Source organism: Girardinichthys multiradiatus, chromosome X, assembly GCF_021462225.1.
Source record: "Girardinichthys multiradiatus isolate DD_20200921_A chromosome X, DD_fGirMul_XY1, whole genome shotgun sequence".
Lineage (NCBI taxonomy): Eukaryota > Metazoa > Chordata > Actinopteri > Cyprinodontiformes > Goodeidae > Girardinichthys > Girardinichthys multiradiatus.
In genome coordinates, this window is record NC_061817.1 from 9,987,363 (window position 1) to 10,131,155 (window position 143,793).

General features: G+C 39.1%; 8 protein-coding genes and 1 long non-coding RNA gene across 10 annotated transcripts in view; 3 read left to right on the forward strand and 6 right to left on the reverse strand.

The window, feature by feature from the left end:
• Positions 1–5,549: 5,549 nt before the first annotated feature.
• LOC124863044 (GTPase IMAP family member 7-like) lies at positions 5,550–11,505 on the reverse strand. The gene is made up of 2 exons (XM_047357294.1): positions 11,466–11,505; positions 5,550–6,564 (listed from the first exon to the last, which is right to left on the reverse strand). The coding sequence occupies exons 1-2, from the start codon at positions 11,503–11,505 to the stop codon at positions 5,807–5,809; spliced, it is 798 nt and encodes a 265-aa protein (XP_047213250.1). The 3' UTR covers positions 5,550–5,806.
• A 917-nt stretch (positions 11,506–12,422) lies between these two features.
• On the reverse strand, positions 12,423–19,241 carry LOC124862504. The gene is made up of 4 exons (XM_047356459.1): positions 18,729–19,241; positions 18,482–18,550; positions 15,600–15,892; positions 12,423–14,506 (listed from the first exon to the last, which is right to left on the reverse strand). The coding sequence occupies exons 1-4, from the start codon at positions 18,952–18,954 to the stop codon at positions 13,625–13,627; spliced, it is 1,470 nt and encodes a 489-aa protein (XP_047212415.1). The 5' UTR covers positions 18,955–19,241; the 3' UTR covers positions 12,423–13,624.
• Positions 19,242–24,768: 5,527 nt separating this feature from the next.
• On the reverse strand, positions 24,769–29,924 carry LOC124862438 (nuclear body protein SP140-like protein). The gene is made up of 8 exons (XM_047356339.1): positions 29,717–29,924; positions 29,458–29,597; positions 28,534–28,602; positions 28,275–28,408; positions 26,673–26,790; positions 26,501–26,575; positions 26,193–26,336; positions 24,769–25,259 (listed from the first exon to the last, which is right to left on the reverse strand). Exons 1-8 carry the CDS (start codon positions 29,775–29,777, stop codon positions 25,173–25,175), a joined length of 828 nt encoding a protein of 275 aa, XP_047212295.1. The 5' UTR covers positions 29,778–29,924; the 3' UTR covers positions 24,769–25,172.
• An 8-nt stretch (positions 29,925–29,932) lies between these two features.
• Positions 29,933–34,403, reverse strand: LOC124862437 (autoimmune regulator-like). Its single transcript, XM_047356338.1, has 7 exons — positions 33,915–34,403; positions 32,839–33,013; positions 31,675–31,902; positions 30,654–30,770; positions 30,357–30,490; positions 30,080–30,260; positions 29,933–29,998 (listed from the first exon to the last, which is right to left on the reverse strand). Exons 1-6 carry the CDS (start codon positions 34,056–34,058, stop codon positions 30,195–30,197), a joined length of 864 nt encoding a protein of 287 aa, XP_047212294.1. The 5' UTR covers positions 34,059–34,403; the 3' UTR covers positions 29,933–29,998; positions 30,080–30,194.
• Positions 34,404–36,421: 2,018 nt separating this feature from the next.
• Positions 36,422–45,146, reverse strand: LOC124863045 (extracellular serine/threonine protein kinase FAM20C-like). Its single transcript, XM_047357295.1, has 11 exons — positions 44,897–45,146; positions 44,617–44,860; positions 43,777–43,955; positions 41,215–41,293; positions 41,026–41,118; positions 39,727–39,842; positions 39,409–39,589; positions 37,932–38,041; positions 37,751–37,832; positions 37,607–37,666; positions 36,422–36,680 (listed from the first exon to the last, which is right to left on the reverse strand). Exons 1-11 carry the CDS (start codon positions 45,144–45,146, stop codon positions 36,422–36,424), a joined length of 1,653 nt encoding a protein of 550 aa, XP_047213251.1.
• A 43,028-nt stretch (positions 45,147–88,174) lies between these two features.
• Positions 88,175–102,163, reverse strand: LOC124863269 (neuronal pentraxin-2-like). The gene is made up of 5 exons (XM_047357583.1): positions 101,443–102,163; positions 95,381–95,651; positions 94,430–94,662; positions 91,938–92,117; positions 88,175–91,486 (listed from the first exon to the last, which is right to left on the reverse strand). The coding sequence occupies exons 1-5, from the start codon at positions 102,157–102,159 to the stop codon at positions 91,256–91,258; spliced, it is 1,632 nt and encodes a 543-aa protein (XP_047213539.1). The 5' UTR covers positions 102,160–102,163; the 3' UTR covers positions 88,175–91,255.
• Positions 102,164–102,451: 288 nt separating this feature from the next.
• LOC124863270 (brain-specific angiogenesis inhibitor 1-associated protein 2-like protein 2) lies at positions 102,452–128,986 on the forward strand. Its single transcript, XM_047357584.1, has 15 exons — positions 102,452–102,580; positions 109,564–109,794; positions 110,085–110,160; positions 112,442–112,528; positions 114,794–114,855; positions 114,941–115,012; positions 117,904–117,984; positions 118,095–118,226; positions 120,878–120,976; positions 121,757–121,826; positions 122,576–122,768; positions 123,051–123,116; positions 124,695–124,881; positions 128,339–128,379; positions 128,772–128,986. Exons 2-15 carry the CDS (start codon positions 109,741–109,743, stop codon positions 128,863–128,865), a joined length of 1,314 nt encoding a protein of 437 aa, XP_047213540.1. The 5' UTR covers positions 102,452–102,580; positions 109,564–109,740; the 3' UTR covers positions 128,866–128,986.
• A 3,141-nt stretch (positions 128,987–132,127) lies between these two features.
• Positions 132,128–143,793, forward strand: part of LOC124862319 — a 15,529-nt gene continuing 3,863 nt past the window's right edge. The window contains exon 1 of the long non-coding RNA XR_007036902.1: positions 132,128–135,171. This is a non-coding gene — a long non-coding RNA (uncharacterized LOC124862319). The remainder of the gene's footprint in view (positions 135,172–143,793) is intronic.
• Positions 137,305–142,057, forward strand: LOC124862318. Of its 2 annotated transcripts, XM_047356159.1 has the most exons (3): positions 137,305–138,456; positions 140,552–140,730; positions 141,085–142,057. In XM_047356159.1, the coding sequence occupies exons 1-3, from the start codon at positions 137,968–137,970 to the stop codon at positions 141,773–141,775; spliced, it is 1,359 nt and encodes a 452-aa protein (XP_047212115.1). In that variant the 5' UTR covers positions 137,305–137,967; the 3' UTR covers positions 141,776–142,057. The 2 variants fall into 2 exon arrangements, with proteins under 2 accessions (XP_047212115.1, XP_047212116.1); XM_047356160.1 differs by lacking the exon at positions 140,552–140,730 and having other exon boundaries at positions 141,085–141,606.

Below are 143,793 nucleotides of genomic sequence, written 5' to 3' on the forward strand. Positions count from 1 at the left end.
GGTGATCCAAGGTTTGTTATTGGGGAAGCATCTCACAGTTCTGGTGGGGATGATGTTATCCACACAGACGTTTATATAGTCGGTTACACACTCAGTCATGGCATTGATGTATCTTTCCATGTGGCTGGCACAGTGCGTCCCAGTCTGTAGCCTCAAAGCAACCTTGCAGAGCTTCTTCAGTTTCCTGTGACCATTTTCTCACAGTCCTCTTTATTACAGGTTGCCTCTGAACAAGGGGCTTATATTTCGAGCAGAGAAAAACAAGAACGTGATCTGATTTGCCTAGAGGAGGTCTTGCTGTAGAGATGTATGAGTCCTTGACATTTGCATAAAACAAATCCAATGTTTTGTTTTCTCTGGTAGAGCAGCTGACAAACTGTTGAAACGTTGGAAGTGTAGCAGAGCGTGAAGCATGGTTAAAATCACCAGAAATTGCCACAAAAGCTTTGGGGTTTTGTGTCTGTAGCTTAGCAACAACTGAGCTGATGGCATCACATGCAGTGTCAGCAAGAGCGGAATGACACATTTATGACACATCAAACTGACATTTACACATTGTATATGTGTGATTGTTTGTCTATGTGTATTTCACCCCCAGTATGGTCCTGTTTTTTCTCCTGAAGTTCTCAGGAATGACCCATGAGGTGGACCACAAAAGCCAAGGGGTCAGTTTTGAAGATGAAAGAAAGAACTGTTAAGAAGAACCTTGCTTACTATTACTTTTAGAGCTTTACACATGAGCTTTTACGCACACACCAGAATGATAAAGTATGAATGTAAATGTTTTCAGTTTTCTTAGGAAAGGATAATGATCCTCAGTGACCTACAGTTTGACATAACAGGAGCAATTAGATTGGTGCAGCCACATTTAGATTCAGGGTTGGACACCTGCTATTACACACTCTATCAGATAGACACCAAAATGGTTACATATAGTCTACTGATAAACACTGAGGGAGTGTACATCCCTAGCAGGGAATGCCAGAAATAAAAAACATGTGTGACCTTCTTTCGAGGCTGTTTCGTCACTTGAATCACCAAGCGGGTTAAGGATGGGAGCCTCAGCGCTGATGTCTGTAACCATTCCTCTGCCTTATTTAGAATAAAGGTGTTCAGAGTATAGAACAGTTTGAGAGTCATTCCTTTTAAGAGAAAGTGATTGCAAGCAGAGGTGATGCTTCTGGGGGTAAAGAATTCGAGGGAGATCCGAGGCGTCTGACCGACAGCAGGGTGCGGTAGCTCAGACAGAACCAACAAAATTCTCATTAAAATCCCTTTTAAAGAGGCCCTTGAAGAAAAGAGACAAAGGTCCTCTAAAAAGGTGAAAATTGGGCTATCAGGTAACACAAATAAGGTTCTGGGGAAAAAAAGAATAAAAAGGAGAGACTAGTCTGCAGTCAATGGCTTTCAATGTCACGGCCAGAACCTCAAATTGTATTTAAATGCTAAGCAGGCTCTTGAAATGATTTAAATACATTTTATTGATTTACTTTCAACCATCAGTGTGATGCTACAGGGAACAAGAAGTGGTAGCTTCCTAGTTGTACACATTTTTCTCCCATGGTGTGCCCAGCCTATTATTTAATAAGTAAAAAATAATTTAAACACTTTTAGCCACAGATCAAGGGGTTTTGATGTGTTAAAAATGCTAAATATTGCAGTGTAATACAGTCTACAGCATAAACATATAGTGTGTTAGCAAAAGACCCACAAGTTATCTTTGAACACAAACAACAAGCGTAACCATGGCAACCCATGTGGCACTGTCTACAGCAGTAATTAAAAACATTTAAGTTATTAAAGAAAAAAAAGGCAGTTTTAAAATAAAATTTTAAATTTAATTGATGGACAATACCCACACCCTGAGAGAGAGCCAAACCACAAAACTAGTGGTGTCTAGTTGGTTAAAAAATGTGTCACTCACCCATCCAAAAGAAAACATGGCTGTTGTGACTGGTAAGGTAGGATTTTATTTAACTTTCTGTTATGATTCTGGCACGTCTGCTCTACACTGTCTCCCTGGCTGCAATCAGCAGATTAGATGCACCTGGTGGCTGCTGCAGTGTAGTGCAATCTGTGGAATGCCAAGCACCTGTGTCTTCCCTGATATATACTGACTCTGACAAGCAGATGGTGCCAGACTTTTGAAAGCCATCGTGTGAATAGACCAAGTGGTCACAAAATTTGCCCTGGGTTGAATACGCCATGAACTCTATGCAATCAAGTGCCACTGGTTTGTCCCCTTTTCATGTTGTGTTTGGTTTCCAGCCGCCCATGTTTTCAGTTCAGGAGAGAGAAGCTAATGTTCCGTCCGCCCAAGCGGCTGCCCTAAAGTGCCAAAGAATATGAAGAAAGGCCAGGAGGTCGATGATCAGAATGTCACTGGTTCAGTCAAGAACGGCCAACCGGAGACGGATCCCTGCCCCTAAGTACCAGGTGGGGCATAAAGTTTGGCTCTCCGCCAAGGACCTCCGATTAAGGGTAGAATCCTGGAAATTGGCATCCCGATTTGTTGGACCTTTCCCAATCTCCAAGATCATCAACCCTGTCGCTGTACGACTGAGATTACCCAACTCCATGAGGATTCACCCCACGTTCCACGTTTCTCAGGTCAAGTCCTTCGTGGAGCCCCGTCTTGGAAGAATGGATGATTGGGTAATAACCAGAATGAGTGGGACTTAAAAACAACTGTGAGAATATGTGGTCGTTTGTTTCAGTCTTACTCATACTGTCAGTGGTGAATAACGTGGCGTCACAATAATGATACAATGAAACGTTAAAAAAGTGACATAGATGGTTTGTTTTGAATACCAAGTCTTTTCTTTTAGGTAAGTTTAAGACTGTCTGAAATTTTTATTATGAAATACGCAGAGGTTTCGCCTTAAAGTAGTTTAAGATTTGTAGGTCAGCTGTTTTCAATAAACATTAGAAGTTAGAATTAACTAAATCTATGAGATATTTAAACATGTTTTTAGTCTCTGCATATAATTTGTGGATCCATTATCTCTTGGGACTTTCGGGGCTCATGAAAACAGCAATAACCCATAAAGTTCTTGCAAAAGGCAGCTTGTTCCAGGAGTCCTGTTAGATTCCTTCCGTTGTGACTATGAATCTGAAAATATTATTTAATATTTAATATTAATATTTTATCAAATAATATTTCGGTCTGTTAAGGGTTATCCTGTGAATACCAGCCCAGTAAGGCGATGGAATCAGGACAAAATAGAAAGGTGTGAGACAAGCTCTGACATTATTGAACAGCATACACTCTGCACACACATGGAATGAATTCACAGAATTTCTTAAAATACAAGAATTTATTAACAAAAATAAGTCAACTCAAAGTCAAACATATTTCTATCAACAAACTCTTTACCATGCTAAAACAACCCAACTAAACTACCTAGCAGAATTAAAATATAACGAAGACTAATGGGCTATGTACAATATAAACAAGTTGATAGCTGAGTTTCACATAAACAAAACCAAACTTCATAAAATGGAAAATGTTCAGATCATAAATCTTTCTCTATTACTATGCCCAAACCCTAACCTCGTATGAACCATGCTGAGGAGTTGTCCGGGCAACGACGAAGTTTGAGGTTAGCTTCCAGCAGTGGCTGAGCGGCCCGTTCTGTCCGCTGACCAAACTACACGTTACCATGGTGATGCGGCTCCTGTTGTCGTCCTTTCAGACTGGGAAAAACCGCTCCACTCGGCTTCGTAGAGACAGCGTCTCTACTGGGGACTTCTCTGGAACACAGTTTGCTTCTGCAGGCCTCAGAGAGAGAAAGTCAAGCCAGGCTTGTACCTTAATTATTATTCCCTTTCATGAATGAATACTGGATACACAGACAGTAATTCATCTGTACTTAACTCAGTGCATATGATCGATGATCGTATGATACTCTCGGATCCAGTTGAACAGTTATGTCTTTTTGCCAGCAAAGAGACATTAGCGCGCTGTCTCCCCGGTCAGCCTCGCACGGAGTCCGGGTGGTAGAGAAAGGACCATTGGAAAGGTGGGGGTTTTTATACGGGCAGTGGCATCATGGGAAGTCCGCTGTTACCCGCCTTTCCCCTTCTGAAGTTGTGCTGGAAGTCGGTTAGATGCAATTTATTTAGAAAGTTCCAGAAAAGTTTGTACTGGAGTTTTAATGTTGAAATCCATGGCTGTGGGTCCCAACACTTCTGATTTAATCTTTTTTAAACTTTTCTTCCTGTTTTTTTCTGGTTGAATTTGTTTTTGTCAAGGTTTTCTGTGCTTTGCAACTGGGATGGACTTTTCTTTTACTTATTACTTTTGGACAGTTGTTATGATGCGTAACCATAACAACTAGGTTTTATTTATTTTTTTGTACCACCTAGAGCAGTTCATTGACATGTCAAGAGCTCAAATAATACCTAATGTGCAACCTCAAATCCTGGATAAGTTAATCAAATTCAGGAAAATCCAACCTTTAATTTGAGCATTTGTTCACTGGTGAAAAAAATCCTATAACAGAAATTACTGGTGGAACAGTTAATGCTACCTCTAACATTCCCTTAAAAAAAAATGCCCTCTGTTTTATGTCATATTCACACTCCGCAGAGACAGTAAATCCCAGATTACTAATTAGAGGGTCCTAAAGAAGGACCCATATTCAGTCAGATTGTTTTAATATCATCTTTTCATCAACATCTACTGGCACTTAGTTTGGCAGGAAACAAAGAATGAATATTTGGAAAAGCCCTTTGCACACCCTGCTGGGGACCTGCTGTATGGTACATGGGGAAGGATCTGTAATGCTATGGGCCAGTTTCTCTTTAAAGGTTTCAGGTTATTAGCATGCAAGCATCATGGCCTCCTTGAAACACCAGAAAACTCTAAATAAAAAATCTTGTACATTCTACCAGTAAACTCAAAATGGATCCCTATTGGTTTGTTCAGCAGGATAAACATAGAGCCAACCAACACAGAACTGGTTCACAAGATACAACTCAACCTTCTTCCATGCCCGTCTCATTCCCCAGACCTAAACCTATAGAAAACTTGAATAGAACATGTTTTGAGTTGAATAGAAAGTGGATTAAGACAGGATACAGAGGAATGATCACATATCTGTACCACAGTTTGCTCTAACTTTGTGAAATGTTAAATGACCACACTAAGTAGTGTCCTATTTGCAAATAGGTCAGTGGAAAGTACTGAGAAAAGGAGAACCAGAAACTGTGCTGGGGAGTTTGTAAAAACTAATTCTTTCCAAGGGATTTTTTTCAGTCACCGAAAAATGTATTTAAATGAAACGTTTTTTTTTAACATTTAGTGTGAAATTATACCCATTTTACCAGATGTGCCACTTGATTTTGGAAGTACTGAACTCCTAATACATTTTATGACAATTGCCTGAAAACCAGATTATTTAAGCATTAATAACTGCAGGCCACCTAATCTGAACAAAGAGGGTCTTACCTACAACGAACTTACAAGGGCAGGAAGATTTGAGGCCATAATCTGTTGCCTTCATGGTAAATTGTTAGTATGAATAAGCAGGAAGGACAACACTCAGTAAAATACACTGCTGCAGTTTATTTAACTGTTGAAAGATCTCACATTAACAAGAAGGTTAATTTCTTTCTAAACATCATCAACGTACTGTTGCATCAAAGGTTACTGAATTAATCTTCCTGATGACGACTAAACAATACTAACACAAACATACAAGTAATTTTTAATTACTACTAACACTATGACATTCTTTTCCATTTGTCAGAGATGTGGATAATTCACAAAAAGACATTATAGATGTAACTGTGATAGAAAAAACTAGTTTTTCTTTGCCGGCCATGGTAATTTGTTAGGAAAATTCAAGGGGATCTTGAAGAACATCCCGATCCAAATGACTGCTCCTGCAAACTGGTATCCTACTGGAATCTTCAGAACACACCCCAACAGCAGAGCCATCAGTGCCAATAACAGGAGGACCCTGAAAACCATGCTGATGCGAATCTCTTTCTCTGCATCCTTTCTTGCATTCTCATCCTCTTTTCTCCAAAGCTCCCTAATCTTCATCTTGAGCTCCTCTTCTTTGTAATTGTTCTTGAGGCCTTCCAACTTGCAGTTGATAGCTCTGCTTCTCTCTGCCAGGATGTTCTCCTGTCTTTCTCTGATTGTCTGTTCCTGTTTGGGATAAAGCTTTGTGTGGTAGTGACCACCTCCGTTAAGGGCCACCAGCGTCTGGATCTTCTCCAGGAAGTGCGTCACCTGCAGCTGGTCCTCAGGGTTTTTGTTGTTGAAGACGTGGAAGCCACCACTGCACTTGCGAATGAAGTTGCGAAGGTTGTCATCGCTCTCGGAAATGACTTGATTTATGGTTTTTCCCTCCAGACGATCCCCGTGGGTGAACAGCACGATGGTGTAGTCCCACACCCTGGGACCAAACTTGGCTTCAATCAGCCTGTGGGTGTCTTCGTCCTCCTGTGTCAACCGTCCTAGAGGGACCACAAACACAAAGACATGAGGGCCCGGCTCCTGGAGTTTGACACGCATGAGAATCTCTCGAACTATTTCTCGGAGTAGAGCCGCTGCTCCTCCACATCGAGAGGAGCCAGTTGAGGTGGCTCGGGCATCTACAGGTCCTTCTCAAAATATTAGCATATTGTAATACAGTTCATTATTTTCCATAATGTCATGATGAAAATTTAACATTTATATATTTTAGATTCATTGCACACTAACTGAAATATTTCAGGTCTTTTATTGTCTTAATACGGATGATTTTGGCATACAGCTCATGAAAACCCAAAATTCCTATCTCACAAAATTAGCATATCATTAAAAGGGTCTCTAAACGAGCTATGAACCTAATCATCTGAATCAACGAGTTAACTCTAAACACCTGCAAAAGATTCCTGAGGCCTTTAAAACTACCAGCCTGGTTCATCACTCAAAACCCCAATCATGGGTAAGACTGCAGACCTGACTGCTGTCCAGAAGGCCACTATTGACACCCTCAAGCAAGAGGGTAAGACACAGAAAGAAATTTCTGAACGAATAGGTTGTTCCCAGAGTGCTGTATCAAGGCACCTCAGTGGGAAGTCTGTGGGAAGGAAAAAGTGTGGCAGAAAACGCTGCACAACGAGAAGAGGTGACCGGACCCTGAGGAAGATTGTGGAGAAGGGCTGATTCCAGACCTTGGGGGACCTGCGGAAGCAGTGGACTGAGTCTGGAGTAGAAACATCCAGAGCCACCGTGCACAGGCGTGTGCCGGAAATGGGCTACAGGTGCCGCATTCCCCAGGTCAAGCCACTTTTGAACCAGAAACAGCGGCAGAAGCGCCTGACCTGGGCTACAGAGAAGCAGCACTGGACTGTTGCTCAGTGGTCCAAAGTACTTTTTTCGGATGAAAGCAAATTCTGCATGTCATTCGGAAATCAAGGTGCCAGAGTCTGGAGGAAGACTGGGGAGAAGGAAATGCCAGAAGTCCAGTGTCAAGTACCCACAGTCAGTGATAGTCTGGGGTGCCGTGTCAGCTGCTGGTGTTGGTCCACTGTGTTTTATCAAGGGCAGGGTCAATGCAGCTAGCTATCAGGAGATTTTGGAGCACTTCATGCTTCCATCTGCTGAAAAGCTTTATGGAGATGAAGATTTCATTTTTCAGCACGACCTGGCACCTGCTCACAGTGCCAAAACCACTGGTAAATGGTTTACTGACCATGGTATCACTGTGCTCAATTGGCCTGCCAACTCTCCTGACCTGAACCCCATAGGGAATCTGTGGGATATTGTGAAGAGAACGTTGAGAGACTCAAGACCCAACACTCTGGATGAGCTAAAGGCCGCTATCGAAGCATCCTGGGCCTCCATAAGACCTCAGCAGTGCCACAGGCTGATTACCTCCATGCCACGCCGCATTGAAGCAGTCATTTCTGCAAAAGGATTCCCGACCAAGTATTGAGTGCATAACTGTACATGATTATTTGAAGGTTGACGTTTTTTGTATTAAAAACACTTTTCTTTTGTTGGTCAGATGAAATATGCTAATTTTGTGAGATAGGAATTTTGGGTTTTCATGAGCTGTATGCCAAAATCATTTGTATTAAGACAATAAAAGACCTGAAATATTTCAGTTAGTGTGCAATGAATCTAAAATATATTAATGTTAAATTATCATCATGACATTATGGAAAATAATGAACTTTATCACAATATGCTAATATTTTGAGAAGGACCTGTATACCGGATGCCTCCTGGACGCCTTCCTCGGGAGGTGTTCCAGGCACCTCCCACCGGGAGGAGGCACAGGGGACGGCCCAGGACACGCTGGAGGGACTATGTCTCTCGGCTGGCCTGGGAACGCCTTGGGCTCCCCCTGGAGGAACTGGAGGACGTGTCTGAAGAGAGGGACGTCTGGGCGTCTCTGCTGAGTCTGCTACCCCCGCGACCCGGATAAGCGGAAGACGACGAGTACGAGTACGAGGAAGCATATATATAGTAAAGAGAATTGGCCCAAGTACTGAACCCTGTGGTACTCCACAATTTACCCTGGAGTTTAAAGATGATTTATCATTTACATGAACAAACTGGAATTTGTCAGACATATAAGATTTAAACCAGCCTAGCGCTGTTCCCCTGATCCCTACAGCATATTCCAGCCTTTCTAAGAGAATATTATGGTCGACTGTATCAAATGCAGCACTGAGATCTAACAGAACCAGAACAGACACAAGTCCATTATCTGAAGACATAAGAATATCATTAGTGACTTTCAGCAGAGCTGTTTCAGTGCTATGATGAGCTCTGAAGCCTGACTGAAACTCTTCAAACAGGTCATTGCTGTGTAAATGCTCACACATTTGATTAGCAACTATTTACTCAAGAATTTTAGATAATATATATATATTATATTATCTTGGATATAGGTCTGTAATTTTTCAAGTCATCTCGATCAAACGAAGGTTTCTTAAGTAAAGGTTTAATTACAGCTAACTTAAAAGCCTGTGGTACATGTGCATTTACTAAAGATAGATTAATCATATCTAAAATGGGGCTGGTAATCAGAGGGAACACTATCTTAAATAATTTGGTTGGGATTGGGTCTAACATACAAGTTGAAGGTTTAGATGAAGCTAATATTTCTGATAACTCAGGAAGCTTCACAGGATCAAAACAGTCCAAACACAAATCAGGTTCTGCAGTTATTTCCAATGTTGTCTCACTTGCTGAGGATGAAGTAATCATCTTCGGGAGTATGTCAAAGATCTTTTTAATAGAATCAATTTTATTTAAGAAGAATCCCATAAAGTCATAGCTGCTAAGGGAATGGATGGCTCAACAGAGCTATGACTCTGTGTAAGTTTAGCAACTGTACTAAAGAGAAACCTAGGATTATTCTTGTTCTCTTCTATTAATGATGAGAAATAAGCTGTTCTAGCTTGGCGAAGTGTCTTTTTATACATAACAGTAGGCAATTTTTCCAGTTTAAGTAGGAATCCTCTAGGTGTGTAGAGTGCCATTTTCTCTCCAATTTTCTAACATTGTGCTTTATAGTACGCAGCTCTGAATTAAACCAAGGAGCTAGCCTCCTATTAGTGATTACCTTCTTTTTCAAGGGGGCTGCATTGTCTAATGCATCACGCAATGATGAAGAAACACTATGAACAAAAGAATCAATTTGTGAAGGGGCAGAAACAGAATTATTGCCCTCCACTGTGATTTTCTGTGATAATGAGGAAATTAAAAGTGGAACAGATTCTTTAAAGGTTGTTACAGCATCGCCTGATAATGATCTACTATAATGAAATTTTCTTTTAGGTGTGGAGTACTCGGTTAAATTAAACTCAAAGGTTATTAAGAAATGGTCACACAGGATAGGGTTATGAGAGAATATTGTTATGTCTTTACACTCAGTGCCATATGTCAGCACAAGGTCCAGAGAATGAAGACAAAGGTGGGTAGGTTTGTTAATGTTTTGAGCAAAGCCAATTGAGTCTAAGATAGCATTAAAGGCTACATTTAAGCTATCACTTTCAGTGTCAACATGAATGTTAAAATCCCCCACTATAATAACTTTATCTGTATTTAACACTAAATCAGATAAAAGGTCTGAAAACTGATCTAAAAATTGAGAGTAAGGGCCTGGTGGACGGTACAAAACAAACAGAAGTGGTTTTAGTGCTTTGCAATTTGGATGAGGAAAACTAAGCATTAAATATTCAAAAGAGTTGTAGCTATTGATTGGTCTGGGACTAATCAATAAATCGGACTGAAAGATGGTTGCTACTCCTTCTCCTCGCCCAGTAATTCGAGAAATGTGAAAATTTAAATAATTAGTTGGAGTTGACTCATTTATAGTAACATAATCCTCTTGCTGCAGCCAGGTTTCTGTGAGGCAAAATAAATCAATCTGATTGTCACAAATCAGGTCACTAACTAGCAATGTCTTTGAAGAGAGAGATCTTATGTTCAGTAAGCCACGTTTAATTGTTTTATTTTTCTTTTCAGTCTGAGTTGTGTTTATTTTCATTAGATTTTCCTGATTTCCTCCTTTTAGATTATTTTTTAACCTATTCAATTTTGGCCATGGGCGAGACACTGTCTTAATAGGGTAATGGGTGGGTAGCAGTACAGAAGCTGCAGAGAGGAGTATTAAACTACGACCCTGCTTCCTGGTCTGAACCCTGGGTTGTCAGAGTTTTGGAGAACTAATAAATTCGGCCAGATTCCTAGAAAGAAGAGCTGCTCCATCCAAAGTGGGATGGATGCCGTCTCTCCGGATCAGACCAGGTTTTCCCCTTTACCAATGGCTTTTGGTGGCTAACCCTCCTTGTGGAGGGTGTCAATTATTGTCTTCTGGACATCTGTCAGGTTGTCAGTCTTCTCCATGATTGTGTAGGCCATAGTTTGGCCATTACATAACATTTATACATAAAACTGTTTTGTTTTCAAAATTAGTTATGTAATTTTTTTTTATTTTGAGTGGCAAGAAAAGAAGTTTACATCATTATCTACCACCAGTATGAATAATTTTGGACTTAACTCAAGATTATGGGTGAGTTGGGTCTGAGGTTATTCAGATCCCACTTTAAAGTTTCATTGTAGTCTGTTTTAAATGGGTCAAAGGTTAAAGGTTAGAAGTTTTTTCCACTGTACTTCCCCTTTATTACTAATATATTTTAAACCAAGATGTTGTAAATCTTTTTGGTTCTTTGGGCTGATTAGCTCTAAATTAAAGCAAAATGTACCTTGCAGATAAATAATTTCCTTCCATGTAAATATTTCCTCTGAGGACCGCTAGCGGTAGTTTTATCAGTTTGGATCTGAAACATTAGCCCTATCTCCATGCTCCCAAGATAGTTTCAGTTTGTTTTTTACAACAAAATCTGATTAAAGAAAACCAACTTCTGATTAGTTGAAGTGTGTTGTGGCCAAAGCGGCTCCATGTAAACTAAACGCAGAAGTATGAAACTTCATATTTCATATTTACCTGCAGTTTGTTTCGCATCAGGGTTGCTGTCAGCGTTCATGGCAGAAACAGTTCTGGATAGGAAAATAGTTGCAGACTTCTACGCCAAGTTTATAGAGGAGGAAGGAAAGTGAAACTTTAGCAAATAGATGAGGAGAGGCGTTGTTGGACATTACCCAACTGACGGCCGCTTAAAACTTACCCTGTGAAACGTGGGCTGAATAATCCAGTTCTGTAAATAGCAGCGATCTGGCGCCATCTAGTGGGGGTTTTATAGTACCTACATCTCTGCAACAGTTCTAACTCTCCCAACTATTAACCTCTATTTCGGTGCCATGGCCGCAAGTTTAATTACAACGACGTCAAATGTAGCATGATTAAGTGCTTGTGTAATTTACTTTATAAAAAAAAAGAGCAATTTTTGCTTTAACTTCAGATTACAGGGACAGATTTGTATTACCTGTTCACTTCTACAGGGTTCCTACACATTTTTCCTTTAGGTTTTCAAGACTCAACTTTCCAGATATCTCAGTCTTTTATATTTACTTTAAAATCAGCAGGCAGGGTCTGCGTATGGTAACAGTAGAAACCAAAAGGAAGGACAAAAAAAAGGGCGGACATAAGGAATGGAGCAAGGGCACAAAGAAGGAAGGACACAAGAGAGGAAACAAAAAAGGACAGAAGGAAAGAAGGCTGGAACAAGTGGAAGGAAGGATACAAGGACAAATAGGATGGAAGAAGGAAGGACACAGAGACAGGAGTGGAAAAAGAAAGCATAGACAGAAGCAAGGAGTAAGAGACACAAAGAGAGACGTACTGGCACAAGGAAAATTTGAAGGAAAAAGGAGGGAACGAAGAGAGGACATCATGATGGAAGACCTGAGGGAAAGAAGGATGGACTTGATCATTAACTATGGCTTTAAACATGGATATGAGCTGTTCTTTTTGGGTGGAATGATCACACAGCAAACATCAAAGATCTGTCAGAAGTTGGAATTTATTGCATTTTTTCTCTAATCCACATTGAGTAAAAACTATACATACAATCTTAAATATATACTGCATCTCTAATACATGTCCCTCAGCAAGATGCAGAGAAACTATCCACTTTCTGCAACTATCAATAATCTTCTGTTGGTTAAATTCAATGCCAGTCCATTAGCTTAACATTTGTTATTGATGTGTTGGGATCATTGTCCTGATGGAACACCCAACTGTGTCCAAGTTTTAACCATTTTCCACAACTGGAATCTAAACAGACCCTCGGCATGATGCTGCTACCACCATGCCTGACGGTACAGGATTCTTAGGTTTGAACGCTTCACCATGACTCCTCCTGACACTTTTGTCAAACAGCTTAACCATTGTCACCTCTGATCATCAAACAATTCTGTAGAAGTCATTTGGCTTTTCCCTTAGGGCAGGTGGATATTTCAATGGGGCTTGAAGGTGTCCATTTAACAGCAGGGACCTTTTCTGGGTCGGTCTCTCCCATCCCATGAAGATGTAAAACCTGATACAATGTGGACAGCCACAGTGGTCAACCAGCAGTTTCTAGTTCATGGCAAGCTTGTGCTTTGGGAACTCCAGGACTGTTCCTGAATAGCCAAACCAAATGCATTTTCTCTGTTTATTGACAGTTGGGATTAAATGGTTGTGACACACAAATCAAAACTGGTCCTGGAATAGATAAATCAGGTTTGTGAGATGGTTACTCACTTAGCCCTAACACTCATTGTAAATGAGTACGCTTAAAGGTCCATCCTAGGAAACAAAACAGTTTAAACAAACTCTACCAACTCTGCTAAGAAGAGTGGTCAAATACCCAACCAGAATTATACCAGAAGATTGCTGATGACTTCAAAAAGTGTATGATGAAGGTTTAACTTACTAAATGGACGTACTGTATTTATCCAAATATTATAATGGGGTTCAAATGCATCCTTAAAGGCTCAGAATGAATTCGTTGATGGTGAGTGTATGTAAACCTTTCACTGCAAGTGTAAGTGCAACAAACTGAAATTTTAAGCACATGACACTTCTATATAAAGTGAACAAAGATCTTTTTTTTTGCAAAGTGAAACCTGTTTAGGACAATTGGCTCGCTCAAAATATGGAAGGAGAACTCTTTATTAAGCATGATTTCAAACTAGGATCAAAATGTTCTGCCGTAATGCACATCATTTCCGATCGGCCAGTCTCTGCAGGAGCGCAATGACCGTGTCCTGCTTGGAGGAGAGCAGCTCTAAGGCTGTGGCTATCCTTCCGAGGGACTCTGACATCCGCACCTCCCTCCTCTCACGCCTCTTCTCTCTGGCCTCCACCCTGCTCCGAGCCACTCGATCCAGGTAGCCCTGCTCTTCCTGCCGTTTCAGGATCTCCTGGACCAACCCGATGCTGCTTTGCTCCTTGTTTCCTTTCTGGTTCTGCCCTTCCGATCCTGCCATCCCAGAGGCAGATAGCGAAGCAGCACTGGAAGCGGTGTGACAGGAAGTTGTTAGGGGGAATGAGGAGAGGCCAATGATGTTCTGAGTGTGGCTAAGTGGTGTAGTACTGAGGCAGAACGGTGTGACGCCAGATGTGAAGGATGGAGCTTTTCGGGGTTTGTATACCGATGTGCCCAAGTCTGTGCTGCTGGTTGAGCCAAACGAGGATGATGCGGAGGCTGTTTCAGTAAAACATGGAGAAGAGATAAAAGATGGAGACGGTACAATGGTCGCCGGCTGAATGCTAGTAGTAACAATGTCACCATTAAGGACAATAACAGGCTTGACCTCTGGAGCATTTACAAGGGTAACAGTTGCTGCGCTCTGTGAGGAACTGGCAGCAGTGCCACTCATGATTTGGCTGGTGGCACCTACTAGACCAGCGGTATCCAAACAACTGGTTGCAGCAAAGTCACCATTAGGGCGGATGATGGTGGTTGATAGTGGAAGCTGCGCTGGTTTTGCAGCGATTTTTGTTGGAGGAATGGCCAGTGAAGAAGCTGTACTGCTACCTTTGTTCCTTTTGTTACTAATGATCTGTGAGCCAATAGTATCACAGAGTGTGGCATCCATGAGCTACAGAGAGAAAAAGCAGACCACAAACAATAGTTACTTATGCCACCAAGATAAGAAGCTAGGCAGTTAAATATCTAAGTATTATCTTACCATGTAAAATTCACTAGTTTAACTCAACTTAGATCAATGTAAAAATGGAAGATATTGCCTTGAGTTTTGCTTTTGAAAATATTTAAAGGTATTTTACAGACATTAGGAGAGATACATAAACACTGAGGCTGCACATTTTTCAAAATGTCATACTTTTCCACACAATTCTCAGAGTTCTCGGTCCTTTTATATTTTAATATTGATGCAAAGGTTCACTGGGACTTTATGACATATATTTCTACAGTGACCTGGCATTAAAGAGGGAGCATGCAAAAAGTACCGGCTGATTGGAGGGAACAGCTGACAATGGCTGGATACAGATAGACGGACAATGAACCAACAGGTAAGTGGATGGATGGATGGATCATTTAGAACAATGGCATGGGTCTGGTAATACAAATAATTTTACAAACTTATTTAGACCTAAACAAATACTTAAAAGTGTCAAACATTTCTTTACTGCACACGAGCCCTGGAACCAGTCCTTGCAGAAATCCGGTTAAAGTCTAGCATTGAATTCCATGAGGACAATTTTCCTTGTGGATCTCTCACAAGTGTAAAGGTCATTTAAGTACAACATTTAGCACTGACTTTTATTTTTATTTTTTTAGAGGCTCAGCTTTGTGGTCACCTACATTTGTCCTAAAGGAAAACCTCTTCGACCAGATAATAGCAGTACATTCATGTGCAATAGCCACACATTTTTACAACACTGCCTCTAGTTGCAAAGTGAGAAAAGAAAGAAATCATCAAAAGAGGTCCACAGAACAGTGGATGCACAAGCACTTTTTTTAAATCTAAATTCATTAAAAATGTCAATAAACAGTTCCTATATTTGGTGCTTTTGGAAGGTTTGGGTCAGTCCAGTTTTACAACAGTAGATTTTTTTTTCCTAAAATGATGACTTTTACTTTTGATAAACTGATGATTTACTTTATATGTTTCATATATAACAATACATGACAGAGACATTTGTCTGCATGTTTCCTGTTTCTTGACTTACATCAAAGAATTCCCAGGACGTTTTGGCATGTCCTGTCTCCCGGCTGCGGTCCTTGACCCTCTTATATGTGACAATAAGGTTGTTCCACTTGCGGCGGATTTTTTCGACAGGAAGGACGTGGCCTTTTGAGGACATCTCTTCCTGGACGCTCTGGAAGAGCTGGGAGCGCTCCCGAGTCTCGTAGAGACCCCAGCGGCGGCCAACGGCCTCTATCAGACACAGGACAGCTTTGGAGGAGAAATCCGAGCCAGAGGACAGCGTCTTGTCTGAGGGAGCAGGTGGCAGCACTGCAGCTGGGGCAGGACAAAGGTGACTTTGATTAGGGTTTTTTTTTTTTTGTGGGGTCACTTATCTTAGTGCTTTTCTCATCATAGTTGTTTCTTCACATACATGGAGTTTTATAGGGCTAAATAAATCAAATTTGTTACTTCCATGACATCCCTAAAAATGTGTGTTTAAAATAATTACAGAAAGCTTTAAGAAATCTGAATTTAAATCTTGGAAATTACCACTTGAACAATTGTCTTGTGAAATATCTGTTACCCAGTGATGTTCTGACAATCTGTCCAGGGTGTACCCCACCTCTCGCCCATAGACCGCTGGAGATAGGCACCAGCTCCCCTGCAACCCTGCACGGACAAGCAGGTATAGACAATAGATGGATTTATGTGATATTCTAACACAAAGTTGTAAATAATTATGAAGTAGAAGGAAAACAATACATGCTTTTCAAAACCATTTACAATTAAAAATACTGGATGGAGAGTGTCTTAGGGGGACATGTAAATCTTGCCAGCAATTTTCAATTGCATTTAGGTATGGACTTTGACTAGACCATTTTTACACATGAATATGCTTTGACATTATTTGTAGCTCTGGCTGTATGTGTAGTGCTGCTGTCCTTTAGGAACACAAACCCAGTCTCAAGTCTTTTGCAGCCTATCTTCCAGGACTGACGGGTTTAAGCTATGTTCATCTTCCCATCAGTGTGACAAGCCTCCCTCTCCCTGCTGAAGAAACACACACCCACAGCATGATCCTGCCACCACCATGGTTCACTTAGGGAATAGTGTTTTCACTGTTAGTTTGCAGCCACATATAGTGTCTCACGCTTATGTCAGGATCCTTATTTTAGACACATCCCACCTTGGCCATCTTCTATTTTAACCTGCACCATCAGGGAAATTTTACAGAACAATAAAATCCCACACAAACTGACTGAGAAGCAGATTTTTCCTCCAAGCTGTGGCGTCCATCACCCTTTTACCAAACGTCTTGCAACCTCGCACTGCCAACTAATACCAATTATAACGTGTGCTAATAACAACTCACTGGACTAAATTCCTGCGTCTACCATGTGAGATACAGATCTCAGCAGCCTCTTCAAATAAGAGTTAATTTAGGGGTATCAAGAAAAGAAAAGTAAAAATTATAAACTGCTCAAAAAATAAAGGGAACATTCAAATAACACATCCTAGATCTGAATGAATGAAATATTCTCATTGAATACTTTGTTCTGTACAAAGTTGAAAATGCCGACAACAAAATCCCACAAAAAATATATCAATGGGAATCAAATTTATTAACCAATGGAGGCCTGGATTTGGAGTCACACACAAAATTAAAGTGGAAAAACACACGACAGGCTGATCCAACTTTGATGTAATGTCCTTAAAACAAGTCTAAATGAGGCTCAGTATTGTGTGTGACCTCCACGTGTCTGTATGACCTCCCTACAACGCCTGGGCATGCTCCTGATGAGACGGTGGATGGTCTCCTGAGGGATCTCCTCCTAGACCTGGACTAAAGCATCCACCAACTCCTGGACAGTCTGTGGTGCAACGTGAAGTTGGTGGATGGAGTGAGACATGATGTCCCAGATGTGCTCAATCTCATTCAGGTCTGGGGAACGGGCTGTGAGCCCAACCCCCATTTGTGGACGTTGGGCCCTCATACCATCCTCATGGAGTCGGTTTCTAACCGTTTGTGCAGACACATGTACATTTGTGGCCTGCTGGAGGTCATTTTGCAGGGCTCTGGCAGTGCTCCTCCTGTTCCTCCTTGCACAAAGGTGGAGGTAGCGGTCCTGCTGCTGGATTGTTGCCCTCCTACGGCCTCCTCCACGTCTCCTGGTGTACTGGCCTGTCTCCTGGTAGCGCCTCCAGGCTCTGGACACAACGCTGACAGACACAGCAAACCTTCTTGCCACAGCTCACATTGATGTGCCATCCTGGATGAGCTGCACTACCTGAGCCACTTGTGTGGGTTGTAGAGTCCGTCTCATGCTACCACGAGTGTGAAAGCACCACCAACATTCAAAAGAGACCAAAATATCAGCCAGAAAGCATCGGTACTGAGAAGTGGTCTGTGGTCCCCACCTGCAGAACCACTCCTTTATTGAGTGTGTCTTGCTAATCGCCAAAGATTTCCCCCTGTTGTCTATTTCATTTACACAACAGCAGTGAAATTGATTATCAATCAGTGTTGCTTCCTAAGTGGACAGTTTGATTTCACACAAGTTTGATTTACTTGGAGTTATATTGTGTTAAGTGTTCCCTTTATTTTTTGAGCTGTGTATCATTTTTTTCCATTCACAATTATGCAATACTTTGTATTGATCAATCACAGAAACTGGCAAGAAGATACTTTCAAATTTCTGGTTGTCACATGACAAAATGTGAAAAACTGGCATGGATGCTTTTGCGAGGTACTGTAGATGACATTAATTTCATAGTTTAATCAAAAAGATGTACATTTGCATATTCTGTGCATGTACAATGTAGTAATGTGCAGTATATAATTAGATTACAAACATGAATTTCTCTGCAAAAGTTCAAACAGTCAGCACTTCCAAACATTAGCCCAATGGTCCGTTTACTCACCTGGGGCAATCTTCAGGTAAGTTTTTCCATCAGCAGAAGATGTGAAGAACCGATCTGTGCTCACAGGATCTGAGCCCAAAGCAGATCAAATAAATTGCATTACACGTCTTGAAGCAGTGCATTTATGTGTTTTTAATATGGGAATTAAATAGGAAATGAAATCTAGAATACATTTTAAATGATATGTAAGCTTTAGTGAAAACAGACAGATCTATATGGCCATTAATGGACTCATCTGTGTGCTTACACAACAGAACGGAGGGAGCTGAGGTGTTGCCCTGCAGCTCCGTGTCAGTCAGTTCCTCCGCAGTTTGTTGCACTCCTCCTCCTCCCGCTCTGCATGCGGCTTCTCCGCAGGGCGCAGGCGACTCCTGACTGCCCAAACCTAGAGCAGATGAGCTTTCATCCCCGGCTTCGGTTTTCACATGCATCGCTGCGACGTCGGCGCCGCCTCCGTGCAAGTTCGCCTCCATGGCTGCTGCAGCAAAAAATAAAAATCTGCGCGCGTTTTGTCTGCGCAGGCGTTTGACGGGGGAGAAAGTTTGGAGATCGCGGTTGTTGATCAGTGATGCACGGTTAAGCCTGAAGTCACGCGGCCACGGCGTTGGGTTAATGCACGTCCCGCTTAGCTGCGTGAGCGGCTGGACAAGGCAACTCCGTGCATGTTTTGTTTTCCGAGGGGCAGAGAAATGGCTGCGCCATCCACCTCAGCTCAGCTGGCGAATGCGCAGGGCGGCTGCGCAGCTTGCAGCACAGATTTGCTGCTGGGAAGCGTGACAGTGACGTCAGCTGACAGCACAGCACGTGGTTGGTGAACGCTGCAGCTTCAAACTAGGGTTATATGCATCCATCCACGCTAACAGGATACAGAAACATATCCACATACTTCTGAATTAGAAAGTCGTCAAAAAGTTTATTTGCAATCATCAGTAAGCCAGTTCAACAAGTTAAACTAACTTTTTATAGATTCATATTGATATATTTCAAGTATTTATATATGCTTATGTTTATAGTTAGTAAAACATAAAATTCAAATCCCCCCAAAATTGCAATGGTACACCATACAAATACAAAGGATCTTTTCTTCATAAATGTTATGGTCTTGTGGTTCCACACACATTCATTATTGACAGCCCCAACACATAATGAGTGAAGAAGCTGGCTGTTCCCAGTGTTGTATCCAAGTATACTAAAGTTGAGTGGAAGGAAAACATGTGCCAGGAAATGGTAAGATAAAAGAACTGCAGGTTTCTATAAAAGCAGCCTGGGTTTCTTTAAACTGGAACTAAAGATGATATAAAAGCATAACCTGCCCCCAAACAAATTTTGCCGCACGGCCAAGTGTGGGGATGAGTGGAGGGGTTTAAGCGGGGGTGTGTGCAAAAAAAAAAAAAAAAAAAAGTTGATTTGGGATTTAGCTACTCTTTAATGTGATTTTGAAACATGGAGAGGGATGCCCTGAGGGAAGTCACTGGAGGTTGAGGAAGGCTTTGTGGAGCCCAGCGGGCCTGAGTCTGATCAGTTTGAGCCACTGGCTCAAGCCGCTGAATCAGCGATCCAACCTATTCTATAAATTTACAAAACACCAACAGTAAAGCTAATCTGATATAACTAAAAAATCTAAGTACCTAAATTCAAACGATATGCTAACTAATAGGTAATAAATTGATAACCTAAAAAACGAATTAATGCTCGCAATTGGTTTTATACCTGAACATGGAGCTGCGACGTAGACATGTACCAAGGTGTACTGTTTGTAACCAACAGTAAATTTAACTGCAGTAGCCAGCCTTCAACCCAAATACAGCAGCACTAAGACAGTTTTAGGCCAAATATGGCATAATTAAGTTTACACAAAACAAATCTAAATTTGCACAGTAACATAAAGATAGCACTCTTAAGGCCAACTTTATACAGTTTATGTGCAAAAAAAGTTGATTCGTGGTTTAGCTACACTTGAGAAACTGAATTTGGGGTTTCTTAGCTGTAAGGCATCTGAACTAAGAACTAAATGTATCACTGTTTGTAATTAAACTGTGTTAAATGATTAAGATACCTTATAAACTTTGTGACTGAGTAATTACTCAAAGTATGTCTGTTCTACTTGAAATCACAAGTCAAAACATTCAACAGTAAAACATGTGGGACTTTCATAGATTTGAGCATTATTAATCTTTTTGTAGCATGAAACACAGCTTCAGCTAGTTTATTATAGAAACATTCATGACATAAGAAATAACCTTACAGAAACATGTAGACTTTAAGGCAGTTTTAAAAGACATAGGCTACATTGTAAAAAAAAAAAAACTTCAGACTTAATAAAACACAAAAATCAACATCAAAAAGAAATGTCATCAATACAAAATGCACAGGTCCCGCTTCAGAAAGTTGAGGCTTGATTGTGTTAATCACTTGGTTAATTCTGTTTGCAGTTTTATCCACAAAAACATACAGAAGAGCGTGTTTTCTGCAAACGTTGAGCTACGTTGTGGTGAACTAGACAAGAGCATAGCTCTTCTTCATGTCCTACAAAGACGCTCTATTGGAAGTGAGTCAGAGATGTAAATGGAAGATAATTTTGGGTAAACTTTAAAGCTCCCTATATGCCCCTTTTCCACCGGCTTGATTTAACCCGACTAGGCTCCACTCAGCTCACGTTGCCAGCATTTCTATTACTGTTTTTTTCAGTACTGGTACCTACTTTTTTAGTGCCGGCTTCAGACGTAGTACTATCGAGGCTGAGTCAGGACCATATGTGTCGTGAACAGACTGCTGTTAACTGATTGGCCATGGGCGTGGCCAGCTGTAGGAGTCGACCAGCGTAAAAAAAAAAAAAACAGCCGCCATTTTCAAACGTGCATTCAACCGAGTGAGAGACCGAGTCCTCCCAGTCATCTGGAAAAGTCACCCATTGGAACAACGAGGTGCAATCATTTCTGGCGATCATAGGAGACTGTAATATTCAGCGGCAGCTGGATGGGGTTAAAAAAAAATGAAAAGGTGTTTATTGGTGGACTTCCGCTGCGGTTATGCAGCACAACACAGGACATAGGAGGAGCGGCAACTCCAGGAGGTGTTACTTTCGGCGGGGCGAAAGCGGATCTATGGAAACGCAACAAAAAAAAAAAAATGTAGAGCCGTGCAGAGCCGTTCCGGGCGGACCAAATCGAGCAAGTGGAAAATGAGCAATAGAGCTAAGGTGACTGCTTTCTGTGTGTATTTACACTGGAAGCAGTTTAGGCTTTACACACACTCAAAATTGATAATATTTTGCGGTAAATGCGACTTTAATGCATTCTTTGTTACATTGAAGACTGAGGGTTCATGTCCAAATCATTGAAAAGTTATGCTAGTTTTGTCAGCTGAGGTGCTTAAACAAAGATGAACATTAATCTCACGTCTGATTTAAAGAACTGTTGTGGACCGTTGAAACAGACAAGGCTTGGGGTTACTGCAACAGTTCATCCCCCAACAAATCACTGTTACCATTTCATTAACATGTATTCTCCATTCAACATCTCTTAACTTTGATAAATGATGAACAGAAATATTTATAAATAAATATAAAAACAATCTGACATCTCGCTGAATTTTAACACTCTCAAAACTTAAAAAAAAAAAGATTGTCTTGGATTTATGGTTATTTCTATTTGAAATCATCACTGTTTACTTTATCGTTTTGTTTCCCCATGGTGCAAGACATAACAGTTTCATGCTAACCAATGTTTCATTCCCATTGTGTACCTCCTTGCTTATGGTAGATAAAAGTTTTTGATAGTTTATAGAGATAAATATTTGTGAAATACTGAGGAGGTGGGGTGGCTGGGGGTGGTGCCTGTCTCAGTAGTCATTGGGAAGGAGGCAGGGTACACCCTGGACAGGTCGCCAGTCCATCACAGAGACACACAGGACAAACAACAATGAGCACACACACAAACACACTCATACCTAAGGGCAATTTAGAGAGACCAATTAACCCAGTCATTCTCAAATGGTGGGTGCGCCCCCTATGGGGAGATGGTGGGTTGAAAGGGGAGGCGAGAACTCCATTTGAACAACAACGAACGGTGAAAGTAGTTTAAAATTCTTGCCGGTACTTAGGGGCGGAGCTAGAGGGGAGGCTGGGGAGGCACTGGGGGTGTGTATATATATATTTATCAATTGTTAAAGAGCTGCCATGTATGAAACAATGATAAACCATTTTCTGATGCAAAACTTTTCATCTTCAGTTTCTGTCTTTTCTTTTGAACAAAGAAGTTATTGTTCTCTGCATTGTGGTCAAGTTTTGATTTCATTTAAATTAAAAATTTGACAGTTCGGTAGTTTTTGCGGTTTTTATTAAAAGTCTGTAGATGGTAAGTGATTTATTGTTCGTCCTGTCCTAATGCAAACGGCATTTTTTTATGTCTGTGCTCCACCTGTGTAAAATCTCCCAGTCCATTAAATCGAACGCAGCGATCTCCTTGGCAACCGCTCTGTTTTGGGGGTAAGCGCGCATGCGCTCTCTTGTATCCGATGTGAACTCTCTGGTCATAAGCGGTGTTTTCGAGCTGCACTGTGTTGTTGTAATTCAGCAAAATAACATGAAACACAACTAGTTACTCTCCCTTTGACTTTAACTGGGGTATTTAGCAGCGAGCAGACAGACATTAAACGTAGCGGTGCTCGTTTTAAAGGCTGGACGTTCACAAAAACCTCAAGCTCCGAGGAGAGAGAAGCAAAGCAAGAGCATTGAGGCTCCAGCATAGCACAACAGTTCAGAAACAATTTGGAATGAGGGGAAAATAGCTATATTTATAAACTGATTAAGTCGTATTTTAGACTGTTTATTGGTAGCAGATCTGATCTTATTTGTGTGCTCGTGAATTTTTGCAGCCATAACTGGTTCTGGATGACGGCTTCATAGCAGACAGCTGTTCTTCCCTCTTCCCGGTACTACGTACCGGCGCAGAATCTTTTAGTGGTACGCAGTACCGGACCGTACCGGCTCACTTTCACCCCTTGGTGAGACAAACAAAACAAGCAGCAGAGACGTGGACAGATCCAAAGAACCGCACTTGTTTTTTTTATACCTTATCGTTCTTGTATTGAAATGACGTGCAGAGGATAAGAAGCTCATTATAGTTAACAATACTGAGATAATATTAAGTTAGCACAAATTGACTGATTCATCTTTGTTTCTTAGCTCATTAACAACGTTATTATTACTGTTCTAAAATATGAATGCACATTTTGTGTTGTTTTAATGACTTTTGAAGAAGAATAGTAAATTTGTATTTTCTTCAATAAAAATAAAATCTTTCACCTATTTTGTTGAATTTTTTCTGGATGGGGGGCCACAAAATGTCTTACTCTTCAAAAGGAAGGCATAAAAGAAACAGGTTGAGGATCACTGAATTAGCTTAACAGTCATGTTTTTGGACTGTGGACTAAAGCCGGAATACCCGGAGAAAACCCATGCATGCACAGTGAAAACATGCCAAGTCCATGCAGAAAGACCCTTGCCCAGGATTCTGCTGCAAAGCAACAACTACTAACAACTGCGTCACCACGCGGCCCAAAAGCTAAAATGTGACATGATTTTGTACGTTTTTCAGAAAATAATTATAGAAACTAGGAATAGGAATCAGAACCACAATTTAAACCGACTGTGGTTCTGATTTCTGTTTGGACATGTTGAAAAGTGATTATAATTGAGTTTCAGAGTGTGAACGCTGTGAATTCATCACAAGTATATAGCTTTCCTCTTTTTTACTGCTTAAAGCAATAGAACACAGAAATTTGCACCAGCAAAATCCCTATAAAATTTGTGTCAGGGTCACCTCTCCTGTTCTTTTTAAATGACAATACAAGTTATAAAGTGTAAACGCTGTGACAGAATCATCAGTTGTATTTTTGATGCTAAAAATTATGGAAGAACAAGATGAAAATTCTGAGGAAATAAGTTCTGGGGGGAAATTATTCTGGATCTAATAGTTGAAATGTGGCATATGACATCTTATTGTTTTTTTCAATTTATATGGGGTTACCCAAGGAACTACTTTCGGGGCACTTTCCAGCAAACCCGCCAGTGTGTGTTTTTCTTGTAAGCCTGTGGGCCAACCAGTTGCACAGACTGTCTGTGAAAGGAATATTATACGCCCCCTAGCCTCGAAGATGGCTCACCCCTGCATAAGTTAGCTTATACAAGCCGTTACTACCTCAATTTGCACAACAAGGCTTTAGAGCAGCTAGTTGACTTTAAACCCCTTTCAGTCTTTTTATAAACAGAGGCTGTCATAGCATGCTTGAAGAAACCTATTTTGCAGTCCTTTTAATGACCACTAAAACATGGCATTAGTATGCCAATAGAGACCGAAGCTGCAAATGTACAATGTGGCAAAGCAACAAGTTAGCCAGCCCCTGCCTAAGTACGTAATCAAAGGAAACTTTTTATATTTTACTGTAGGATTCTCAGTTTATCATGTTAAATATTAGGCCTAATTCAGTTGATACTAAAGCAGATATTTAATCGCTTTCAGTGTTGTACCTTCTGAAGTATTTTTACATTTTCTTTCACTAATTAAACAGGATATAATAAAATATGTAAGTCTTAGTTAGATAAAGAACAATCAAATTGTTTTCATCATAACATTTAAAGGTTTGCTAATTTGTATCTGGTGTCCATGGGTGATGGGTTTTGGAGCTTGGTCTAGTCCTGGATGTTGAAGGCTTTCTTAAATTCTCTGTCAAATAACTGTTTCAGGTTTTCGCCCATGTCACGGTATTCTGGATTGTTCTGAAAAAGAGAACAGAGGTTCAACAATAAGGAAAATATTATTTTAAAAGGAGCAATAAATACATGACTGAAGAAGAAGCCGGCAAAAAATCGGGAGAAAAAAATTAGTTAAACGTCATAGGAGTTTGAGCATCTGTGGATTTTAAATCCAATTTACCTTGGAATGAGATCTACCTTTTCCACAGTGGCACCAAAGTTTTTCAAACTGAACATATGTTTCTCGCAAATTAATTCAGATTCACTGTTAAATCAGTTATTACCAAAAGGTTGTGCGCTATGTGCACAGGAGTTACATTTTTCATTATAAACATGTACTGAAAATGAAATAACAGTAAAACAGAGAACTCTACAAAACCTGAGCTTTTGTTTGAACATCAGTATGTTGAGTTTTATTCAGATGATAAAAAAGGTCTGCTTCTCCTCTGACTCCATTTTGAACAAATGTATTGCAAATAATACCTGAGGTCTGACCTTTCAGCCACATTAACTACTGTTCTCCAAATTCCCTTGAAGTGCCCTTGACAAACCGCTTAAATTAGTCATAACAACCACTATTTCCACAAAGATTGGATTTTGAAAACAGGAATGCTTTTATGACTATTATGAAGAAGTGTGTTTCTTATATGAATATTTGTCAATACAGAAAGGTTCCTTTTAGATGCTAGAGTTTTGAGCTGAAGGTACACCGCTCTTCTACAGCATGTAGGAATGCGAGACATTTGTTTGTAAAACATGTCTCTGTGAAGGTGCCAGGAGAACATGGACAGAATGCTGTTAGAGTGAGGAAGTGATGAAAGAGGAACATGTTTGCAACAAGAGAGAAAGGATTAGGAAGACTGAAGCATGGTCAGCAACATGTCATTAAGCAGAGGTCCTCTGACCTTTTGATATTTAGCTGTTTTGCACTATTTAACACCTCCAACATTTTCTTACCTTGTTGTATGTAGCAGAGTTGGTGAAAATGAGCTGAACATCAGACACAAACTCGCCAACAGTCTGGTATTCTTTCCATTGGAGTTTATCAGCAATGTTGTCCAGCCACATTGGAGTCTTAATAATACTGGAGTAGTTTTCCAACTGTGGGTGTCAAGCACAAATTGTGTTCTGGTCGTTTTAAGATGACAGAATTCATATAAGATGTGTTGATGTTATTTTAACAGGAGGAGGTATAACTTTTGTACTTTCTTTGAATCAAATAAGTTTAATTTTGCTTAAACACAAAGACAGGAAAAATGACTTACATACTGCCCGGGGTTGGTGGCAAATATCTGCTCCTCATCAGCACTGCACAGATAGAGGAGGAGATACGGGCATTCCTGTCCATGGAAGACAAGAAGGGTGGGTTGCAGCAGCGTATCAGAGTGACAAGCGCTTATATGAACAGACTTATGGATCAGAAAAGAAGATGCTCACCAGCATGTGTTGAGATATTTGGCGGGACAAGACGGCTTCAGTTTTCTGCTTGTCAGGGTAGCGGCACCCCTCAATGGCTTTAAAAACACAGAACGTGCACATCCACCGGCTGTCGTCCCTGCATATATACAAAAAACTAACTGAGGGGAAATAAACGTTTCTCCATTTCTGTCTCTATTGTGTTAACAGGATTACAAAATTAATACACTGCAGCATAAATGTTGGTATGTTACACAGGCTTGAGTTGTAATACAATAAACTTGCAAATACTACTGCAAATACTCCAGAGTATCAAAACAAATAAGAGTCTTTGTAAAGGTGGTTGCTGCCTCTAAATGACACTAATTACTACAACTAATTACTTGGGTGCCAGGTATATGGTTGTAGTATATGGTAGCAATGATTTTGCTCTTCTAGTTTTGTGAAAGCAAAGTTTATAGTAACGCACACTTTAGCTAACTCACTATAGCTAACAGTATGGGTGTTTATTTAAGTTGCTTTGACATATGTTGCCATATCTAAATTATGTTTTATGTGAGGAAGTAAAGCATATTTTGTGAAACATGAAGTTGCAGTTGAAGTCATGTAATTCAGCATGCAGAGGTGAGTGAATCTTCATCAGTGCAGACAGAGACTCTGCATGGTGCAGCATGAGATTAAGTGATATTTTTATTGTATCATCACTGCAAAATATTAGCAGCATTAATGTACATTTCTATTGCATACTCTAAGTGTGGTATACATGTTTTCCACTGGCTCGCTGAAGGCGGTGCAGCTCCGCTCCACTCGGTTTTGCTCTACTTGGTATGGTTCCTGTTGCATTTCCACTGCCTCCAGCTGTCAGTGTAGTGCGCTGTGCTGCTATTAACATTCTTTCTATTTTAGGTTTGACCTACAAGTCTTGCAAGATTCCTTCAGATTTTCCATACAGAAATTCCATACTTCCAAACTCAAGTTCCTTTCAGATTTTTCTTGACAATTATTATGGACAGTGCAGTACTGAAATGCACCTAGTTCAGCTATATTATTAATATTTCCATCGAATTTATGAAATAACACATTCCTAAAAGCTTTCAATTCAGCAGTGCATTAAAGGCTAATTCACATTTCATTGTTATCATTTGGTTCAGTTAAAGTCTATAACATACAGATAATAAGAGACTGGAATTTCCAAGATAAAATAGAGATAATCTTAGTTCACACTTGATTAAAGATACATTTCATAAAATTGCAAAAAAAACAGGATCTCAGCTGAAATCAGTTTTGAAACTCCAAACCCAAAGTGATTAATAACTGGGACAAACGTAAGTTGTGATGTGGCAAATCAAAGATTAGGGTCATCCTCTGCATATAAATCTCTATAAAGAGCAATTAATTAGAAATTTTACCTTTTATCTATGGGAATAAAAGAAAGCCTGGAAAGTCTATGCAAACTCTTTTCCTTACTTACCCACACGTGGAACATAATACATTCAAACATACTTCCAACACTGCATAGGGCCCCCAGAAATACTCCCATTAATCCCAACAGACCGAAAAAGAGAAGTTTTTTCAAATGTCAAGACTGTCAAACAGGTTTAGAAAATAGGTATCAGTTCTTACCTTAGAATTGTGCCGTCTATATGAGGCAAATGGCATTTCTGATGGAATGATCTAGGGCAGTTATCACACACAACCAACTCCTTTGTTCCTTCACTTTTACAGATGCAACACTCATCATCATTTTTCTGACTCTCCTGCAATGTCAACCAGTCCAAATAAATTCAAATGTAGTGCAATATTATCATTTTACAGTTTTTTGATGCAAACCAGGGAGAATTGCAGGATGAATGCATGGTAAACTAACTGAACAGAAAATTACCAGGTCTTCAGGTTTTGGTTTGCACTGTTTGCATTTGCATAGTAATGAATGGATTGCCAAGACGTTTGCCTGAAAGAGAAAAATTGACAACCTCTGAGTCTTTGTTTCACAATTTAGGGCTTCTGATTCAGAAACCACTGACTTTTCTCTTGTTATTTAGCCAAGTTACATTCAAACTTGGTTTTAGAGCTGAAAAACAGTTTCATGACACAGCATCACTCAAACTTTGGCAAACCTAACCTGAATCTGCCTACTTCTCATGACGTACCGCGGCTTGCATAAGTATTTACAGTCTACAAACTTTTTCACATTTTGTCACTATGCAACCACAGGCGTCAATATTTTGGGGATTTACAGGGGGATTTACAGACCAATACAATTGAATGCAAATTATGCATAAATAAAAACCTCTTTCAATTTTAATCCTGCATGATTTCATGATGCCAATCGTTATTTTTACACTAGTAATAGTTGCCAGTATTACTTCAGTGATGACTGGAATATTAATTATAGTAAATTAATATTGAATGCATTTCTTCATAGAAGATCTGAATTGGCTTCGGTTAGAGCATCTAAATTTTAAATGGTTTATATTTTCAGAGTTTTTCTTTGGCTTAAGTAATAATACAAATGGTTACAGGCAGCAACTTTTCATGCACATGTGTAGCTACATTTCTAATCTTCCTAAAGACTATGATTCTTTGGTGATCTATTTTTGCCTATAGTGAAAATTATCCCAACTCTGTTTGATAAATAACCCTCAGCTGTGCTATTCTGGGTACTGCTGGTTAAAAAAAGCACATTGATATAAAAAAAATACATAGAATTTACCAGAGTCTACATTTGGTAATATGTACTGATGGCCGGCCGCAATGAATCAGTAATTTATGACATCATGTAGGGTTTTGATATCATCCTGTTTACCTCAATAAGAACGCTGAGTGGTTTTCCTTCGTACAAGATGTCCTTCCTCCAGGAGGCGTCTCCCTGGTTTAATGCCACATTCACAAACTCTACTGGGGTCAGCCAGCTCATCTCAGTGCGAATACTTTTCCCACATTTCCCTAGTTGTGGAATGAATAGAACAGAGACATTTCATACTTCCATACATGGTCTCTGACAGCAAAAGCTGTTGTTTAGTTTAACACTTATTGTTCTTTGTTTTGCTGTGAGAAGTGGCTACCTGATCCAAATCGATAATTATGTAAAGTTCCAGTTAAAGCTCCACACGTCACTTTAAACATCGTCTTATCACAAACAGGGCTGACTTCTGCCCAATCACCTCGTTCTTCTTCTTCTTTGTGAGATGAAAGTGATGCACATGATTCTTAATCCATCAACATGACCACTGCTGTAATATCAGCTTCTTATTTTATTAATGCAGTGTAAGAACCAGCACCTGTGGCTTCTCCGGATGAGTCCTGTGCCTCCAGGGTAGCCTCTTCATCCGTACTGTCCTCTTCATCTGACAGTAAAAAAAAGAGGTTTTCAGTTAAAAACAAAAATGAGCAATTAAGGATCTCACACCAGGATCTGAAGAACATACCTGTGTTTAAATGTCTGGTAGAAAACTGGGATTTTTTGGCCTGCAGAAAAGGCAAGTATAGATATGGATGAGAAAAGAATAGGTGAATCAGAAATATTTAGGATTTCTTTATTTGTTATTTTTGTTTTGCTTTTACGGGTTTGCTTCTTTTCTTGTAGACCGCTGCGTTCAGGTGCCCTGCCTTTAAAAGAATTTCCAAAGAAAACCCAGCATATCAGTTAAGTGAAATAACCAGCCACAAATACAAGCTCAAGCAATTACTGCACAGTTCCCAAACCTTAATAAGTTTTCCCAAAGTGCTGTTTCCGCATCGGATGCTTTGCTTCCAGTTTCTGCTGCTTTCTTTCCCTGCGAACCTCTCAAATTCAGAGGGAGTGAACCACTCTTTACCCACCAGAATGCATTTCTCGCCTGAAACATTGAGACAACAAACTACTCAATTCGTTCACATTAATGATTCTTGAAAATAGAACAAAAAGGTTATGAACAGCATCTACCCAAAGAATAAAGAAAAGTAATGTCCCTGCATTAAGGCAGACACTTCAGATGTTGAGTTATAGTCATGCAGTCTAACCTTTAGTCAACTTGTCTCGTTTGAGCATCCCCTCCACCTCTCCACAGGTCACAGGCAACTGGGTCTTATAGAGAGGCCATGTCCAAATCTCACTCATCTCGTTTTTCTTAGGAGAAGCTGAAGAAAAAGATCATTGACTGTGAATTTATATCTTTATCTTTAAACTGTGACATTCTACATATTCAATCAGTGTAGCTGCTGCATCAAAAAATGCTTTGCAACCGTATGCAACAATGAACTGCAAAAGAGACAGCTCCTACACCGAGTAGGAAAGCACCCTGGTGGACACACAACGGTTATAATGGTGTGTTTGATTTGTACTCAAAAGTCAGAATTACTGCAAACAGTTCCAACTTGGAAGAATCTAACAGAACGCTCAGTGAAGTTCCAGCTTGGAAAGTCAGAGGTCCCTGAACCTCCCTGAGTTCACATTAAACATGGCTGCCACACAAATAAGACATACTGAATGACTCAGAAATAAACAGTTTATTTGCACTTCTGATACTTTGTGCCTTAAACTAGTGACACACACAGCACTATACTACCTTCAAGGTTACTATGCAGTCTGGAAAGGTATGGGATTTGTTTTAGGTATTTTCAAGGTCTGAATAAGTGTGGAAAAACAAAATAAGAGTATAGAAAATATTTATAATTCCAGATTTTGCTCCCTATCCTGTTGTCTAAAACATGTAATTAATTCTGTCCTACCTGCCTTAATTGTGTCCTTCCTTCGTTCTTTTCTGACTGACTGAATTCCTTAATTCCTTCCTTCCTGTAGCTGGTCCCTATTTCCTTCCAGAATTCTTACCAGATTTCATTCCTTCCCCCTGAATGAATTACTGAAATTAATAAGCTTATTTTTCTATTAAATTATGCCATGAACCAGTGAACAACTTGGTGCCCTCTACTGAAACTTTACTTGAAACACTACGACAACTGTAGATTTGCAGTAATTAAATGACAGATCCTGATGCAGATGCACACATACTATTAAAAGCTAAGCACAACAGAGGTGACTTACAGAAAAGTATTTTCTTGGGTTTTTTCTTCGGACTTAGAGTCTGTTTCTTTGACGGACCAGGTTGCACATCGTCACTGTCGCTGCAAATGCTCCCGCTTCTGACTTTCCTCTTCTTTTTGGTGGACCTAGCTTGCTTCTCCTCGCTGTCTAAAAGCTTGGAGCTCCCCCTTTCGTCGCTTTCTTCGCTTTCCACCCTCTTGGGTAGTTGTGAGTCAAAGTGGAAAGATCCTGTGGTTAAATCAAAATGGAGAATACACTACCTACCAATGGAAATCAACAATGGCTTACAGGAAATGATAAGATTTAAGGTTAACTTCTTTATTTAATACAGGAGCAAAATTAACAAATAGTTTAACGTTAACCCATTTCTTTAACCAAAGATTGGCAGTTAGCTATTACTGTAATGTAGTTTTTACTTATTTTTTTAGAAAACTCAGACAAAACTAGTTTTTGAAAAACATTTCAAGCCACATTGAGAGCAAGATCCAACATGTGTTTCCAATTTAAAATATTTTTGACACATGACACATTGATGAATACACTGCAAGGAATCGGAGTCTGTTTTTAAAATGAGAAATTTTCCCCTGAAACATTTTAAGCAAAGGTATGTGTGACAATGTGGGTGAGAACACCATTTGCCCAGAGAGTTTAGTTCATTATTTTCGCTTAACATTCTTGTTTGTTTTGATTTAGCCGTACCTCATCCTGTAGTCTGCAAACATTTACCATCACGGGGTTTGTTTGTTTTTGATCTTTACAGATACTATACTATATACTTTATATAGTACTATATACTTTAGTTTTTCACAAGTGGTCAGGTTTGCTTGTATAACATGTTCACTTGATAAATAAAATCATAATTTAATATGTAGATTTTCAATTTACTCAGATTGTCTGATATAATATTTGTTTTGATCTGAAACATTTAAAAGTGACAAAAAAGGAAAAACAAGAAATCTGTTAGGGGGCAAATTTGTTTTCCCAGCACAATAAGTAAATGAGTTGTTCTATGTGATGAACTGTATCTATCCAAAATATCTTCAGGTGATATTTGTATATTACTTTTTAACATTACTTTCTATTATTTTACTTCCTTTTAGTTTGTCAGGGTCCAGTGAAACCATAAAGAGGTAAGAATCAGTGATGGCTTCAGATATGTCTTACCATCCATGAGGCTTGTGTGCAGCAGCTTCAGAATGGGATACTGGTTCACAATAACCTCCTTGAAGACACATCTCCAGAACAACGGGATGTGGTCTGACTTCTCTCTCTCAAGCCAGTCTAAAACTTCATAAACAGCTTTCCTCATATTATTTTTACTCTTCATCCGGATCATCTTCTAAACACACAAAAAACAGAGAGAGAACTTAGCACTAGATGATAACAAAAATGTCAGAAAATAAGATCATTATTTGTTAGTTCAGCATCTACAGCGGTTTTTTTTTTTGTTGTTGTTTTGTTTTTATATAAATCTCAACATTTGTTCCCATTGGATTTATTTAGTTGTTAGTTTGTTTATGTTTTTCATCAGGTTGGAGCAATAAGTTATACTGTTAGGACAGTTGTGGATCTTTGTTTGATGAAATTCGATTTATTTACTAAAAAACTAAAAGATGAATAAACTAAATTGAAAAAGTTGATAGTTAATTCGATTATTGCATCTATGTCAAAATATATTTAGTTTTAGACTTTTAGTAATGTATTTAACATTTAAATATTTACATGTATTTTTTGTCTGTCTGTGGCAATACATTTAGTTTTTATTTTAATATAAACATATTTCTTAGAACAACTTAATTTGTATCAAATTTTTTTTAATAATATTTTTCATAAATTTAAATGTGTTTTGAGTTTTTTTATTTTTTATTTTTACATATTTGAAAATATGAATAATTACTTAAGTACCATGATTTTTCTTTTAGTTGTACGATAAAATCAAGCATTAAATTTAGTGTTAAATAAACAAATGTTTTACATCCAAAATGGCAAACAGAGGCAAGGCAAGTTTTCTGCGATCAGGTTGCAAGAAAACTTGCCTTACAAGAGACCCATGTTTAAATCGTCCAGTTTGCCAGTGTGTTCTCTTTCTCTGGCGCTGCTGTGACCCAGTGGATTTGAATAAAACGGCCCACGGAACTGAGTCCGTGTTTATTTCAAACAGGCGCCAAAATACGACCCGTCGCTGTGGGTGTGTGCGCAGGCAATAACAACCCCGGAATACATCCGCTTGAAAACTTTACCTGGTATCTGTCTTCCGGAATCAGGTTGTGATCCCTGAGCTGACACAGGAAGGTCTGCGGGTTTTCCATGCAGGACATTTCAGTTTTACGACAGTGGAAAAAGCTAAGCAGCTCAGCAGGCTCCAGGAAATCCAGCGGGTCCATCACTGGTCAGCGCAGGTCCTGCAAACCGAGCTTCTCTGGGGCTTTTTGCAAAGGTCTCCCAACCTCGTACGGCAGCAACACAACTGGTGTTAAGGAATGTCAAACATTGAATGTCCAGAGCAGGGATGGCCGGAAGTACTTCTAAAGTCTTCCTGGAGGAGCAGCCCACAAAAGCTGTCTCTGTTCCTCCTCCAGTGACGTTTCGAAAATGAAAGTAGTTCAGGTTGATTATGAAATCCTGCATTGCTGCAAACACATCACAGAAGAACCTACTGCACTGTTGATGTACTTCCATACAGACTGAGCATAAAAGGAAAGATGACTGATTTTGGAAGTCACACTATAATGAAAAGGAGCCTAAATTTGCTTCAAGAGCACATCACTGTTTATAAAAGGAGTGCATTGTTTTACAGTGAAAGTGTGAAATCAGATTTTAAAGAAAATAGCCATTGTGCTTATTTTATTTTTACTGTAACAAACGTACACTCACAATAAAAACACAGGGTATCATGTGATGAATAAATGTTACCTACTGGATTTCACAAAATAGGTTTTTAAAAACCACAATAAATGGTAAAACTCCTTCTTCTGCTTGGTATGTGTATGGGTTGATGACATCACTAGAGGGACAAATATTGACCTGACCTCTAATTTTGAGGAGCATGCCTTGAGTTTCACTTTTTAGATCAGAATAGATTGTTGTTTTATACAGTTCGTCACAGTTCCATAAACAGCATGCAGTTTTACAAACAAAATAAATAGATTAACGCTTACAAACTCTTTTTTGAGGAATTAACATTTAATCCAGTCCTGATTTGACAAGTGTAAGTGCTATAGATTTTGAAATGGGGCTGGGTTTTTTTTTTTTTTTTTTTTGCCTAATGAGTTGTTTTTTAGGCCTAAAAACAATAAAAGAACCCATTATCATGCTGCTTATTCAGAAACAACTTAACCCTTCCATTCTTCATATTAGGTTGAACAAACAGAAAGTTAGATCTGACATTTAGTAAAAATCTGCAAACTTTCTGGGAAAAACAGGAGCGAAACACATGACAAACTTAAACCTGATTAGTTCCCATAATGCCTCTAGTGATGTGACCAGAGCCATGCTTATATGAATGCTTGTTTTCTGTAATGATAGATTTAATCCTGATTACATAATGACTTACAATAAAATACCAAAACAAATACAAAAAACTGTCCATTTCATGTTAATCTATAGGAGATAAACTACATCTCAGTTGAATTTGATTTATTATGCAGAAACGTCTGGCCAGTTGCCACAAAGACAGTTTCTTCCCCCAGGCTGTTTCTCTGATGAACATTCAATAGAGTACAGAACAACAGCATACAGATGTTGCAGATGCACCTTTTCTATTAGATATGTGTATATTGTACATTGTAAATTGTAAATTTGTATATTCTGTAATACAAAAACAGAACAAAAGAGCAAAGTGTACCGGAGTCAAATTCCTTGTTTGTATGTACGAACTTGGCAATAAAGTTGATTCTGATTCGGATTAATACTTTCAGCACCTAAGTTACCACTAAGCATCGTTTAAATACCACAGCCTACCTGAGTGCTGTTGTTGTTGACCATGTCAATCCTTTTATGACGTCCCCATCTTCCGATGGCTTCTTCCAGCAGGATAAGAAATCACGTCACAATGCTCAAATAATCTAAAACCAGTTTCCTGAACATGGCCTCCACAGTCACCCGATCTCAACAGAGCACCTTTGGGACACGGTGGAACTAGAGTTTCAAAGGATGGATGTTCAACCAATAAATCTATAGCAACTGTGTGATGCTGTCATGTCAATATTGGCCGACATTTTGAGAAATGTTTCAGACACCTTGTTGATTCTTTGCCCACAAAGAATAAACACAGATGTGAGCGATAAAGGACGGCCAAACCGGTACTGTCAAGATTTAGCTAATAAAGTGGCTGCTGATTGTGTATTTTACAGCCAAAATACCTTTAAAGACTTTCAGGCACAACAGAAGCCAAACTATTAAGAAACAGGATTGTCAATTGATGACGACAGTAAACAAATTGGCTCAAATGAAGAATAATCGTGTTTCTTGTTCATTTGTTTTTAAAGTGATTAAATCAATGTTTTAGTTCAAGTCGCTGTTTAATTATTATCTCTTCGTTATTCATGAAAATGCTTAAAGTAGTAGAGCTAATTGGGCCCATAAGGACACTGTTGTGATAGAATCAAAGGAATGAAAGGAACCTTAGAGCATCTTCTCTCTTACTTCAGTCCTGAATATTTTGAACATGCACAAGATCTACTAGTTAAAAAAAAAAAAAAAAAGAAGAGACAAAATATACTAAAAGTACAAAATAAATAATTTACTGTCATGGATTGTCCTCAAGCTGTTGATAGTCATATTGATCCAAATCATTATAAACAACATCCTCATTCCTGTCCTGGCATGTCTGAACAACCCCCAAGATGGTTTCTAGGCGTCGGTCCAAAGCAGACAGGTGTGGTTCTGAGAGAAGGGGGGCCATGGCTGTCAGAGGATCCTGGGCCAACGATTCCCGCATGACATCACTCAAACGAAAGTCAGGGTGGGACAAGAGCCGCAGGCGGAGGAGAGTGGAGCGACGGATTCTATGGAAAAGAAGCAGAAGGTGAAGCAAAACCAGTTAAAATCTTGAAAAAATATTAAATCCCTTAAGAATTTCTCTTGTTTTTGCTGTTTTTATCACACTTTAATGTTTCAGATCATCAACAAATTTTAATGTGAAAGTTAATCAGAGTAAATACAAAAAGCTGTTTTCCAAAGAGTATTTTATTTATAAAGGGAAAAAAAACGTATCCAAACCAACCTGGCTCTCCATGAAAAATGAATTGTGCCATAAATCTTATAACTGGTTGGGTCAGTCTTGGTAGCAACATCTGTCATCAAGTGTTTGTGATAACTGATAATGAGTTCTTGACCACACTCTGGAGGAGCCTTGGCCCACTCAGAATTGTTTTAATTCAGCCACATCAGATGTCTTTTAAGCAGGAAAGGCCCGTTGAGGAACACGCCACAGCATTTCAATTAAATATAAAACTGGACTATGTCTAGACCACTGTAAAACCTTAATATTTCTTTTTTTAAGCCTCTTTCCTGAAGAGGCAATGCAGCACCAGACCAATACACTACCACCACTATGTTTGACTGTGGGTTTGATATTCTTTAATACTGTGTTTTATGCCAAATGTAAGAGGACGCGCACTTTCCAAGAAGTTCCACTTTTTTCTCATTCGTTTACTTTTAGTCTACTTCATGTTGTCAGACAGGTTCTATTTAAGCGGTATTTCAAATCTGGAGGTTAGGCAGTAAAGTGTGGCTGGTGAAAATGGAACTAAGCTTTCAAAAAATAGGTGATCACAGTTGATTCATGATGTAACACTTTGGGAGTTTTTCTGCTTAATTTAACTGTTGCAAAAAAGCAAAAACAGAAGAAATCTGTAATCCATAATCTCCAAATGCTTTTCACACCACTGTGTAATTACAAATGAATTTCCTTTTTTTTTATTGGATTTACCTGCAACACTGTGCCAAAGGTGCTAGAATAGAAGGCTCGTCCTGAGAGTGCCGCCCAAATCTGAAAAATAATTAGAAACTAAAAATAAAAAGAACTGTTAAAAAACCAGAGTGGAACGGAGATCATTTTAAAGATGATACTCACGCTCGTCCATTGTCCAGGTGAAGGAGAAACGTCTCATTGCCAAAATCCTCAAATGTCTCATAGTGATGTCGGTCCATGTTGCCTTCCAAAGAGAAACATCAGGAATATTTTTTTTTCCCTTCAGAGTTACATTAATAGGTTGGACGCATTTCACAGATTTAGTATTAAAAAATAAACAAACTCATGAGAAAGTCCAGCACAGCCATATCTATGAGATCCACCAGTCTGGTACCACAGTTGTAAGGAGGCGTCGTCTTCACTGTGTCACAGTAAGCGGGGTCCTTTTCCCACCTGGGGGCAACAGGTGGGATTATGTGATTATGTTATTATCTGTACAATTAAAACGTACAAATATAAAAACAGCAGGTGTATTTTTCAGCGTTCTTTGACAAAATCCTATGCTCTTAAAATGTCCCAACAGCCTTGACATACAACACTATGAACCTAACGCTGTGGTGTTGGTGTTCTTTAATGTCTCGATCAGTTTAATAATAGAATATTGTCATCATAAACGTTTTTATGTAACTGGTCCAACACACCATCAAATGATTGGCTAATTGCCAGGCCCCTGTAAAGCTGAATGACATCTTGATATCATTCACAGCCATTCGATTCAGGTGTGTTGGGATAAGGGATGTATCTAACACCTGCAGGATAACACCACATGAGGACTGGACTTGGGCATCCCTGCATTAGGAATACTCGTTTTAAAGAATGCACTCCAAACAGTCACTGAATGAGTTACCTGGTGGTTCCCTCTTTCACCACTGGGTGTCAGTGTAGACTCATGATTCTTTAAACAATCATGGTCCATGCAAGACAGGATAGCGCCAGTTATGTTTCTCTGCTGTTCTATTTTTTGATGTACAAATTACGTATATTCGTGCATTAACAAAAAAACAACAGCTTTAAAACAGCTTTGTAATATTTGAGAATTTGTAGTATAAATGTCAAGGCAACCCAAATAAGATATGCCTGTGGCAGGATATTTTACTGACACACAAATACAGTACCTTTCAAAAATATTCATATACCGTGAACTTTTGCACATTTTGTCATATTTCAACCAGAAGCCTTAATGTATTTTGTTAGGAGTTTAAGTGGTAGACCAACACCAAGGGAAAGAATGTGATGTAGTAGCACAATAAAATATGTTTTTATAAGAATAAGATTATGTTGTGGACTTATAGTCAACCCCAGCATACTCTGATACCATAAATAAAATCCACTGCAACCAGTTGTCTTTCTAAAAATAAATAAACAAGAATGCACCTGTGTGATATTTAATCTCAGTATAAATCAAGCTGTGAAGATGTCAGATGTTTGTTAGAAAACTCGTTCTGCAAAGTATAGAGTCTGGGGGGCTAAAAATAAATGCTCTCCTTACATTTAAAATTTTTGTTGGTAAATTTTTTGGAAAACCATAGAAACCCTTCCACAGTTAGGCACTGCTTTGTGTTGTTCTATTAGATAAGAATAAAATTGAAGAATTGAAGGGTCACAAATATCTTTGCAAGGCACTCTATCTACTAACTGTGGAGTTAACAAAAAGGATTTCTGCAAACCCTGATCAAGCATAAAAGTCTTATTCAGAAAAACATGACTAATCTAATTTGAACGCCATGTATTTCTGAACCTGACCTAAGAAGGCTACCCACTGTGCCAGCTTTGTGCGACTGTAGGACCGTCTCCACGGGGATCTCCAAGACCTACGAGGAGCGAGGCTGAGGTCAGGTAGCATGGTAGCCAGGGAAACCTCCAGAACATCAGGCCTACCACAAACCGGGTGCTCTGTTGAGCAGTAGTACTCGCACTGGCCGTAGAAACACACATTCCCAGCTGAAATGAACCACAGACATTGAGATTTCAGCAAAATCAGACAATAATATTTACTGTGACTCCGTGAAAGAGCAGCACACAGGGGAAATCTGTGGCTCAGTATATCCAGATTTTTATATGCGCATGCCCTTACATACCTGGGGAAGTGAAGAAGGTCCTGGATAGCCTCTCGTCAGTGGTAGTTTCTCTGATGTCTGTGGTGACGTTGATGAGTCGACCGACCACCGGGGGGATCCTGTTGAAGCCCATCACTCTGAGACATTGGAAGGTAAAATTAAAAGCTAACAAAGAAAAATACATAGAAACCAAAGAGCTTAAAAAATAAATAGTTTATGTTTTTTGTGTTTTTATTTACTGGAACATTAGAATCACGATGACATAGTTGTAAACACAGTTATACATAATATAACTGCTATAGTCTGTGGCAGGGATCTATCACCCGTGAGGAAACTTTGGCAGGTTTGTTGACGAGCTGCATAACCTACTTTCATGATGTCTTGATCTTGTCTCAGGTCTGCAGATTTCCTGATGCTTGTCTTTATGTGTAACATTAAATAGTTTTCAACTCTTACAATCCAAAAAACCTGGCATCATAAACATTATTCTTATTCAGCTGAGGTTCATTGATTGTCTTTTAGTAATGTTAACTAAAACCACCTAATTTTAGGCTCTTGCTGTTGCTGATAACATCCTCTCAGTCCATTTTCCAAAAGAAAGAATAACCAATTGGATGAAACCCTGACTGACAGTGAGCTATCTAAACTCTTGACGTGCAATGGTCCAAGTTCACTCATAGCTCCATTCCCATCAGCCTCCTTCATGCAATTTGCTTTAACATGCTCCAACATATGTAAAATGCTCCACTAGTCTGAGGTTCATTTTAGACTGTAAGGAAACCCCTTTGCTTCCACTGAATTTTGGCCTGTCACTTTCACTGGTTGTATTGTTCACAAAGCAAGCTTCAGCTGGGATTCCTTAAACAGAAAAACGAAGCAGAATTTCACTGTGCTTTATTACAACTAGAATGTATGAAATGTATGGAGCTCAATTCGAATCTTTTTCAATAAGATTGGGTTGAAAAGCGGACTTCTGTGATACGTCATAACTATATCCCCAGGGAAACAGGAAGTTGTCTATTACTTTCTGCAAGTTCTTAAAAATATGATCTACTTAAAAAGAAAATGCTTCAGTTACATTTTATTACATTTTTTGGGTGGTGGTAATTGGGGTGAGGGTTATACAATATATAAACAATTGTTTCTTTGCATGGATTTTGTAAAATATATAGAAAATTGCACTTTTCCATCCTAGGGATATATAGTGGATTCATTAGAAACTTTTTTACACTGCTTGGTTTTGAACTGTTTGCTACAGAGTTGTCTTTCTGCCCAGAGGGTCACCTACTTCCCGCTGACAGTATACATAATCATCTTTACCTGTCGAGATGGAAGGCAGCAATCTCTGCGTTGTGTCTCTCAAAGTCTGAGAAGTAAAACAGATTCACATCTGTCTCAGCATCCCTGGATTGTCTGGGTAACAAAAATGGGCACAAAAATATGGTTTTATAAAACATGAACCATCTTCGACTGAGTTTTACAGTTTTCAGACAGAACATTCTATCCTACCTCATGGGTTTTAGCAGAGCTTGGCCATAGTTTGGGAACGATACAAGCAGCTTCAGCTGGGTGCCCCCTTTCTTCTGAACTAACAGATAAACATCAAGCAGACACAGAAGTCCATAATTAATAAGATCCAGAGGGTCTTCTCTTTCATCTTTTTTTCATGCCACAATAAAGTACATGTTGCACGCATTAATATGACATAAATATATGATATTGAGGAGAGAACATGGATGATTTCTTAAGGGTGCATTGTATCTGTTTCTCCACATGGTGGAATATTGAATAACTGAACTGTTCTATTTTCTCACTGCAGAAAGACCTGGATAAAATACTTTTTGAAACTGATACTATGAGTTAATACCTAGTGTTTTAATCACGTGCTGCACATTATTGATGTCAAACCTTAATAATGACTGCACGGAAGCCCTTTGCTCTCTGCAGGGAATTAAAAAATGATTTTAATAATTTTAACGTGTTTGTTTTGCCTCCATGGAACTTTGCCTTTTAGGGGATTTTGCTTCTTTCTTTGTTGTTATATTTAGTTGTTTTGATCCCAACAAACCTGATCACTTTCAGTCTAACGTCATTCAATGTGATAATCATACTAAATACGATTCACATGTGTCGGCATTTTCAATTTTGAGAATAAAAGGAGTTTTATGACTGTGGTTTTAGCAAGTTGCGCAAAAACATCATTTGAAAATATTTAAATGTGTACTGGCGTGATTAAAGGGTTAACCATGGAAAATAGGATTGTCACAGTACAGAAGACAGTATCTTTCAAAGATTTGTGATTAACCTGCACTGTAAAATCAATAATAACAATACATTTCAATACATTATTTATTCAGCAGCATGCTGAAGACTGGAGGGGAGCAGACAGTAAATGAGGATTTATGGATATAATTCCATCAAATACGATTCTCAAATGTCATAATATTGGAAAAAGTGAATTTACTTCAATATTTGTGTTCAAAAACTGAAACTCATTATTTGGTTTAATGTAATATAGAGTGATATGTTTTAAGCAGCTATTTGTTTTGTCAATGTTTACAATTATGGCTTACAATTACAATTATGGCTAATGAAAACCTAAAATTCAGTTTCTCTGGAAATGTTGATATCTCATAAGACCAAAGAAGGATTTTTATTACAGAAATCTTATGTAACACAGCCATGTGTGGGCCATAACACAGCCATGAAATAACACAGCCATGAAATAACACAGCCATGAAATAACACAGCCATGAAATCTGAGCTTCAAGAGCCACCACACAGAGAGATATCATGGACAGGGGCTACATTAGTCACATTCCTTGTGTTAAGTCACTCGTAAACCAGATTCAACATCAGAAGCTTCTTACCAGGGCTAACCAAAAAGTACCTCACTGTTCCTAAGCGGCCCAAAGCCCTCTTTTCTGATAAAGAAGAATTTTGGCATTTTATTTGGAAATCAATGTCAAATAGCTTAGAGGAGGAGTGGAGAGGGACATAATCCGATAGGTCAAGTGTTGGAACCAAGTTACCTACTGCGCGTGGCCTGTTGTGTTTTATCAAATCCAAAGACAGCACAGCTGCCAACCAGGAAATCGTACAACTCTGTGGAGATGCTGATTTGATTTTCCAGCAGGACGTGGCACCTGCTGACCTATACCCCACAGAGAATGTATGGCGTATTGTCAAGAGGAAGATTAGCGACACCTGAATCAACAATGCAGATGGACCCTCAGCACTGCTGCATTAAAATTGTTGAACCGTTTGCATTAAAATTGTTGTTCTGAACTTGGGCTGTCTTAGCATGTCAGCAGATCCACGAACTGATCGCCTCCATGCCACGCCACACTGATGCAGTAATTCATGCAAAAGGAGACCCAAACAAGTAAGTGCAAATGCTGTACCGTATATGGACACATTGTTCATTAGGTTGACATTTCTGCATTTAAAGTTATTTTTTACTTGCCTGATGACATATCCACATTTTCTAAGAAAATAAATTTTGATTAATTTAAATTAATTTAGATTAGATTTAAATTGATTTAATTGGTTTAGTTTTTGTTAGCTATAAACCATAATAATCTTTATTAGCAGAAATAAACAACTTGAATGCATCACTCTGTGTGTAATGAATTTATATTACACACCACAGCCTTCACCGACCTCCAAGAACTTAATTACTGCCAAACTCGCCTCCTTATTGTTTGCTCTTTAACTCTGTGCTCATCTGTGATCCTCCAGGGTTTGTTCTGTTATATCTCTCTGTGCAGGTATGCTGTGTCATTTGATTTTCATCTACCATCTTATGTGTTTTCTCATGTAAATGTGTAGATGAGATACTTAAAAGAATTTTGTGTTCACTTCAGTGAATATTCTGGCCTACTTCCAGTAGCCTAACAAGCTTGGTTGTATGAATAGATTATAAGGAGAGCCAAATAACAACAACACATTTTCTCCTCATGCATGCTTCCTGGTAACTGCTTTGTTTTCTCACTCAGCCTCCTGGTCCTGTCCTTCCTTCTATTTGTCCTCTCAGCTGTTGTCTACAGCCTGCCTCTTACATTTACTCACCGGCTCCCAGGATACGCTGCGTTGCCAAATAATGAGTCAGCTGGGCCAGGTTGAGGTCTTTCCTGTCATATAGCTCCCAGCGAGAGATGCCCAGGTGGAACCGCAGCCAGGGAGGGTGGGTCTCCTTCTCTCTTGTCCAAGTGACTTTATCATAGCCTTCCTCCTCACTGGTACTTTGCCTACATGATGAGATTTATTCCAACAAATAAGGAAAGATTTTTATAAGGCAGTGAAGAACCCACAGGTACATTTAGAGGATGGATTTTATTAGCATGACTTTTTAAGGGGTGAATGATGGTGTAAATGGCTCTAACTCGCAGTGAGAAGGCTGATATTAGGAAAACTGACTGTGCGTTTGATTAAAATAATCCCACCCAGTTTTCTTTATTTACAGGCTTCAGTGCTTTTTTAGTTAAGAAAAACATACAAAAATACAACACTGAAAGGAATATCTTGAAACATAGATGATTAGATTATTACATTATGTTCCCACGAGGACATTTGTCTTCAGCTGTACAATGTTTGAATATAAAAGTAGAACTTCAATGAGTTTAATGTTGATGTAACATGTTGGAAGTAGGTCTTATTCCCTCAGAAACACTTACTTTCACATACAAATTTTTCTGTCCATAGTGCACGTTTTCCATATAGGACAACTCATGTTATCTCTAAATTAATCTAAAACATCCAATGTTAATATTGTTAATGTTAATAAAAGGCCAGTTTTTAGTCTGGATGAAGTCAAAAGCTGACATAGATTAACCTGGTTTGGATTTGTCAGAATGGAGTGAATTTGTGTACACTCGCCCTTTTTGTATTTTATTAATCTGTTTTACGTACCAGTCACTGCTGCTAGTGATGGGGTCCCCCTTTGCCTTTTCTTCACTTTCTGTCTCCTCTGCCTCTGCATCTGTTTTCAACTTCAGAAGCCAATCATATTGCTGCAGTTCTGAACGTGGCAGGTTGTACAATGAATGTTTAAAGAGCTCCTTCAGCTTGGAGCGACCCCTCTCATTTGCGATCATTTTTCCAGCTCCAATTAGTTTCTTTTCCTTTTCAGCGTCCTCATTTAATGAAATATTCCCTTTATGGTCAAATGTGCCAACATTGGGCTTCTGACGTTCACCGTTTTGGTGGTTAGTCTGTTGTTTATTTGACGAAGACGAAGCAGAAGATGAGGAGGAGGCATGTGAGACTGGATCTATCCTTGGAACGGAGGAAGACGTGGAAGAGGAGGAAGTAGAAAGTATGCAGGCAGACTGGAGGACCAAGAGGCAACAGAAGGCCATAAGAATATGGAGAGTTAGGGATATGCAGGCCAGCCCCATGTAGATTGAGCGAGTGGATTGTCCCAGGTTCCGACGCACCATGCTGACAGCAAGCAAACAAAAAAGACCAAGAAGTCCTCATGAGTGGTCAGTCAACATGTTAATCGAACATAAGAATTAAATTAATGATTATCATTCAAATTAAACAATGATATTGAGAAAGTGCTTTTAGTCTCTGCCAAAGTTTTAATTGCTGGATATAGTGTTTCCCTTTAAACAAACTTTTTCTGTTTTTACCTATTGCTTTGGCACATCAAACAAATTTTAATAACAGACAAAGATAACCTGAGTAGATGCAAAATGCACATTGATGTGTTTATTTAGTAAGAGTTAAAAAGCTATCCAAACCCCTCTGGTTCTACGTATAAAAGTAATTTTCCCACATTGGAAAAATTATGAAATTACTGTGATTAGCCACTTTTCTGGGGTTATATGTCACAAGGCTCACCCAGGACTGACTAAAATGAACTTGTCTGACATGCAGTAGGCTAAAAGATCTCAAAAAGTAACATGTCCTGCTGCGATCTAAAGGAATTCAACAACGTTCATTTTTCCAGAAGAAGAAAGACTGGGCAAAAATGGCACCCATTGGAGAGTTTAAAGGACAAAATCAGTGGTGACCACAAAGGAAATGAAGACCAGACTCACATTTCCCACAAACTATTTGAGTTGGCACTGCAATGTTTAAAAGGTAAATGGTATGAGAGCATGGGTCTCAATCACCACTGGTGATTTTTATTTACAAGGTAAATAAAAATGTGATGCAAAGCTAATTGGGTCCAGTGGCCAAAAAGATGAATTGTTTAAGTAAATTGTTCTTTGCCTCATCAGAGGTTTCTCAAAAGAAGAGTGCAGAGTTGAAGCTTTTTAACTCACAGAATTGAACAGAGAACCAGGAACAAGCCCTGGTAGCTAATTAAGCGTTGTTGTATTTACTTAAGGAATCAATACCAACTTAACTCTGTTTTGTTTCCACATTCAAAAAGCAGTGGAATTTGCTGTAATGTGTTCAGTCACCAGGCGGTCCACTGTTAGTAAAACAAGTTTCTCTGCATTTCGTATTTTCAAACACTGTAACAATTTATATGAAGGTGACCATGCTGGATTTTGAGGTCGTGGTTGGTGAGAAACCTTCGATTCTGGAAGTTGGAACTCTTACATTAAGGCCTCAGTCTGTTAATTTTCTTAAAAACTGAAGTCATTATTTAACTATACCCTGCCAATGAGTAAAAGACACACAAAAGCCAACATCATGATATGCTACCCTTTTAAACTGTTAGTTTTTGGTACTTGGTAGATTTGCTGTGGGGGTGTTTGTTGAACATGTTTGGGAGCCACTTGTAAGGGTCATGTTAGCTATCAAACAGCGCATATAAGATTTAGTGCAGGGTCTGGTTGAGCTGTTCTTAATGAGGCAATGAAGAGCTCAGAGTCTGATTTACAGTTGCAGTAATTACCCAACACAATAGAGTGAATTGTAATAATGTTTGTGTTCTTCTAGTTGATTCCCCATTTCTCACATGACCTGCAGCAAAGTTGCTTTTGAGGGCAGATAAAGAGACCGTAGACAGGTGCAGAGACCTTTTGCACATCCGTGGTTTCATCCATATTCATATAAGTTACAAAGAAATGGTAATTTACATCTACCAAAGGTAGAAAGGTTTACTGAAAAAATCAATACATTATTGAGCAATTTTCTGCTTCCAGATTCCCTGTGAGAAGCTGCAGACATGAATAAAAAGGAATTACTTACATTTCTTTCCCCTCGAGTCCTTTTTTTTTTTTCTACCTCGCTCCCTGTTCCTCTCCTCTTCTTTTCCCTATGAGACAGAACTATACTTTGATCCATGCCTTCCCAGGAAAGCTGTGTTCGAATGTTTGTCATTGTGTGGTCAGTGCCGTGCAAACAGCAAAGAGGATAATGACATGTTGCAGTGACCTGTGTCAGCTCGACCCACAGTTAGGTAGAAGGCAACCACAGTAGCCCGGCCATAACGATGATGTTACACTGATCTGATCAATGTAGGTTGCCTATAGAGTGGTGCTCGACAAGAGAGGGTTGACAATGTATCTTCTTCACATGGTATCAACCTGTAATAACTTTTAACCATCTGATTTTCTAAAATCTTGACACTTTCAGATTAAATACCTGTAGTAGTTCATACTTAGAGGTCTTATATAATAAATATTAATGTATTGTCAGGCTTTTATAGTAGATGTAAAATTGGTTAAAGGGCAAAACGCATCATATTGTGAGCTAGAAAACCTAAAAAAACTGAAATGTATAAGTATAAATAAATGAAAACCTACTTTACCTGTATTCCCTAAATACGTCACAAGTTTATGAAATGGAAGGCGTATCTGTGTTTTAAGCACCAGGATGATGAAAAAATAGTGATCTTGGTTTCAGCGGAGAGAATAACCTTAGGCTGTTGGACAGAGACAAAGTGAAGTCCACAGCGATGACAGACAACTCTAGAGAAGCGGTGTCCAGACATTTTGCCCTGAGGGGAAAAAATCATCAAGTTAAAAATATAATGCCACTAATTTTCAGGGGCTGTTGTGGTTCTCCATAGCTAAAAAATCTGGTTTTTTTTATTGTCTTTAAGTGTTATATAAGTGAGCTATTGCAGCATTATATTCCACCTAGAGACCTGAGGTCAACTCACCAGCTTCTGTTGGCTGTTTCTAAAGCCAGGCTAAAGTCCAGAGGTGATAGAGCCTTCTCTATAGCAGCAACCAGACTGTGGAAGAGTCTCCCTTTGTCTGTCAGGTCCTCTCAGTCCTTAAGTCAGTCTAAACCCGCACTGAAAACGTATTTCTTTTCTCTGGCCTGTAACACCAGCTGAAATAAAGTAAGAAAGATGTATTTTATTGATCCAAGAATTGGGAAATTATCGCTATTTAATTGAAATGGAGTATATCTTACTTTTATTGTCATTTTTTGGATAATTTTATAATTAATTAAATTGTATTCCCTATTTCTATCCATGATGCAGTAACTATTGTGCAGCACTTTGGTCAGCTGAGGTTGTATATCTGTGCTTTGTAAATGGATTCTGAATTTAATTGAATTGAACACCAGATAGATAGAACACCAAATGGTAAAAAGCTTAATTTTATCACATATATAGAAGCAGGGTCACAGTTTCAGCATTAACTGACAGAAAAAAAAACTAAGCAGGGACTCTCACTTTCTTCAAACTTAACATTATTAGTGCAATATCTTGGTTCTTTTGTCACCTAAAGGCTACAAAACTCAAGTAATAATAGGTCTGATCTTTTTACATTTAGTTTTTTATTATTGTTATTAATCTTTTTTTAACCCGGCAGATGTTCTTCTTAGCTCTTTGACACTGAAAATATGTTGAAAAACCATTATATGGGAAACTCCTTAATGGCTGACCCAAAACGAGGGATCGACTCTTTCAGGTGGAAAACACAACACTGAAGTTAGTATCTGATGTGAAGATTCCAACTAAATGAAATAGGATAGGATCAGGCTGCTGAGGTAGAGGATGCAAATTATATGACATCTTCACCTTGTAAGAAAAACATATCCCATCTGCTTCAGCAAAATGGCAACTTAAGGGAAATGCTAGCAAAGTTGGGGTGCACTTTACACTTTACACAATGTAACTGAGAAACACTGAACAGAAAACCAAAAGTAATCCAATGTCTAGACCGTCTTTCCCTTGCAGGGTCATGAGGGCTGGTGCTTATCTCCAGCGGTCATTGGGAGAGAGGTGTGGTACATTCTGGACAGGTTGGCAGTCCATCATACCCATGCATCCACACACTTCCTATTAAGAGCACTTTAGAAAGACTGATTAACAAAACATGCTGAGCTGTGGGAGGAAGCAGGAGTACCAAGAGAGAACCCACGCATGGGCTAAAAAACATGCAAACTCCATGCAGAAGGACACCTACCTAAAATTCAAACCTAAGACTTTCCTTAAGATGTGACCATTCTGTTATTTTCCTGTTACTCCCATCTCTTCTCTTCAACTTTTTATCTTACCATTTTATCTTAAATGCAAATGACTTCCTTATGCAAAAAGCTTCTCTTCAAACCTGAATCAAAATGAAGAAGTGGCTTGGATTCTCCTTCGAGACATTTTTTAGGTGCACACAAACAGAAACACACAGGCTATTGAATTAATATTCTGAAGCAGCTCAGATTACATCAAATATTCATACCCTGAACACAATCTCTTTCCATCATTTCTGGAAACTGACGTCTCCTTTGTAATAAACCTCAGTTGAGTTTCTAGCTGTTGCTTTAAAGCAATGTTTCCAACTTTTAGTGCTTGTTCTCTTCTAGGGATGAAAATATTGCTTAGTGATCTTGTTAATTACATTGTTTGTCTTTTGCATATCATGTTTTTGCTTTTTTTGTAAGTTGCAGCAGGTCCCAGTGGATTAAACTGATGTTTCTAAAGCTTGCTTGAACAGACAGTGGTAATATATGCAACTTGTGTGAGTGATTCATCACATGAAGGCATCTTTTAACATTGTAAATGACACAGACAAAGAGAACAATTATCTTTTGAAGATGTAGTAAATGAACATCATTAAGAATGTAAATGTATCTTACTACTATATTGATCAGGTTTTTGCACTGCTAAATGAAAAAGATTATATTATTGAAGCATAGTGGTTTTACATATTTCAAAAAAGGGTGAGATTTTGTGTAAGTCAATAAATCTTTGACTTAAAAAAATGTGACCTCCCAAAAAAACTTCTATTCCAAGCATGAAAGTATATATTTATTCCACAAAATCATAGTAAGCACTGCTAGTGCCCACTTTTACCTGCCAAAGGTTTTAGTGCTATGTGTAAGACTTTAAATAAACATAATCTACCTTATTTTACTGATCTGGGGTCCAGTTCTGATGCTCACCGCCCTAGATACCTTGACCAGTCTGCAGCCCTATACACAACAAACTGTAATGCACTATGTATGACCACTGCAGACCAGAAAACCCTCACAAGAGCTGTGATTTTGGTGATGATCTGTCATTCCTTATGCTCATGGATAGCCTTGACAATTTTTGCAGCTTCTTGCACGTCAACTTTGAGGACAAAACACTGCCTTGCTGCCTATGCATTTTACAATAACCCCAAATCTGAGGGTTCCTACCAACCACCACTTGCAAATTGTGCCAAATTAAAAGCTGTATGAAATGTAGTTTGAAGTATTTAAGCTAAATGTTTGCATATTAGCGCCATGGCTAAAAATGTGTGTTCTGTATCAGAGCTTTATAAGTTGATGTTTGTGGTAACTACCTGTGCTGTACATTACTGTTTCCATCAAATTACTTACACATTATGCTTGTTTATTTAGTTAAAGAGTTGTAGCTTGTGTTCAAAAATCGATGTGTATCTCTGACCTGACAAGAAGCTGTGGATCCACATGCAGGTGGAGTTTGGTAGTCCAGTGTCCATCACTGTGTCCACCAGGATGGGGGATGATGGTGTTGAATGCCACACATAGCTCCCTCTCTGTTCAAGATGGGACAGTGAAGCATGGAAGGCTGTGGCTACTGCAACCTCCATGGATCTATTAGAGCTCTATGCAAACTGGCGGGGTCAAAACCTTTGGTGGAGGAGTGATGTAATGTGAACCCTGACCTGATGTTCAAAGCGTTTTAGTGACCAACGATGTCAGTGCAACTGGACGGTTGTAATTAAGGCTGAAAATGTGGGTTTTTTTGAGCAGGTGGACAATGATGGGGGACTTCAGACAGGGTAGCACAGTGGACTGAGACAGGGAAAGGTTAGAAATCCAGGTGAGGACTCCTGGCAGCTGGTGAGTGCAGTCCCTCAGCAGCAGTTCTGGAACAATATTGGGTCCTGCAGCGTATTTCTAAACAAAGCAGGTTGACTAATTTCAGGGCAATAATTGTAATACGTGAAGACATAATTTCCCTGGGTATTTGGAGCATCGCAGATGTTGTCAATGCACATAATATAAATATAAACCTATGTGCATAGATCATGTACTGTCCCTCAGCAGCAGTTCTGGAACAATGTTGGGTCCTGCAGCGTGCTCTTTACCTCATGCTCCTCCACGGTGAGCGTGAAGCTGCCGTGGGCTGTGGGGTGTGGTGGAGCAGCCTGTGGTGGCATCACCTCAAAGCAGGCAAAGAAGAGGTTCAGCTGCTCTGCCTGCGAAGCGTCACTGTCAGCAGCACAGGGGTCAGTCTTGTATTTGGTGAACTGCTGGATCCCTTGCTACACCTGTCTGCTGTTGTTGCTGTCCAGGTGGTCCTTGATCTTCCTCCTATTGTCAGGATGTGACATTTTGGACTTTGTGGTTTTGTTTTGCTAGATGTTTCATGTTTTGAGGTTTTGTGTGCATGTTTATTGCTTTCTGTTTTCTGACAGTTCTGGTTTCCTTTTGCTTCCCAGTGTGTTCTCCTCTCGCCCTTAGTTCCCTTGGTGTTTCTTTCCTATTTATGTAATTAGAAATGTAATATTATTATTATTATTATTATTATTATTATAGTCCTCTGGTTCCTTAGCTGTGCTCTCGTTTTATGTTCATGTTTTGTATTGGTTCCTTTGCACTCTCCTATTTATTAGTTCCTTTTATGTTACTCTTCTTGTCATTAGTTTTCCTCTTTTAGTTATTAATTACTCAGTTTTAGCCCCCTTTATATTCATTGTCCCTCTTAGCTTTGTTTCCTCTAGTTTATCTTTATTCTCCAGTCCCTCCTTTATAGGTTAGCTTTAGTTATTGTTTACTTTTATTCTTGTCCTCGTTTCCTTTGCTTCATTCTCAGTTTATTCTATCAGTGTTGGTTTAGGTTTGTTTACTTTTGTAGTCACGGTTTCTTTTTGCTAAGTCCTTAGATCTTAGGTTGTTGTGTTATCTCCAGTTTCTCAGTTTCATTTAGTTCATGTTTATTCTTGACTCTATGTTGTATTTGTTCTTGGTTTATAGTTTATTTTAGGTCTGCTCACTGTCTTGTCATTTAGTTATTTCCTCATGCTTTAGTTTTATTAGGCTCACCTGCTCCATCTGCCTCCTTGTCACACCTGTCCTTAGTTCCTTGATTACCTGCCTTTGTTAACGCTCTGTATATCAGTTGGCTTTGTTTCATTGCCCTTTGCTGGTTTCTTCGTTCCCACTCGACTCACTACCTGCGTCTATGCCTTGAGTTCTGCATGTTCCTGCAGTGTCTTTAAGTAAGTTTTGGATCTCGACTCTGTTCAGTACCTGCAGTGTTTTTGTGTGAACTTTGAATAAAGCTCAAGATTATTTTGCAATGCTGCTGCCAAGCTCTTGTCTGCGCTTTGGTCCACCCCAAAACCTCATCGTGACACCTATAGTCCAACTTTGCCTTTTTGATGCCTCTCCTCAGGTTGGCTCGGGCTGTGCTGTAGAGGCCGCAATTTGGCCCACATGTTTACACAAAACAGTACCACTCAGTTCAGAATATTTAGGTAGATATGTATACATGATTATACTGTTATTTTTACCAGTGTTATCAATGCAGCCATGGCATACATAGTAACAGAAACGAGTAATGGATTATTGAATCTTAGCTATTAAATATTTGAACAATCATCATAAAAGTCAGAAGTGTTTTTATTTTTTCCAAAAACTAACCAGGAACTTTTTCTTTCTTCAAAGCTGCTTTGATCATCCAAAACTAGGATGCTACATTGCATTGGTTTATTCTATGAGAGCCCTGATCTGATTACAGGTTGTCAGTGAATTATGTAGCAAAATGGTGTTTTTTTCTTCTCATCACGTCCTCTCTCCCATTTTCATGGCCTTTTTCCTATTCTCCCCATGCATGAAACACACCCAAACGCTCCCATTCAAACAGCAAAAACATCCTTCAAAAGCTTTGAAGCCTGGTTTCCCTCTCAGCAGTTGTGGCTTAATGTGGGTTGCTTGGAAACAACCCAGAATTTGACACTTAATTGGGCAGCATATGCTCTCCATCCAACAGGCAGGGCCGCAGCTGGCGACTCTGTTGTACAAACTCAGCATAATTCAATTCAGTTCAAAAATACTTTATTAATCCCAAAGGGAAATTAAATATGTATACATAATTAGACAAAGTAAATATAAGACCACATCTGGCACTCTGGAAGGAAATTAGTGTTAACATTTACTAGAATGTAGGGCATGGTGGTGCAGTTGGTCGTACCGTTGCCTTGCAGCAAGAAGGTCCGGGGTTTGACTCCCGGCCGGGGGTCTATCTGCATGGAGTTTGCAAGTTCTCCCTGTGCACGTGTGGGTTCCCCCCCGGGTACTCTGGCTTCCTACCACAAAAACATGACTGTTAGGTCAATTGGTTCTGCTAAATTGCCCTTATGCATTAATAGGTGTGTGCATGGTTGTTTGTCCTGTGTGTCTCTGTGTTGCCCTGCGATGGACTGGCGATCTGTCCAGGGTGTACTCTACCTCTCACCCATATTATTTGTTTTAAAGGGGACATATGGAAAATCCACTTTTTTAACCTTTAAATACATTTTGTTGTGTACTCGTCTGTAGGAGTGCATAAAAGTTGAATTTAGTCTCTACAGGTGCTGCAGTGATATCTTTATATTATGTTTGAATCATATTTTTCAGTCCATTCAGTTTTCTCTATCATTTATTGTGTTTTTTGAACTGTATTTACTCGCTGATCATTTTCGTGTATCCACCATATTTATTTCTTGCTGCGACTTTGTAGTTCAAGCACAAGTATGCCTACACTAAAAGCGGATAAGTATGGTTCGATTATTGGGTGAATTAATCCATACAATTCTTTACCCCATCCCCCAGCATCAGAACCTCTTCAAAGTGTCTGGTTACATTTTATTTTTTATGGAAATGTTCCCACATCAATGGGGAAACTCCTTTTCATCCGCGTGAAGCACTGGGGGGAGGGGGGGCGGTGTGTGAAGTGCCTCACCAGCATTTAAAGAGACCGCACCAAAACGAGTTGCTCTCAGCACTTCAGAACAGGGGTAACATTACAGTTCCATTTTATGTAGACCACAACTGAATGATTTAAGGGTGAAGGGAAGGATCTAAATGCATGATATGCCCACTTTAATATTCATATACACCATATTGCCAAAAGTATTTGTCTGTCTACTTTTACATGTACGTGAACTGTGATGACATTCTATTCTTAATCTTTAATGTTGTGACTTGTTTAATGTACAGAAATGTATCATTTAATTTATCACATAATTTTTTGTTTTGGTTTATATGGTATTTTATAAGCAATTAACAAGTAACCTGTTGTAATTTCATATATATCAAAATATGAGGAGGTGAATATCAGTAAAACATTGTCTTCCTTCAGATGTTAGCAGCACCAACACCTGACGCCTAAGCAGGTCGAGTTGTTGAGACCTTGGTGAGACCTTGGTCAGTAATAATGGCTGTCCACCAATTTATGTTCAGTTTCCATGGTAACCAGCTGCTGTACTGCCCTCCACTACTTTCATTAATGCATCATTCCACACAGCGTTGAATACAGGTGATGCAGCAGACCAACCGCTTTGTCACCTAAATAGACGTTAGTTGCCAATGTGCTGGTACAGCCAGCTGAACATTGCCACAGTTTAAAAACTGATTGGTCAAACACAACCCAATTTAGGTTATAGGCCTATTTGGACTGAACCCGTTTTGGGTTCAGCTGACACAACATGGTTTGACCCATTATACTGGGGTTTCAAACCCAGAAATAGGCTACAGAAACTAATGTTTAGGCCATTAAAGAGTGGGTTGAACAGGATAACCCATCACTAGCAATAGTAATAAAAAGCAATTTGTGGGTTAACATGAACTTTAGTTTTTATTTTGTATGGAATTGTTGGTTAAAAATTATGAGTTTAAAACTATATTAAGGCTTTTTCTAACATTTGAATGTATATGACTAAAATCATCAGTATATAACATCATATTGCATACAGTAAGTCACCAATTCTGTTATTATTAAATATTCCTAACGACTCCCGAGCTCCTGTTGGCACTTTGGTCCTGCATGAAATCCCATTCCTTGACAAGGGTTGCAAGATAGTAAGTAAACATTCGATAATGTTGGTAAATGTTGCGATAATAATATGGCTTGTAATAAACAACAAAATACTTAAATATTTGTTATATATATGTCTTTCTGCTTTGGGTTTATTGCAGACATTGGACCCCAGATAACATATAGTCTAGCCAGCTACCTGGAAAAATTAAGTGATTAAGTGATGGACTGTTCTGGCATCAAAACCACACCTTACCAACACCTTTTAAACATTTTTATGCTGCATTAAACAAACTGTTGCCAAGTATATTACTAGTACAAAGAGCCTGAATGCATGGTACCTAAATGATTAGCTAATACTTACTAAACTCAAAGTTCTTTACAATCTAGATGTTGTGTACAGTGATATTGTGATAACAATAAAATGCCCATACAATAAATTGTAAAAGTAAAAATATAAAGATATGTGACATACTGTGCATCTCTAGTACAGATGATTATGACACTGAAAAAAAGCCTTAACACAGACTAGGTTCTTGTTTACTATGTAAACACAAAAACAACTTCCATGTTGATGCTGTAAAAATATCCATTAAATATACCATTAAATCTCAAGGTGCATTTTTTCATAATGGATGTTAGGAGCAGGACCTCTACTAAGTGTTATCTTCTCCATTGTTTATACAGGAAAGCACTTCTAAGGGTTTTTTGTAATTGTTTTCTCCTGCTCTTGTTTGTCTCCTCTATGACAGGGTGAATTATTTACAGCTGCAAGTATACATGCAGCGTGCAGCAAGTAAAAGACTACTGTTTTTTGGTTTTGACTGTCTACATACGGACAAAATTACCTGGCTTATTTCTTTAACCTAAATGGTTGGTTTATGTTGTTTGGACAAAAGATGGGTAGTTTTTGAAACACTGAGTGACAATTTGTTATTGAATTATAGAGGCCAGAGGGAGCTTCATCATACTTTGCAGACTGCCATTTTGAACCACAATGACCTGATCAGATTACAATGAACAAAATCTTAGAAGAAGTCGTACAGCAACTAAGCTCTTCTTCCTGCTGTCTCGATCTTTTACCCACAGCTTTCCTTAAGAAAGCTTTGCCTGTAATAACATCTGATTTAACTCAAATAATAAACACGTCCCTTTTGTCAGGTGTTTTCCCCTAGGCCCTGAAAACAGCAATTATCAAACCTCTATTGAAAAAGAGCAACTTGGACAAGCTGCTACTACAGAACTGCAGGCCTATATCAAACCTCCCCTTCATCAGTAAGATTATTGAAAAACTGTGTTTCAGCAGATAAACAACTTCCTAACAACGACCAACCGCTTCGATGTCTTCCAGTCAGGCTTCCTGCTCACCACAGTACAGAGACTGCTCTTGTCAAAGTGTTCAATGACATCCGTATAAATGCAGACTGTGAAGAACCACAGTGCTGGTATTATTGGACCTTAGTGCAGCATTCGACATTGTTGATCACTCCATTTTATTAGAGCGCCTGGAAAACTGGGTCAGCCTTTCTGGTACAGCACTCAATTGGTTTAAATCCTACTTGAAGGACAGGCACTTTTTTGTGTCAGTAGGTAACTTTACATCAGAGACCACAAAAATCACATGTGGCGTTCCCCAAGGGTCTATCTTAGGGCCCCTCCTATTCAATATCTACATGCTCCCTCTAACTCAGATTATAATAAACAACAAAGGTAAGTTATCATAACTATGCAGACGACACACAGCTATACATTACGATGTCACCAGGTGACCATGAACCCGTTCAAACGCTGGGTAAATGCTTAGAAGAAATCAATGCATGGATGGGTCAAACATTTCTTCAGCTGAATCAAAACAAAACTGAAGTAATAATCTTTGGACCAAAGGAAGAGCATTTAAAGTTATCACACAGCTTCAGTTAATACAGCTAGAAACCACCAGTCAGGCTCGAAACCTGGATGTAGTAATGGACTCAGACCTGAACCTTCAGAGGCACATAAAAGGTAGTAACTAGGTCGGCCTTCAATCACCTAAAGAACATCTCCAGGATTAAAGGACTAATGTCTCAGCAGGACCTTGAAAAACTAATTCATGCGTCCATCTTTAGCAGAATAGATTACTGCAACGGTGTCTTCACAGGTCTGCCTAAAAAGTCAATCAGACAGCTGCAGTTGATCCGGAACGCTGCTGCCCGCGTCCTCACTAGAACTAAGAAAGTGGAGCACATCACCCCGGTTCTAAAGTCCTTACACTGGCTCCCTGTAGCTCAGAGAATAGACTTTAAAATACTTCTGTTAGTCTATAAATCACTGAATGGCTTAGCACCAAAATACATTACAGACTTGTTGTCAGTATATCAACCACCCAGACCTCTCAGGTCTTCTGGCTCAAATCTACTCTGCATACACAGAACCAGAACCAAACATGGAGAAGCAGCTGTTAGTTCTTATCCTCCAGTAATCTGGAATAAACTCCCAGAAAACTGTAAAAGCGCCAAAACCCTAAGTTACTTTAAATCAAGATTAAAAACGTATTTGTTTAAAGTGGCCTTTGACTGTGCCATCTAAACTTTATTAGTTATGTTTTCTGTCCAATTTGCCTTTCATTTTCTTATCCATCATTCTATTCTCTTTATTTTATTTTTATTTTTTATTTTTTAAATTACCCTGTTGTTGATTTTCTGTATTATTGTAATGTTTTTCCGTAAGTACAGCGCCTTGAGTGCCTTGTTGCTGAAAAGCGCTATATAAATAAACTTGACTTGACTTGACTTGAACCTTTTCCAAAGGATGAAACAAGTACTGGTAAGGTGATAATATTATGCTGTCTTATAATTTTAATGTAAATGGATTGTGTTAATGACTTTAGTTCACTCTTGGGGAACCGTATGTTCACTTTAGATAACAATAGCATTTTACCGGCTGTGGTGTTAGTGCTACGTAGTGCTATGTTCAATGTTCACCTAAAGTCATATACACACGTGGACAAAATTGTTGGTACCCTTCAGTTAATGAAAGAAAAACTCACAATGGTCACAGAAATAACTGGAATCTGACAAAGGTAATAATGAATAAAACTTCTATGAAAATGAACAAATGAAAGTCAGACATTACTTTTCAAACATGCTTCAACAGAATTGTTTTAAAAAATAAACTCATGAAACAGGCCTGGACAAAAATGATAACCTTAACTTAATATTTTGTTGCAGAACCTTTTGAGGCAATCACTGCAATCAAACAATTCCTATAACTGTCAATGAGACTCCTGCACCTCTCAGCAGGTATTTTGGCCCACTCCTCATGAGCAAACTGCTCCAGTTGGCCCAGGTTTGAAGGATGCCTTTTCCAGACGGCATGTTTCAGCTCCTTCCAAAGATGCTCAATAGAATTTGGGTCAGGTGTCATAGAAGGGCACTTCAGAATAGTCTAATATTTTCCTCTTAGCCATTCTTGGGTATTTTTAGCTGTGTGTTTTTGGTCATTATCCTGTTGCAAGACCCATGACCTGCGACTGAGACCAAGCTTTCTGACTCTGGGCAGCACATTTCTCTCTAGAATCCCTTGATAGTCTTGATATTTCATTATACCCTGCACAGATTCAAGACACCCTGTGCCAGACGTAGCAAAGCATCTGTCATTTTTATGATTTGTTTCAACAATGGTGTTCTCTTTGGTCATCTACCATTAAGTCCACTTTGCCTCAAACAATGTCAGATGGTGTGATCTGACACTGATGTTCCTTGAGCTTGAAGTTCACCTTTAATCTCTTTAGAAGTTTTTCTGGCCTCTTTTGTTACCGTTCATTATCCGTCTCTTTGTTTTGTCATCAATTTTCCTCCTGCGGCCACGTCCAGGGAGGTTGGCCGCAGTCCCTTGGATCTTAAATTACTGAATAATAAATGCAACTGTAATCACAAGAACATCAAGTTGCTTGGACGTGGTTTTATAACCTTCACCTTTAACATGCTTGTCATGCTTGTCAACCCATTCTTTTAGTAGGCTAAACATTAGTTACTGTAACCTATTTCTGGGAACCAACAATTTTGTCCACATGTGTACATGTGAAAACATGACATGGAGCATAAGCAATGAGACAGGCCAGACTGGGCAGGCAAACAGTAGAATCCAGTAGTGAACAATGAAAACCAGAGTTTAAATACAGAGGAAGGATCGTGAAATGACCAATGAACCAGAAGAGCTAATCACATAAAATGTGGAGCAGCTGTGGCAGGAAGAATGCAGAGCAACTGAAGGAAGGAGGCTAATTAACACAGATGAGCAGGAACACGGAGACATGCAGAAAAGTAACAGGAATCTAAAAGCAAATATCCTCCACATCGATTTAGGACACTAAAAGACAAGATAATAAACTAATAGGGAAAACACCAAACAAAAACAACAAGCATAAGGGATATGCCTTTATCTAATGGGATGGGGGTGTGCTTCAACATTTCGCACCCAATGGAGATTTTCCTGCGTGAATTTGTATCCAACCGTTGGATGGAAGGGTTGATTGGTGGGGAAACTCATCTTGTTTGGGAAAATCAGACCAACTTAACATCGTAATGTGGCTGTCAGTGAGGGGCTAACTTTAGCTTAGGCCACCTAGGGATTTTTCATACTTCACTGTTGCTGACAAAAAAGTTCTACTGACCTTTTAAAATCCACCCTAAACATCAGTGTGTTGATCACTAAGATGCATCCAAACAACGCCTTTTTAACTAAAGGTGGTCGCAAGAAGCTGTTCTCTGGACATGCTTACATTGATAATGAAGTTTCAGACTCGATTTTAAGCCATGAATATTTGGGTGGGCTGCTGCAAGGGAGGGTAGGAGCAAATTGATATTTTTGTGTCTGCATTGATGCTTTGTGAAACTGTGTGCCAACTTGACTAGGCAAAAATTGTTTATTTTGTATCAGTTTTGGCACAAATGACTATCTTCAAAAACTTTAGATTTTTCCGTATCCATATCAAAATTTTACTAAAATATTGATTATTTTGAAAAATGCAACACCACATTCAGTTTTACTTAGACAGCAAGCCATCCCATCACCATTCAACCGTGCAGTCCTTTTATCATGTTCACCACCCTCCATGCATCATCAAAGGTCACATTTCTATGGTAGCGCATTAACTCAGTTTTAAACTTTGCAGTGTTTAGCAAACATACACTGTATTGCCAAACATATTGAGTCACACCACCAAATTAGTAAGTTCTGTTGCTACTATCACTTCCATGGCTTCAGTTGTATAAAGTTTGATGTGGAGAAACCTGACTGGCCTGCGCTGACCTCAACCTTGTTGAACACTTTTGTGATGAATTAGAGTGGAGGCTGCTATTCTGCTTTTCTCATCTAACCATGAACACACTCCTAAACCTTGTGAAAGATGTCTACAGAATAGTTAAACTTGCTCTTGATGGCGATGGTGGGTCCATCAACAAATTGGACATTGAAACCAATAACAAGTAAAATGGAATGGCACTTATCATGTAACTACAAGACAAAAACTCGGATAACCTTGGTTCCTGATGTTCATATGGATGTCGGTTTTACTTCTCCACAGATAAATTGTTTCAAACTAGATGGAATCATACATTCCTAAGTTATGTGCTTTAAACAAAATGGGTTTGCAAAAGTGTTTACTTAACATTTAAACACGATTGAAATATTTTTGTTTAGGCCAGAAAAAAATCAACATGGTTACTGTAGTAAAACTGAATGGTTAACTTTTTAGTATGCTGAAACTGGAGTCAAAGTTTAAACACAAACAACTGACTCAAATACATTTATGTTACAAAGCAAAACAAAAGGACACTCATCACCCAAAAGCATGAACATAGCATGAGCACAAACATTATCAATAAATAACTATTTCCAAACTAAGAAGGCTTGTGTCAAAACATGAACCTAAATGATTTTTTATTATCCTTTCTAGATTATTATAACACATTTTTTACATATATCAAGTCAAAAGCTTGATACAAGTGAAGTTGATTCCCTTCAGTTGGTGCACAACCCCTAACTAGAAATTACACAAGAGCTCACATCTTTCCTAATGTCTTTTAAAAGGCTTCCTGATGATTTTAAAATTTGTTTTAAAATCCTGACTTAGAGGTCATGTCCCTGCATGGTCACGCTCCTTTCTATATATATATGACTGAATTGTTAAAGCTAAACTGCTAAACGCTAATTATCTTTTTGAGTTTTAAACCATGTTTTAGTTTTTATGCTCTGCCTTTGTGAAGCACTTTGTGATTTTTATGTGTGAACAGCGCCGTATAGATTCACTTGCTAAAAGCAACAAAGAGTTCATAGAATTGCTGAGAGTATTATTGCTTCATTATGTTGTTTTAATTATGACTATATTTCAATATAATTTAATATAAAAGGATGACTTTGTTACTTCAAATCAAAGAATCTGTAGTGTGACCTTAAATTTCCTTCAGTATTATTATTTGTATTCAATTATCTTTTCCATTTATCTTGTTTATCTATCTTGTTAATCTATCTTGTTTAGGCATAATTCTTTTATCGTTTGTGAAACACTTTGACCTCTCTCTTTAAAGAGCTGCATTTACTTTAGTAGGTCTGTTTATAACAGACTGTCTTAATAATGTTAAGACATAAAGACACCCTCAGGTTATGTAATCAAAAAATGCAGTTTACATGTTTTAGGGATTTTTTATCTTTGAAACACAAGTTTCAACATTAGTCATATTGGTTCTTCCTATATTACAATGTTTCTTGCTGTTTTATACAGATCCAAGGAGTTTCTTTACAAGTGATAGTTTCCCTATCAGTGAAAGAGCCCCAGGTAATCTGTGATACAAAACATATGAAATACATTTGCAGTGAATTCCCCATGGCTCCATGGAACAATCAGTGTTAAGACAGTCACTGTCATGGTGCAAAAAACGTTCATTGGTGTGAAAAAGTGTTTGTCCCCTTTGCCGATTTTTTCTGGGTTTGTTTTTTTTGTCACTTCTAAATCCTTCAGATCATCAAAAAATATATAATGGAAAACGATAACCTGGGTTAATTCAAAAAGTTGTTTTCAAATGATGATTTAATTTATCAAGGGTAAAGAGCTAACCAAACTAACCTAGACCTATGTGAAAAGTAACTGCCCCCCTTTTTCAAATCATGAATTAACTTGGATTAAACTACATTTCAATCTGAAAAGACTCACAAAGAAAGGGATAGCAATTAGAAAAGTTTTAATGATGAGAAATTAAATGGTTATTTCTTTGGCGCTCGGACCTGGGAGGAAGACATGAATGCTGAGAATGACATGAGCTAAGATGATCATTTATAAGGCTTAGATTTAAATACGTCTTCCCCCTGATCCGACACTGGTGGTGGATTGGCGGCCAGGGAGCGAGGAAGCCAGGAGTAGATGTGAAGAAAGATGGTGGAGGTGGGATGGAGGAGGGATGAGCTCAGCTGACAAGCGAAGATGAACACGGTAGAAGCTCCTTTAAAAGCAAGGCATCGGAAGGTGATTGGATGGAGAATCAAACGGACAGGATGCTGATTGGAAGGCCGGGAGACGCACAGAAGAGTCATTGGAAGGTGGAGGCAGTGAAGGTGAGTCTTTCATTCTGAATTTTCGTCTAAACTCCATTTTTACCAAGTTGACCTTAATTTCACAAGTCAAACCCAGGCCTAATTATTACCTGACTTAGAGAGATTTTATTCTATATTATACAAATTTTAAATAGAACCTCTCTGATGGTTCAAAGATCTGAAAATGCAACACATCATCTAAACAGTAGAAAGACAAAGTCATTGACATCTATCAGTCGGGAAAGGGTTATGAAGCCATTTCCAGCTCTAATACTGCTCAGGAAGGTGGTAGGTTGTGTCCCAGTAAATAAGTTTTGGTGCAAAACGTTTACATTTACCTCAGAAAAACAATAAAAAAATCATGTGAAGATACTAGCTGAAACTAGTTAGACAGTGTCATGAATCCTGTACCAACATGTGCTAAAAAGCCAACCCATGGGGAAGAAGCTGAAGCTCCAAATCAGCATAAAAATACAGTTTGCAAATGCAATTGAGGGACAAAAGCATTAATTTTGTAGAAATGTAATTGTCAGGTCTATCTAAAATTTAAGTATTTGGCCATAATGACTTGTGTTGCATTTGGAGGAAAAAAGGAGAAACACCATCCCAACACCATCCCAACTGTGATGTACAGGGGTGGAAGCATCATGTTGTGGGGGAGTTTTGATGCAGGAGGGGCTTCTGCAGTTTACAGCATAAATAGTATCATGAGCAAAGAATATCATAAGGAAATTCTTGAAGCAACATCTCAACATAAGACAAGAAGTTTACGTCCGGACACATTTAGGCCTTCTAAGTGATCAACAACTCCAAGCATACCACCAAGTTAATCACAGGCTTTGGAGTGGCCCACACAATGTCCTGATCTCTGTTCAATATAAATCAGAATCAGAATCAGCTTTATTGCCAAGTTCGTACATACAAACAAGGAATTTGCCTCCGGTACACTTGGCTCTTTTGTTCTGTTTTTGCATTACAGAATATACAAATTTACAATTTACAATGTACAATATACACATATCTAATAAAAAAGGTGCATTTGCAACATCTGTATGCTGTTGTTCTGTACTCTATTGAATGTTCATCAGAGAAACAGCCTGGGGGAAGAAACTGTCTCTGTGGCGGCTGGTTTTAGTAAACAGTGCTCTGTAGCGGCGGCCTGAAGGTAAAGCTCTGAACAGTTTATGTGCAGGGTGTGTGGGGTCTGCAGAGATTTTAGCAGCTCTTTTCCTGACCCTAGACCTGTATAAGTCCTGGATGGAGGGAAGGTCAGCCCTGATTATTCTCTCTGCAGTCTTGATTATTCGTCCTGTTTTGTGGAAGAGCCAAACCACACTGAGATGGATGAAGACAGGACAGACTGAATGATGGCAGTGTAGAAGATGACCAGCAGCTCCTGTGGAAGGTTGAATTTGTTGAGTTGCCTCAGGAAGTACAGTCTCTGCTGGGCCTTCTTTCGAACAGTGTCTATGTGTGAAGACCATCTCAGGTCCTCAGAGATGGTGGTTCCTAAGAACCTGAAGTGGTCCACGGCCGATAGAGTGTTGTTGAGGATGGTGAGGGGGGTGTATGGGGGTGGTGTTTTCCGAAAGTCCACCACCATTTCCACAGTCTTGAGTGGGTTCAGTTTAAGGTAGTTCTGACCGCACCAGTGTACCAGCCAATCCACCTGCTCTCTGTATGCAGACTCATCACCGTCCTGGATCAGTCCAAAGACAGTGGTGTCGTCTACAAACTTAAGGAGTTTCACGGACGAGTCCGATGAGGTGCTGTCATTTGTGTACAGAGAGAAGAGGAGTGGGGATAGAACACACCCCTGGGGGGCACCAGTACTTATTGATCTGGATCGGGAGAAGATGCTCCCCAGTCTCACCTGCTGCTGTCGGTCCGTCAGGAAGCTGTTGATCCACTGACAGGTGGAGGCTGGGACGTTGAGCTGTGTGAGCTTCTGGTGGAGGATGTCTGGTATGATGGTGTTGAAGGCCGAGCTGAAGTCTACAAACAGGATCCTGGCGTACGTCCCTGGATGGTCGAGGTGTTGCAGGATGAAGTGTAGACCTACGTTAACAGTATCATCTGCCGACCTGTTTGCTCGGTAAGCAAATTGCAGGGGGTCCAGCAGGGGGCCTGTGATGTCTTTCAGGTGCTTCAACACCAGCCGCTCAAAGGACTTCATGACCACAGACGTCAGGGCTACAGGCCTGTAGTCATTTAATCCTACGATGGTGGGTTTCCTGGGAACCGGGATGATGGTGGATCGTTTGAGGCAGGAAGGGGACCTCACATTTCTCCAGTGACTTGTTGAAGATCCTTGTGAAGATCGGAGCGAGTTGATGTGCGCAGGCTTTCAGGCATGATGGGGAGACGTTATCAGGTCCTCCAGCTTTCTTTGTTTTCATGCGCTGAAAGAGCCTGTTTACCTCTTCCTCAGAGATCTTTAGTGCAGGCAGAGGATCTGATGGTGGGGGTTGGTTGCTTTATGGGAGGAATTTGTTCCTGAATGGGATGTAGAGGGGATGATTTGAGGTGTGAATGGCTTCTTGTCATGTCTGCAGTAGAAGCCATTCAGACGGTTGGCCAGGAGACGACTCTGTTCAGGATGGGTAGAGGGGCTCCTATAGGCAGTCAGGTTTCTCAGACCAGACCATACAGCTGAAGTGTCACCAGTAGAAAGGTTGTTCTTAAGCTTCTCACTGTAGCTTCTCTTAGCTGCTTTGATCTCTTTTGTAAGTATGTTCCTGGCCTGCCTGTACCACGCCCAATCTCCACTGCTGTGAGCTTCTTCCTTTTCCCTGCGCAGATTCCTGAGGTGTGGAGTAAACCATGGTTTATTGTTCCCAAAGGTGCAGAAGGTATTGGTCTGCACACACATGTCCTCACAGAAACTGATGTATGATGTCACCACATCAGTTAGTTGGTTTAGGTCAGTGGCTGAAGTTTCAAAAACAGTCCAGTCTGTGCATTCAAAGCAGGCCTGTAGCATCTGCTTTGATTCCTCAGTCTACTTCTTAACAGTGTGAACCTTGGGTTTGGAAGCTCTTAGTCTCTGTCTGTAGGTTGGGATGAGGTGGATTAGATAATGATCCGAAAAACCCAGAGCAGCCTTGGTAACAGCATGATATGAGTCCTTTAAAGCTGTGTAACAATGGTCCAGTGTGTTTTTGTCTCTGGTGGGACACTTAATATGCTGTCTGTATTTGGGGAGTTCATTTGAGAGGTTTGCGCTGTTAAAATCTCCCAGTATTATGATGAAAGAGTCCGTGTATTTGTTCTCCAGGTCTGTAATCAGCTCAGCAAGATGTTTTTCCGCGGCAGAAGTGCAGCCATGCGGTGGAAAATATGAGCCGATTATTATAAATGAGGAAAACTCTCTCGGTGAATAAAACAGCTTACAGATTATGGAAAATGACTCCAGATCCGGGCTACATGTTTTTCCCAGGACTTTTACGTCTCTGCACCAACCTTCATTTATATAAAAGCAGATTCCGCCTCCTCGCCTCTTCCCCGATAGCTCCGCGATCCGCTCTGAGCAGCTGGAAGTCCGGCAACAGCAGTGCGCGGTCCGGGATGTTTTCACTCAGCCATGTCTCGGTGAAGCAGAGAACCGCTGAAATGTAATAGTTTCGAGCTAGAAAGGTGTGTGAGAGCCAGTTCTGTCAGGAGGACTGGGCCAAAATTTCAGCAGACTTATGGAAGGATAGTCAAACTGTTTGACCAAAATAATACTTTGACTTAAAAGGTAATTCTACCAAATACTAAGAAAATCTTTGTAATATTCTGAATTTAAAGTACTAAAATTATGCTATATCATGTTTAAAGGTTTGTCTCTGAACAATTATGCTAGTCCTAACTGACCTTAAACAAACAAACTGACAGTGAAAGAACAAGAAATTGTTTTATTACACAGGGGCTTTATGAGCACATGCAGTTGGAGATGGCTGAATATAAAAAGGACTTTACAATCAAAAAGCAGAGCAGAGAGGAATGATGTGCTTGTTGTATTTTATCTGGCCTTGTTAACCATGACTCCGAGAGCTGCACTGCTGTCTGCTACTAATACATGATTGTGATTCCTAGTTGATGGGTTTCACTGAGAGTGAGAGCTCAGCCCCTTTTTGAAGGATCTATTACTTAGGTAATGAGACTGAAGATGTGGGTTGTGAATGTGTGTGCATAAATTCTCAAATGCAGACGAAAAAATAGTCCAGGAGAAGAAGAGGAAGAGGGAAGGGACTCATGTCTAATTTCCCTAGGTTGTCAAGCAAAACTGAAATGTGTCTGAATGCTGACCTATCATCATGTATGTGTTAAAACTGATTTTGAACAGATAATATGAAAAGCCTTCAGAGGCCACAAGCATGTGACCAGAACATTTTCAGAGAACAAAATGCAAAGCTGAGTTGGATACATTTCTAAACAGGTTTGCTGACTTGAATAAAGACTTGAACCTTTTCATAATCTATTAAAGACAAGGATGGAGGAAGTACTGAAATAATATTTTTAGTGATGTGACAGCAGAGTTTGGATTTGTATCATTCCAAAAAAGTGGACATTCTTCAGTGTCATTCTGCTGCCATTCAGTTGTCTCCCTTAACGTTCCAGCTGCCATTTCATATTATCACATGCCACTTGATTTCTCACTTCCCCGCTCATCATTTCACACTCATTTATCTTCACATGACAGTTTTCTTCTCTCATCATTGTCCAAATGTATTGAGAATTCAAAGCGCGGGGCACAAGTGAGAGAAGAAATATCTCGGAGGCATACTGATGTGTTGACGGCCTTGCAAAATATCTCAGATATTTTGATGAAGAGTGGATAAATCAACATTAGGAGCAATTTCTTTTAAAAATGCCACAGTAAATGTAATACAGCTCTTTAGACACGGATAACAAAATCGATGAAGCGTTTCAACCAGAGTACAGTTGAATTTAAGGAAGGACAGAAAATTTAATGTAAAAGTGAAGTGTTACACCAGACTAAGACTGCAATATCACATGAAAGATCAGCCAAAACATGGATGTTCTTTGCAGGGTCTTGGATAGGTCCTATGTGATAGGTTAAGAACAGTCCACTCCCTAATCTTAACGATGAATTCCCTAATTGTTCTGAACATTGTAGAAAACCTGTGGGGAAATCCTGGTAGTTCATTATTGTGGTGACAGTGTATCTGGATCTTCACTGCTGTAGAAGCCTGGTAGCAGCAGTGGTAGCTTATCCTGCACCATCAGCTGCCTTTGGTGTGATCAAGCTGAGGTCATAATCTAATCATGTACACCTTGGGCTGGAAGCATTAGTCATTTATTATAAGGCTCTTGAATATGTGGCTGCGAGGTGCAAAATGAACAAAATGTGCCATGATTATTTCTTGGCACATAGAAATTGGTAATGCACTGTGGTCACCATGTGAGCTTGATCCCAGCAAGAGAATCACACACACACACCTTTCAAACTGTAGGCCAGTTGCATGGAACAAACAAAAAAGTTTTATATTTTTTCAGGTGGCAGTATTAGTAGAAAAAGGAGGAGGTATAAACTGCATATGGAGCAGCTTATAAAGAATCAACTTCAGACTCAGGGGCCTCAGTGTGATCTGCTTAGAGTGAGTGTAAGAGTGAAGTTGAAAATACAGATTTTTGACTTTTATGTTACGTTTCCTACTGACTGCATTTGCAGAGGAAAGCTCACAGACTGCTGCACAAACCTCTGCACTAATCTTGCGTGCACCATCTCATACTGCAGATAAACTGATGAAAATACTGACTGTTTCCAGCTCTACAGCACTCAGGGCTGGACCTCCCATATATATACATATTTATAATGTTAAACCTGAAATAATTTATACCCCTGGGAGACAAAGATTTATAATGACACTCATTCTGCCAAGAAGCCTTTTTCTAATAGCAGATGAGACAGTAATGTGTCGAAATATAATAAAACAATGTAAAAGGAGTCTCAATTCAATTTATGCACTTCTCAGTAATCAATGGTAAAACATTTATTGTCACTAACCTTCTTATAAATGATGAAAAACATCTTACATGTTTCCACTGGTATTTTGACATATATTTATTTATTTATTACCTTTATATAACCAGGAAGATCTCATTGAGATTAACAATCTCTTTTCAAGAGAGACCTAGCCAAGAATGGCAGCAACACACAGACGTTACCAATCATAAAACCTCAGATATCAAAGCAGAAAAAAATACATCGTGGTAAATAAAAGAAGAGAAATAACAGAGAAAAAGACACCCATAAAAGTAAAGATAGGACTAAAATACAACATCATATTAGTCAAAACATTTACAAACAAATGCCTCATTCACAAACTGATTAAGAATTCCCTTGATAACATTAAAAGAGACCAACTCCATTAACTTCAAGTCTTTCTGCCAGAGACGTCAGAACAGGCTGGAGATTCAATACAAACGCTTCACAATTTTTAGAGTTAAGCTTCAGAAATACATCATCGGGATAAAAGTATAATTTAAACAACAAATTAAAAATTGAAATCCTGGAATACAAACTTTAGGTTATCTCTCAACTAAAAATGACACTCTCCCTCATGAACACACATGTGCCGCCATCACGTTAGAGTTTGCAAGACCTTCTGGGATAAATCTTCTGGGATATAAATACTTTGGACCTAACAGAATATATGAATTCCACTGATTATAAGTAAACATTCTAAAGCAGCTGTGATTCCATCTGGCAGTAGCTTTGTGGTGGGATGGTTGGGAAAACATGCACAGAGTACAGTCAGTCATGCTTGCCTTGCTTCATTGTTAAGATTTCGTTTTTATTAGTTGCAATCCAGTGACATTTGAAAGGTCTTGGAGATCCTGGCAGACATAGAACAGTCTTGATCTGGGTCGTGGAGGTCGATTTTCATTAAACTGATCATCATCAGGCTCAAGAGAGTCAGTTTAAAGCTCCATTTCACATTTAACTATTTAGTCTAATGCAGAGGTTTCAAACTCCAGTCCCATAAGACTGATGTCCAGCAGCTTTTAGATAGTTCTCTGCTTCAACACAAGTGAATCAAATAATTCATCAGCAGGACTCTATGTTACTTCACTGCATACTGAGGAGTTAATTCAGATATTTGATTTATGTGTGTTGGATCAAGGACATAACTGTAGGACACTGGCCCTCGAGAACTGGAGTTTGAGTCCTGGGCTCCAGTGTAAAGAGCAGATAGTTTGGTTCAGAAATAAACGCTGTGGTTCTATCTTAAAGTTGTTATTTTGCTCCTTAAAGAAATGCAGCAATAAAAAAGAATTTAATAAGATAAAGGAAGAAGATTAAACTGAGATCTAAGAGAAGCGTCATTTGGTACAAGCTCCTGACAAATTACATGAAACACATCTTCAGAGTTTTTGTTGTATGATAATGCCCCATTAAATATGTTGCTCGTTTTTCATCAAGATACAACACATTAAGATAATCTACCTCTCATTTAACCAAAATATAATAACTTCCTGCCACATCAAAGTTCCAAAAATATTGCTGCATTTTTAAAGCTGTAAATCAATGCAATAGATCACATACAAATAAACACATTTTACACATTTTAGCTTTGAGTAACTTATACTATTGATTAAAAAAATGCTAAGATGTTATATTTATTTTCATGATTACAGTTTTTTAAATCAGTAAAGTTTCTACTGAGGTGCAAAGATGGCAAATGAGGAAAAACTGAACAAGAAAATGCACCAATTTGTCAAACTGAGTTTAATCAAGGATACTAGCGAGAGCTCGCAGGAGGAGGGTAAACAAAAAACAAACACTGTAACAAATGAATTAATAAGGAACAGGGCCGCAGGCCAGAAAAACCACTGAAAGTCCAACCATAAATCCAAAGGAATAAGTAAAGGATGGTAGAAACAGCCCATGACACAGAGCTGCAGTGAACTGAACTGGGTTCTTTGTCAGATGTAAACAGGTGAAACTGAAACCAGGTGAGGAGCAGTTAAGTAAGCAAAAGACAAGTGTGAGCAACAAACAAAATTAAGGGAATACTGCTGCTTTTCTGCTGCATTTCCATACACATGCAAACCAAGAAGTTGTGGGTGAAAAGAGTTACGAAATTAAGACTTTTTAAACCAGAATTAGGTTTGTCATGTCTCTGTCTGAACTAGATATTCAAATTCATTAACAACCATGATATATTAGCTTTCCTCATGCATGCCTGCAATCACCTCCTGATCCAGAGAACATGGGGACGTTTTCACATCTGTCTCCATTCTCATTATACTTCCAGTAAATGTGGAATGTAAGTACAGAAAGTTAGATGACTAACAGAAAATAGTAAACAATGGTAAAGAAAAGCTTTAACTGTTCTATGAAAATATTTTGCCAGACATTGCTTTTAATTTGGTATTGTGATACAATCAGTGTTGAAATTATCACCTCTTATTGGCACAGCTCAAGTATTTGAAGATTTTGTACTGGAATCCCAGCGAGCATGTTGATACTTATCCTGTATCCTGAGAAATCTGATCTTGTCCTGAGAGCAGCAAATACAGATGTGAACACACTCAAAATGTATTTGGGGACAGTTTTCCTCTTACCATTTTCAGAGGTGTCTTTGGACACTTGTATCTGTACTGGTTTGGCAGGCTAAACACAATCTGACCTGGAAAACACAGAAGAACAACCCACTGAACAAATATCAGTATCTTCAAGCAGCAGCAGAGGGACCTGGATGTATTAGAAAGGATTACCAAAACCAACGGTACAGTCAGCTAATCTATGATGATTATTTGTAACAATCAAGGGTAGGATTTTGTCAGTTAAACGTTTCACCAAACCAAGATGAATATTTTAAATGAAAAGACATCGTCAAAAGCTGGAAATTTATTGATCATTGGATATTACGACACTGTATGGGTGAATGATTTTTCTTTATGACATCAAGTTCATTTGTTTGTGTTTGTGTACCTGCTGTAGTCGCCCCATTATGAAATCATCCATGCAAAGCACCTTTAATCTCTCTTTATGGGTAATGGTCAGCCAGTTTAATGTCTGATTACAGATGCAGTTCAAGTGACTGAATCCGTGTTGCCACAGATTCGTTGTTAGCATGGACGCATGCTAATACGATATTTAAAAAGGACCTAAGATTAAAACATTACAAAAACATAATACATATACAAAGAAACAGAACAAAAATACATAAGAGAATTGCATGACTCCAAGCAGCTGGATACTGGTTCATCTTTATTTCCTGGAGCTAGATGTTTCATAAATTATCCCTGGGAATAAACAAACCCAAAAATTTGGCAGCTTCTATTTTCTCTCTTTTTGATATCTTCCTGAACCACTATTTAGGATCTTTTTTTAATCCATAAATACAACTGCATATCAGAGGGTAATAACTTTGAAGTTACGTTCAAAAAACATACAATAGTTGTATAGTATTGTGATTAACAGCAATTAAACATTTTGCCAGTAATGAATAAGGAAAAGAATTCTTCAAAATATTAGGTTTTTTTTTTATTGTCCACTTCTGTTCAGCCTAACAGTTGACTTTAGCAGATTAAAAGGCTAACCTTAAATATGGTTAACAAATGAATGATTCAAGAAACAAGAAATGTTTAGCAAACCACCTCAAACAATGGTATGTATTTTTACAATGTTGCCTTGAAGGCAACAAATGCAGCAACCTGTGTTTTTTTGTCCTCACACAAAGCCTGCAGCTTGCATATGAAGAAGTGCTTCATAACAGAGCTGTAGAGACAAGTGGGCAATGGTGGGCGGATGAAAGATGCAAAGTGGGTGACAAGAACGGAGGAAGAGCTTGTTCCTTTCCAGATGGAGCCTCCATGGGATTTTGGACCATTTGCAAAAACGTGTGTGTGTGTGTGTGTTGGGTTGGGTATAATGATTCTGGCATTTTACCAACTGGAGGCTGAACGGTTGGATCACTCTATAGTACTTTTTTCATATTTCTTTGACATGCTGAAAAATTATTAAAACATTGTACAGGTTTTAAAGGCGTTTTTGAAGAAAATATCAGCTTTAGTATGAATTTATGTCATTATTACCAGTATTGACTGTTTATCCTTATAACATCTGCAATTAGTCCTGACATTCTAAATTTAAGCCTGACTGATGGTGACCTATTGTTGTCTTGCTATTGCAGGCAGTTGTTTAAATTGGGTTGTTTTCTGTTTATCCCTCTACTTTAAAAAACTGACCACAGGTTGTCAGCGGGGTTAAGATCTGGGAATTGTTCCTGGCAACAGATAGAAATTTTAAATATTGTGATCTTGATCCCACTTCATTATCAATTTTGCTCCAACACGACAGAACATTTTTCTGAAACTTTGGAAGAAGGAGGATGTCGTGATCCCACTCTACATTCGTGACAGTCTGTGTGAGCAGAAGTGTAAGTAAGCCCACTCCCTTGGAGAAGTAAAACCACACATGGACTGTATCTAAAAGTGGTTGGCACAACACTGAATTCATGGTTGATTGCATCTCTTCTTCTCCAGAAAGATGATCTTTCAGATGTCCTAAATTACAGGAAGTAATGTTGACCAAAAAAAATCCTGTATTCTGTACTTTAGCACATCCCTCAGTAGAATACCATTTTGGTGCTTGCATGACACTCTTAGATGTCCTGAAGTCCCCATTACCTCAACTACAAAGATCCAGAACACTTTTCTTTGAAGTGTAATAGTGTGGATGCTACAACTATATCGGCTAATGTTTCAAAAACAAGAAGTAAACACCAATGTTGACGTATTATCTGGATCCACAGTGTGTGATAAACCGCTTGTACATGAAACACAGACTGTTTTCTTGACAAAATATATTTTTAAGGTGAATATTTAAAGTGGATATGTTGCCGATTACTGGCAATACAGAACTATTGCGAGCGCTTTTGCTACAGTGATCATCTATGCAGGATTAAAGGAGTGGGGACATAATACAGTTATTGTCTAAGTTACAACAGATAGCTTGAGCATCGAGTAACAGCCAGACTGCCACAGCTGTTGTTTGTGAGCATAAAGTTTTTCAGGTAAGAAAATGGTTTATTTTACAGCGGTTTTTACTTTTTATGTGTCCTCTTTACATACTGAACATTTACTGATGTCTGCAGATTGCGGTAAATTAATAACTGCTAACATCAAATAATCCTCCAGCATGTTTAATATCCTTCAGTAGCTACGTTTACATGCACAAACTTTCATGATCGGATTAAAATGTACAAAAAATAATCAGACCGTTTGTATGGACATAAATAATCGAAATAAACCGGCTGATCGGACTAAAAATGTGTCATGTAAACTTGCCGATCGGAATATTCCGTTAGCATCTGGCCAGAGCGACTAGCCACTCAAGGCAGAAATACGTCACGTTGACACGGGGTGCACATGCGCATTCAGGTCAGGTTGCCTCATACAGAATAACATGATCCTGTCAAGCGTTTACGTGCATGCCGATCAATTGTCAATTGGCATGAACCACCCCTCTCAATCGAATTACAATTTCATTCCGATGCTGCCAAATCTGATCAGAATATTCCGACTGACATGTTTACATGACACATTTTTAGTCTTATCGGCCATTTATTCAAATTACTTATGTCCATGTAAACATGGCTAGTGATATTATAATCATCTCTCCATGTCTGAGGCAAATTAAGGAGACAGTGTTTGGCTACACCTGTACTAAGATGGTATATCAGTGTTTAACTTCCCTTCTATTCACCAAAAGTGTAGCTTTCAAGAGGCTTTTTCAGGTCATGCAACATTACTGTGGTGTAGTGAAAATGAAACAAGTAAAAAATAAATTATGTGGAGAAATGTAAGACTTGCAGAACCATGGCTGGCTATTATAAAGTTAGCTACTCTAGAGACACTGTTGTTGGAAGGTATGTACCGATAATTACCTATGCACATCAGAGTAAGAATGCTCATCAGAATAGCAGCAACATTTCAGCAGCTATTTAAATGCTGCCAGTAAGTTTACAATTTACAGTTTTTGTCATAAGCAATCACTCAGCACAGTGGTGAATTTAAGGCACTTTTAAATCCTTCCAAAAAGTTGCTGGTTTGCTAGGTCTCCAAGCTATTGCTTTTATTGGTTTCCTCCTCCCAACTGGAAAAGTCACCAGTTAGAATTTCATTTTATAATCTCAAACGTGAGCTGAAGAATCTGCCATCACTGTTTTTTTGTTTTTTTTTGTCCTGTGTGGACATCGTGTTGTGCACTAATGCCTGAGTCTGGCATTTGAAATATAACGTTATCACTTTCTCCTAATGAAATTAAGGCTGTGTTTTCTACTGCCTTGTTCATGCTCTTTTTGACATATTTGCTCATGGTTTGGTCACAAGTTTGGTCACTTTGGTTAAGCCGAAGAGCATGTTTAATACACATGCTCCACTTACTGATGTCTTTTTTAATGTTTCTTTTCAGTTAGAGAAAGGTTGTTCACAATTTGGGCCTTGGTTGCTGGATCACTGTGTCTAATTTAATTTTTAATGGTCTGTCATTATTCCCCATGGCTGCATATGAGCTGTTGTCTCCTTGATGTCTAATCCTAGCAGACGCAGTTATTTTTCATGATGAACAGTCAATTGATAAAAGTGGAGTCTGGTTGGTGGAGAAATAAAACAAAAGCTGCTTCAGTTGATATGTAGGGTTTAAAAACCGAAGGGGAGATGCTTGTATAGCCTCTCAATCTGCTGTAAGAGCTGGTTTGCCCTTTAAATTACTTTGAGGGAAGCTTAGGTACTCTTCATCAAAGATGAGCACTGACCACACAGTGACATTACAGGATGCACCAATAGACTGTTTGATGTTTGCATGACATGGGTTGCACAGTCTGGTGGTGTTAGTAAGCATAAAAACAAACGATTTGTTGGATTAGATTGGGCTGCAATCTCTCCATTCCAATGCAGCATTAGGGATTAGATGGCAGCTGGTAATCTGCAGGAAAAGTGGATAACATGTGTTGAACACTAAAATGGTCAGTCTGATGGTCAGGAAGGTTTAACAGGAGCTAGGAGGTCACAGGTTAAATCCTTGCTATAGATTGCAGTGCTGCAGTGTGCTGATAACTTTATGTAATAGAAAAGTCAAACGCTCCCAGGTGCCCTTGTTTGTTGAGTTAAAACATAAATAATAATCTGTACAAATGTTACAATTACTCATGTGAACCTTTGTGTCTTCCCACATTTTTCAGAAATTTGGCCAGACACAGATATAACCCGAGAGCAAGCTGAAAGCCATTTTCTTAAAAGATTAATAGAAAAAGGTAACATTGTGTCAGGGTATGACAAACAGGAGAAAAAAACAGATAAACTCACACAAGCTTTCCATTGTCTGTTGTCATGTCCAATCAAGAAGCAGGAATAGGCTGTGCTCTGTGTTAAGCACAGTATAAGCAATGCAAAATAATCTGGAGTCTGTGCAATGTGGCTAACAGTGATAACTTTGGTGACTACAACTATGATGAAAATAACTCTTCATCCACCTTTTTTACATTCAAAATAATGACTAAAACTGAATTAAAGTGAATTAGAACGATGGCAATTATAAAAACTGTTGACAATGACATATTCCTCAATGAATACAAACAATTTCAGAAAGATGAAAACCAAACAGACCCATGTAAAGTCGTGGGAAAAGACAGGACTGTTTTTTTATAATTAACTCCACTCTATTCTAGAAAAAACTATTTATTCGTATTTGTTTTGACTGAAGTTATAGAACATTTAGTGGAGTAAAATGTTGAAAGGTTTTAGTGACTAAAACCATAATGACTATAGATGCAAGTTAGTAAAATGCAACTAAAACTAGACAGCATTTTAATGAAAAGATGAAGACTAAAACTACAGTAAAATGGAAAGAAAACTAATGCTGCTGGTCATATTAGGTTTGCATCTGATTCAAGACTCCTATTGAGCACTAAACTGAGGAGCTGTTTCAATGTTCTTTAAGGAATTTGCACTGTGTAGACTGAAACTTAAAATATTTAGTGTGGTCGAAACTGAACTGGATTTCTTTATTTTTGCAAAAAACAAAGTTTGAGATTAGTCAGTCAGTCAGTTATTTTCTACTGCTTCTTCCATAGTGGGTCACGAGGAAGCTGGTGCCCATCTCCAGCAGTCTAAGGGCGCGAGGCAGGGTACACCCTGGACAGGTCGCCAGTCCATCGCAGGGTAACACAAACACACACAGGACAAACAACAATGCACACACTCATTCACATCTAAGGGCAATTTAGAGAAACCAATTAACCTAACAGTCATATTTTTGGACTGTGGGAGGAAGCCGGGGTACCCGGAGAGAACCCACGCATGCACGGGGAGAACATGCAAACTCCATGCAGAAAGACCCCCAGCCGGGAGTCAAACCCAGAACCCAGGACCTTCTTGCTACAAAGCACCTGTGCCACCGTGCATTTTGAGATTAATGAAACTTTTATCATTTTTGTGAAAGAAAACGAAACAATTTCCATGCAGTTTTGGCATCAAGACAACATTAAACTGAGAAAAGCATTAGGATGTCATTGAGACTGGTTAACCTTAGATTAAAATATTTTAAACAAGTTATAGGTTCTTAAAATTAGATTGTATTTGGGAAATCTATTTGTGACAACAAAATAAAACAGGAGATTCTTATATTGTTCTCAAAAGAAATGGTTAAAATAATGTCTTTAATTAGATGGTCAGTCAGTCATTTTCTACCGCTTATTCCATAGTGGGTCGCAGGGGAGCTGGTGCCTATCTCCAGCAGTCTATGGGCGAGAGGCAGAGTACACCCTGGACAGGTTGCCAGTCCATCGCAGGGCAACACACAAACAACCATGCACACACTCATTCATACACCTAAGGTCAATTTAGAGTGACCAATTAACCTAACAGGCATGTCTTTGGACTGTGGGAGGAAGCCAGAGTACCTGGTGAGAACCCACGCATGCACGGGGAGAACATGCAAACTCCATGCAGAAAGACCCCAGGCTGGGAATCAAACCCAGGACCTTCTTGCTGCAAGGCAACAGTGCTACCAACTGCGCCACCGTGCAGAAATTTAGATGGCTTCATCTTAATTTGACCTAACTGGCTAATAGGAAGCTCAGTGAAAGCGTTGGTCTTCCATGTGGAAGTTGCTACAGACTGAAGTGTCAAAGTAAGTTATTTTCAGTATCAGTGAGGTGTTTTTGTTCGACATCTTGAGACATGTCGGCAGTTTAGCCAGAATGTGAGAGACACCTTCCTGGAACTCGCTGTAGATCACTGCAGATAAGGCAGCGAACATTAAATGTGCTCTGTATTGTCTTTTTCAGCCTCTGTTAGCCAGGCGACAGGCTGGGTTTGAAAACGTTTGCTGCCTTCTGTAAATAAGTAGTTTATGTAATATTTGTCAAAATATCAGTGAAATCCAGCAGGAAACCTTTAAAGAATATCCAACACTATTCTTATATTGTATCTCACATGTTCTACACAAAAATGGGAATCGGTATAAACTGGGATCGCAGGTCAAAGATTTACAGAAACTGGAGATTGGAAACTGGACACAAAATTTTAAATCTAATTTGGAAACAAAGTCGTACCCATCTAACTCCAGCTGTAATCATAAACTATTTTCTTTTTGTTCTAAAAGAGAGGAATGGTTGAACACATGGAGATCCGTAACATCTCACCTACTAGAATATTTACCTACACTGACACCAAAAAGGCTTTACAAAACTGGATGTTTATCCACAACGGTGTGGCGCATCAAACTAAAAGGTGTGAGATTTGTCACCTTTCTTAGTCATTTGACAGTATTTGCTCACAGTTACTCAGTGCCTCAGAAAAAAAGTGACAGATTTGTGACGCAGCTTTGAAAAGTGAGAGCCTCGCACTCTTCGTGGTTCTTTTTGTGCCAGGAAACATGTTAAACGTGTCTTGGCAGAACAAACCGAAGAAACGAAAATAATAAAATGACTGCATAAATGAATACGGTAAATGACACAGAGACGAAGAGAAGATGAAGGAAGTCTGACAAATTTGAATAACTGTGGAAAATAGAATAAGCTGTCACACATACATAGATACAAGACCAAATGTTACAAAATTCAAAATATTTTCTAATAAATCAGAGATGCTGTTGTAATAATAATATTTTGGCCATAAGAACTCATATATTATGGTTATCAAGGTATTGTAATCAGCTTTGAGTATCAACAAAAGAAACACTTGCCTAAAATTGTACAGACCCCCATTGTGCTTCAGGTATTGAGGTGTCATACCGGGCTAAAGACCCAGACTTTGTACATCAGTTTAGCTTGTTCTGCACATCCTAAAGACGCTTTGTTAGACTTCAACTCTTTGTTGCTGAAACTATTCCCAATTACTATTATGTTGTCAAACATAATTTGAACCCCTTGCAATCATGTGTTTAGTTTTTTAATGCTTGCAGCTTCTTTCAGCACATTTGCTTTTTCATACACTGTGATCAATAGAATACTTTGAAACATGTCTCCCTCATTTATAGAAACAAGCAAAAAACGAGTTAGAAATTCCCACTGATTTAGCTAGTTATTTTCTGCAATAAAACAGATGGCAGTATTAAATAATACAGCCTCTGGCATATTTTCTCTGAATTTATAGGGTATCTGGGTACTTTTCTATAGCTTCTTTTTAATTTTACTTAAGCCTCAGTTTTGAGAAAGTACTATTGAATTTCTACAAAGTAACCTATAGCAAGTTCGCAACTTCTGTGTTCTGAAAAGTTCAAGTTTACAAGTCATTTTATAATATAGCCAAGTCCCACTGAGTACTATGCAAGTTTTGTTAGTTTCAGTCCTAACCTGTAAGCTCTGGAATGTAACCTGTAAATTAAAGGTCAGTACATCTAAGGAAAGCCACATGTACATAATGCTGAGTGACCTGTGAGTTACAGGACAGTAACCTGTAGGCTCTACTAACATAACCTGTATGTTTCAAGACAGGCAAATAAGGTAAAAACATTTGGAAATTAACATTAAAATTTTGTAAAACATTACTTTAGGTTACGGGGCTGCGGGGTGGCGCAGTTGGTAGCACTGTTGCCTTGCAGCAAGAAGGTCCTGGGTTTGATTCCCGGCCTAGGGTCTTTCTGCATGGAGTTTGCATGTTCTCCCCGTGCATGTGTGGGTTCTCTCTGGGAACTCCAGCTTCCTCCTACAGTCCAAAAACACGACTATTAGGTTAATTGGTTTCTCTAAATTGCCCTTGGGCGTGAATGAGTGTGTGCATGGTTGTTTGTCCTGTCTGTGTTGGACTGGCGATCTGTCCAGGCCGCCTACTGCCCGTGGACTGCTGCAGCTCATTTCCACTACAGGTGGCTCTTCTTCTACTATCTCCTTCCTTCTGAGTGCAAATGTAGCACTCATTCCACTGTCAATGAAAGCCAAGTTTTGATTTGCTGTCTTCATTTCTTGGGAAATAATCACTCGATCCTCTTCAAGGTTTTTAATATCTCTTCCCTGGGGAAGGTCTGGAAGAAAGTTTGTTTCAGACCTACTAGGTTGTTTCTTCTTCCTCGTATATCCCCTGGACCTCTCTTCTCAGAGTTTATCTTTAGTTCCTGACAGCCAGCATCTCTTAGTTTCTGCTTATAATTGCCCATCTTAAATTTTAGACTTATTTTCCATTCATACCATCCTGATGTGGAACCCGGTTCCTTGTGGCAAAGGTGTTTTTCAACAAGACCGATGGCTGCACTTTCAAAGTCTTCATTCGCAGGGTACACCTTGAAGGAAAACATTGTCTCTGCCATCTTATCCAGGATTTCAGACATCATATCTTTTGAAAGAACCAAAAGTTTTCCATGAGTTTCAAAAGCATCATTTCCCTGCCTAAGCCTAAGCTCTGCATCAAATGAAAAGGTGGGAACTGGAAAGACTGTCGGCCATGGCTGTGAACGTCCAGTAAAAGATGCTGATTGGCTGCTACTTGTAGACGTAGGAGAGGAGGCTGAAAATGTTAAACTTGAACTACAAGAGTCCACACATGGCTCAGAGGAATCAGGGCAGAAGATGATTTTCAGTGTAGCCTTGTCATTTGGAAGATCATCAACACATGTCAGGTTACAGAAGTCTTGAAAGTCCTCATCTTCGTAGTGAAGGTCAAAAGACTTGCTCAGCTGTAGTTTGTTTTTCAAAACCAGTTTAAGGTCCTCAACTGATTTAGGAGAAGAGTCCAGTCTTAGCTTTCTGATGTCCTGAGGTGAAACTATCAATCGCAGCAGCATCTTTGTTGGATTGACAATTTCTTTCTGTGAATTATAAAAAAGGGCCAAAATTAGGAAACAATTAATTAGCTTTTGTTTTCCAAAATGTAGGCAGGTTGTAATTATTTTTTGAGTATTTTGTGAAAGCAAAACATTTTTTAAATGAAGAAAAGGCCACAAATATAACAAAGCCAGAAGCACAACGACAAGAACCTGTAAATGAGAAGCTGACAACATAAGGAAGCAACACAGCCATGCAACACTGACCTGCACAAACTAAACAACCAAAGCAGTTCAATTCTACCTTAATGAAGTAGGAAGGCCTTTGGTGACATATAGTTATGTCAGAATTCATTTCTGTGGTTTTATGTAATGTGATCCTGGTTCCTAGAAGTTTTTTTTAACTTTTTGCTGGATTGCCGCATGGGTTGGACCCTTCGCCAGGAGAGGGGAATGTCAGAATAAAGAATAAAGTAACATGGGGTTCCAAAAGTTTTTGCACTCATGGGAAAAAGGATAGCTCAGACCTCCAGTGAGGACTTAGTGACAATGCGAGAGAGACGTTGTGCTTTGTTTATATAAATGGTGCATAGCTCCCTAAGACCACATTCTGAAAACCTGTCTGAAATTATGCTGTTGATTCTTTTGTGAAATTTTACATCTCCACAGATTAGACAATTTTTGACATTTTCTTTGGGTATTCTGAAACTATCAAATATTGACCTGTAATCAGACCTTCCTCAAACATCATGTCACATTTTTGATATTCAGAATATTTAACTGATGGTCACTGCTAGTATACCAGGTGAAGTCAGAAGATCAATTCTCTTTGATTTTTCTGGATATTTTGATGAAGTTCCATGTAATTAAGCACCTAGGGTAATAATGAACCACTGCATTTACATAGCAAAATCCAGAAGGAAGACAAAGGCTTCATTTTGTTGATGTTGTGGAAACAGAAAAATTTGTTTGTTTCTTGCGCTGTTGAATGCCATAGAATGGTTGTGATTCCTCTGTAGATCGGGGAGAAGTTTTTGGGCTACAAACACACTATGCATATCACCCACAGAGTGATGGAGACGTGGAGCGTGAGAACGGGACTAGCCAAGTGTTGTGAAGGCTCTGCCTATTGTTCTCACTTATGAGATTGAGACAAAGGACACAGGCAAATATCAGTCCTTTTGAAGTGCTGTGTGGCCAATCTCCTAATTTGGACATGGGGATATTGCCAAGATCACTTTCTTCCACATCTTTGTGTGAAGATAGGATGTTGTTTTACTGTCCACTGTGTTTTCTCAAGTTTCACAGACGTTGAAGGCTGCATTACCAGAAACAGCCACTTCCACCCTCCAGTCCTTTATTCCTGGCGACTGGATTCTGGTCAGAGAATCTAGGAGAAAACACTGGAAGTCCAGGCGCTGGAATGGCCCATATCAGATCCTACTAGTCACCCACACCGCTGTCAAGGATCATCCACAGCCTGAAAGGTGTGAGGACAGTGGACCACCACAAGACAAAGAACTGTAAGCTGATCACTGGCAAGTGATTAAAGAACACTGTTCTTACAAGGGCACAATAATTCCTTGGGCAGTGCAACGTTATTGCCTCACTTGCCACACCACGGTGAAAGACACATAGGAACATACAGGGAAGACCTCTACACACTTGCACATAACCTTTCTCTGGATGATGGACTGGCGACGTCTGCTACGACTGTCAAACATGCACCACGAAGCTTATTCTCCTTAATTGTTTTTTCATTCGATGAATACTAGGCGCTCCTTTGCCTGGACAGTGTTGTGATTATTAATATGAGAATATTATTTAATATTAATATTTTAATATTTTATCAAATAATATTTCGGTCCATTAAGGGTTGTCCTGTGAATAGCAGCCCAGTAAGGCGATGGTATTAGGACAAAATAGAAAGGTGTGAGACGAGCTCTGACATTATGGAACAGCATAAACTCTGCACATATAAGGAATGAATTCACACAATTTCTTAAAATACAAGAATTTATTAACAAAAATAAGTCAACTCAAAGTCAAACATATTTCAATCAACAAACTCTTTACTATGCTAAAACAATCCAACTAAACTACCAAGCAGAATTAAAGAATAACGAAGACTAATGGGCTATGTACAATATAAACAAGTTGATTAAAGATGATTGAAAATTATGACCAAAAGAGTGATGCAACATTACCATGCAATGTTTATGTTTGAGAACCAAGGATTATCTTGAAGAATCTGGAAGTGAAGTTAAGTTAGTTTTGGAACTAACTTAGGAAATAATCAACAAACGTTTAGACAACCCTTCACAATGCAAGATCAGATAAAATATTATTTTAATAAAATAATGTTTTAAATAATGATCTGCCGAATAAAACCAACCTCCTGGATGACTAATTCTCAACGGTGTCTAATTAACTGCCTTTATTTATTGAAATAATATTTGAAGAAATATTATTGAGTAATTTGGAAAAGAGCCAAATCTTTCTGGAGAAATGTGGCTTAATGGTGTTTACTTAGTTATCAAATCTAGTAAATGATGTTCAGGGACTATTATCCACTAGCTTGAAAACCAACAACCTTTCTGTTGACTAGCCTTAATGCTAGCACACAGGTGTTCTTACCGTTAGCAGTTAAGCTAGCAAGAAGCGGATAGTTTAGCACCAGAATCAACACATACCTTTAAAATACCAGGATTAATGAAAGGGTTAAAATGCATAAGCGCGGACGGCGCATTATGAGCAATGTTCTGGTCAAAACCACCCTTTAAATAAAGTTTATCTTAGCTTTAAAACATACAAAGAACACAGAACCGGCACATGCCGTAACTAGCCTACTAGCGCTAAAGATAGCCAGGTTCCACAAAACAAACTTCATAACATGAAAACGTTTAGATCATTTCATCCTAAACCTATCTGTTAATCTGCCCAAACCTAACCTCTGACCATGTTGAGGGAATGTTGTCCAAGGGCGAAGTTTGAAGAAGATATCCACCGTGAACAAAAGGGTTAGCTTCCCGCTAACTTCCTCAGTTTCTCCCAATCAGAAGGTGCGTTCGTTCTGTGAACAAAAGGGTTAGCTTCCCGCTAACCTCCAGCTGTGGATGAAGAACGAACGTTGTCCACTGCGGTCTCTGCCGTCTTCCTTCAGGCTTCTCTCGAACACCGTTTTGCTTGCGGGGCCTTGGAGAGACAGTCAGCAATGCTTGTACCTTAATTATTTGCGTTCATGAATGAAAATACCGGATACACAAACAGTATTTCATTCTACTTAACTTTGCATATGATCGATGATCGTATGGCTTTGGATCCAGTTGAATTTATGTCTTTTTGCCAGCAAAAGACATTCGCGCGCTGGGCCTCTCCTGAACCGTCCTCCTCGGAGGCGTGTGGAAAGAGAAAGACTTGTGGAAAGGTGGGGGCTTATATGCGGCAGTGTCATTGCAGGAAGTCCGCAGTTACCCCCTTTCCTGGCTGTGCTTTTATTTGGGAAATGGCGCCACAGGAAGTCCGCAGTTACCCCCTTTCCTGGCTGTGCTGGAAGAAGGTTAATGCACTTTATTTTGAAAAGTTCCAGGAAAGTATGTACCGGAGTTTTAGTGTTGAAATCCATGGCTGTATGGTCCCAACACTTTGGTCACTCATGCCACTGCCAAACGTCGGTTTCAATGGTGCAAGGAGCGCAAATCTTGGGCTGTGGACAATGTGAAACATGTTTTGTTCTCTGATGAGTCCACCTTTACTGTTTTCCCCACATCCGGGAGAGTTATGGTGTGGAGAAGCCCCAAAGAAGCGTACCACCCAGACTGTTGCATGCCCAGAGTGATGCTTCATAGCAGACAGCCGTTCTTCCCTCTTCCTGGTACTGGGTACTGGTGCAGTATCGGACCGTATTGGCTCACTTTCACCCCTGTGCAGCACAGGCCAAAGCGCAAGCACTGAACGTGAGCGCTAAGCGCATTCATGAGAAGCAGGGATCAGAACCGGGCACGCACCAGTCAGTGTGCGAGCGCGAAAGAGCCGAGCACATCACAGTGCATTCAGAGCAACAGTTTATCAGAGTTGAGCGTGTGTGAGATTTGAACGCACACACCACAATTTTTTGTTTGTTGACATAGATATATGCGCTCAAGTTGGTAGCGCAAATATAACACCACAAAGTATTTGAGGAAAACTGTGGGAAAAGTGATGGTGTTGAACCATCTCACAATGATTACAGGTGCAACGCCCATAATCTGAGCGTATATTTATTTTAGAATTTAAACCATCTTTATGTCATCAGTGGATCTAAAATACAGGGGTTGGACAATGAAACTGAAACACCTGTCATTTTAGTGTGGGAGGTTTCATGGCTAAATTGGAACAGCCTGGTAGCCAGTCTTCATTGATTGCACATTGCACCAGTAAGAGCAGAGTGTGAAGGTTCAATTAGCAGGGTAAGAGCACAGTTTTGCCCAAAATATTGAAATGCCCACAACATTATGGGTGACATACCAGAGTTTAAAAGAGGACAAATTGTTGGTGCACGTCTGGCTGGCGCATCTGTGACCAAGACAGCAAGTCTTTGTGATGTATCAAGAGCCACGGTATCCAGGATAATGTCAGCCTACCACCAAGAAGGACGAACCACATCCAACAGGATTAACTGTGGACGCAAGAGGAAGCTGTCTGAAAGGGATGTTCGGGTGCTAACCTGGATTGTATCCAAAAAACATAAAACCACGGCTGCCCAAATCCCGGCAGAATTAAATGTGCACCTCAACTCTCCTGTTTCCACCAGAACTGTCCGTCGGGAGCTCCACAGGGTCAATATACACGGCTGGGCTGCTATAGCCAAACCTTTGGTCACTCATGCCAATGCCAAACGTCGGTTTCAATGGTGCAAGGAGCGCAAATCTTGGGCTGTGGACAATGTGAAACATGTATTGTTCTCTGATGAGTCCACCTTTACTGTTTTCCCCACATCTGGGAGAGTTACAGTGTGAAGATGCCCCAAAGAAGCGTACCACCCAGACTGTTGCATGCCCAGAGTGATGCATGGGGGTGGATCAGTGATGGTTTGGGCTGCCATATCATGGCATTCCATTGGCCCAATACTTGTGCTAGATGGGCGCGTCACTGACAAGGACTACCGAACCATTCTTGAGGACCATGTGCATCCAATGGTTCAAACATTGTATCCTGAAGGCGGTGCCGTGTATCAGGATGACAATGCACCAAAACACACAGCAAGACTGGTGAAAGATTGGTTTGATGAACATGAAAGTGAAGTTGAACATCTCCCATGGCCGGCACAGTCACCAGATCTAAATATTATTGAGCCACTTTGGGGTGTTTTGGAGGAGCGAGTCAGGAAACGTTTTCCTCCACCAGTATCACGTAGTGACCTGGCCACTATCCTGCAAGAAGAATGGCTTAAAATCCCTCTGACCACTGTGCAGGACTTGTATATGTCATTCCCAAGACGAATTGGTGCTGTATTGGCCGCAAAAGGAGGCCCTATACCATACTAATAAATTATTGTGGTCTAAAACCAGGTGTTTCAGTTTCATTGTCCAACCCCTGTACATTTATATTGTAGTTTTATCGGCTTTCAATTATATTCTTACCTTTACCGTTGGTTTTCTCTATATCCCTCTTGTGTCCAAGTTTTTTTCTGTCTGTCAAAGGCAGGCAGTGCAGCTAGCTGACAACAGAGCAAGGGGAGAGCGGGAAACAGACAAAAAGCGAGCGGGATAAGAGGGGTTACCATGAAGTAAAGCTCAACGCCACGGAAAAATTACATTTTAATATTTTACTAATATTTTAAAACACTTATTAGATGTCCAGGTAGAAAATTACCTACGTTTCTTATTTTTGTTTTTGGAAAGGTGCCCAATAAGCTAGCTAGTTCCCTTAAAAATTAAACATAAATATAGTATGAAATACGGAATTAAAAACGTTAGATGACTGTTTAAAACAAAAACATAGTTAAATCAAACAGTGTTCTCAAATAAATCCTATAAAGTATCGAATTAAAGTCTTCTTACTCTGGAAGGATGAGAGATCCAGCGAAAAAGAAGATGGCGGCAAATCATTCTGAAACTTTTCTGACGAGTGTACCATGTGACAGTTGGCGTTACGTAGTGGCGCATGCGTGTTCAGTGGATTACAACTGGAACTATTTTTCATAAGTGTGCAGAATGGATTATTTGTAGTTTCTTCTCTCTTTTTAAGCTGACGTTCTTATTACAGATTTTAATCAGTTCAATGGCGTAATGTGTACAGACAACTTGATTAAATAAGCTCAGCTGACAAAAATCCATAATTGTTTATTACAGTGTGGATATAGGCACCAGGTTCCCAGCGACCCACTATGGAAGAAGCAGTAGAAAATGACTGACTTTAGGTTACCAAAACCCCAAAAGTAATCATCCAGTTTGAGGCAAGTAACCTGTATAATTATGGAAAGTAACTTAAAGGTTCCTGGAGAGAAAACTTGTATATTTTGGAAAAATACCAAGGTGCAGTCCCTTTGACCGGTCCACAGATCAGGAAGATCCAAGAAACTAACCTGCAGGTTCTGGGAAAAATAACCTGGAAGTTGTGGAAAAAGTAACCTGAAGGTTCTGGGAAAGTAGCTTCTATTATCACCAAAGTTACCTGACAGATTTAGAAAGGCAAAGGCTGTTTTATGTATTGCTTCCAAAGAAATAATTCAAATTTTTACTGTGCCTAACTTTAACATAACAATTTTAGAAACAGATGTATTTGAGTCTGTTTGTTGTTGTGTATGAGTAGATAACATTATTGTGTCTAAGCCTTGTACCATTTTCTTAAATTTTAAGCTATTTAGCTAAATGTGTACTACAAATATTTAGGAACACCTCAAAAATGTTTGTGTGTTTGACAGTAAAGTAAAAAGCATATATTCTGCATGTCCTGAATCCTACTGAAGTACTTAAACTTGAGTACTTCCATACAATATTTCACTATGCTTAGATGTTTATATGATCAGTATTCAGCACCCTAACTAAGCTCAACTCCTGATACCAGTTTTTGTTCTAGTCGCTGTAATTGTTACCCACTTCCAGATTGCACAGCCACTTTTTAAAAATTGTGTCTTTTTTTATGTGAACAGCTTGCAATACTGTATTAAAGACCATGTATGTAATGTTTTAGATTAAACAAATCTGTTTTGCATGATGCTGACTTTGAAAGAGAGACAATACTGGCAGCTGCAGCTTCCTGTCTGTGTCATGTGAGGTGTCAAGAGGGTAGTAGTCCTTCAATATGCAAAGCAAAGCAATACGTTTTTTATTGTTCACAAAGCAGGAGAGAACATTTCCGTCAATTTCGTATGCACTCACACATCTTGGATCCTTTCAGATCAGAACAGCTTCTTGCATTTATTTTGTTCCCTCTTTAACATCACAACATATTTTACTCGGTTTAAAAAAAATCACCAAAATGCTTATACAGCAAGTAATTTTTTTTTTTTTCTTGATGTAGATATTATTTTTTATTGAGCCTGGCAAGAACTGTGTTTGAGATATTGTTGCTGCTGCTCATCTGCTTATCTCAACAGTTTGCTGCTTGGAGTGCATCATTAAATAAAAGAGGAACTGTCACAATCTGAGGCTTTGCTCACTGTGTTTTTCTTTGAGCTGTTTGCTCTATGCTTCATACAGCATAGAATACCTTTCCAAATGATACCAAATGATCACATTTTTTTCTCCAAAAAATTGTTACTTTAATAAAGATTTAAAAGTTTGTACACAGCACATATTCAGAACAACATAACACCATACAAGACATGGACATGACAGTATTTGTGCAGTCAACAGTATAAACGTAGATCATAAAGCTTAACGGAAACAAAAGTATTTTCAATAGCTTACAGTTTCATATATCATAAACACAACAACATCACAATCAAAAAGCCCTAGGAAGTTCTGGCATGAGTGTAACAGACACCAAGCATGACATCCAAAATCAAAGACACAAGACAAACTGAGGCACAAAAAGATGGTTTTGACTTGCTCTAGTGTTACTTTCATGGCACCGTGCAGAGGCCTTAAATAACGTGCTGGAATACTTAAAAACTTTGATCAAACTGCTTTAATCTTAAAATGTCACCAGGGACCTCATAGATGCTTAATTAGCTCAAAACATCTTCAGGATATTAAAGACGATGATGGTACATGGGTGCAAACACCCTGACAGGCACTTTCCACCGTGAATAGTTTTTTGCAATTGAAAAAAAAATCAGCTTTTTTATAAACATTGAAATGAACAATTTGTTTATACCAGAAGATTTTCTGAAATAATTAAGAGTCAGGTTTAGAAAAAGAAAACTAGTTTAGCAACACATTAAAACCCAGTAGCGTTCATGCATGGTTTTTAATACTAAAAGGGTTACAGGTTTGTTATTTATCATATCAGACCCTCAGCCTTTAAAAAAAAGACAAACACAGCCACCTTGCGGGAATGTTAAATGCAATGACCTATTTTGAGACACATTGCAGAGGCAACACATTATAAGTACTACATTACATCATGCAGAAGAGAAAAACAATTCAACATCACTCATATCGTATCCATTTTTCCCTCCTCATCCTCCTGTTTTCCTTTCTCTTTCATCATCTACTTCTGGCTGCTATCCACTACTTATTATTCCCAACACTTTCTCCAACATTTCTCATCGCCTTACCTTGACTCCAACCTCTAAAGCTGTCACAGCCCTTAAATAATTCCTATCCAGGCCTGCTGCACAAATGGAGGGATTTCAGCTGCCCCAATTCAACTTCACACTTTTCACACAGAGCTCTCAGCTCTCTGGGAATGGCTCAGACTTAGAACTGACAGAATTTAGTACAATTGTTTTCAACAATGTAAGCACACAATGGCATTTAGTGCGCAGACAATTATGACAGGTATATGACACTATTTTCAGTAGTTTAAAGAAAAGGTTAAACATTTTGTAAAATAGGACATGAAAGCATGATATTAAGATATTAACCTTGGCACTGTGCTGCACAGTGTGTTCTGAAAATCAGTTGAAAAATGGTGCTTGGGTGTATTTCCAAGGCAGTGTTTATCCTCTTATGACTCAAATGAGCAAATCCACTGTTATCTCTTAGTCTAATCTGTGCCAACATGTGATTCTGTAATTGTGGTCACCTTTAAAAAATAGGTTCATACATTCAAAACTGTTAGAAAGTAATTCCTCAGTTGTTCAGGGAGTTCAGAGAGAATGAGCTAACATCTTATCAGTTCTGATTAGCCAACTGTGTCTGAAGTGCCCACTCTAAATCTTGATCATAATAGAGATCTAGAAAGAGGATAGGTGTAGCGGGCGGATTTGACATTTCAAACGTGGTTTGAACCATCATTTGATAATTCTCCTTTATGTGTTCCCAATAATATGAATCAAACATCACCAGGATATACCCAAGTAGGCCTATAAGCCTAAATCTGGGTGGATAGACATAATGATTTGGTTGTTTTTGTCTGAAAATGTGTTAAAATTAACATCATCTGCCTTAAAAACAGCTACAAAGTTTAATGACCCAAATCACATGTGACACTTTTTCGTTTTTCTTTGTACTTTTTTTTAGTTCTTTCTACCTTAGAGTAGCAAGAAATGGGTTTAAATAAAGTTTCATTTCATATTTTCCTCATTATCTCTATAATCCCACTTATGAGGAGACAAACAGAGGACTCAGAGTACTCAGACATTTTTTACCACTTAAATCACATTAGCAGGCCAATGTTAGCGTTAGCATTCTAACATTAGCCTCGCTTGGTTGGCTCGGACTGTAATGCATTATTATGTACTTCATAGTATTTTTTTAAAGGTTCACTACTTTTATTATTAAAATGTGTCAGAATTCTAGATAATTAATTATGTTGTTGTTGATTAAAATTACTGTGAACATTTCAAATTTCAACATAGCTAAATAGCCATTGCTAGCATATTTGCTGTTCACTCTTTAGCTAACAGGCAGGCAAATGATGCGCTTCTAGATAATATTTTCAGGAGGTTTGCTGAGAACAAAAATAATCTGAAAATTCTAAAACCATGTTGGCTTAATCTGAAATTATGATCCTCTTTTGACTTTAAACTAAACAATGCCAAACTTAAACATTTCCATTCTACAACGATGTTCCAGCTGTATGCAAATGCAATGCACCTTTTTACTTACACGGAAACACCGGAAAGGTTAAGATTATGAAGGTACTGCAAACTCTCTACCCACTTTATGTCAATATAACCTAGTATTATTTTCCTTGTTCCCTAATTTCTTGTTTTTGTAACATTCTGAATCAGTGTTGATACTGGCTAAACTAAATATTTTCTAAGATCTTTTCTCTATCAGTCACTGAGAGCTTTTGTTGTGTTTACTACAAGGCTCCCCTGGGTCTTTGGTGGTTCCACCGTAAACGTCAATCCTGTTTTCTTCCCAGGGGATCACAATGCCCTGGGTTACTCTGTTGCATCGAGCTAGGCTGGCGACCTGGGCAGACGACAGAACCCGATCCCATAGGCCCACCTGAGACAGCTCTCCAACCAAGGCCTGGGTTGAATCAAAACCTCCACCCAGGGAATCCTGGAGAGGAAAATAAATCGCTCTTAGATAGTTGGATCACTTAAAAAGAGAAACACTTTTACTTGCAAACAGACATGACTCAGTTTTTGCAGTTTTGTTGCCTTGGGCAAACCATTGGCTCTGTGGAAGTTTAAGCAGTATTTGAAAAGGGGAGGGATTGTCTTACTCTGAATGATGGATTTATAGACTGTGTAGCTTATGACCAAAATTCACAAATTAAACCTGTCATATTAGCCCTACTACCCAACTTAAATCTGTAATGCAAATCAACCAATGGTTTTTTTATAAATTTTCTTTTAGCTTTTACAATACGAAAAAATAAGCAAGACCCAGGACTTCACAGATTAAGGGTTATTTTACGAATAATTTCTGCCTGCTTTGGCTGCCTGAAATTAATAAAACTAAACCATATATTAATTTAGTCTTTTAAATTTATATATGTGTAACTCACCTGCTCTTGCCCCAGGACTAGCTCTCCCCCAGGTCTGATGTGATGTCCAGGAGCCAGTCCGTGGCCCTCACCCCTCAGCTTTCCTCCCTGGTAGGCCAGCCATGCTCCACCTTTCTGGGTCCAACTCACACAAACGTGCTGCCAGTTCCCTTGAGAGAGATTCAGAGGCAGCTTCACCACCTACATATGGGGATGTGTTGTTAGAACAATGCAGTGAGCTGTTTTTTTGTGCTGCTTATTGAAACCTTAGGCATGTTATTATGCAGCTACAGGTGACAACATTTCAGCAAGACACAAATAAAATACAATGGCATGCCCTTTCTAAGAGTTTTCTGGGTTTAAATTAATCATTCAAATCATCTCCACAATGCTAAAGGCATTCTGCTGTCTCCAAGAGTGAAATTTGTTCCCTGTAGGAACATACCAAGTCAATGACTTCACAGAGTTCTAGTAAAAATCACAGCACTGCTCTGCATCACCCACAAATGCTTTCAAAGAGTAAATTTAAACTTTCATTAAAACACAAGAACAATGTATCAGACGAACACTTCATCAGCAATGTTATTACTTTAATGCTAATGCAAAGTACATGGCCTTCTTTGATGTTCATTGGAACATTTTAAATGAGGTCATAACATTAACACATCTCTGATATGCGCTTCGAATAACAAAATAAAAATGACCTTTTTTACAAGTACTCTTGTAAGATGAGGAAGATAATATAATTAGAAAGTCTCTAAATCTCCTGCAGACACAGTTAGCTGTTCAAAGTTAGCTAAATAAAGAGGAGTCAAATATTTCTGATGACTGATGTTAATTTAACCAAGGAAGCTAAAATATCATCATTTCATTGTTATCCCTGCAAAGGTAAGATCACCTTTTGTGTGGCAGGTACCTTTGTGGTTTTGATTGTTTTTTACATGACTTTCTCAGGAGCCATCTGCCTCAGTCAATTTGTTCTTGTATTTGAGATCTTTTTATGCTCTAGTGGAGGGAAATTTGGTTGCACAACCCCAATAAATAATGTAGGAGGTCATTCAGAGTTCTTTTAGTTTCATCAGGAATCGTAAATTTGATCGGAGTCAAATGGCCAATATGGGTATCAGGACATTGAAAATGATGTAATAATAAATAAAATTGAAAAGAGCTTAAAATCATTTGATATTTTTCCCCATATTTCATCAGCTACTAAGAGAAATAAACATAGATGGGGTGGTTTAAGTGCATGAGTACAAGATGATTTTTCTACAAGTTCCAAAAGGAGGTAGGAAAGGGCCAAATTGGTACTAAATGGGAGGACAGATTGCTTTTATCTCTGTATCATATGTAGCAAAGATTTAAAGACAACTGAAGTCTCAGGAAAAAAAAAATGAAGTGCATCCCATAAACAAATAACACAGTATGTTATGATTTGGGGGTGTTTGGTTTTTGGTTTGGGCCTTTCTCTTTATTTTGTTCTCAAAATTGAGTTTTGGATCCTGCTTCTGTTCATTGTTTTCCAGGTGGTGATTTGGTTCTTTGCTTAGGTTTACTTTCTCATTATTCTTGTAGTTTATTTTATGTGTGTTTATGTTCTAGCTATGTTTCTTAGGTGTGATTATGTCTTTGTAATATTTAGTTCCAACCATGTTTTGTTTTCACTCCTCTCTCAGCTTGTTATCAGCTTCATTCGGTCCACCTGTACCATGCAATCAGTCTCTTCATTTCACCTGCACCATGCTCCATATATACTTCTATATTCTGTTTACGCCTCGCAGAAACATCACAGTTCTCTGATCAACCATTCATGCCAAGCCTGTTTTACCTGCCTGTCCATGCCTGCATCTGCCACCTTAAACCTGCTGGCAGGCAAATGATGTGCTTCTAGATAATATTTTCAGGAGGTTTGCTGAGGAAAAAAGATATTCTGAAAATTCTAAAACCATGTTGGCTTAATCTGAAATTATGATCCTCTTTTGACTTTAAACTAAGCAATGCCAAACTTAAACATTTCCATTCTATAACAATGTTCCAGCTGTATTTATGTATATATATATAAACCTGCTGTGAGTTTTCTATGTTAAATCTGCTCACCAAGCCACACTGCTTCCTGCCTGTCTACATTAGTCGTATAACGGAGCAATACAAAAACAGATAACACCAAAGTCCAACAAAAACTACCAAACATTCTGGCCACAATAGGTCATTACTAAATTGCGCTGAATTTTATTGTCTTTGTTTGAAAAAACAAATTCAATCCACAAAACAGAATTTCTAATAAAAATGCTTAAATACCCTTCTGAACCAGCAGGTGTCCTCTGACACCATCTACTATCTCTTTATTAACGCTTAAGAGAGTAACATTGGGGGCACACCAAGTAGACTGCTACAATCCTCATTCTCTATATATTCTTTGTGGTAATAACATCAAACCATGTTACTTTCACTCAAGGTTATCATCCTGGCCGATGCCTCCATCTAAGCAGTTAATGTTTAGTTTTTTTGCCCTGTACCTTGTCGTTGATGAGCAGCTCGATGGGAGTGTGCATGCCTTGAAGGAGCACCAACTCGTTGGGCTGCTCGGGTACAGCATAAGATAGGGGGGTCCCAATTCCCACCCCGGCCGGCCGCAGCCACAGGCAGGCAGTAAAGGCCCGCAGCTTCGGGATGGCGTGTCTCATGAGAGCGAACATGTAGTTTGTCCGAGCTGGGAAGGACAGCCTGAACCCCTCTGGGAAAGAATGCTCTGCAGCACATTTGGAAATTTGGAATGGAAAGAAAAAAATAAGAGAACAGGAAACAATATTCATTATTTAATAGTTGTATTTTAAGATAATTATGAGCTTTTTATTTTACATAAAGCATATTTTTCATAGTTTTGTTATCAGAAAGCAAAAGAAGGGAATCTGATGTCATTCTTTCAAATCTTAAATTAGATTATTACTTATGATTAGCAACTTATATCACAATGTAATCATTAAATCAGTCACTGCCAGTGTTGTGTATGTTACTTTAAAATATTTAATTAGTTATAGCTACTAGCTACTTCTCCCAAAAAGTAACTGTTAGTAACTGAGTTACTCCATTTTAAAGGTAACTAGTTAACAGGGAAAGTTACTATTACATTACTTTTTCTAAAGTTTAAATATGTCTACAAATTAAGATTTTTTTTCTAATTCTTCACAAGCCAGTTGCATTAAGTGGAATTACATAGACAAGTAGCCTACTTACATCGAACTTTTAATATTTACTTCACATGTACGTTCTTGCCTCAAGAACAATTATTAACAGAACAACATAACATTACAACATAATCTGAATTGTTAAGGACAATATAATTAATGTTATTCCCATCACTGGTCACTGCATTTCTACCATCTCTATGTTACTATCCCCCTCTACAGATTAAGTAGAGCAATGAAATATGAACACATTTCCTTCTTTCTTGCCCTTCTGCAGCTCACCTTCCTCCAGGCCTAAAATTTTCTGTTGTAGTTTGCTGATGCCATGGTCAACTTCCTGTCTATGCTTCTCTGCTTCCAGCCTCAGGGCTTTTCTCTCCTTCTCCAGAAGCTCCACCTTCCTCTCCAGCCCCTCTTCCAAGTCCTCCACCTCCCAGGGCTTGTCTGAACCGGTGCTGCGCCCCAGATAAGCTGACCTCTCCTGGCCGCCTTCCTCTGATGCTTCAGAGGACTTGCTGTCCGTGCGGTTGTGAGAAAATGGGCCGATGTCAGTCTGCAGAGGAGGGAGATAGAAAGCTGATCAGTATTTGAGCTTTACAGTCCGGGACCTTCTCTGCAACCACTATCAACATTATGTAATAACATGGCACTTGGTATAGTTTGATGCATTGTAAAGCAGAAGCAGTTAGTTTTTTGCCTCTACAATAAACCCAAGGATAATAAAGGGGTAGATTTATCACAGTTTTACTATAGTGTGGTAGATTTATCTAGAATAGGTTTTAGAAAATAAGATGATCATTGTATTCATGATAACAACACCCAGTCCCAAACACTGTTAAACAGAATAATCTTGCTGTGTTTTTGCACAGCTGGAGTAACTGGCATCTAGGTTAAATCAGGGAATAGGATCATCACTGTGTTTATCTGTACATTCTTAAACTATTAGTCCAAACTTTTGTGGTGTTTTAATCTTTAATGCTGCATCAAGGAGCTTACCGCTTAGCTCCTCTGTGAAATATTGCAGAGGTCTGGTTTTCCAATGTCAGAATTGATTTTATACAATGCAGTACAACTTGTGAAACCAAGAAAATACCAGTTCTCAGACTGATTTTAACTCACAGATGTATTAGTGCCATAGTAAAGTATTTATGTCCTTTCAACTCCTAATATTTTGCTAAATTACAGAGAGAAACTTCAATATATTTCGCTGAATTTTCTCTGATAGACTTACATGAATTAGTGTATTATTGTGAGATTGAAGGACATTGAAGTTTTTTGTTTTTTTTTATACAAATCTAAATCTTAAAAATGTGCCATGCATTCAGCATGACTATTTATAAATGAAAACCAATTATTGCTGCAATTACAGTCTTTTGAGTTTCGTATCTATCATCTTTGCTCATCTAGAGACATTGTTGTCCATTCTTCCCTGGACTCAAAAGAATTTCTTTAGGTGTTTGCACAGATTCTCAATTCAATTCACTTCAATTCAATTCAAGTCAGTTAATTTATATAGCGCCAATTCACAACAGTCAGGTAGATACATTCCAATTAATCCTAACCATTGAACAGTGCAGTCAGATTCAGTTATTTATTCAAATTGGATAAAAAGTTTTTCTGTCTAAAGAAACCCAGCAGATTGCATCGAGTCAGAGACTTGTAGCATTCACTCCTCCTGGATGAGCATGTAGAGATAATGGACAGTCACTGGCGTTAACTTTGCAGCAATCCCTCATACTGAGCATGCATGTAGCGACAGTGGAGAGGAAAAACTCCCTTTTACCAGGAAGAAACGGATTTAGGTTCAGTATAGGATTTAGGTCTGGGTCATTGTAATACATAAATATGCTTGGATCAAAACTATTCCATTGTAGCTTGGTCTGTTTAAGGTCATTATCCTGCAACATTGGAGTGATGTGTTCAGTGCACTGGTTTCCTCCCCACGTTTTGAATGTAGCCAATATTTGGCCTTATCTGACCAGAAAAGGTCTAATGGTTGCTGTGTTCCCTACATGACCTTTGGAAAACTGCAACTGGCTTTCTTTTAGCAGTGGTTTTCTACATGCCATGTCAAGGCTGGATTTCAGAAATGTGCCACTAATAGTAGAATCATAGAGATTATGAGGAAAATTTTCCCCCTGAGCTTTGGATCTCTGCAGCTGCTCCAGCGTTACCATGGCTCTCCTAGTTGCTTTGATTAATGCTCTCCTTGCCCAGTCTGTCAGCTTAGGTGGGCGAATATGTCCTAGTAGGTTTTCAGATGTGACAGACTCTTTCAGTTTAAGATAATGTATTGAACTGTGCTCTGTGAGATGTTAACCCCATCACTTAAAATATATATTAAGGCTTTTTACACATTTTTACCAGAGTTGACAAAACGTTCTCTGCATTTTTTGAAAATATAAATAAGTTACGATAACATTTTTACATTCTGTTTGTAAATAGGGTCAAATACAACACATCACCTTTTCTAAGAATGACCCCCCCCCCAACCCCCCTTTGCTTGAAGCTAGAAGACACTGAGAGTTGTTGGTGCATGATTAGCAAAATAATTGCAGACAACCCCAAAGACGAAAAAAAAAGCTGGGCAGGTTTAATCTGAGCCAGTAGACAACATCCATTCATGCTACTCAAGTAGGTCAGGTAGCTCTTGTGCACATACCTGATGTAGACGGTGTAAAAACAGTAAATGTGTTGATTAAAAAGGAAATGAGGCCAACTACCCAGCAAAACCTGTGAAAACCATAGAGGCAATCTTGGAAAAGGGCTGCAGAATAAAGGGATTCCTTATTTCCTGAAAAGTGTCAAACTTGGACATTACATGTCTGTGTGGGGTGGAATAAAGAAAATAGACCGAAGAAAGTAAATGGCCCACACAGGCAACTCCTACATATTACAGAAGGAGGCGTATTACACTACAGGGATGCACATCTACTCTGTTACTCCTAACAAATATAGGCATACCATGAATTATGGATTGTATTACCTTTGTCCAAAATGGGGTTTTACATCACTTTATTCTGGTCACGTCGGAGACTGGTTCATCTTGGCCTGCTGTATTCTTTACTCCTTGTTTCTTCTTCCTGCTCTCTCCTTCTAACTCCACACCAGTCTTTAGATGTGACTTTTTGTTCTCATTTACTGTCCTTATTAAAATGGCAACCTTTGCAGAATAATCAAATTAAAGTGTATATTATTGTTGAGTGGCATTCACAGTTACATGATTATAACTGATGCATGTTGACCGGGCTTTGGAAGTAGCTCATAAATCCCTTCTGCTGTGTAATGACCTGTTATGATTTGTGGGTGTTTTGGGGTTTTTGTTGGTCTTATTCACAGTTCAAATTTTGAATCATGTTTCTGTTTATTTTTCAGGTCATGTTTTAGTCTTGTTCATGTTTTGTCAATTTTGGTTTTTGGTTCTGGTCATGCATTAGTTTTTGTTTGTTTGTATTCAAGAGTCTCTGTTTTTGCTCCAGCCATGTTTTGTTCTGCCTGTTAATTAACGTTATCCGGTTCACCTGCACCTAGTTAATCTGACTTCTTGTTTCACCTGGTCACACTCCATATATACACACCTGTCCTGTTTATTCCTCGCGGAAACATTCTCAGATCATGCTCATTTCTTGTTTTGTGGATCATGCCAAGCCTGTCCTGCCTGTCTGTTTATTGTATTGTTCCTGCCTCTTCTGAGAGTGAGTTTGTTTTTGTTTTTTATTAAATCGTTTTGCACTTACCATCATGCTGCCTGCCAGTCTGCATTCAGGGGTCCTCTATCTTGCAAGCCCTGAGATAATCTGTTTTTATCGAGAACTGAAGACCTTTTAGTCCCACAACGTTTAAGGGGTAATGTTAAATAGTATAAAGTGATAGTTGAGTATTAGTATGTCTAACAAAACACAGAACAAAGTGACTCATCTCACGGTTCGTCGCACAGGTTCAGGATTACAGCTGTGTTATGATTCCAGCTATAAAAGTCTGTCTTTTTAAAGTTTTCATTTTTGTTTTGGTCATAAACTATTTTCCCGCAGCCTAGGTTTACAACTACACAAGATATCAAAGACAAGCCCCTAGAAATCCACCCTGAACAGTCTTTAAGAAGGAATGAAAAAACAATGTTGCATTTCATCTAAGCAAAATGCAAAATAAATAAAAAACTTAAAAGATGTCTACATGAAGAGATGTCTTTGTGTCTAAATGTGGGTGAAAACATGTTTGGGTTGATCAAATTGACAAACCAAGCCTGACTTTCAAAGAGTTTGTCTAAAGGGTAACTTTGGACAGAATGTCCAAGGGTCTAAAAAAGACTAATTTTAAAACATGTTTCTGGGTTAAATGTAGACAAGGACTGGCTGACCAAGACAATTAGACAATTAACCAGCTTGGTATGTTTTCAAGTGATTTGTATCATAATATTGAACTTCTTGACACAAGAAATGAATTCCAAGAGTTGCAGTCTGACAGCTGGTTAAGAATGTATTAAACAGCCTGAGAAAACACACAACCCAGCATCTCTCTGTAAAGTTTGCCACACTGGTTTTCAACTGGGCTCCTTTTTTCTTCCTTTTCTTTTGCCTTTCAACCTGGGTTTGGGACAAAACAAGAAATCCTAGACAAGCCCAGGGAGCCAAAAATTCCCTGTAAGTAAATTTTCTTATAAAAGACATAAGAAAATGTTGCTGCAATGAAACAAAATAAAAATGTATTTCTAAAGGTAAAGACAGAAAAGATTTCTACATAAAGAGATATCTTTATGTCTAAATCTGTTTGAAAAGTTTTTAGGGGTGATCAAATGAGCTAACCAAGCCTTTGATAGGTTGTATGGGTTGAAAACTTTATTTATTTATTTTTTTAAACAGTTACAATATCGTTTTCAAGAGTGAATTAAAGTATGGACTGGCCAAATTAAAATAGCCATAAAAACAGGATGTTCAATTTTTAGAAGAATTATTGGGGCACATCAGTAAATAAGACAAACCAGCTTGCTTGACTGTTAGAACAATGATTCAGTCATATTGACTTGAATTTATCCAATGATGACAAGTGAAAGTAATGGTATAAAAAAATAAACTTAAAAAAAAAGACTTGCACCAATAAATTGGCCAGTGATTGGAATAAGGTGATTGGGAATATTAACCTGTCCGGATTGATCATTTGACCAGCCAGAAACTAAGAATCTAACCAATAAGATGTTTTCCGATTGCTGAACATACCATACCTTGGTACCAACAGGTCATGCTGACAACACTCTTCTGAGTTGAAGTTGTTACTGAGAGAAAGAGACTTAGATATTAAGAGTTAGATATTTTCAGTTTCTGTCAGAGGAAGCAGAAAAGCAGTTTAAAGCTTTCAATGATGAAACTGCATTTTCTACAGACACATTATGGCTTTTGATTCAGGCTGCTGCAACAATGTCAGCGGAGACCATGGAGCTGAAGATATTACAGCAAAGTTGGTCTTTTTTTTCTAATCTAATTTAGAAAAAATGTATTTAATAAATTAGATTAGATTTTTTCTAATCTAATTTATTCTTTTTGCTAAGGGTGGCTTAGAATGTCAACTTGTCTTTATTGGATTAATTTGTGAAATCCTGTTTAACTCTCTCACACATTGTGTTACATTGCCTCTGTTTCCAATATTAACAAAATAAATGATTGATCATGATAAAACAACTCTATAAAAACTCTTTATACTTACAATGAGTGAATTAATATTTTAACAATGTATGGATAACAGTAATTTAGCTAAGTCAAAATGAGATGTGCTGTAGTTATGGGAACTTCCCATATGTAGTCCTTTAGTAATGGGCACCTCAGTCAAAAACCTCCATAATTTCACTGTATTTGAAGATTTCCCAGGATCCATAGAGAGACAACTCCAAAACTGTTTTAAAGAAAGTTTTCTATTACAATAACCTTTTTATTATTAAGACGGTTTAATTTTCAAATTGTTCAGAAAGACAAAGGATATCTTGTTATTTATAGTATTGAAAAGGAAATCGAATTCAGCAGGTAAAAGTTTTGTAAAACTGGTGATCAGAAATCTCTGATCGGTGCATCTCTAACAAAAAGAAACCATTTGTTATCAGCAAACTCTGAATCAAAGATATTTTAGTGTCTGAAATTTAAGAGTTAAGGTGGTCTGAATAGTGCTCCATATAGACTGTATTAGAGACACAGTACATTCGGCTGGGGTCCTTAGATAACTTTTTAGTGATCTAATTAACTTTTATTTTACTGTATTATTAGGATACACTTGCATTGTCTCTAATTACATCTGAATTTAACTCTGAACTGATTTCATACGTTAGTGAATTGATTAGTGTTTTTCTCCACTCTGCTTACCTCCAGTCTGTCTATGCGGTCTTTGAGCTGAGTGATAGCCTGTTCAAGCTCATCCACATTTCCAACCGTGAGCAGATGGACCCTGTCGGGCGCTGAATCCGCGCTGTCCCGCACCATCATCCGCTCCAAGTGCGCCTCCCCCTCAGCTCCTTTCCCTCCTGCCAGCGCGGCGGCGTTCCCGCGTCTGTCCGGGCTGCTGTTCCTGCCTCCAAGCCCCTTCTCGCACTCGGACAGCTTTCCTGTGAGCTCCTTGATGGTGCTCTGGTCGGTTAAGATCTGGTCCTTCTGCTGCAGAACGGTATTCCGGAGCTCCTCTTCGGTGGTCCGAAGGTACCCCCAGTCTTCCCCTGCATACAGCGACGGGTCGTCCGCTTGTTGCTGAAAGTTCCTGGTGTTACACCTTCCGGCGGGGACCGGGGTGCAGATGAGTCGACTGACCGCGGGATCGTGTCCCGTCAGTCCGCTGACCCCTTCCAGCCCTCCGAGGCCGACGTTGAAGGTGGGTGCTTCGGAATCGGGCGTTTCAGAACCGTGGAGAGCTCCCAGAGATCCTGGCCGAGGCACAGAGCCCCCTACGGCAGCGGGGGTCTGGGCGACTGCGTCCGGATACAGGGAATGGTTATCGGCCACGGGCTGCCGCTGAGCCGCAGCAGCCTTGGAGGATCCGGTGTGGACTGCCGCGATGATGCAGATAACCGCTCCGATGAAGGCCACCATCCCGGCGGCCAAGATGACAACGATAAACTTCAGGGTGGCGGCGGGGCAAGCAAATTTTAGAAAATTCAGTGTTAACGCTCTTTATCTATGGGAAAGCGAAAGCTCCAAATGCAGCAAGTGGTCAATAATTAATCAGTCTAAGCTGAGAAAGAAAACGACTCCTCGCGTTGTTCTAAAAAAAAAAAAAAGCGACCAGAAAATGAGTTTTGCCCATGATTAAGTGATGATGGAGTCAATACTAAACATCTTTTTAGCTGGGACACCGTGCAACACCTCTTTTCCTCCTGCAACGCGCATGTCCTCTGGTTCAGGCAGGATCCAGCCTATTAATACTGAGACTGAGTGAGGGGGCGAGAGATGGAGCCAGGCATGAGAAAAACACAGCAGGACTGCTCTGACAGAACACATCCTCCTATAAAAGGTGAAATCACTTTTCCAATCATGTTTCACAGGTAATATTTGCTATATTTTAAGAGCGTGTCACATATCGTTGAGGTAATCCAAGATCTAATTGTTTTACTTGTCTCTGTAAACACCGCTTTTAATCGGAGATTTTCTCCATGTCAGAGCCTTACAAAAACAGAATTTCTTTACATTTTGTCACATTACAATTACAAACTCTAATACATTTCATTGGGATTTTAATGGGATGTTTTTGGTTCTTAGGTGGTTGAGCTTTGAGTTTTTTTCATGTCTCTGTTTTCTTCATTTCCCTGTTGTTTATATTGTCTTAGTGTCGTCATTTTAGTTCATTCCATGTATACTTATTTCTTAGTTCATTGTTGTATTCTTTGTACAGTTAGATTTTCCGTATTAGATTTTCCCGGGGTTTTACAGGTCCTTCTCAAAATATTAGCATATTGTGATAAAGTTAATTATTTTCCATAATGTCATGATGAAAATTTAACATTTATATATTTTAGATTCATTGCACACTAACTGAAATATTTCAGGTCTTTTATTATCTTAATACGGATGATTTTGGCATACAGCTCATGAAAACCCAAAATTCCTATCTCACAAAATTAGCATATTATTAAAAGGGTCTCTAAACGAACTATGAACCCAATCATCTGAATCAACGAGTTAACTCTAAACACCTGCAAAAGATTCCTGAGGCCTTTAAAACTCCCAGCCTGGTTCATCACTCAAAACCCCAATCATGGGTAAGACTGCCGACCTGACTGCTGTCCAGAAGGCCACTATTGACACCCTCAAGCAAGAGGGTAAGACACAGAAAGACATTTCTGAACGAATAGGCTGTTCCCAGAGTGCTGTATCAAGGCACCTCAGTGGGAAGGAAAAAGTGTGGCAGAAAACGCTGCACAACGAGAAGTGGTGACCGGACCCTGAGGAAGATTGTGGAGAAGGGCCGATTCCAGACCTTGGGGGACCTGCGGAAGCAGTGGACTGAGTCTGGAGTAGAAACATCCAGAGCCACCGTGCACAGGCGTGTGCAGGAAATGGGCTACAGGTGCCGCATTCCCCAGGTCAAGCCACTTTTGAACCAGAAACAGCGGCAGAAGCGCCTGACCTGGGCTACAGAGAAGCAGCACTGGACTGTTGCTCAGTAGTCCAAAGTACTTTTTTCGGATGAAAGCAAATTCTGCATGTCATTCGGAAATCAAGGTGCCAGAGTCTGGAGGAAGACTGGGGAGAAGGAAATGCCAAAATGCCAGAAGTCCAGTGTCAAGTACCCACAGTCAGTGATGGTCTGGGGTGCCGTGTCAGCTGCTGGTGTTGGTCCACTGTGTTTTATCAAGGGCAGGGTCAATGCAGCTAGCTATCAGGAGATTTTGGAGCACTTCATGCTTCCATCTGCTGAAAAGCTTTATGGAGATGAAGATTTCATTTTTCAGCACGACCTGGCACCTGCTCACAGTGCCAAAACCACTGGTAAATGGTTTACTGACCATGGTATCACTGTGCTCAATTGGCCTGCCAACTCTCCTGACCTGAACCCCATAGAGAATCTGTGGGATATTGTGAAGAGAACGTTGAGAGACTCAAGACCCAACACTCTGGATGAGCTAAAGGCCGCTATCGAAACATCCTGGGCCTCCATAAGACCTCAGCAGTGCCACAGGCTGATTGCCTCCATGCCACGCCGAATTGAAGCAGTCATTTCTGCAAAAGGATTCCCGACCAAGTATTGAGTGCATAACTGTACATGATTATTTGAAGGTTGACGTTTTTTGTATTAAAAACACTTTTCTTTTATTGGTCGGATGAAATATGCTAATTTTGTGAGATAGGAATTTTGGGTTTTCATGAGCTGTATGCCAAAATCATCCGTATTAAGACAATAAAAGACCTGAAATATTTCAGTTAGTGTGCAATGAATCTAAAATATATGAATGTTAAATTTTCATCATTACATTATGGAAAATAATGAACTTTATCACAATATGCTAATATTTTGAGAAGGACCTGTATGTCTTCATTCAGTTCTTCTGTGTTACTTAGTCTCATTTCCTCAGCAATGAAGAAATGAAAGCAGCTGTTCCACATTCTCACCTGGTTGCTCACACCAGCTTGCCTTCTCATTCTTCACACTTCCCTCAAAGAGATAAGCCCTGTGGTTGTCATAACTCATTGCTGCTTTCCTTGCTGGTTCAACTTTGTTTTCTTTTATTAAAGAAAATGTTTTTCATTCAGTCTGAAATTGGGTCCTTTACAAACCGACACAACCATGACAGGATGTACGTAAAGAAATTTGTCCATAACTATGGGTGAATTAAATGTTTTCAAATTTAAAAACAGAAAAGTCACAAGTGTGGCATGTAAACAGCCCCATTTACTTTGACACCCCTAATCCAGTTTAACAAATTGCCTTCAGATGTCACCTGATAAGTAAATAGTCAACCTGTGTAGTTTAATCTAAGTATAAATGCAGTCTCTGAGGTTTTTACGAGAACATTAGTAAAGAAACTCAAACCGGGACGGCTGCATCAAGGACTGAGGCTTCCATATATGGGTCACGTGCTGTATCATTATACCCCACGATCCGCACGAATGTATGTTAAATTGTTTTAAATATTTTGTGCTTTTGTTTTGACTTTCTTGCTTACCTATTTTCTCCGGGATATTAATTTTCCCAGTATTTCCCAATAACCCATTCTCAGATGGGTATGGTTTAGATGTTGTTTCCTCACCATTTACAGCTCTTTGTGAGTTCATCAGAACTCTCTGTGGGTGCAGTTTGCCCCAAGCAATGTACAAGAGACAGCAAACATGTGGAAGAATGTGCTCTTGTCAGAAGAGACCAAAGTGGAGCTTACATTAAAAAAAAAACCATTGTGTGAAGAATGCTCCCACTCTGAACACACCATCCCCGTGAAACATGGTAGTGGCAGCATCATGCCTCCCTGTCATTCTCAGTACTGAACAGTAGGCTGCAAAAGACTTAAGACTGGGGCAGAGGTTCACCTTCCACCAGGAAAATGACCCCTAAACATACAGCTAAAGCTACAAAGTAATGGTTTAAGAATATTTATGAGTTAGAATGAACTAGTCAAAGTCCGGACCAGAAACAAAATTGTGCAAAAACTTTACTCTCTAGACATGCAAAGTTTGTAAAGACATACTCCAAAAGGCAGCTGAACCTCACCTCTCTCACCAAGACAGTTCAGCAGAGAATGTACTTCCTGCAGCAGCTTAAGAAGTTCAGCCTGCCAAAGACAATGATGGTGCATTTCTACTCCGCCATCATTGAGTCCATCTTCACCTCCTTCATCTCCATCTGGTACACTGCTGCCATCATCAGGCACAAGGGCAGGCTGCAGTGTATCATTTGCTTTGCATAGAGGGTGATTGGCAGGAATCATCCTTCTCTTCAGGAACTGCAGGCCTCCAGGAGTCGGAGGTGAGCAGGAAAGATTACAGCAGACCCCTCCCACCCTGGACACAAACTGTTTCAGACTCTACCCTCTGGCAAGAGGCTGCGGTCCATAAGGACCAAAACCTCTTGCCACAAAAACAGCTTCTTCCCGTCTGCAGCTAGCCTCATTAACAAAGCCCTGGTCCCCCACTGACACTTTCCCCTTGCAAATACTACGACTATCTCAGCACATGTAAATACTATTTCATTTAATTGTATATTGCTGTCATTGTATGTTGTATATTTTTGATATTTGCCACAGTGCTCTATTTTTCTCATAAAATTCCTACCCAACTACATATTTCCAAATTTATTTATTTCACCTTTAGTTTGTCTATGTGTACCACTTTCCAACCAAAGCAAATTCTTCATACCTGTGAAACACTACTTGGCATTAAAGTTCTTCCTGATTCTGTAATTATAGTAAAAACTGGTGCAAATTGGGTTTAATACAAATGCACGATGCATTTTTCTGATTTTTGTTTTGTGTGTGAAAAATGTTGCAAATCATGCATAATTGTCCTTCCACTTGCTTTACCATAAAAAAGCAGTAAAACTAACTCAAGTTTGTAGTTGTAACTTGACAAAATGTGAAAATGTTTCCCAGGTTCTTTTGCTGGAAGAGGCAGAAAACCTCAGATCATGAAGGGTCTTTGTTGCTGTAGTATTTACCAAACATTAAAGGGTGCTAAAGGTACACAGCCATAGGTCAGTGTCAAGATTTCCAGATTCACAGCAGCACAGACGAAGAGACTGATAAATCTACATTTTAATGTGTGCATGACAGTCAGAGCATGATAAATTACTAGGAAGTTTAATTTCACCATGCTTTCCTGACAAACTGACATGATTAAAAAGAAACAGTGATGAAGATAGCAGAAAAACAGACAATGGGGGGAAAAAGTGCTCGAGTTTGTTTAAAGTTGAGCTGTAGATCTCATACACATAACAAGGGGGGATTTAGGATGAGACTTTTCATCGTGACAGGAGCTGAAAGCTGTAATTTGAAATGGGCACAAGAGAAGGCATATAAGATCCAACGTGTGCAGGAGACTTAACACAAGCTCCCGGGCTTCACGAGATTGCAGAAGTGGAGAAAGAGACTGTAACCTGCAGAAGGGAGGATAAACATTAAACTGACTGATGAGAAACAGCAATCTTTAAATCTCCATTTATATGCAACACATACTCTCACTGGCACCAATGGCATCTTTGGCTTAGCAGCAGGGAGAATCGTTACTATTCTACAACTGATAGTTACAGTATGGTCATAATCAAATTAGAGTAGACAAACAATTAATCACAATTTGTTGGGAAGAGAACACAAAATGAAACCTAAACATTACAGTATCGTTAATTATGTTATTTGGTGGTAATATAGAATATCAAAGTGTGTGACAGTAGGAAATTTAATGTTGATTAGTTGTGTTCTTTAAAGCTTTTATGAGTTTTTGTTTATTTAGGAAGTATGTGCCTGTCTGACATAATGCAGTTTGTAAATGGAAAGTAAAAACACTGGCATAATCAGTATATATGACTATGATGTTTAATTTCCCATAAAGTATTTTTGATTGAATTGAATTTGAATGCCTATAGAAAAACTGCAAGATGCTGCTTCGACATGCTAGCTTCTGTATCAGGTGATCCAATAAATAAATAAAATATGCATAGCAATGTCTCTGCAGCACTGATTCTCTTTTTTCAGACAATACTTAGTCTGCATGCTACAGTTTATACTCAAAGAACCAAAAGAACAAAGAGATTGCATGAACAAGCCTGCTGTACCTGTTTAATGTTCTGGTCATGTCTTCCTTTGGATTATAGTGCCACCTGCTGTGTGCATTTATCTTCTCCAGTATTTATTCTATGTTTGTTTGTCCAAAGAGATTGTCAGAGCGCTACCCCACATCCTGCCTGTTTTCTTTTTCTTTTTGACACATATCAGATGAAACATACCACACTTTTAGCACTCAGTCCAGGCTTGTAGAAAAAGGAATACATCAGCCATGCAGCATCAACTTCACTCTGCAGTGGGTTCACCGGGAGTTCACTAATACAGGCAAAAATGAGAGAGAGGAAAAAAATGGCAGTCAGGCAATAGAGCAGATCTGTGGAAGGACATCTGCATCATTTTATTTTTGCAGCAAAAAATATAAAATGCATTGTGTGCTTTCTATTTAACCCTCTTTACACTAACAACACTAAACTAAGGTTTTTTTGAGAGCTTTATTGAACATCCTGCAACACGATTACTAAGGCAGGTAGGCCAGGTAGAAATAAAAATAAAAATAAAAAATGAAGGCAGGGGTAAGTTATTAAACAACATCCAAAGCTCTTAACATCTCATAGAGCTAAGTTCAATCATCATCTTTAAAGGGAAAGAGTAACTCTTAAGGAGCTGCAGAGATCTGCAGAGATCCTTAGCTTAGGTGTTGATTTGGCAACTTTTTGTTGTACGTTGCACACATTTTGAGTCCACAGCTGAGCAGTAAGAAGAAAGCCACTTTTGAAAGAAAACCACAAGAAGACATTTTTAAAGGCCTCACATGTCATATAAGGGACTCAGCTAACATGTGGATGAAGGTGCTCTGGTCAGATGAGACCAAAACTGAAAACGCCAACACGAGCCAGTTGGCAGGTGCACCAGGTGCAGGTGGACAGCAGGTGGAGCTCTCGCCCCAGGACAAAATAGCCGTTTTTGTCCCCCCTCTGCACCATCCCTACAGTGAACCAGGGTGGTGGCAGTATCATGTTTGTTTGTTTTTTTTTATGGAATTTTTTTTGATTAGGGACAAGGAAGCTGGTGGGAGTTGGGATATAGCTAAAGTTGAGTACAGGAAAATCCTACAAGAAAATCTTGAAGCAGGTAAGCGACAGCAAATATACAACCAGAGCTTCATGTGTTAGTCTTGACTAGAAAAGAGCCCTAGTAAATCCAACTGATAAGCTGTGGCAGACTTAAAAATACTGTAGATCAGACTTTATGTCTACCACATAAAATCCTAATAAAAGCATTGAAGTTTGGAGTTGTAGTGTCACTAAATATGTAAAGTCCAAGGAGTACAAAGGGTTAAGGCGGGTTTATGTAGTGGGTCATGTTTCTCTGCTGTCTCTTATCTGAACCCTATAAAGAAATCCAATTTCAATCTTCAGTGCCATTACTTTATCATAGCAAAGTTTAGATAAATTTATTAAGTTACGGAAACAAACAAAGAATTATAGATATGCTTTATGGACTTCAGTAGACCTCTACTATTCAGTAATGACATCTATATTTTTATTTAGTGATGCTGAAGATATCAAATACAACAATAAAAGATAAATGAACTTTATGTTAACTTCTTTATGACTGTGAAAACAGTTCTCTGTTAAAGCCTTGAATAAAACATACAGTGAGTCACTCACACATGCACACACACACCCTCCCCCCCGACACACACATGCACACACACACACACACACAGTATGGGCCAATGTGTTTTATGGTTTAGCAGTGTTTAATTATTTACTCCTGTCTTTCTTAGGCAGAGCTGGTTTCTGTCACACTAGGCTTCCTTCTCCCCTAAGCTCCACGTCTAGTCCGATCCAACTCGACCTGCCTTTCTTCCACAGCCTGGCTCACTCTTGCTGGATGATTGACCGATTGGTTACTGGTATTCTTTAAGGTTTTCACTGACTGCTGTAACATTCTAGATGTAAACATGTCGGGAATTAATAGTGACCAGCTGCACCGCTCCACCTTGGGGATTTACATGGTGAGTAAAAGCTCTTTGTGTTAGCCAGTGCCCCAAAATTAGAGGGCACTGGCTCAGTTAAACCATTTAATATATTTTTCTACCAAGCACATATGTTCCTCTATCCTGAGAACAACTTAAAGTCTTTAGCTGTCAGTGAAAATGTGTGTGCATCCGTACTGAGTGAATAAAAGACATTCTTTTATTGATTCTTCTTTTGATGAGCCCTGACTTTGTCAGTTTTCGTTTTTGTCTGTCTTTCAAAATTTAGCTACATTTTTAGTGAATTCATGTTTGTGCTTTTCTAATAGAACTTGACTGACGAGTTCAACCCAAGTCTACAGAAATTGGTTTCACTGGGAAACAGCTACATCCATGCTTTCAAAGGTAAGAAATAAAGGAAGCATGGCAGACACAAATGAAGGAGGGAGGAAGAGAAAGGAGGTAACTAAGAAAAGTAGGAGTGAAGAAAGAAATGAGGGTGGGAGGAAGGAAGGAAATGAAAGAAGGGGAGACAAATAAAGGAGGAAAGGGAAAAATAAGAAAATGAAAGAAAAATTAACCAAAGGAAGAAAAAAAGAAAGGAAGTAATAACAGATTAAATAAAAAAAAATGGAGGGAATAAAGGAGGAAAGGAAGCAATAAAAGTAGGAAGGGAAGAGAGACCGAAGAAGATAAAGAAGAAAAACAGAAAGAAGATGGGTAGGATGGACTGAAGGAAGGAAGGCTGATGTTCTTTACTTCTACCTGCTCACTCAGAGATAAATCTTTTTGATGGAAGTATTTAGGATTTGACATAAAAATTATCCACACTGAGACAGAAAGAGTCATTAATTTCATGTGCCATAACATGTAAATAAAAGTGAGATGTAGCATATGCAGATGAATCTTTGATAAGTTTATTAAAAGATTATAAATGTTACATCAAGAAGCTTTCAGTAATGGCACCACCAGCAGCCCAACAGTCATTAAATATAGATTAACCTCCTATTTGCCACCTGCAGCAAAGTTGTAATTTCCCCTTTGTGTGCAGGGCTGGGCTGTAACCTTATGCTGATGAGCTTTTCCCTCAACATTCATTCAAATGAAGCTTGTTTATTCAATTTATTGAGCTCTTTAAGTTACACAAATGGTACAGGCAATTATAGCAGTTTTTATCAGTGTCAGATTTGTTGATTATTCTGTGTTAGCTGCACCTTGATTTGGGTGTTGTACTCAAAAAGCACATAGTCATAGTTATGAATGGGCAACCAAGACCATTCTGCTGTGGTATACTATTTAAATATTCTTATTCCCTGAACTTCTTACATTTTGTAACATCACAATCACAATCTTCATTGTATTTTGTTTGGATTTTATGTGACAGATCAACACATAATTGAGTAAAATTGAGAAGCGGATAGATGATACACATGTTTTCCTGCTAATATAGAAATTTGAAAAGTGCAAAATGGCTCAGTCTCATTCAGCCTGGATGGAAAGTGTCTGTGAACATCAAATTACTTGAAAAGATTCTCAATTTAATTTGAGTCTGGTCTTTGACTGCACCACTGTAACACAACATTTCTTTAGGGTATTTATACTGCTGGAATGTCACCTCTGCCCCCCAGTCTGAAGTTTTTTGTATTCTCTAACAGATTTTCTTCCAGGTTTTTCCTGTATTTAGCTCAATTCATTTATTAGTCCTGACGAGATTTCCTAAAGAACAGTAGCTCCACACCATGATGAGGCCCCCACCATGGTTCACCATGGTGGTAATGTATTCAGCTTAAATTGAGTGTTAGGTTTCCTTCACAAATACTGTTTTGCACGAAGGCCAAAAATCTTACTCACCCCTGACCAGACCATCTTCTTCCACATTTTTGCTTTGTCCCCTCAATAATTTTTTTTAGTTGTAAACGCCTTTCCTTCTTCCGCTCTTCCATAAAGGCCTGATTTGTGGAGTGCCCAACTAATAATTGTCCTCTCCACAGATGCTTGCACCTGAGTTGTGGATCTCTGCAGCTCCACCAAAGTTGCTTTAAGTGCTAGAGAGTCACTAAACTGCTTGTTTGATTTATCCTTTCCTTGCCAGGGCTGTCAGTTATGGACAGCATTGTCTTGGTAGGTTTATTGTTGTGCTATTTTAATATTCAGATGATAGACTTAACAGTTGTTAGATGTTCAAAACTTGGGATATTTTTTCATAACCTAACCCTGCTTTAAAACCTCCACCCCACCCTGACCTGTCTGCTGTGTTTCTTGGTCTGCATTCTCCTGTTTGTTCACTGATGTTCTCTAACAAACCTCTGATGCCTGCATAGAACAGCTGGATCTATCGTGAGATTAAATTACACACAAGTAGGGTGTTTTTACTAATTAGATGAGTAGATTTTAACTAGGGATATAAGAAAAAGGGGGATGGATATAAATACATGGCACACTTTTCAGTTGTTTATTTAAAGAAAAACAAAATGACTTCTTTCATCCCACCTACAATTGCGCACTACCTTACGTTGGTTGTCAAATAAAATCCAAATAAAATACACACACGTTTGTGTTTCAAAATGAAAAAATGCTATAAAATTCAATGGGTATGAACATGTTCTGTAAGGTGCTTTTATAAATGTGCATTTGTCTGCATGAAGGATGTAACTTTGAAAGCATGAATTCTTTTTGTTTGTTTCAGCTCTTACTGTAAGCAGCGATGCCTACTTCAATGCACTTTCAAAGATTGGAGAAAAGGCTTTCTACTCCATGTCCTCCCGCTCCCTGGGTATGTCAGAAAACACGGTCAGGCACATTTGGTTTAGACAAGCTTAGCTGACCAGGATGTGTTCAGTTTGTCCTCATGATAATTTATTAAACGCAGTCTCTTCCGTGTCATGGAGATCAAAGTTTAACCTCAGGCGGCGTTTAATTGCTCCTCTGCAAACATGACAGTGACTCTGTAATGTGTGTTGCTAAGGATATTCTTGGGCGTGTGTGAAAACATATTCTGAGACGTTATTCCACATTATTTAACAGTCAGTGCTTAGGTCATGCTGTTCACTCAGATTTCCTTCACGCTGCTAGTTCAAAGCTCGGCTTGGTGATAATGTAAGTTTAAGCGTACTTTCATGTGGATTGCATTGAGTCTGATGGCCATATCCAACATAAATTATAGATGATGACAGGCAGTTCTCCGCACACGTAACCTAAAGGCATTATGACAGCGCAATGCCAGGTTAAAAAGCTGGCAATAGAGGGCGATTGTGTAGTCCTTATACTGAGGTAATGAATCCCAACATTAGCTTTTTTTGAAGGTACTATGAAAGAACAGATAAAGGGAGCCAATCTTCCATTATCAGTGGGAATCATTTCAAAATGCAAACAAAGTCATGACAGATGCCTGGGCTTGATTGTGTCCATCATTAGCTGTGTAGAGCAACACTTTGGTGTCCACAGGAGAAATAAATAGCAAAAAAACAGTGACTGCATTAATAAATCAGATTAGGACTGTCAATCCCAGTGTCCCCCGTCATTACTGGCACCCCTAGTAAAGATTTGTGCAAAAGCCTTAAAATAAATGGTTGTTATGGAGACACACTGACCCCAAGCAGCCGCGCTTTGCTTTGAAGAATTTTTTTTTGTATCATCCTGCTCACTCCATGTGGTAACAAGACTCACTGAAGTGCCAAAAGCAGTTGCCTTCACACAAGTATGAACTTGAGTGACTTTCTTAATCTACAGAATTTATAATGTCGGCCCTACCTTTGCCACTGTACCAGCTTTAGCTCTTTTCAAAAAGCTTTCTCCAAGTTTAGAAGTGTGTTTGTGGGAATTTTTGCTCATTCTTCTAGAAGAGCATTTGTGAGGTCAGGGACTGATGTTGGACGACAAGGCCCATTTTACAGTTGACACTCTAATCCAACTCTGAAATGTGTTCTATAGAGTTAAGATCAGCTCTCTGTTTAGGCTAGTTAAGGTCTTCCACACCAAACTCACTCATTCATGCACTAGTGAACACTCATGGGGACACATGAAGGTAACATCCCCCACCTTTGCCACAAAGTTGGGAGAGTGAAAGCAGCTCTGCATTAGGAGCTGCTTTCACTGGAGCTAAGGGGCCGAGCCAAAAAATCCTGAAAAGCAGTTCCACACTCTGCATCAAATTCCACACTTGTCACAGTGCAGTTAGGCAAGGGCCGTTTTTCTGGCAGCTGTCAAACCCAGACCGAGAACATGTCTCCAGAGAACATGTCTCCCCTGCTCTAGAATGGCATAGTGCTATGCACCAATGTACCGGACTCTTTGCATCAAACCTAATGACGTAAGGCCTTGATTCACCTGCTTAACCATGAAAACACATACATCTTAGAGGGAGCAGTCTTTCACTCCTTTCCTGATGCCAAAATATACACCATCTCTGATGCCATATTTAGATATTCCAACTACTAACAAACTAAATGTTGCTAATCTTGGAGTCTACCAGAATACATCTTAATCAGACCATTTCTTCTGGGTGCTTTGTTTTTCAGTCCGTATGTAAAAAAAAAAAGCCTAAAATGGGAATGAGTTTTAATGCAATTCCAGGTTGCAGCTGGTTTTAAATGTGACTGCTTTCTGTTATATTTAGCCACTACACTCAGCAATACTTCAATACTTTAGTCACACCCTAAGCACTGATATGGATGTCCAAATAGTACTAAATTCAAAACAACGTACAACAAGGCCCTAATGAAGCTAATTAGATTAAGCCAAGATCTAATAGACTATTGCAAAGGCAAACAGTAACCACATCCTGCCAATAGAACAAAACATGTTCCTCAAACAAGTCACACGGCTGGGCCCAAAAAAAACACCATACATAAAAATACTTTTTACTGATTTATTAGTGTAATCTGTTGTTGGCGGTGGCTTCTTTTACTACCCTATCGAGTTTATAGTGAATTGATTCTGTTTATTTGGTTCTGCCACTGACTTCATATTTATTTTAACCCCGTAGGGTAATGATCCACGAATGAATATGATTATCTTAACTTGTATTGTTATCTTTAAGGAGATGTCCTGATTCAGATCTCTGAGAACCAACAGAGACTCACCTTAGAGATGGAAAGAGTGGTAAATGACGTCAATGCTGATCAGATTACCAGTCAGTAGCCAGTTTGTGTTTACAGCAATGTAAACCCAATTTCTCTCTTTACAGTTCCACAAGTTCAGTTTGGATGTCCTGCAGGTGATGAGCGACAACATTCAGCTGGACATGGACTACATCTCAGTGAGTGAGAGTTGAGAAAAGACCTATAATGTCATCATAATAAGGAAATGTAACATAAGGACATGTTTTTATGGGTGAACAATAAAATAAGTCACAGAAAGTGAGAAAGATTCATGGAGGATTCACATGTATTTTAAATAGTCCTACAAAAAGCAATTTGTATTGTATTACTGTGTCAACAAAGCATACCTCCCAAAAAATATCTTTGACATGATCTTTGATCAGGAGTTTACATCCCATCTCATTTCAGGGATGATTATACAACAAGCAACTTCTAGAATGTTTTTAAACAATATCTGGTTGCAATTATTTAGATTGATTGTGGAGTTTCTTTAATCCACAAGGAGGGAACAAGTCATCGGCAAGTTGCAGAGAAACCACACACTTTGCACAGCAACATCTGCAGGCATCTGGCATGATTTTTACTAGATGTTCCACCGTACTTCTTTTAAAACTTCTTACTTCATGCTTCTAATAAGAAAGAAAACTTTCCTTGTTACTGCAAATAAACATGTTCCATTGAGCCGATTCTTTTTATGAGAAGTGGTAAAACCTAATTAAATTGGTTTGTTTCCTAGCACTGACCAGACTTTTAAGCACAATCCATATCTTTTCAAAAGGGTAAAGGCTGGAGCCATTTCAGAAGCTTAATGTTAGTTAACTTTTTCAAAACCAGTTCCAATCGGTGTTGGTTTAAGGTGAGAAATATACAGGTAGTCCAGTGATATCATTATTTCACCCTGTTTTGTTCAGTTAATGAGCAAAAGAAGCCACACAGTGTGATACTGCCACACCAGGCTTAAAGGTTAGTATAGACTTCCAAAATTCAAAAGTCTCTCCTTTTATCCTCCAAACAATTATTTATGTCACTGTACCCAAATACAGGGCTGTGAAAGAGTAATTGCCCCCTAAACCAAAAACTGGGTGTCTCACTCTTGAGGGAACAAATGCCCTGTTTGTGGAAACTGACGAGAGTTTTAAATCACTGTGGAGGAATTCTGACCAACTCTCCATTGCAGAATTGTTTTGATTTACCAATGGTGGAGGAGTTTATTAAGGTCATGACACACAATCCTAATCTGATCTATATCTGGACTTTGACTAGGCCACACCAAAATTCTTTCCTAGACATTTGGAGGTAGAACAAAAATATAATAAAAGGTCATAAACAGATGACAGATGGCCAGACATTCTTCCACAGCATTTCTTTGCTAGAGAGCAGAATTCATGGTTCAGTCAGTTACAGGAAGTTGTCTAAGTCCAAAAATAACAAAGCCCCAGACCACTGTTTAACTGACATTGTGATGTGCTTTTTCTGAAATGCTACATCAGTTTTATGCCAGATGGATTAAAAAAGTCCACAACATATTTTCCCAAAAGTCTTGGGAAGGATCTTTTAGCAAATGTAAGTTGAGTCTTTGTGATCTTTTGGTTTGCAGTGGGTTTTTGCTTTGGAACTCTCCATGGAGGTCATTTCTCCAGGGGAAGGTTCACCAATCTTTTATTTTCTCTCTGGATAATGGTTCTCACTTGGGTTGACTTGTCTCTTATATAACTAATATCTTCTTATCTAGATATTACACTCTGGGTCAGAAAATAAAAAAATTGGTGATAGTTGGGCGTTTCAGCCAGACAAAGCCCCAAGACACACATCAAAACTGTTGCTTAAATCTATGAAGTAGGCTAACTTAATCCTCCTGGAATTGTCCTGACATGAAATGTTTCGGAAATGTATGGGCCATACTTTAAAGCAGTCGTTACCAACCTTTTTTGACTTGTGTTCCCCCTGAGCCATTTTGCAATACCACAGGAAACCCCCACCAGTGTTTCCCTAGGATATATATATATATATATATATATATATATATATATATATATATATATATATATATATATATATAATTTCTAAGATGTTGACATTCTAAAATGTTCTTTGTTCATCTTCCACCTGCTTTATTTATATATCATTTCTATATCTTTTTTCTCTATAACTGTCTCTCCATCTTTCTTATTTCTCCATCTTTCTGTCTCTTTCTTTATCACATCTTTCATCTGTTTTTGTCTCTTTCCATCTTGTATGTATTTATTTACCAAGCTCTGTCTTTTAAAGCCAGGAGGATTATTTCCCCTCGAACAGCCAAGCCAGTCAAAAGCTTTTATTCTGTGGTGACTGGACTTTGGCTGCGTGTCAGGGTCAGAGCATGAAACACTTGGGCTATTTTGTCTACTTGTATCTTCGCCATATGTACCAGGAGTAGGATAGTTAGCCGTGCTGCAATCAAAACAAAATTTGGGTTCATCTGTGTCACACATCCAAGAATTACCCCTACTGACTGGTGATATGTACCTGTCACCTTGGAAATAAAATATTAAATGTTTCCACATACCCCTTGCAATGTGCTCACGTACCACTAGGGGATTGAGGACCCCTGGTTACGAATCACTGCTTTAAAGGATGGAAACCAACCAATTTACCAACCAGGTCTGCCAAAATGTGTGGTCAAATATTCAGCCAGAATTATACCAGTACCTTGTGGTTGGCTGTGGTTTCCCTGTAACTTGCTGCTGGCAATCTTTTCCAACTATTAGTGGGGGCGATTGTGTATATGTGAATCTCTATGTATAGCTTTGACCCTAAGTGGATGAGAATATTTATCATACATTTAAAAGTGGACACTAAATTTTTTTTTAATTCACTGAATTGCATGTTTTCTTATCAGAAAAAATATTTCAAATGATTCATTAAAAGTCAAACAATAAGATGAGATTGTGAAAATAATGAGCACATGTAAACATCTGACCAGAACTGTATATCAGATTGCTCATTTTGATCTCGTACAGGGCTTGAACTAGGACAAATTAACAGGGATCTGATCTGAACTGTCCCACAGGACAGCAGAGTAAAGTATGAGACTGAGGTCCATAACCAGGTAGCAGCTTTGAAGAGGCAGAGGAGGGGAGGAACTGGCCAGGTATGTTTTTTTTTTTTTCTTTTTCATCGTGGAGGGAAATGTTTTATGTTATGTCTGCACTGCAGTTCAGTTTGCTGTATATCTGCTCTGTCTATTCTGTGTATCCTTAGGACTCTAGTGAGTATGTTCAGTTTGTGAGGGAGAGCCACCGCGAGGCTTTGGAGGAGGAGGAGAGGCGGTACCGCTTCCTGGCTGAGAAACACTGTGGCCTCATGCAGTCCATTGGTCAATTTATGAACAAGGTATACAGATGACGTCACCAAGCCTGAATTTTACTGCTCACAGTAACTTATCTGCTCTTATCTGCCATGTGGATGAGTAACAAATGTCAGTTAGACAACGACTCCTTAAAATAGAACCATTATTAACAAGAGAAGATGATGTGAGACTTTAATGGTCTTTGTGTGTACATTTCCCTGTTTGATTCCCAAGAATCAATCCCATTATAGCAGCGTCACAGTTTCCACAGGAGGGATTCCATATTAACAGGTTGTGTGTTTGAACTCTGTGCAATCACTGGGAACTCTTAAGCGCCTAAAAGAAGTAGTCCTTCAAATACCACACATAACATACAATAATACAGTCAGAATAGTTATACTTATCCTTTTATTACTTACTGTTTTTTAATTTACGACGGGGCTCTCATAAAGCGTATTTGAACTGCACCAGTCATGGAGCATGACATCAAATTACCTTAGACATGAGGTTATTTAACCCTCTGCACACATACAGCAGCCTATACACACAATGCAAAATGTGGGACTGCAGTAAAACATGACACCTTAGAAAAAACCTATAGCTTGTAAATGAAACAACTGATTACAGGGAATAAGATGTCCAGATGCTGCCCTCATGTGACCACAGTCGCACAATACAAACCCTTTGCCGACACGTGAACATACTCATGTTAATGACTATGTTTTGCCACTTGGAAAACTTCTAAAGCTGTAAAATCTGATAAAAAAAATTGTTAGGAAGTTTTCATAATTTTGATCTTAACTAGGCCACTCCTTATATATATTTTTTCTTAACCATTAAGAAGGGGACTTGCTGAGGTTCATTGGATCATTGTCCTTTTGCATAAGCCGCATAAGCCAGGTGCACTGGAGCTTGAGGTGACCAACTGATGGACGTTGTCCTCAGGATTTTCTTTTAGAGTGCAGAATTCATGGTTGAATGCATGTTCTGTGCACTACATTGTTTAAACATGAATAACAGAGAACAGATCTCAGATGCATTGACATTCTACAAACTAAAGACAACCAGACAATACATCATTAGTGTGTCAAGAGCAATGTGATACTTCCTCTTATTGATGATGTAACCAATGTTCAAACGCTGGCAGCATATTATTCATTACTGTTATCTTGGTGGTTACTAACTGGCTACATTACAGCAGTGCTCTTGGCAACATCAATATTGAAAACTACTAAACACACTCTAACCACCTTAACTGTCTGCCTAAATGGCTGCTTCATACCAAAAATCAATGAATGGATCATAAACGATAGCACAAGTTTTAATGCAATTCTTTATATAAGTTTTGAACTGCTTCTTTTCTTAATTACAGTAGAAGGTAGCTGTGCTACACTGCTAATTCTAGCTTGTATGAGCAGCAGAGAAGCAAATGTTAAGAATGTTTAGAATTAAATCCTTTTTTTTTTTTACATCATTTATATTTTTATTTATACTTTCCTTTTTTTAGCCTGATCAAAGTTTCTAGGAACGTTAATTTAGTAATAAATGATTTTTGGTTTACCTGTTGTGTAAAAAGACCCAACAGGGCCCAACAGTCCCATTTATATTAGTTCGACAAGAACCTACATTTACCTTGCCGCCATGCGCTGTGAGCAAGGTGGCAAGGAAAGGAAAAAGCAGGTCTAGAAGTTCCCTGTTAGAGAACTACTAAGAATGTCATCCTTGGGTCACCAATTCCTCTTTTCCATTTACGGTTCCAGCACTGCATAGTTCCACTCCGCTCGAACCCCCTCTACTAGGCATTAAACCTATTGTGTTTCCATTGATGGCTGGAGGTACAGCTTTGTGTCCCACACAATGTAAATGAAACCCTCATCATCGCAGATCATGTCCTCCATCGATGAGGATGCAGAATCCAGGCCCCCCTCTCCTCCACGACTCAGATTACGATGGCCATAAATGCCATCCATGATTTTCAACCACCACCACTTTTGTTTTGACCCACTCTGCCCATTGTCTGGCCTCAATATTTTTTATTCTCTCTGCTACCTTGGCGAACACTTTCTCATCAGTGAACAGCAATCAGTTTATGTCACATTTCAGCCCTGCTCAACCCCAACAGGACCTCCTGCTGAACAGGTACCAAAAAAACCCATCAGGTCCGCAAAGGATAGTAATAAAAACGATTGCGAAACGGGCTGAGTAGAGTGGAGCTGGCCAAAGTAGAGCCCATGCAAAAGGGTCATAAGTCTCCATAACAACCATTACCTGTCATCTATATGCCCATATTTGGTATTAATGCCAGAAAAATAACTTTTTTGTCCTAACAAAACAAATGTGAACATGTAAAGTTTGCTAATCTCTACTGGGAGCTTAACTGTAATCAGACTAAGATTGAGTGTTTCGGCAACAATCACTACAAATGGGTCTGGTGTAAGAGGCTGAATTTGTGGAGAAGCTCCTCATGCCCTGGTAACTTTGTTAGAGTGCCTGACATCATGAGCATTTCAAAAGAGCAGATTCTAAGAAAAAGAGGCCCCATTGCTGCAATGAAGGATGAGTTTATTAAGGAAGTTTATCAGGAGTGTCATTAAATGTTGCCTGCAGTGCATATTGATTAGCACCTGAAGGAGAAGAAGCGCTGCACTTCCCATGCTGATGATCACTTTTCACACTTTTCTTTTTCATGAGGCAGACAGGAGGAACTCTCCTGCACAAAGCTGATATGTGGACAGAGGAGGTCGGGGCCACCAGACGACCAGAGGTCAAGCGACCTGCTTCTGTGGAGAACACTGTAAGGTCAAGAGTGTCAACAACTGACTGAGAAACAAGTTGTTGAGTCTGTGAATTATTTATGTAGAGCTGCAGCCAGGGTGGACAAAAAGCCTTCAATCCTTTACACCAATGATACTGAGATATTAGCAAGTCATGTTTTTGGTGTGAGTGAATAGAGCCGATCTGCACTCAATTAATCTTTGGAACCCAAAAAGCAATTCAAATTTACATCATGTTACATATTGTGTTTGTTTCTAAATTTCTAAAACAAATATTAAATAAAATAAAACCCATGAACGTATAACTACATATTATTTGCAATTATTTCATTTACTCGAAGGCACCAGTTTCCACATGAAAAATAATAAATTCCAGCAAGGATTATTCAGTTGCAAGGGCTCCCACTTGTGGATGGTCTGTAATGTAATTAGACAGAGCCTTCAGAAGAGGATTAAGCCTGCAGCTGCAAAACAGAAAACAAGTTTTGATAATCATGGTATAATTACTGCACATAAATGTTGAATTTGAATATTATTTTCCTTCCATTTTACAATTAGTGTACCACATAAAATCCCTAATACTTTTATAATTGTGGTTGGAATTTGACACGATATGATTTTATTAGTTTTGCAAGACACTGTAGCTTGTTTTTCCGCAATAAGGAATGAGAGAACGGCTTTGTGTAGCTATGGGGCCATTGAATTGACAAACGCATCAAATAGTACTTGGCAATAAAGCTTTTCTGATTTCTGATTTCTGATTTCTAGTGCTAGACTTATGCATAATTACTTGTTTACAGGGAGGAATGAGGGCAGAGGACATCAGACAGATCAGAGAGGAGATGTCCCTTGGCAAGATACCATCAAGGGGTGAGTGGGTCTATGTTAAAATATATTGGTTACAACAAAAGAGATTTTGCAATTAAACCTCTTCAAAAGGTTAATTTTATTTAACCTCTTTATGATTCTGTCAGTGTTCATTTCAGCTCTAAATGACTTGCACCCAGCACTCTTGATGAATTCCAGTTTATCTAATTGTTCATAATTATTTCAGTCTTTTATTTCCCCTTTTTTATCCTCATGGTTTTGCATACCACATCCTCATTTGTACCATTCCTGCAGAACGTCTGTCTAATCATTTAGCTTGCTTATCTAAAGTAAAAAATAGACCCAGTAATGATGAATCAACAACTGACAATAAATAATATCAGCAATAATAAATACCCCCCATTCCTCCCCTCTAATATAGTCAACTTTCTGCCCTTCTGAAATGCTGCAAACAGCAGGACTGCAGTCTGACGCTGCCAAGCTGGTGTTCACTGGAGAGAAAAAAGTGGCACCTTGTTGAGCATAATCAAATTATCTGCATCACCTGCTGCTGAAACAAAGGCAATTAACATGTAGATTTAGCAGTTTGCTCAAAATCATAATGCATGTAGTTAGGAATAACAATAAATTAGAACTCTATCATGCAAATTCTAACAAAAGATTTAAAATTAAGTTAAGTCATTCGCATCTTCTGATGTATAAATTCCTGCTGTTTATCAGCTAGATTTGTGCTTCAGCTAATTGTTTTTTGTGTGTATTGTGTGTATGTATTGTATGTATTGCTCCTCCAGCACCTTCTCCAGTGGGAAGCGTTTATCGCTCTCGAGGTGGCGGAGGAGGTGTGTCCATGAGGGCCAGGGTGGCTCACCAGCCCACTGGCTCCAATCCTACCTTACTGCCCTTCTCCAGGGGACAAATCATCACTGTTCTAGTCCAGCAACCCAAGAACGGCTGGCTCTATGGATACGCTGAAAACAGTTCATAGTAAGGGACTGTAACTGTGTGTTTGGGTTTGAATGGGTGTAAAAGGGGTGTAAAACTCTAGTCCTAGAGGGCCTGTGTCCTGCAACTTTTAGATGTGTCCCTGGTTCAACATACCTGAATCAAATACCTCCTCAGTATACAGTCAAGTTCTTCAGAGTCATGCTAATAAACTAATTATCAGATTCAGGTGTGATGAAGCAGAGACACATCTAACACTGACATTAACACTCACCATCTGATCCTTCTGATATGATCTTTTCTCTCTGTTTTCTTTGTTTTCAGTCAGGGATGGTTTCCAGCCTCTTATGTGGAAGAATTTGATGAGCCTCTAATGTTCCAGAGTTCCCGGTAAATGGACCTAGTGATATACACACCCTACAAGTTTAAAATATTCAAAATCACTTCATACAAAAAATACATAAATTATTTCGTGAGATGTCAGTTATTTTTATTTTTCCAAGATTTCATAAGAATATAGTGAACTTACTCCTGAAATGTCAATTTGGAAGGGGAGTAAAAATATGAAACAATGAAAAACTGCTTTGAGTCAGGTGTAAATTTTAGGGATTACTGTGTGGGGTCGTTTTCAGTCCTTTAGATCCAGTGTAAGAAAGAACTCCTAATTCATCAGCATACCAAGATATTTTGGATAATTTTGGAAATTCCCATAAACACACTTCTAAACCTTGAAGAAAGCCTTCCTATATGTGTTAAGTCTATTATAGTGATATTGGTGACGGGTGAACATCATATTAGATTCTATGAAAAAAAGGTTAAATATTATATGTATGTGATGGCAGACAAGCAAATAGCTTTGGCAATATAATGTTCATGCTATACAATTTAAGTGAAAAGCAAACAAAAATTAGTTATTGGCAAAAATAAAATACAAATTTTAAAAAGCTGCAGTAACATTTTTGCAAACTTTTACAAACAAAGCAACTTTTGATACAGTTTCAGCATTTAAGCTTCTTTATTTTATACTTTCCATCGATTATGATGAATGTGACTAGTTGGAAATACAGTTCAGGTGTTCTAGTACAAATTTACCAGCATTTTCTTGCATCCTTTAGCTAAACCCATAGTTTGCAGAGCGGCTGAAACGGATAAAATAAGCTCATTGTGCAAATCTTCAGGAAAAACTTATATAAACGTCTACAGCATAATAAGGAATCAGTCACAGGAGATTCTGCTTAAAACAGGTTGTGTACAACATGTGACAACAGTCTCCTATATTCTCCATTTCTCTGGACTCTGGAGTACTGTTGCAAGTCAGAAGCCTGTTCTTAACATCCAGGCATGCATGGTAAAATCCCCTAAAAACTTGTGGGAAGTGTTGTTCTATTTTGCAATGAAGAACGAGCGACTTTCGACGTTTCTAGACGTGCAAAGCTGGTAGAATATACCCCGAAAGACTTGCAGCAGTACCTGCATCATAACATATTGATCTATCAATGAAAACTTCAATAATAATTACATCTGGATGAAGTGAGAAAATAAAACACTAAACTTGCTGCCCAGAGTTTGACTGAAATAAAAAAAACTAATTGTTTTCAGTTGCTCCAAGGCTGTTCCTGTTATATTTGGGGCTAATGGCTTTAAAAGAGGGTCAGTTTGAAACTTGAGCCTGGAATGATAAAATTAACTATAGATATTTGGGTGACCCATAGCTGTGAGGAAACCCACACAGAACTGTTAAGCTATGAGGAAACACTTTTTTTCTGTACTTTGTCACCTATCTATGAAGTAAATATCATACAATTCAAATCTAAAGTCCTCTGTCACAATTTGTACTTGATCTTATGTTTAAGATGTATAAACTAAAGAAAATCATTAAGCACAAGGGTTAGTAAGCATTAAATGAGGAAGATTTTATGTCTTACATGAGCAAAACTGCTGAACTGGATTTCTCTCGCCTACATCCAGTAACTCTGGTCTCCTGAGGAGCAGCAGCATGAGCAACTTGCTGGACCAACCAGGAGCTAGCAGTAGCAGAAGCAGCATTGCCATGAGTAATGTGTTTGACCAGCCAAGACCCAGCAGCAAGACCCCTAGCAGCAGCAAAGGTGGAGCCCCACCTCCTCCACCTCCACTACTAACACAATCCTCAAGCGTAAGTAAACAAATGGCGAGCCATGCGATCAAACTGACAGAAATGCTGTCTTAGTCAGAAAACAATCCACAATAAAAAAGTGAAAATTTAAGTCAGAACCTACCAAAGGAAACACTTTTAGGACGACTAACCATGAATTTTACTGAGGTCTGTGCAGAGCTGAATTCTAAAATGTCATTAACCAACCAGCATCACAGATCCTCCACCGTAACTTACAATGGCCATGAGGTACTTTCTCATATATTTAGTCTTTGTTTTACGTTAAACCCACCTGGAGTGTTTTTGAAGAGAAGCTCAATCTTCGCCTGTGGTTCAATGGAAGGAGTAGTCATCTTGCAACGCAAAATTTAAAATTTTCAATTACAGCTTTCTCTGCTACAAAATGTAGATCTACCCTTGGGCAAGGCACTTAACCCCCAGCTACGACAGGCTTCCGGTATCAGTGTATGAATATATGAAAATGGTGCAGTGTAAGTGTGTTCGTGGTTAGCATGAATTCACTATATGAATTCAGTCCATTTACTAATTTTGCCAATATCTGAACAAAGTGGGTTCTGGTCATGCCGTCGTTTCATAACCTTCACAGTTTCGGACGTGTTGTACTCAGTTTTATTAGGTACAAAATGGTGCTGTGCTCTGAGGGACATTTCGTACAGACCTTGGTTCTTTTTATATCTGCCAGGGAGACATTTTGCACTCAGTTTAATGGCTAACAGGTTAAAACCGTTTTTAATCATCTACTCAAACTCCACTGTGAGGAAATGTGCTTTTATGATTTCGGTATATAACTGCTAGCAGGAAGGTTTTAATACGCGGTCATATTCTCTTATACTTTGTAAACAATTAACTGGCCCAAATGGCGATAAAGACCAAAACAAATGGAAATTGGGTGGAATACATAGTTCCCATACAACAATTTTCATTTAAAGGAAATTACTGCATTTAAATACCTATTTACTTTCATTGAAAATTCATCAAAATGCTTAAATACAAATGCAAATAAACAGATATGCATTGATTTAAATATATATAGTTTAACTGTATATGAGAAATGGTTTCTTTGCGAGCACAAATGGAAGTAGGAAGCGGCAATATTGCAATGTGTAGTTACAAAATGGGGACATGAACTGGGCAAGGAGCAAGTTGACCCAGAGTTGACTAAAGCATATGGTTCCAATGAGAGTTTAGCAAACTTTGACCATATTATAGGCGCAGGGAAGTTTAGGCGAGTTTAGTTTTACTTGTGATCATTTTCAGTCTAAGACAATAAGCCTGGGTCAACCCCAGGCAACCCAGAAATAATATATGACTAAAGTTCATACAAAGTCTGAATAACTTATAAACGTTTAGTTACATGTATTTAAATGTCAATGGTTGCCAATAAGTAAGGCACTGCTGATTAGGTTAAAAAAATAAAAATAAAGAAAGACAATTACAAGTTTAAGGCAGATTTGTTTCCCAATGAAATAAATGTTCTTAAATGAGGGACTTACTTAGCTTTTTAGTTTTACTTTTTATTTTACTTATTATGTTACTTCAAAGAATAATACATTTATTTTAAGGTTTCTTTACGCATCTTACTGTATGTGTTGAGAATTCTGGGGGAGGTTGTCTTTCAATATTAGTGAAACCTCAGCAGGGGCAACAGTGATCTACAAGAGGAACATCTAGAAAGTAGAGCCGTCAAGCTCACAAAGGAACCAAATCCATTGACAGACTGAACACAAACCGTGGGAACTAAGTCGCAGTTGAAAGCTGTTCTTTTAATTGTACAGATGCACACACTAGCTCCCTATTTGCAACTATATTGAGTGGGAAAGAGAACAGGCACAAGGTGTAGAGCACAGTGAAGTAAATGTACAGGAGGGATGTGATGTGCAAATATTGCACCATGTCATTTGAGCTGTTTACTCTGCCTTTATGTAAGTGACTTATAAGCAGTGGTCTCAGGGGGACAGTGGGGTACACTTCATTTGTATAAAATGGCTTGTGAGCAAACAAAAAGAAAGCGAAGACAAAATAACTTATCCAAAACTCATCATTCATCTCTGTGATTTATATTATTAGTAAAGCAAGGCAAGTTTATTTGTATAGCACATTTCAGGTACAAGACAATTCAAAGTGCTTTACATTATGACAAAAAACATTAAAAGGTACATTGCACTGGCATGATAAAGGAAAGTAAAGACAAGCTGGACAACGGATTGAAATGAATAACTTAAACAATATGTAAACTCGACCAAACGAACCCCTTGCAGGAAAATTTAAATCTTTAACCCATTAATTGATGCACTCTGTGCTTTTTGATCCATATTTTTCACCCTAAAATCAAATGTTTTTCCTTGGGGAGGAGGTAATTCTTTAGAACCCTTCTGGCCCATAACTCGTCTGGGTAATGGGGGAATATTCCTTTAAAACTTGTCCAAGTCTGGACCAAGAGTCAGAGCCTTCTCAGCACTCTGTAACCTTTCCCCTAACTATTGTCAGGAGAGCCCAGCCACAGTCAGCCATTGAGGGGTCTTCTGCAATGAACTGCTTGTCACTGCATGCAGCCAGGTCCACCTTGCTCAGTTCTAAGGTGGAAACTCCCAAATTACCTTGGTCCTCAGTAGTAAAATATGTCACCCCTGATTGGCTTTAAAAAAAAATAGATAATATAAAATTAACCAGCCTTTTGACCTTTTTAAAATGATCCACAAGATATGGCTCGCTTTAAAAGCTGTAAATCCCACCTCTCATAGTGACAAATGATAGCCTTGATGAAGTTCTTTACATGTACTGTAGATGTATTTGCCCATCTGTCCAGCAGGGGCACTGTGGCAGAGTGCTGTTCTCAATGGCACCTCAGCCTTCTTTCTGGTGGACGCAGGGAGGGAGCTCCAGCTGCTGATCATGTGAGCCAAAGGGTGGTTTGCAATTCTGTTGCTACTGTTTGGATGCCGATGTGTCATGGTGTACCTTTTATTTTTGCAGCTATTCAGACATAGAAATGGGAATATCTGAATATCCTTATTACTTATGTCCCAAGCATGCAGAGTCAAATATTATGAACATAACTGTTTCAAAGTTTAATTAACTGTAAATGCACAATCAAATTAGTAAATTTAGCAGAAAGTTATCAACGCCCTTATATTCCTTTCCCGAAAAAAATCCCAAGCCGAGAATGCTAATTACAAAATAAACCCAGAAATGTTTGTGGTCATTTGCCTCTGCATGCTCCCAGTTTCCATTTCTATAGCACAAATTAGCAAATTTGTGCCATTTGAACACAAAGCGAAGTGTGCGTGTGTGTGAGTGTGTGTGCAGCAGCGTTGTTCACATCAGTGGACAACTTGTAGGAGGACAGATTAAAAGCAGAACTGCTGGAGGGCAGCTAAGTCTCCATTAGTGCATGTCAACGATGGTGTTTCTGGTTGGCCCCTTACTAACCTCTGTCCTCTCTAACATCTTTCTGCAGAATTCATCCTTAGAGACGTGGCAGAACGTACTCTTCCCAAGGTAAGAATAATAGCCGCAGCCGCGCTCTGAAAGTGGAGGAAAGCTATTAAAATGAATGCCATTCATGATACCATTATATCATGAACCCATTAAATCTGAGAACAACAGATGGGGAAACTGATCTTAATGGCACAGAATGACTTCTCTTCCATTAGAGTTTCACACTGAAACAGTTTCAGTTATAAACGTTTAGGACCAGTGACTATCAACTTGACTTCAGATGAACAGTTCACTTAATGATGTTTGAAATGTGCCGCTCTTATCACTGGTTGTGACCCGTACCCCCAGATTCCTAAACATTATTTTAGGTCCGCCCACTTTTCACATATCCCATTTGTCTTTTTCTCTCTCTCTCCCTGCTTCTTCTCTCCTTCCTCCCTTGTATTTCACAGGGGTACCAATCCATTTGCTACAGTGAAGCTGAAGCCCACTCACACCAATGACAGATCTGCTCCAGTGCTACATCGGAGATTACTTTTTATATAGGAAAGAGATGCTTCCATTTAGTTTGACAACTGGAGGTTCAGCAGTGGCTGTTTTTTGGAACTACACTAAATATCTCAGTAAAGCATTTACCCTTTCAGAAATAGAGTGGCTTACAAAAGTATTTTAACCTCTAGAACATTTTTTTATATTTTGTATTGTTTCACCACAAACTTAAATGGGTCATTGACTGGGTCATTCTAACAATATGCTTTGATCTAAACCGTTCCATTGTAGCTCTGGTTGTATGCTCAGATGTTGTCCAGCTGGAAGGTGAACCTCCTCACCAGTCTCAAATCATTTTGCAGCCTCTAACAGGTTTTCCTCCCTGACTGCCAAAGAAAGTAGCTTCATCCTTCTTTCATTAACTCAGACCGGCATTCCCACACCATGATGCTGCCACCATGTTTCATTGTTGATTAGTGTTCTCCTGTCAGTTTAGTGTGACAGAGGTATCTTGGGAGATTTGCAGTTTTGCCATAATGTTTGCTGGGGTGGTAGAGGTGCCATACCTGCATTAGGAGGGACCGTTACTCCCTGCTGTTATCCCCAGGTGGGGCCGGTGCGTGCCCAATGTCCAGACTGACCGCAGTTGTAGCACACATCTCCCAGTGCCCTGCTGGTTTCACCCCTTCCTCTGGGTGCTCCACACCATCCACCACGACCAGCTGACCACCAACATGCCATCCGCCTCCACAACCGGGGCCACTGTACCTGTAATTATAAAATAAATAGGGTGAAGGAGGGGGTAACCCCCCTCCTTGGCACTGATCAGTCACAGGTGGTAACATAAACATAGGGGTGTGTGCTGCAGGAGGAACAGGTTGAGCTGCAGCTAACATTACATTTTCAGTTATATCATTTTTTATCTTATTTAATTTCTCTTTGGCCTCTTGCAGCTGTAATTCAAGGAGCTGGTTCTGGAACTGCTCTTTCTCCTCTTTTCTTTTTCTCTGCCTCCTGGGCTGTATGTAAATGGTGAATTAAATGTTTTTCCACTTTGTGAAGTCTGTTCCCTGCAAATCAGGATTATTTTTCATCTTTTGACACATGTAAACAGGAACTCCTTTTAATATGGCTTTTTAAACAGCTGTCCCATTCCTGTCCCGTCACCCTTAGGATTAACTCCTGTGTGTCTCATCCACGTGTCCACTGCAGCACTAATGTGCTCTTTAGGATGCTGATTAGGGTCCCAATCGAATTGAGGGACTGCAACGGGGGCGGATACTGATTTCTTATGGCCTTCCCTAGGGCTGTCATTACACGTGTCAGGGGTGTGTCATCAGGGTCCTTACTGCAATCAGCATTCTGGTCTATCTCCCTAGCCAATGAGGGACGCACAAATCGTCCCAAAATTGCTCTAAAGTCACCCAAGGCCAGTGTCATGCCTTTAGTCAATGTATCTAATTCCTGTAACCAGACACGTCCGCATCCTGCAATAGGTGGCAACTTATCCACTAATGCCTGTACATCTCCCAATGAAAAAGGGCCATATTTTGTCATTCCAACTGATGAGGTCAACAACGGACATTGAAATCTGAATGGACCGCTCTGGCTACAAGTAGTCATGGTGTGTGTTCTTCCAGAATTTTTAAACTGTTTTTCTGTCATCTGTTGAGAAGCTTTCTCATATAAATCATGCACTTTTGATTCCAATAGTGTAACCCCTCTTAAAAGTCTAAGCGTTTCTTGTGCTTCTGTCTCTCTTAGGCCCTACTTCAGCTCTTTTGCTTCAACTTTACACTTTATTCCACCAAGTCGCCCTTTCTCATCAGCTTTAATCAACCAACTTTCTTTATCCTTCAGATACCTCTTATATTCTCGGTTCAACCATCTACCTAACGGTTCCCTGTCATCTACTCCTCCTTCGACAATCAATCTCTCCTGCCATGTTGAACAACTTGTCTTTTCTTTTTTTTTTCACTCTACGGCAATACAGTTTGTAATATAATCCTCGCTTCCACAGTCACTCACACTCAAGTGCAGCCATTCGCAGCCACTCATTTGTATTCTCTTCTCACTCATATGCATAGTAAATCCAGTTAGACAAATACAAAAACACAACACGATATATAGCTTGCGCGCGCGGAGGGCCCTTCCACTCAGCGGGACTTTTTCAATCTCTCCTGGTCCAACCGCTGTGATGCCAAACCCAGTTTGACACCTAGGAATCAGCTCTCCGTTGACTCCCTGGAATTCCTTTTACTTAATCTTATTATTACAGTTTCACCATTTAAGTATCTCAACTGTCTTCCCTCACCTGCCAATTCAGGGTCTCGGGGTCCTATTCCTGGCCACTTTGAGGCGTCCTTAATCCCTCGGGGAGGCTCTTACTAACCCCAGCCTAAACACCCCAGTCCTCGTCAGGACTGAGTTTGGATTGCCAAATCCGGAACTTATTTACTTCAACACCGTCACCATTTAAGTATCTTCGGTGAAAAGTATGTTACAGCCTCAACATTCAAGTATCTCGGATAAAATTTATCTTGTGTCAATCAACAAATATTTTTACGCAATATATCATTTCTTTACCGTAATACATTATTTCAACCAACAAATATTTTACCCAAAACTGATCAAGACTGTAAATTTAAGAGAAAACAGATATCTATTCCACAACACCACCTACACTATTAGCAGGCAAAAGGAGAATAAATATAGATTTCCTTACCTTTTGTTTTGGGTCGACCCTGTGGTGTTGTAGAACGACGTCCGCCTCGTAGTCAATTAATTATCCCTTAGTTAGTGCCAGATCCGGGTCATGGCCCCAACTGTCGAGGTAGGAAAACATTACTGGCCGTCCGTTAACTCTTACATTACTCCTCACCTCTCATCGATTCTTTTCATTTGGCACCCCAAAGGACAATCCTCAGTCAGAGATCAGTTGCACGTTTCCACAAGTTTATTAAAACCAATCTGAATTCAGAGAGGAGACACACACTTACATGGGTACCTGGAAACGTCTGTGTGTTGTCTCCTTGGGGGCTGCATTACATTACATTTTATACCCCACGCTGCTATGCAGTACACATACACAATCATTCTGTCTGTGGATGTCTCCCCGGCAACAGTATCAAAGAAACAGAGATACATTTCATCATTTAATTAAAGAATTGTTTCCCGCACGTCTTCAGGAATCTTCAGGGAGAGGAGTACCATGCCTCCCTAATACACTGCCAGCTTCTCACGATACAGACAGAAAACACCTGCAAGCTTTAACCTTGAATAATAAACACTCATTGTGTGACCACACTAGAAGCTAATGTTTAAGGATTTTTCTAACTCTCAAAAGCATAACTAAAAACTCCTAATAATAATCAATCTATAAGCAGCAAATCCCAAATATATCTTAGCTTTAGCTACTAATGATAAGGCATTTATATTTCCACAACACATAAACTGTAAGCTTCCAAACAGCTTCGAACTCTTCTTAAAACGTTCACACACACATGTGAAAGAGATCTTTTATGTGCCAGATTTCTTTACAACTCCAGGATAAATAGGCCTTGACAAGCGCTGGCTCCATTAGCAAGTTAGCTTAGTAACCAACCCGATGCGGGGAGAAGCTTCCTTCGTCCTTGAAGAGGCTCAACTCGAGTGGGCTTTATTTCTCCAACTCCAACAGGCGTTGTGCGATGTTGTCTACCGCTGGTCTGGTGAACTTCTTCCTGACTTGCTCTTGAAAGAATCCTGCTTGAGAACAGTCTTTTGACTTATTGTAGGTGCGGGAAGTTCGCACTAGTCTAGACCTCTTGAGTTCTTTCATACGCGACACATTACTTCGTATAAAAAAAAGGGTCTTGAACCTGCTCTTTAAGTTTGTGACTTTTACTCGAGTTGAAAGAATAAAACACAAAGATACAGACTCAAAACAAAGATAGTGACGGTCAAAAGACTATGTTACTCCTGAGGTGCAGAATCTCAGCAGCTGAACCAGAGTATCTGATGAAACCAAAAGGTGACAGAATGAAAAGGCAAAAATGTTAGGTAAACAAATATCCAGTTTTTATTTCAATATGAACTTCATAGTGTAGACGATGCATTATTCAATATGGCCTGGTTGTAAGTATGTATATCTGCATATTTGCATGTGTAAAAGTTCAAACCATGAACTACTTGTCAATAACATACCTCCATCTTTGTAAAACTGCACAACTGCAGCTGCTGCCCAAATGGCGTCTTTGACATTTTCATGTGGGAGATGGAGACCTTCTTCTACATGCAGTTCTTGCATCACTGCCACCTCCCTTTAAAGGGACACTGCCATGAAGAAGTGGTTCTGTTGCAATAACAGAATTTTTTTAAGCAGGTAATGTACTTCATGAAAAAACAATGTTGAAGTCTATGGGAGATTGTAACAAAAGTGAAGATTCAACACAGTCAGCTGGCTTCCTCAGATACATAACTTTAATTTGCATTTATAATTAGTTTGAATGTTTTTGTACGGTGACCTTTACTGTGAATCTGCTCAATTTGAAATCAGCTTTCACTGTTTGAATCAAATTCTGGTGTTGAAGGAGACTGACTATCTGCTGTTGCTGGGATTAACAGCCTCTGAGTATTTATTGTTCAAGCTGATCTGAGAAGCCCATTTTCTGCTAACAGAAGTGCATTGCTCTTAGCGGCTGACAGACAGACATTAAAACTGTCCTTCTCCCCTTCTAGCCACAAAGAAACATGTAATTTAACATGTAATTATTTGAGAATAATAAAAAAAAGTATTTAAAATACCTGCTAAATTCTTATTTCGGAGGTGAGTCCCTTCCAGACTGGACTCGTCTTACTGCAGAGATCTGAGAAAAACATCTAGGGTTATTAGTACAACGTAACAAATGCTTTTCTGCTAATGTGTATTTGTTCATAGGACATATTTGTCATATTAAAGCAGTCAATTTTAAAATTAAATCAATTAATTAAAAATACACACCTCCACATCTTCCCTCTCCACAGACACTAAATGCATTTTATCAAGGGTTTCCCAGAGTGGTGTCTTGGGATCAGGGGGGCAGTGAGATGTGGAGATGCTCTGAAGACCTGGGTTCTTTTAATGATGTTTATTTGATTTTGAGGAGCTTGCCACTCGTATTTTGGGAAAAGATGCTTAAATACATTTTTTGTCACAACTTTGTGAGTTGTTTAAAAGTTGTTGCAGTGTAAACAACGTGATATGGAATACCGGTAGATGTGATGATTTTTATGTCGCCCTACAACTTCTAACATTGTCAGTCAGTCAGTCATTTTCTACCGCTTATTCCATAGTGGGTCGCGGGGGAGCTAGTGCCTATCTCCAGCAGTCTATGGGCGAGAGGCGGGGTACACCCTGGACAGGTCGCCAGTCCATCGCAGGGCAACTTCTAACATTGTCTTTTTGGATAATAATACCTAAAAAAAAAAAACATAATGTTACATGGAGAATATGTGTAATATCTGTGGCACATTGTCCCAAAGTAAGAGTTGTAGTATGATCAAGATAATGTGCTCTATGTGTGCTATGAGTTTGATGGCACTACAACATGCCATAGTAAAGTTATTGACCATTTTATACATATTTTAATGGTAGGAAAATACAAAAAATCTATTTAAACATCATTAAAATGAAAGCCCATTATCCAAAGCTATTTGATTGATAGAGCAAACTGGTATTCATGATGTTTTTTTTCTATCCTACATCTAGCAAAAGAGATTTTACTGAATATTTGGCTATTTAGGCTATAGTCTTTGGGAAATAACAATGTTTTTTAAGTATTATTTTCCAATCCAAGAAATGTAGTATGAAAAACATGAGATTACATACACATAAAATGATTTTAATGACAATACACCTTCTACTATGGAACTACCAGTTCTGCCTGCCACTGCCACAAATTGAGCTTGGCCCTGCTGCAATTCAATCAATTTCTCAGCACGGTTGCAATGTAATGTGTAACTCTTGTCAAAAAGTTAGAACATTTTGATGGTTTAACAGTACATAGGTAGTTGATAAATACGTAAAAAAAATAGTTATTAAATATTACTGGGAAAAGTAAAAAATAAATTTTTTAAATAAAAATAAAATATATATACACATTATGATAGTTAAGTGTAGATGCCCTCATAAATGGTTCATGGGGTATTTTCTATTTAAAAGCAATGTTGTAAACTGCTTTGTTGTCAATAAAGTTTTCCAGGAGCGCCCCTCCCTCAAAGTAGCTGCTAGCACGATAAAGTTGGAGGATAATTAAACATTTCCATAGGACTCTTAATCCTTTTCTTTCTGAGGGAGGAGCGTGATCTGGAAAAAGACTAAAACCCTTAATAGGACGAGCTTTGGTAAGTTTTCTTTTGTAAATGATTGCTTTTTGGCGCGTTCGTAATGAGGTAATTAAGCTCCATGCAAGCACTGTTGTAGCTGACAGAGAGCGAGAAACGGTGATTTTAAATAATTTGTTTTATTTTCAACATTAATGCCTCTGTGTATTTATGTTTTTTTGCGATTCGGGTTTATTTGATGTGAAAACCTGCCCAGATTGACGTAGGCGGCATAGATGAAAGAGCAGCCGCCATTTTACGTTTTCTCTTGGACACGTAGCACTGCAAATGTTTAGATTTTGATTTAATTACTTAATTTTTTTTTCTAAATGGACTAAAATGATATCCCTCGTGGTCTGTATGACAGGCCAGGTTTTATTTCCCCTTGAGAAGACTTTGTATTTTGGTCTGAAACTTCGGAGAGTCCAGTGGCGAGCCAACCCACGATTCCTAGGACCATCATCAGAACCATCTTTACTCTAAACTCACTGCTACACCAAGGTCGTGGTAGGGATTGGAGTTTTTTCTCTGAGTTGACTGAACTTTAAAGGGGAAGTGTGTAAAACCTAGCACACACTGCTGATGAACATTTGAAGTCTTTGTTAAACTAAAGACCATGGAAACATTGTTCTATTGTTGTTTTGCAAGTTATGTTGATTTTATTTGAAACTTTTGTATTGTGACAGAGCTTTAGAGGATAACTGTAAAGATAATTTAAAGTGTCACTGTTGATCTAAAGAGAAGTAATATGGGTAGATTGTGTAAATCTGAAGATCAGTTTAATCCTAAAATTAAGCATACAGAATCAAATTATTACCCAAAATTAGGCTAGATGACCGGTCAATAAACAAAATAGAAATAAAAATTAGACCAGGAATATATTTGAGTTTAAACTCCTTTTATTTAAATCCTTAATACAAAATAAGGAGAAATATAACATAGGGAGTGTTCTAAAGGTACCATATGCAAATTAGCATGCTTGGAATTATTTAACTGTTTGTCTTGTCTTTTGTATTAATTAAACTGCCGGCTTACAATTAAATTGTTCTTATCCTGGTTCTTATTACCTTATCTTCACCACTAGCGAATCTAGAACTGGCCCAGTAGCCTACATACCCCTGCCTAGCAGTAAGGGTGCTACAAATGCAATGCAGACGTGCACAGCGCCCCCTACCGAACAAGCTGGGTAGCTCAGTCAGCAGGGAGCTGAGGAAGAGCGGCTGCTGACGTCATTCTGCTGCACCCGCCACTCGGAATGCTTTTTCGTTTTCGAGTTCTGGGCAGTACTTTGCGGGCAGACCACGAAAACGAAAAAGCAATGTCTGCTTTGTTTTCTTTTTGATTATGGCATAAAATGTGCAGTCGTGAAGAAGAAAATGCAAATAGGATGATTGATTACTAATTTTATTTATGGGTCAAATAATGCAGCCACATTCTTAAAATGAAAAAGCATTTCTGGAAATGCTTTTTCATTTGAAATATGGTAACGATTTGCTTCCATATTCTACCAGCGCGGTGGTAGGCTCACTTTGAGGAAAATACGATTGCTGTGGTTGCAGAGGTGTCGGTTTTGTAGAAGCAATGTTCAGCTGATGAGTTATTCATCCGGAAAAGCCGAATCTGTGAATATCTTTCTAACTTTACCGAAGTTGCCTACTATGAGGATAATCACGTCTGTTTAAACTTGACTGATCACTGAATATAACGCGTTCTCAAAAGTAAACGGCTCTGTGGTCATTTTCAGATGTCTCACGAAAATACTATTTGCTTTGAGTTATTAGATCGTCGCTTGTCTCTCTGCTAAAAGCAGACATCCACCTTCCTGAGTTCATAAAGCAGAGTCATGCAAGCTGGAAGTATCCAACCATCACCAACATCAGGCTTTGTATTTTGTTTTAAACTGCTATCCTTAGATTATGATTAGTGGTCTTTGCATTTTTAAGTCTTTCTGTCCTAATCTTTAAATAAGTCAGCCAACACATTTCCACCGTCTTTTGGGGAAACAGACTCTACCATTTCCAAAAATGGACTAACAATGTCCCACGTTCTTGATTTTTGGATCATAAACACTTCTTATAGTGAAAAACTACTCCAGAAATTTTGGAGCTGTTAGCTCTTTATACAATAGATGCGTTTCAGGAGGATGATGTCATCACGCACGCTACCTTGCTACCGCCATGTTGAGTACCGAACGCTAAGCTCCGTGGCGCTTTCTTTCAGACCAGAATGGATCGTTCTCATTTAAATCCCCACAAACTTAAACGATACAACGAAAAAATCGCTGTTATTGGATGCGATCCATACGAAGTTCCTGCAGACTGTTTTCAACACCTTTCATCAACTGACAGGCTTCCAGATTTTTCCTTCCACGACTTATACATATATCTGATACACAACCCGTCTTCATACACCGGGGAAAGTCTGAAAGCTTTTAAAACCACGGATGCCTATCGATATTTCACGGCTGGCTGGGTCATTGACCCGAAAATATGGTATCAGAAGAACAAGAAAATATTCTTGTGTAAAGCAAAGGTAAGTCGTGTTCTACTGATCTTTATGCTTGATGTAAACAGCGGCTAACACTGTTAGCATTGCAAAGGGGTAAGCTAGGATCATTTAAATCATCCACTGAAACATAGAGCAGGACTAATGATTAATGCAAGAGTGATGTTAAGGTCCCAAATAAACAATTTTGAAATTTCAAGGGGTGGGTGAACGAACATCAAGCTCCTGACTGTTGCAAAAAGTCACTCTCAGGCCATAAATGCCACACCCACACAACCCTGGGTTGTTGTCAGAGAGGATGGGACAGTGCTAATGGCTCACTGCACCTGTAAAGCAGGATTGGGTGAAGCATGCTCCCATGCAGCTGCACTGATGTATGCACTACTGGCAGCAGTCAATGTCAAAGATGGACAGTCCAGCACTCAGAAGGCCTGTGCCTGGGTCATTCCAGGCAAAACATCTCAAATCCAGTATGAGGAACTGAGCAAAATATCAATGACCAAGAAGAATAAATCAAAATCCACTACACTGCCCAGCATTCCTGTCCCTTCAGAGGATGAATACATGAGGTTCTTCCAACAGCTGCATGAGTGTGATGTCCAGGAAGGAAATCCCAACGGAACGGCTATTTTGTCTGTCATCGCGGGTCACTCTGACAAATACATACCAAAGACTGTCCAACTGAACTTGCCACAACCTCTGACAAGTCTCTTCTCGAATGCAAGATTACAAGCAGATTTATCATCACTACTGGTAGAGAGTGAAAAGGTCTTTGATGATCTTCAGCTAACGGAAAAAGAGGTATGTGCATTGGCTGTCTAATTCTTCACTAAATTTGTAAAGCACTTCCTTATTTTTTATATTTTTATATTATTGTACAGGTCCTTCTCAAAATATTAGCATATTGTGATAAAGTTCATTATTTTCCATAATGTCATGATGAAAATTTAACATTCATATATTTTAGATTCATTGCACACTAACTGAAATATTTCAGGTCTTTTATTGTCTTAGTACGGATGATTGTGGCATACAGCTCATGAAAACCCAAAATTCCTATCTCACAAAATTAGCATATTTCATCCGACCAATAAAAGAAAAGTGTTTTTAATACAAAAAACGTCAACCTTCAAATAATCATGTACAGTTATGCACTCAATACTTGGTCGGGAATCCTTTGGCAGAAATGACTGCTTCAATGCGGCGTGACATGGAGGCAATCAGCCTGTGGCACTTCTGAGGTCTTATGGAGGCCCAGGATGCTTCGATAGCGGCCTTTAGCTCATCCAGAGTGTTGGGTCTTGAGTCTCTCAACGTTCTCTTCACAATATCCCACAGATTCTCTATGGGATTCAGGTCAGGAGAGTTGGCAGGCCAATTGAGCACAGTGATACCATGATCAGTAAACCATTTACCAGTGGTTTTGGCACTGTGAGCAGGTGCCAGGTCGTGCTGAAAAATGAAATCTTCATCTCCATAAAGCTTGTCAGCAGATGGAAGCATGAAGTGCTCCAAAATCTCCTGATAGCTAGCTGCATTGACCCTGCCCTTGATAAAACACAGTGGACCAACACCAGCAGCTGACACGGCACCCCAGACCATCACTGACTGTGTGTACTTGACACTGGACTTCTGGCATTTTGGCATTTCCTTCTCCCCAGTCTTCCTCCAGACTCTGGCACCTTGATTTCCGAATGACATGCAGAATTTGCTTTCATCCGAAAAAAGTACTTTGGACCACTGAGCAACAGTCCAGTGCTGCTTCTCTGTAGCCCAGGTCAGGCACTTCTGCCGCTGTTTCTGGTTCAAAAGTGGCTTGACCTGGGGAATGTGGCACCTGTAGCCCATTTCCTGCACACGCCTGTGCACGGTGGCTCTGGATGTTTCTACTCCAGACTCAGTCCACTGCTTCCGCAGGTCCCCCAAGGTCTGGAATCGGACCTTCTCCACAATCTTCCTCAGGGTCCGGTCACCTCTTCTCGTTGTGCAGCGTTTTCTGCCACACTTTTTCCTTCCCACAGACTTCCCACTGAGGTGCCTTGATACAGCACTCTGGGAACAGCCTATTCCTTCAGAAATGTCTTTCTGTGTCTTACCCTCTTGCTTGAGGGTGTCAATAGTGGCCTTCTGGACAGCAGTCAGGTCAGCAGTCTTACCCATGATTGGGGTTTTGAGTGATGAACCAGGCTGGGAGTTTTAAAGGGGAATCTTTTGCAGGTGTTTAGAGTTAACTCGTTGATTCAGATGATTAGGTTCATAGCTCGTTTAGAGACCCTTTTAATGATATGCTAATTTTGTGAAATAGGAATTTTGGGTTTTCATGAGCTGTATGCCAAAATCATCTGTATTAAGACAATAAAAGACCTGAAATATTTCAGTTAGTGTGCAATGAATCTAAAATATATGAATGTTAAATTTTCATCATTACATTATGGAAAATAATTAACTTTATCACAATATGCTAATATTTTGAGAAGGACCTGTATATTCAATAAGATTACTACACTTTTGGTAAAAGCTTCTGGTAAATGCATATTGGGTAAGTACTGGTATTAAGTATACTATTTGTACTTTGCTCAACACAAGGGTCCGCAACCTAAGGCTCCAAAGCTACAAGTGGCTCTTTGGATTTTCCACAGTGGGTCTTGATAACATAGGCTAAAAATAAAAAAGAACCAACTAATGTTTTTTTTTTCCTGAAGACCTTTTTAAAAAACTACTTTTTACTTAAAAGGTCATGTAACATTTGTGGCTCTAAACGAGTGTTATTTAGCTGGGCCGAGGGCAAATTTGGAACGTAAAGGTTGCAGACCCCTGGCTTAACACTAATATAAAAAGAAGTATCAAAATTAAAAACTGCATTTAACTAATCTTCAGTGTTCAAAACATCTTGCAGTCATTTTCAGTAGAAAAGGCAACTAGAGAACAGTCAGCCAGCAAGGTGTGGTTTGAGCCAAGAGCAGGCAGAGTCACAGCATCGGTCTTCCATGAGGCAGGCAGGACGGACAGTGCCATATCCTTGATTAAAAGGATTTGTTACCCTCGATCCTGTCAGGATTCTTCTGAGGCAGTGAGGTAAAGACAGAAGTGCATATGGAAAGGCTACATAACCAACCAGGTTTACCCAGGGTTGGTTTTTATTTAATGTTTAAGGGATATTGCAGAGTAACAAATTTATTATCATTACACTTCAAAGACTTAAGTGATGCAAGCTCAAGATAAGATCCCAGTCCTAACACTTCCACTATTTCATTTCTGCTCTGTCGAAAAGTCAGGTAATTACACAGTTAGATAATGTATACAATGCATAGTTAGATCATGTTTGCATAACAGCTAATGCACAGGTTTTAGATGTGAAGTAGTATACTGTAGGTTGTGATTGTTGTAAGTAGGAGTCAATCTAATTCATGTGTAACATCATTTTTCTAGATGGGGAAATCTAAATGAGCCAGTAGCAAGGATACATTACATCAAAGCCTTGCAAGGTCATCACACAGATTTCCAGGTGACAACAGCAGGCCTCATCATCAACACATCTTTGCCATGGATTGGTGCATCGCCAGATGGGATCATTACATGTGTCTGCCATGGTAAAGGTGTGCTTGAAATAAAATGTGCCTTTACCCTCAAAAATAGCTCTCTTGCCAACAGCTGTAACACTGACACAAACTTCTGTCTAGTGGAAAAGGACAATGTGATGACACTGAAGGCAAATCACAAATACATGTCACAAGTTCAAGCCCAAATGCGTATTGCAGGTGTACAGTATTGTGACTTTGTTGTGTGGAGTCCCACTGAAACGTTTATACAACGCATTCAGTTTGATGACGTGTTCTTCAGTGAGACGTACAGCAGAGTAGTGCAGTTCATCAAAACTAGACTTCTGCCAGAACTTTTGGGAAAGTACTACACGGTACCACGCACAGTGGTCTCCCCAATCTCAGAGAAACAGCCACATACAGGATGCTACTGTGGTGAACCACAGGGAGCTCCAGAGGATGTAGTCATCTGCGCATCAAAACTATGCAAGCGAGGACACTTTCACAGGTCTTGCTTGCAGATGACAAGGGTTCCAAAAGTGTGGAAATGTTATGAATGCAGGAAGATAAAGCCAAACTGAGGAACTACACTGTTATACAACAGACATTGTACAAAGCTAACATAACAAAAAGATATTCAATAATATTTAGCCTAAGGTTTTGTTTCCTTTTGTTCTGATGCCAGAGTTTTCCACTTATAAACATGGTGTCATTCCAGTAATCCCACTTCGGGTTATTTTCCAACTAAGTCGAAATACCTTATTATTAAGGTACTGCGATTGTCTTGTGATCTTTTAAAGTTGTGTTTAACCTGCCTTCTTTATTCCCTATTGTTCTTATTCTAATGATATGCTTGAAATAAAATCTACACTGAGGAGAGGGACAAGCATAGATGAGGAGGGAAGAGGAGAGGAAGGAAGGGAAGAAGAGGGGCAGTGGGAGAGGAGGGATATTCTAATTCCAATTCTATTATTTTGATGTATTGTAACAAGATAATTGGAATTATAATATTCAACCTCTCTTCCTGCCTCTCTCCTTCCCTTCCTTCCTCTCCTCCTTACTATCCTCTTTCCATCACTTCTTTCAGTGTATATTTCATTTCAAGTAGAATTACTGCAAATAAAATCTACATTGTGAGGAGAGGAAGATGAGGACGTGGGATGATTTTCTTGTCTTGTTTTTAATCCTGTCTTAATTTTGTGCGTTATTAAAATCACAATTGAAAAATGGTGACATGTTTCTCATGTTTCTCTTCAGTAGTAAACCTTTAAAACATTAAATATTGTAATAATGAAACAAGTATATTGTTTGATCAACAAAAGTCAGATTTATTTCAAAATGAAATACTTTGTGGGTTGGGATGTTTAATTCTGCATGTCATCTCTCTGGTGGAACAACAGGAGGGCAAAGATTACAGAGGGCACAACACACTTTCACCATTTTGTCTAGTGGCGTGAGTCCATCTGAGGCTGAATAACAAAGTGATATGGGTATGGTTCCTTGCAAAATAGAGTACTTATTCCTTACAAGTCCTATAATTCTCTCCACATGGATGCGCACAGCTGCCAGTCCTCTCGACGACTCGATTTCTTCTGGGTGAAGCTGTGCTTTTCCTTTGGTAAAGGCAGGTATCTTGAGTTGTGCATTGACAAGTCCTACAGAATCTGCTACATTAAACCCTCTGTCAGCAAGAACCACATCCCCAGGGGACAACAGGTCAAGATATCCACTATGCTCCGTCACATACTTATCACTTGTCCTACCACCCCAACCTTTTGAAACAAAGCTAATGACCCCTTGTGGTGTTATGGAAATGAGATACTTAACTGTATTATGATGTTTATATTGTGAATAGGTTTGTGCACGTGCTCTCATCTCTTTAGGTCTTTCAATGAATATCTCAAAGCAGTCAATAATACTAGTGCAATTTTTGAAGTTTTTTCTGTAACACAAGGGAAGACTAATTAAAATCTGATCTCTGCTTGGCCACCTTATAATATTACACAGCCAGAAATACAGGTCCTTCTCAAAATATTAGCATATTGTGATAAAGTTCATTATTTTCCATAATGTCATGATGAAAATTTAACATTCATATATTTTAGATTCATTGCACACTAACTGAAATATTTCAGGTCTTTTATTGTCTTAATACGGATGATTTTGGCATACAGCTCATGAAAACCCAAAATTCCTATCTCACAAAATTAGCATATCATTAAAAGGGTCTCTAAACGAGCTATGAACCTAATCATCTGAATCAACGAGTTAACTCTAAACACCTGCAAAAGATTCCTGAGGCCTTTAAAACTCCCAGCCTGGTTCATCACTCAAAACCCCAATCATGGGTAAGACTGCCGACCTGACTGCTGTCCAGAAGGCCACTATTGACACCCTCAAGCAAGAGGGTAAGACACAGAAAGAAATTTCTGAACGAATAGGCTGTTCCCAGAGTGCTGTATCAAAGCACCTCAGTGGGAAGTCTGTGGGAAGGAAAAAGTGTGGCAGAAAACGCTGCACAACGAGAAGAGGTGACCGGACCCTGAGGAAGATTGTGGAGAAGGGCCGAGTCCAGACCTTGGGGGACCTGCAGAAGCAG

Excerpts from the sequence above, each read along its gene's own strand:
- LOC124862318 (XM_047356159.1), top strand. The coding sequence starts at position 137,968 with ATGGCTCACTGCACCTGTAAAGCAGGATTGGGTGAAGCATGCTCCCAT. Across the intron at positions 138,457-140,551 it reads TTCAGCTAACGGAAAAAGAG|TCATTTTCAGTAGAAAAGGC; the intron begins GTATGTGCATTG and ends AACATCTTGCAG. Across the intron at positions 140,731-141,084 it reads GATTCTTCTGAGGCAGTGAG|ATGGGGAAATCTAAATGAGC; the intron begins GTAAAGACAGAA and ends TCATTTTTCTAG.
- LOC124863270 (XM_047357584.1), top strand. The coding sequence starts at position 109,741 with ATGTCGGGAATTAATAGTGACCAGCTGCACCGCTCCACCTTGGGGATT. Across the intron at positions 123,117-124,694 it reads CTAATGTTCCAGAGTTCCCG|TAACTCTGGTCTCCTGAGGA; the intron begins GTAAATGGACCT and ends GCCTACATCCAG. Across the intron at positions 124,882-128,338 it reads TACTAACACAATCCTCAAGC|AATTCATCCTTAGAGACGTG; the intron begins GTAAGTAAACAA and ends ATCTTTCTGCAG.
- LOC124862438 (XM_047356339.1), bottom strand. The coding sequence starts at position 29,777 with ATGTTTAAAGTGACGTGTGGAGCTTTAACTGGAACTTTACATAATTAT. Across the intron at positions 29,598-29,716 it reads TAATTATCGATTTGGATCAG|GGAAATGTGGGAAAAGTATT; the intron begins GTAGCCACTTCT and ends TTCCACAACTAG. Across the intron at positions 26,576-26,672 it reads AAATATCTCAACACATGCTG|GAATGCCCGTATCTCCTCCT; the intron begins GTGAGCATCTTC and ends TTCCATGGACAG.
- LOC124862504 (XM_047356459.1), bottom strand. The coding sequence starts at position 18,954 with ATGGAGGCGAACTTGCACGGAGGCGGCGCCGACGTCGCAGCGATGCAT. Across the intron at positions 15,893-18,481 it reads TTACCTGAAGATTGCCCCAG|CTGCAGTGCTGCCACCTGCT; the intron begins GTGAGTAAACGG and ends GTCCTGCCCCAG. Across the intron at positions 14,507-15,599 it reads CGTCCTGGGAATTCTTTGAT|CTCATGGATGCCACACTCTG; the intron begins GTAAGTCAAGAA and ends TTCTCTCTGTAG.
- LOC124862437 (XM_047356338.1), bottom strand. The coding sequence starts at position 34,058 with ATGGACCCGCTGGATTTCCTGGAGCCTGCTGAGCTGCTTAGCTTTTTC. Across the intron at positions 31,903-32,838 it reads GCACACAAGCCTCATGGATG|GATCTTTCCACTTTGACTCA; the intron begins GTAAGACATATC and ends ATTTAACCACAG. Across the intron at positions 30,261-30,356 it reads CTTTGGGAAAACTTATTAAG|GCAGGGCACCTGAACGCAGC; the intron begins GTTTGGGAACTG and ends ATTCTTTTAAAG.
- LOC124863045 (XM_047357295.1), bottom strand. The coding sequence starts at position 45,146 with ATGGTGCGTCGGAACCTGGGACAATCCACTCGCTCAATCTACATGGGG. Across the intron at positions 41,294-43,776 it reads GCAGCGTATCCTGGGAGCCG|TTCAGAAGAAAGGGGGCACC; the intron begins GTGAGTAAATGT and ends TTTATCTGTTAG. Across the intron at positions 37,833-37,931 it reads TGTGCTGGACTTTCTCATGA|GCAACATGGACCGACATCAC; the intron begins GTTTGTTTATTT and ends TCTCTTTGGAAG.
- LOC124863269 (XM_047357583.1), bottom strand. The coding sequence starts at position 102,159 with ATGGTGGCCTTCATCGGAGCGGTTATCTGCATCATCGCGGCAGTCCAC. Across the intron at positions 95,652-101,442 it reads ACCGCATAGACAGACTGGAG|ACTGACATCGGCCCATTTTC; the intron begins GTAAGCAGAGTG and ends CCTCCTCTGCAG. Across the intron at positions 91,487-91,937 it reads TAGTCCTGGGGCAAGAGCAG|GATTCCCTGGGTGGAGGTTT; the intron begins GTGAGTTACACA and ends TTTCCTCTCCAG.
- LOC124863044 (XM_047357294.1), bottom strand. The coding sequence starts at position 11,505 with ATGAACGCTGACAGCAACCCTGATGCGAAACAAACTGCAG. Across the intron at positions 6,565-11,465 it reads TGATGCGAAACAAACTGCAG|CGGCTCTACTCCGAGAAATA; the intron begins GTAAATATGAAA and ends GTGGAGGAGCAG.